Here is a 123812-nt window from a genome sequence, read left to right on the forward strand (position 1 = left end):
TATTTTTTAATTTTTTTGCATTATTGAAAAAATACGGATCCGTAAAACAAAAAATAACATTTGTATGGCCTAATCTTCAATATCCAGAAATTCATGTGACATTACCTTCTGATGCAGCTGTATCTTCCCCACGACTTATGCAGAATACGATGTTTTTCCTCATCAACCAGTATGCACACTCAGGCAAGCCTGGTCACGCCTTTATCAGGTTCTTGTCATGACAATACCTTTACAGGAAGTGGTTAACTGTCACAGTGGACTAATTTTGCATAGATAGAAAAGGAGTGGATAGACCTGCTTGTTGAAATGTGTGATCTATTTATCATTTAGTCAACATTCCATGGTTTTGTTTGGTAGATTAGTATTTATTATCCTGTTGTGGAGTGAATATTTTGATATTTGAAATTCCTCCGACCCTGTCAACGAGGAGAGTGACAAGGCACCTCCGGTATTTCTTCTGAGGGCAGGTTCTGTAGACAGGAGGAAATGTGTGCCTTACCAATTCTATATAGTGTTTGAGTCAGCTATTTGTAGAACAACTGAATCCAGTGTCAAATTTATCACTGCGTGTTATATACTTGCCCTAAAAATGTAGTTAGGAAACTTTAAGTTATGGTTTACCAGTCTTTTCGTGGGGTTTAAGTTGTTTCTCTTAATTAGTCCTAGGCCAAATGTTAGAAAAGACCCTATCTTTTAGGATCTTTTAGCAGCAGTAAAAGCGTTATCCAGTAATTGGTTTGACAACTCCCACCCTCCAGAGATTCTTGTCAATGTGGAACTAGACACAGAATGTATCAGGTTGCTGAAAACACACAAGGTTTACCCTGCTGTTGAAACAGTGTCCACATGTTCATAGACCAACTGCATGAGTATTAACCGCATGGTTTAATGGAGGGTGACAAGCACTGATGTTCAACATGATCAGGATATGCAGTATGGGTGATAACGCCTGGTGTATCATGTTACCTGATAATGATGTTATCTCTACATTTGGCCTAGGAGTATAATTAGATTAATTTGTTTATAGTTCAATGACACACATTCACGATTTTCTGTTAATCCGCAAAATACTGCTACTGGTAATCAATTGGTTTTATATGGAGTCGCATGTGAGTGTGTGAAACTACTTCGTTTACTATTACCATTACCAACTAGACTAAGGAAACCGGAAATGCAACATTTTGTTACTTTCCCCACTAAAAATGCAGGGGCTACAGTCATCTCAGTTCCGCTGTGTCGAGTTTCATCCTTTGAGCAGAGACCAGTGACTGAGAGTCCTGATTTGACCTGTTTATGCTTCTTGGTCTAACGGCACCTGTGCTTGTGGCAGACGTCATAAACTGACATCACTGGGCTTTCCTTCCCCATCAAGTTGACATGTCATGATGGTATGAAATACCGTTGAAAGCAGCAAAGATCCAATATCACTCACTATTAAAGCAAAGGTCATGTAATATACAATGTATGCATATGCTAATCTTAATGTTTAGTCAACAATATTCCCATAATTTTCTTGATAAGTGTTCAATCTGGAATTATCTTGTTTGTGTGTGATTACCAAGCCTAAGAAAAGAGTTTATTAGTTGTTTGGTTTGAAAATAGTTGCCCTTTTTATTTGATGACTCACTTAAAACTCCGAGAAAGGATTTCTACTGAAAAGTAACAGAATGCATGCTTTGTCATGTGTATTCCAGGTTGTGAAGTGATGTGTTTTGTCAGAATGCACCTCACTGAATTCTGAGAAAAATTTCAAATTTTGTCCTGTACAAATTTGAGTTTAATTTGTGAAGTTGTTCTGAAAGCCAATATTGATTCAGTCCATGGGTCAGGTGATCATAGAGCTAAACTATCACAATTCCCATACTTGGGTTTTGACAGTCAAAATGCTGGGGATCGTTTTTGAAACTCCGGCACTGGTTGGTATTCCAATAATAGAAACAAGTAATCCTATTGTATTGACATCTCTTGTGCAGAGAATGCAATGTAATAAGTATTACCATGAGTCCTCTTTAACAAAGTAAATAGAAGTAGATAGATTGTGTGGTGTTGGGTGGTGGATCACCTTGTGGTTTGGAATAGGAATGGCATAGATCTTATAAAGTTAAAATTAACAAATCCCATCACTGTTTTGGATGTGTGTGGTGGTGTATTATTACTCTCGGTCCGGCTTGAAGTGAAGGTTAGAACAGATGAAAGTAGGATATATTCTATGGAATTTTATGGAAAAATCTGATTCTGAAATTAAGACACAAGAATTGTCACCTGTGGAGCAGGTGATTTGTATTGTGTCAATTACACCACAGATTATTGTAAACTATAAATTAATATCAGTTGAGGTGATTGTTCTGTTTAATTGGCTGCTCATTTTGCAGGAAGCAATATCATCTCGGAGGCTCAAAGCAGGCTTTGTCACAACTACTGCTAATGTTTGTCTGTTATTTGTATTAACAGTTTAATGGAAAAACTACCCTATCAATTTTAAGAAAATTATGTAAATAAAAGTCTATTTTATAAACTGTTTTATATATTCATTTGAACACAGTAGTTGATCTTAGTACTGACAATTCTACCTATCATTGTACATATGTCTTGAACCATTTCAAATAAAACACTTTATCACTGCCCTGTGTGTACTGTGTTGGTATATTGGAGTGTGTCGATATTAATCTCTGCTGGATAAACTTCCTTTTTGCCTGCATATGTAAGTATACTCTCAAAAACGAAGTCTACATACATAAAGAACACTGGTGAGTGAGTGAGTTTACACCGCAATCAGCAATATTCCAGCTATATGGCGGCGGTCTGTAAATAATCGAGTCTGGACCAGACAATCAAGTGATCAACAGCATGAGCATCGATCTGCGCAATTGGGAACGGATGACGTGTCAACCAAGTCAGCGAGCCTGACCACCCGATCCCGTTAGTTGCCTCTTACGACAAGCATAGTCGCCTTTTGTGGCAAGCATGGGTTGCTGAAGACCTATTCTACCCCGGATCTTCATGGGTCTAAAGAACACTGGTGTTACGTACTGCAGTGTCAGGCTGTCGGGAATACTTCACCCTGATGAGGGTGCTGGGGTAGCCCAGTGGTTTAAGCATTCATTCATCATGCAGAAAACCCGGGTTAGATTCAGGGGACAACGTGTGAAGCCCATTTTTGGTGTTCCCACCGGGATATTGCTGGAATATTGCTAAAAGTGGCGTAAAACTCACTCTCCCTGAATGGACTTCTACATTCTACGGATTTGGATCCGACTTGGCTAAGGAACACAACTCTGTACAGCAAACTGTCCTCTGGCAGAGAGTGTATGAACAGGGACAAACATACAACAAAGGTTAAATTTTCATTACAATATTTAATTATGTGTCAAGTTGAGTTGAATATTGTGATACAAGCATTTCATTATGTGGACTGAGAGAATCACCACATTTTTCACTCTTATTAATATGAACAGTTGCAGCACTCTGTTTCATGACTCACAAACTTAGAAATGATTCCCCCAAACACATCCTGTCATTATGACTCCTATTTTTCTGTAAAACCCTGTTTAACATGACACAGAGCAATATTCCAGCTACATGGACTGGAGCCAGACAATCCAGTGACACATATTATGAACAACACTGTCTGGGTATGATGACACAGACATCACAGAGCATGACTACCTGATCCTTTGGGTCAGCACGAAGACAATTTCTAATGTGCAAACTCAACAGGGCCTTTTCAGATGACATCTTGGAACAAAAGAGGTCCAGAATATCAATTTGTACTAAACACTTACTAACTGAAATTTTTTTGAGTGGCATTTTAGAAGTTAAAAGGGGAATTATCACTTATTCATGACATATAATATACATTGCTGGTTAATATAGAACAAACTTTATGGATAACAACTTATGGAATAAAAAGAAGTTGTTATCCATAAAGTTTGTTCTATATTAACTGAAACTTGAAGATGACGATATATCAGTAAAATAATGATCTTTATCAAAGACAAACAATAAATAACAGTCTCATGCAAGCGCCCACATGCTATTTCACTTTAACTATAATAGGTCAGGGCAGTTTTCCCCGAAAAGTCGGAGGAGAAAAAGTGTGCTTTATTATCACGTTATTTTATACATGGTGGTAGAGCCAACTGTATTTCTTATATACATGACAGTAAATCTCGGCTTAACAGTATACTACTTGTAGAAGGTAAAGAACACCTGATATTTTCACATGATTATAGTTAATCTGTCAATAAATCTCGAAGTCAAAGATCTGATCTGATCATATAACTTTGGATAAAGATACTTAGATCAGACCTAATGTAACAAATCCTGGGGGCAATAAGCATCAAAATATGAACCAGTTTACATGAAACTGTTGAATACTATTGTGAATGATAAGTAATTTGATCATTTCGTCCTCCCAAATATATCCTGACTATTCCTCTCAAATGGTGAGTAGTTCTTTCCAGGGTGCCGTTGTCCAAAGCAATCTTAGCGCTAAGGTGATCGTGAATCCCATACTTTAACATAGAATTCACGGTAGATAAGGTGCACCCTGGTCTTGAGACCATATGTTAAAATTAGAGATGGTGAATGATGGGAGACAATCTTCATCACCGCTCAGCTCCAATTTAGCAAACAAAGATTCAAATCAATGTCATTGCCTAATAGCGAACATGAAAATTCAATGGAATATATGTATCAATTCTTAACCTAAACTTTTCATATTCCGAGATGAGGTCCTGCATTCACATCTTCCCGACAGTCTGACAACTCTCCTGACCATTCCATGGAAATCAATGACTAAGCTCACACATTTGAGTGGCTCCGCTTACTGGGACAAGTTGATCGCAGTTTCAATCTCATGATTCTAGTCAGGTGACTGGCAAGTCTAGCTCGGCTTGATACGTTTGTTTGTGACGTCAGACATTGCTGAGGGGCGTTTGAGACCTGAGGAAACATTGTCTGAGACATCTTTTCCTTTCTCTATCACACTGTTGGAGTTCTCGGGTTCTTTCAAGATGTCCTCCGATAAGACAGGCTGGAATAACAACACAAAATACGTAGTTATGGTTTCTGAAACAACAGATGTAGCATACACATATTTCTACAAAGAAAATAAAGAGACACCAATAGGCTTGACTTTTTTATTTTATTTTCCATTCATCTTTGCAAGTGAATATTTGACATTGTTGGGATCAGCATTCTAACTGTATCACAGTGTCCTATATACAGGGGAGGCTGGACCAGACAAACCAGTGACTAAAAGCATCAGCAATGTTCCTCACCCTCTGATACGATGACGACTGACTGACTGAGTCTTTAGCAATATTCCAGCAATATCATGGCAGGGAACACCAGAAATGGGCTTCACAAATTGTACCAATGTGGGGAATCGCACCCTGGCATTCGGCGTGACGAGCGAACGCTTTAACCACTAGGCTACCCCACTGCCCCTGATACAATGACGGATAACAAGCCATACATAAAAGACTCAAGACCAAAGTACCAATGTCATCACCTCGTACTACAAGCATCAGATCCTGGGGACCTGTTCTCACCTGGATGAGGAAGGGGAGAATATAACCTTACATTCATCAACGATACATTCACCCCTCAACACAGCATAATTTTGCTAAATGTTTCTGTTCACAGAAAGTAATGAACGGATCTGACCTACCTTTGTTTTCTGCATGGCATGTTTTTCTGTCCATTCCCTGGCCCTGGCATTGTACAGCGCTCTGTTATATTTGAACTCGTTAGACTGAAAGGAAATAACATAAATACTGTTCATCTCAATTCTCTATCAAATCATTACTCATTACACACATAGCTATTCTCATTACACAAAAAGTTTTGAGAACAGATTCCAACCAACCAAATAAGAACAAAATTAGTGACACCACCACCACCCTCACACACCAAAAACTCTCCCTTCTCTCTCTCCTAACCACATTCGTTTTAAGTAAATACAAGGATAAAGGAGTATGAGAGGAGTTAAATGCAACTTTTCTTTACACACACAAGTTGAATAACTGACTGACTGACTGAGTTTTGGTTTTACGCCGCTTTTAGCAATATTCCAGCAACATCACGGCGGGGGACACCAGAAATGGGCTTCACACATTGTACCCATGTGGGGATTCGAACCCGGGTCTTCGGCGTGACGAGCCAACGCTTTAACCACTAGGCTATCTCACTGCCCCAGTTGAATAACTGAAACTCTGTGATAATATGAGGCATCATTTCTACATTCACTGACTGTGAATACAACAAACCAATCGAATAAACTCGCTATCCAGTAGGCATGTAATTGATGTCAACCAGCAGGAGCTAGGAACTGGGAACAGTCTACATGGTTTAGTTTCCTTGGTCCAGAAAGTTATTTGATGATTCTAACTGCCTAAGTTTAAATGGGTCTGTGTTTTCACGGTTCAAGTCAGTCTGAAGGGCAAGAGTGTAAGACATTACACATTTGCGCTGCTCCCATGCTGGGGCCGAGGTTCTGGCTACAATGTGGACTTACAATATCAGTCATGAGAGGGTCTTCAGGATTTGGCTCAGCCATTAGCAGCTGCAATGACGTCAACACGGTGCTTACATTCAAAATAGGTTTCCATGACCCCCTGAAACAGTTTGTTCAACATTCATAAACACCACATATTTTACCATATATACACTTGTACACCAGTAAATGCAATGGCAGAGATGAAAAACTGAATAAAATATTCAAGTATTCACATTATTCTTTTGAACATATTTACAGGAAATGGCAGTTTGAAGTAAAACTCATTGTCATTTTTACCTTAGGGGGCATTTTGAGTGTGTCCAGGCAAATTCGTCCACCGTTGTCAATATTGGGATGATATATGGGAGTGACATAACGCACCTTGGGGGGTTCAAATGGATACCTGTGAAACACAACACTGTATCTGACTGCATCTCTTCCCTACAGAGTTATATGTATCAAAATCAATTAAAATGAGAGTTGGACTACACTTACTTATACGATAATTCAGTAAAGGTTGATGACATCTTGTTAAACCCAGTAACTATGTTTGAAAGTAAATCGCACGGATTGTACCTGCAGACCCTATTTCCTACATACCAAGGCCAGAAAAACAAATAATATGTTTCTGATAACATCCATATAAAATATAGGTTGGAAAGTTAGGGATTCTTTCTTCTTATACAATTCATAGAATGTTTGTGTGCAGTTATATTAATTATAATAGCATATTTGTACTGCGCGCATATGTCCATGCCTATGCATGCTCAAAGCACACAGTCACAATCTGATTCATATTACCCTGGATAACCCAAGTACTAGCAGGTTAATAGGCACATGACTTATCCCACCAGGTACCCATTTTCTACTAGGTGCCAATTTTGAACAAAGTCCTCTGTAAGGTGAGACCACATGTATCACATATGCTTCGTTGTGGGGCAGGACTAAAATCCTAGAAACTCTCAGGAGTCAAGCTACCAAACATTGTCACCCACCCAAGGACTCCCACGCTCAACGTTGCTGAACTTCAACTGATTTGTGATCTGAGCTCTATGCACAAGACCATTGAGATCATGACAAAACTTGTTATGTTTTACCCAAGACACCAGTTGTCAGCGTATTGCGGTAAGCCTGTATTACTGTTAAATCCCACATGGTGGGCTGACAGGTGTTCTGCTAGACAAGGTAGGCTGGTATCATTTGACAAGAAATCTATAGCATCCTATGAATATGCATTATCATTGAGAATAGACTCTGCTCGTTTTTCATAAACTGCTTTGTTAAACTGCTTCATGATAAACAACACAATACTACCTTTCTGGAATCTGGATTTCCAATTTGAATATTCCACCTTCATACGGGGTGCCTTCGCCACCAACTATCTCTGGAAATAAATTACAGTGAGTCAAAATCTTGTTTTTCATTGTTTTTCTCAAATTCATGTACACATGATGCAGATAAGATTAACAGTTCTATTCTGAAACTTGACATATTGTCTGTATGTTATGATAAGCAATAATATTAAGTGAAATGTTGATCTGACCATCCTATTGTATGTTCTCTGAGAGTTTTCATCACTGACTTGTAAGTTAAATATTGCTGAGGGGCGAGTCAATAAACAGGTATTTCCAAGTTTGGAAAGATCGTGAGAATATCTTTCAGTTAATAATATCAGTTATTAATGTCAAATAAAACCACAGCAGTTAACAAGGTAAGAAATAATTCATAGGCCATGGATGTTTTGTTATCACAATGCAAACCTAATGGTTATTACTGACATGTATCATCTCTTATTACTATGGAAAGATTTCCAATCACTACAGCGACTTACATTGATTAAATTACATAATAATTTGACAAGTAACAGCGACAGTATTTTCTCTATTTTTCCCCATAATGAAACACAAATATGTAACAATTAATATTATGGAGTCATACAGCAGACAGTCTGATGCAGACCATAAGGTAAGGGTTAGGGTGTATAATTATAGAATCTGTTTGCCACCTGGGTTAGGTTTTGGCGAACATATTCCATAGTATAGGTGTACCAGCTTACGGCTAGCGTTGGGGGCAAACATACTGTATAGGGGCACCAGATTAGGTTCGGGGCGAACTTTTGAACTTGAAGGGAGGATGTGGTATCCCTATTTGCAACTAACGTGCTTCTAGATGATCTATTTTATCATCTTTTGGCCAGCATGATATTCCGTGAGGTGGTGATTCCGACATCATCTGAATTTCTCGCTTCATGCGCACATTTCTTTGCATTGTGGTGGTTGTTTACACTCTTGCTGTTCTCGGAATATTCGCACTTCCCGCCGAATGCCGAAAACTGGCACGACTTTGCTTCATGCAGCGATTAAAAGGATTCGGATGTCACTATTGCGTTAGGCCCATCTGGTAGCACGCACAGTCTCTAAGCTTATAACTAATCACGTAAAAAACAAACAGACAAACCATAACCTGAAGGAAACATGCATTGTTGTGAATCCTGTACTAAATAATAACTACTAATATAATTCCTAATCGACAGGCCAAGGTGATATTGCGATTGTAATCCCCTGCACTATTTACGACATGTATCGTAAGTGACAGCCGCTTGGCAAAAACAAACAAAACGACGACATATTGATAACGCTTTTATTCAACAAATAGGGTAAAACAGCTACTGTCAGTTTGTGGATTGTTGCACGTTTCAAGTTTTAATCAGTCATCTTTTAACTAGTCTAATAAAACTCGGGCGAATATTTCTGCGAAGGCGCGTTTCGACGTTGCACAACTTGATTTTGACGTTCCTGGACATGGATGTGTTTACCTGGATTCTATAAAGTGTTGACATGGACCAAGGCAATATGGCAGAGGCAGAAAACAGAATAGTGAAATCCATACATTCTGACACATCGGTTAGAGTTGAGTTCATAAACGAAACCCAGAGACCTGTTGATTTGTTTTGGATTGACTTCCAAGGCAAGTTGGTGAGGTACAAACTCGGACTGAAGCCGAGCAAGAACTATCACATAAATACCTATGAAACGCACCCATGGATAGCCAGAGACACCCGCACAGGCTCATCTCTTCTCATCAAGAAAGATTTCATTTACTATCCTAAAGCAAATGATGAAGATGATGAGTTCCAGCAAATATTCATCTCATTACCAGGTATAATTCTAATATACTTATCGAGAGTACAGTTAATTGGGGCAACCTTGCTTAAAGGTTAAAGGTCGCATGCAGCTATAAAAACAAACTTAATTAAAACACAATTATTACTTATTCATGACATATATATGCATTGCTGATTATGAAAAAACAAATAAACAGAATTATAAGCGTACTAATTCTACAATCGCAAATCAAAAGTGAAATATTTTGTACTTGGGTTTACTTCCCTCGAAATGAAGCACCCATGATACCGAACCCAGTCAGAGTGGTTGGGCGTGCACTTAAGTGTAATGAAGTCTTTCATTGGCTGGTTCATTTGCCGATACGCTCATGGCTCTTTGTGTGTGTATGGAGATGTTGGGTTTTGAAAATACATGCTCATTCCTTGTGTATAACATTTTGCAATCAACAGACAACATATGTCATGTGTACAAGTATCACACCTGCCTGAGAAAGTGACTCCGTAAGAAGAACGTGTGGTGAAATAGTCAAATAAAATTATATATACAGTTAAATTGGTAATCTACTGTCATAACGTATAAAAGCTCGCTTCTAAAATATCAACAAAAGTCAAAACATTAGAAAAATAGCTCACATCAAAGCCTTCTCCAAGTACTCACCGCCAGTGAAGGTTTTCCGTCTTGAAATGTTAGTGCTTTGAATTATGAACAATGAATCTATATGTACTGCCATTAAATGCAAAGACGTGCTTGGCAATTACCATTTTATTATTGGTATGATATTATGTTATATATGTCAATATAAAATGAAAAACATTTGTAAACTTTTTTTTTGTTCGGCCCATATGATTAAGAATAAGGTCCTTTTGACATTTTATCACGGCCCATTTGACTTTCACCAAGGCCCGGCCCATTTGACTTTCACCACGGCCCATTTGACTTTTTCCATCGGCCCATTTGACTTGGCACTTCTCAGCCCTTTTGTCCTTCGGCCCATTTGACTAGATCCCGTGCATATATATGCCTGTTGCAATGGTATTGCTGAGGTGGCACAAAACAATATACTCTCACAAAAGCTAGAAACATATAAGCACTCGGTCAACAAGAAAGGTGTATCACCATGGTTTCGCCCCTTGACTTCACCTCGGCACCAAGGGATGTTAACCCCTGGCTGGAGTGCCCACCAGCCTGAGGTGCTGCAGTGTTTTCGCATGAGTTACTTCCCTTGGGCATGCCTGAAACATTATCCTCATCTGTTAGAATCTCAGGTTTGACTGTGTCCCTTGATGTATCTAACCTGAGCTCATGTTTTTTCACAAACAGTTAAGACTTCATCAGATATAACTTGTAATACTCTGCAAAGCAGATCTGAATCATTGTTACTCACATGGCAGATGGAACTTGTACATGACATGAGGTCTTCACTAGTGTACATGTTCTATGCAGAGTCACCCCTGGCGATGGTTCCCAAATTACACATACCTCCAATAGAGTTATAGAAACCCAGAATTTTGGCATGTACCTGTACTACCTTTTATCTATTTGGAGTATACCAGATCTTTTGAAGTAGGGAATACCAAACATTGAAATTTAATGAAAAGAAAGCTTTTGTTATTTCATGATGTGTATATTGTTACATAAGTCTTTGCTTGATTTCAGTGTTCAGACTTATTGACAGATGTGTAGACTTCTTGCGTTCACATGGCATCAGACATCAAGCGGACAATTTAAGCATTCCAACTTTACTCGTACAGGATCTCAAGAAGAATCCTTTTCTCCCATGTCAGGAATATCAGCCTTGAAGATTCATGCTAGACCACTAGCCTGAGACTACTCAATTGCACCAAGACAAGTTCAATTCCAGTGATGGTAGTCCTCATTGACTGGAAGCATTTGAGGGTCTGAACAAGGTCTCTGTTGTTCAAATCTGGTTCCAATGGAAGTGAATAACAAGTGATACACTGGTACAAACAGTGTACAAATGTGTTTCATTCATGCACGGCCAGCTACTCTGAGGAATAGTGAGACAATAGTCATCTGGACAACCCTTATGAAGATATACTGAGTCAAAAAAGAAACTTCACAAAATGTAATTTGAAAAATAATGAATAATCTTTCTCTGATGATACATCTATGTATCCGAAATGGGATCCCTATCTTTCGACTCTAGAAAAACGTTAGCAAAACCCACTCAAACCCAACCATTCCTCGTGCAAATGACGTTAGTGCCAAATCAGGTTTTGCACGTGCAGTCGATCACGTGATCTTTGCATCGAAGTTTTCGTCATATGCACGTATTTGCATTGGCCTGAAGAATTGAAAAAACACTTTTAAACCACAGTTCTAACGGTACTTGAAATGCCACGATTGTCAAATGTGCAACGTGAACGTGCCGTTGGCATGTTGCAAGCGGGAAGATCAGTTATTGACGCCGCAAAAGCAATGGGATGCAGCCGTCGTACTGTGTATGACTTGGCGAGGTCGTCTACAACAAACTGGCACCACTTCTGATCGCCCAAAGGTCGGTCGCCCACGTGTGACGCCACGAGCAGAAGACCATCAAATCGTCCTACATCACCTACGTGACAGATTTCTGCCGGCTACACGAACCAGGGCTGAGATGTTTAGAGGTCGACTGTCCTCACAGACCATTCGAAATCAGTTGCGGGCTGCCAATCTCCATTCTCGACGTCCATATCGTGGGCCAATATTGACGCCGTTTTCGTTAACGCCAACGTCTGCTGTGGGCCCAACGTCACCTCCGATGGACCCAGAGAGACTGGAATCGAGTCGTCTTTAGCGATGAATCCAGGTTTACCCTCAGGTTCGCATTGACGGCAGGCATAGAGTCTGGAGACGACGTCGTGAACGGTATGCCCAATGTTGTGTACAGGAAGTCGACAGATTCGGGGCGGTAGTTGCATGGTGTGGGGTGCTTTCTGTGGGAACAACCGCTTCCCGATTTCTGGTCATCCGTGGAAACCTCACAGCTGCTGCTTACCGCGACCAGGTGCTCACCCTGAACTCGTTCCTTTCATGGCGGCTCATGGCCCAGGTCTACAGTTCCAGCATGATAATGCTCGGCTGCATACCGCGATGTTGACACGAAATTTCCTTCAAAACGCTGGAATCAACGTCATGGACTGGCCATCGAGGTCCCCTGACCTTAATCCAATAGAGCACGCGTTTGGGATGCACTTGGGAGAAGGCTTCGTGGTCTTAGGAACCAACCTCAGTATTTGCAGGAACTTGGCGCTGCCTTGCAAGAGCAATGGCGCAGAATCCCCAACCACGTGTTCACAAGCATCAGGCAGTCGATGAGGAGACGGTGTTTGGCAGTGGTGAATGCGCGGGGCGGCCATACACGATATTAAACTGAGAAATTTCGCATTTTTATTCTTGTGACTTGACATTCTGTATACCCATGTTTTGGAACGGCAGTGTAGCCTAATGGAACTGATTATGGCACTGTCAGTGTATCCAGTACATCACACAGATCTCAGCAATGAAATAATACCAATTTAACCATCTTACCATCTCTTGTTCTTTTATAGTGCCCTGATGAAAGAATGTGCAGTTTCTTTTTTGACTCAGTAAACAAAGATCAGAGAGCTGGGGCCCCAGCATCCTCGATAATCTCCAGGGTATATGTTACGATCACTCTCAACTATACCCTGGATGCATCCATGGATTGGCCAGATGAGTTTATTACCTCCCTTGGCTGGCTTTTTATCCAATCAGGTGTCTACGGTGGGAAGTTGAGCGAACCAATCACAACTCACTTTCGCTTCTTAAATTATGTAACTGATTAAACTTGGCAACACAATTGATGCAGATGTAGAAGGAGTTCTTTTATATATTTTTTGAAAGTTTCAGATCTGTCAATTTGTCTGTATTATTTCCCAAAAATCTGAGTGGTACTGCCAACAAACCTTCGCGACTGCGACTGCTATCTTTGTTGATACTGGCAAGCTCAGATGTAACGGCGGCTTAGCTGATTGGCTGCTGTGAGAATGCGGAGCCAGCAAAGGGCGGTAATATAATTATCGGGCCAAGCCGTGGATGCATCCAGGGTATAGTGGAGAGTGGTCGTAACGTATAACCTGGAGATTATCAAGGATGGGGCCCCAGCTCTCAGGCCCCGAAATAAAATGTTTCTTTCAAATTTTTAACCATGATCTTTTTGTATATTTGCACCTAATGAAGAAAAGCAAAGCAACTTCCTGTTTTAGATGGACTGAAATGGGAAACACAATATTTTTTTGCTTTTGCAAATATGAGGATGTCAGTGAGGTGTGAATGGGAGGCCGACTTGCTTTGCAGAGTTGTGTCCCTTGGACACACCAGAAACCTATAACTGTTAGTGTGTTGTGTCAAGGTTTGTCAGCACCATTTCCATGTTTGTGGATTTTATCAAATGGTAATCAGGTTTATATCAGATTATGTCATGTCTAAATCCACAGGACAATATGATTTTAACAAACTTTTTCAAAGTGAGCCATTATAACACATGAACTGACCCGTGAAGATCCAGGTTAGAATTGATCTTCAGTAACCCATGCTTGTCATAAAAGGCGACTAATGGGATCGAGGGGTCAGGCTCACTGACTTAGTTGACACATGTCATGTCATTGTATCCCAGTTACGTATATCGATGCTCATGCTGTTGATCACTGGTCCAAGTTTACAGATTGCCGCAATATAGCTTGAATATTGCTGAGCGCAGTGTAAAACAACAATCAATAACACATGAACAAGGCTATGGCAGTACGTTACAGAATTATGTGAATTTAAGTTTAACCAATAATCCACATATTTGCATACCGTTAAGATATTACCGTAGATAAGCCGAATTTTGAGGACAAATAATCGTTAAAATATTAGAACATGTATGGTGTGTTTCATCATGTTGGTTACACATTTTGGTTATGTAAGACAGAAGCAACAAAACCCTTTAATTATTCATAAGAAATCCCTGATAATAGCAGAATCTGTTGTATGATTCCAATCATGTCATGGGCATTGGTTCATGAATCACTACAACCAGGTGCTCGTGTGAGGTATCCTGCCTCCAGCAGCCGCACAGGTCACAAGAACATGCAAAAGTAAGTCAGTTGTTCACCAAAACACATCATGTGACCAAATGATACAAGTAAAAAAATATAATACAACATTATTTTTGTCAGTGATATGTTAAATATGGAAATGGCCAAGTAATTAGATAAGATTTTGATGTGAAAATGTAAACTAGATAAACACATAGCAAGGGTGGTTGGAAGGATCTGAGCTTATCTGCTATGGATGTATAGTAAACATGATATAGTTGTAATAGATAATGATATCATTCTGCTGAGGAGGACATTTTACATCAGCAAGAAGAAGCTTTTGAAACCATTAAGTTCAGACAGTACAGCATTGTTTTAGCAAACGTGTTTGTACCTTGTAGAAGATAATGTTTGAAAATAATCAACAACCCAGGCCATCAACACAGTCCCCCATAGTAATCCCCAATATACCCCATGTTACACCAACCAACCAACCAACACCATACTTTGGCTCAGACCTTTTTTCAGCAATCCATCCTATATCCATAATCAGGGCTCTGTGTTGCCTACCGACTTCAGTATGTTTTCAAAATAAACAAATGATTAATCAGTTATTCTTTTTGGACCCCCGGAATTGAAAAACGTTGTGCACCATGAATTGTTGAACTGAAATACTCTGATGAATGAGAGATCATTAACAGAGACTACAAGAATTCTTTCTGTTTTTCAGCTATTTTTACTACAGGAGAATGTTCAAAACCAGGTATACGTGTTTTCAGGTTTTCCCTTAACCATGTTTTCTTAAAGAACAATGGTGCCGAGGCATTTAGAACTACTTTAAGAAGTCGCGATCTACTCGGACCAGCCATTCAACCATTCACGATCACCCCACCAGCCCTCACCCCATGACAATTTTTGCTGTAAGCAAGCTAACATTGGTGAACTGTCTTTGGAGATCTGTGTCTCTGTGTTGAACTGTTTAATTATAGTCTTAACATTTTAAGGCTCTGATACTTTTTTCAAATAAATATAGTCTGTGATACGCTAGTTACTGCACTGTCCATTGTTGACAGGTTTTTATATGTTGTTATTATATAACTTGGTCTAGTCTGGTTGACAAACTGGAAATGCAACTATAACTTTCAACTCTCTCAAATGGATATCAGTAATAATTTGAAAATACGTGGTTAATATTCTCAAACGACTTTTTGTCAATAAAGTTTGCTATACACTTTGGGTCTGTGATTATTTTTGTGGTGAATTGTTTTTGAAAGTGTACACTAGTTTAACTGACTGGTTCATTTGGACATATTATCAGAATACTGAAGTTATGATTTCTTTAGGTATGACATTTACTATTGTTAAAACAATAGTATGGAATCTTACTGTTATTGAAATATTTCAGAAAATATGTTCAGTATTTCTTAGGATGGGTAGGCATCTGTTATCTTGATGACATGACTCACTTTGCAGATATTTTATTACCCACGTGGTCAACGTATGAGTAGTTGCATACTAATCTCGTACGTCACACGAGTGTCGTATCCCGTTGACCTGTGTCGTAATGACTTGACCTGAGATTCTAACAATTTGATTGGATAACCGATTACCTCTCAATTAGGTCACATTCTGACGTAACTATTTTTTTCTTCATGACAAACACGTGAATTCATTCATTCTACAACTTAAATGCATTGTGGGAATGTAAACATTGCGAACGTTGCCGTGTCGCTGTTTAATTGTCGAACTGAGACATTATATCCGTCGAAAAACATAAACGCAATGTTTCCACCAGTGATGTTAGCCCGAATGAACATGATATGCAAACCAAGAAACGGGCTGCTACAGAGTAGTTTACTGTAGGAGGCTGTACGAGGCGATGACAACTGACATGCATCGTGACGTCAGTTACCAAGGCAGTGACGTCATGCAAATATTGTACTACAGTACAAAACTCTTCCGCAACCTCTTATGAAACCGGTTTGGGTTTGAAACCATAAAAAAAAAAAAAAATACGCTAATTTGTCAATTTAATGCATGTAAGACGTGGGTAATAAATAAAATACCACACTCGGTCTCATTGCGTACGAATTATACAAAACGAGTGACCTTCCTATGTTATCTGACGCTTGTAGGTGATGTGACTGATGTGTGGATATTGTATGTTCTAGTATTGTTATGGTGGTGAATGTGACGAGTGTTAGAAATGTGAAGATCTTCACAATGTTGAACTACAATCAACACCCATCTCCAGGGTTTATTTCCCTCACTAAGGTTTCACTGATGAGGATATTTTGATAAGAACCTTCTGACAGAACACACCATTGATGGACTTGGCAAAGAATTTCAGTTTCATTCCTGGATACTCTGTTCCAATGTTAACACCAACCACAGTGTTAGGATGGGTATTGATACTGAGAATATCCCAGTCATGAGGACATTCATGCTTCAACCAGCTCACCTGGGCAACTTCTGCTGTTACCTGATATCAAATCAAGCAATTTCAAAATGATGAACATGATGAAACTATAGTTTATGATAAGGAACCGAAACATGAAGCTATGAGAATTTTCCATACAGAAGTTCTGACGAGGTCATCCTGGCCATTCAAAGCACCTGCTTGGAGACTGGATTATGGATGGAGCAAGTTTACAAAAAATATAAGCAACAAAACTTTCTCCATATCCATATCAAATCTTGCCAAATTACCTTGTTTCGACTTGCCCAATTCGGGCATAAATTCCGATTCATATGCATAAAGAAACAGATAAGTAACTCTTCCACTTTCAAAGACATTAAACAGGTTTCTCTTGTCATTTGTCCAATTCATTTGACATATGCTTCAATAGCATCCATAATATTACGGGTGTAATACCCATTGGTAACAGGTGCTCATAGATAGCAGGCCCATAGATGAATAACTGACAACAGTTGTTACTGTCAACAATACAGAAGTCACCTGTGATTATCCGACCAAGAGGTTCACAGCAGTGTGAGACTGGAGATCAAGGGAGATCACTCTTCATGTAACATCTGTCCAGAGCTAAACAAGTGAGCTTGACATCAATGACAGCTGTATTTCTGTTTCACCCTCAGCCCTCTACTGGGATTCAATCTGGCTTGTTCAGTTTTACCTAGTGACTGCTCCATTTTCACCCTCTCACAGAGTGACTGGTAGTGTCATCTGGCAGCTTTGAAGTTTACCTTTCATGGAACGACTGCCTGAACTTCACCAGTTACTTGAACCTTTCTCCGAGTGACTGCCATAACAGCAGTCATCAGGTCCACATTTTACCCACTCTTTCATACATCAGTTCCAGTAACCAAGGCCCATTTGCACAAAGTAATCTTAGTGCTAAGACAACCTTTAGTCTGTGTTAGTGTATGTGAGTTACGATCATTGTGGCACTAGGATTAACGGTACTTTGTGCATGTGGGCCAAGGATTACATCAACAAGATTAACTTGATGATTCCACAATACATGTCTGCTTGGGACTAGGAGCTCCTACAGACATGCAATTTTGTTGAATGGGATTCGCCATGGTCGTTGTACAGGAAGTCATTAACATACCAGGAATTAAGGCAGTGGTTCCAAAACATGCTGTTTGTGTAAACTGATTCAGTCTTAAGAAAAAACACAAAGAAACATATTATTTTATTATTATTTATTTCTTGATGTTTTTAAGTAAAATTCAGTAACATCCCTCTGGGAGGGTGATTATAAAACAGTTGACAACTCAGGATGCTGGAACTAAACTTGCGGACATTTCGCTGGACTATGACATGCAAGATACAAGGTTTTCTTTCCACGAAAATACTGTGATGTTGCTCACGAGTCGACCTTTGATATTCAGGGAGTAGGGGATGTTTGAATGGAGACTAGAATATCAAATACTATATCCCAAACAACAACTGATATATGAAAGTCAGACTTGAACAATATCTTATAGAGCTGAATGATTCTAGCAAGGTGGGTTTAATGATTACTGCATTGTCTAGAGACAGGTATGCATGTGTGGGTGCTTGTAATGGTGCCAGTTTTATTACATTAGCCTGCTGAGATACATGCTTCAGGTTTACATGAATACCCCACTTGGACACATTATAACAACAATGAGTGGACCAGATCATGTACAATTCCCTCGAAGCCGAACGCAGTCATATTAATAACAAGCACCAATACTTCAGATGTCCACTCCACCACAGCAGGGAACATCAATCCCCTGAAGTGTACATCACATCAGTGACAAATTACTGTGTATGTTGATGGGATGTTGAACAATGTGAATAAATGATGAATTCTCACTTAGCAGATGACAGATGTTAAAATGAAGAACAAAACACTTCCTTCTGAAGTCATGGTTATTGCTTATGTTCAAGTAATGTGTTTTCAGGAATATGTTCTTCATTACATGACAAAATCAGTACAGCCCTAACAGCTTCAGATATTAATCACACCTAGTGCTTAAACTTGCATGCAAAAAAGTCATTTAGTGAGGACCTAATCAATTTGTCTGGAGATATACCAGTAGACAAATTCAGTTCTATGAAAACCCCATGGCAGTGTATATGTCATAATCAAGTTCAAGTAAGAGATACTGCGACTGAGTTTGGTTTTACGCCGCTTTTAGCAATATTCCAGCAATATCACGGCGGGGAACACCCGAAATGGTCTTCACACATTGTACCCATGTGGGGAATCGAACCCAGGCATTCAGCGTGACGAGTGAACGCTTTAACCACTAGGCTACCCCACCGCCCCCAAGTAAGAGATAAGACAGAATCATAGTATTTAATACTACTGGGCTATGATTTGTTATTCAGGATCCTACCCATTTCCTGAGTATTTAAGAAAGTCGTAATATCTATGCATTTAGATGCAGATTTGAACCCATGATGAGTGAGCATACCGACCACTGGGCCACTCAGTTCATGACACTGTACATCAGTGAGCACACCCACCACTGGGCCACTCATATCATGACACTGTACATCAGTGAGCACACCCACCACTGGGCCACTCATATCATGACACTGTACATCAGTGAGCACACCCACCACTGGGCCACTCATATCATGACATTGTACATCAGTGAGCACACCCACCACTGGGCCACTCAGTTCATGACACTGTACATCACTGTGAGCACACCCACCACTGGGCCACTCAGTTCATGACACTGTACATCAGTCAGTGAGCACACCCACTCACTGGGCCACTGGCCACTCATATCATGACACTGTACATCAGTGAGCACACCCACCACTGGGCCACTCATATCATGACACTGTACATCAGTTCATGACACTGTACATCAGTGAGCACACCCACCACTGGGCCACTCAGTTCATGACACTGTACATCAGTGAGCACACCCACCACTGGGCCACTCATATCATGACACTGTACATCAGTGAGCACACCCACCACTGGGCCACTCATATCATGACACTGTACATCAGTGAGCACACCCACCACTGGGCCACTCATATCATGACATTGTACATCAGTGAGCACACCCACCACTGGGCCACTCAGTTCATGACACTGTACATCAGTGAGCACACCCACCACTGGGCCACTCAGTTCATGACACTGTACATCAGTGAGCACACCCACCACTGGGCCACTCATATCATGACACTGTACATCAGTGAGCACACCCACCACTGGGCCACTCAGTTCATGACACTGTACATCAGTGAGCACACCCACCACTGGGCCACTCAGTTCATGACACTGTACATCAGTGAGCACACCCACCACTGGGCCACTCATATCATGACACTGTACATCAGTGAGCACACCCACCACTGGGCCACTCATATCATGACACTGTACATCAGTGAGCACACCCACCACTGGGCCACTCATATCATGACACTGTACATCAGTGAGCACACCCACCACTGGGCCACTCATATCATGACACTGTACATCAGTGAGCACACCCACCACTGGGCCACTCATATCATGACACTGTACATCATGAGCACACCCACCAGTCAGTGAGCACACCCACCACTGGGCCACTCATATCATGACACTGTACATCAGTGAGCACACCCACCACTGGGCCACTCATATCATGACACTGTACATCAGTGAGCACACCCACCACTGGTCCACTCATATCATGACACTGTACATCAGTGAGTTTGTTTTGATGCTCTCTGAACAATAATTTAGGTACCTCATAGTTTTGATGCTCTCTGAACAATAATTTAGGTACCTCATAGCGTGCCCACTTGATGTGGTGAGAAAATACACAAGCAGACTTAACATTTCCTGGAAACAATCGCTGCAAATTCGGTGCCAACAGACCATGGATCAATTCAGGCAAATGTGGAATTTAGCCCCTCAGAAAATACTGGCACAACTATATGACACGCTGGAGGTCAATGATCTGTGGAATTAGTATGTAGGGACCCTGAATGAAATAATACTGATGAGAATTGTGGGGGTCTTACGATCCTTCAAAAATTCAGCAAAAGCGTTTAAGTCTAGGTCCTCCATAATCATAAACCACAGGGAACAATACATTAAATGTACCAGCCCATAACTTCATGGCAAATTCATAACATATCACCCCAAATCTTTAAGTTGCACTTTTCATTAAGTTGGAGCATAGATGTCCACTCCATGTCCACTTGCGATAGGACGACTTTCAGGAAATGTTTGGCTGAATAAAAACTTCACTTCACTTCATGCATCAGCTAGAGAACCATGTATGACAGTAGTGTTTCTGTGGCCATGTTGGCTAATCTGTACAGAGACAAACACACAACTTAATGAGCTACATCTAGGACACTGTACATCCTTTGTACAAAGCCTTCAACAGTCCTAATGAGCTACATCTAGGACACTGTACATCCTTTGTACAAAGCCTTCAACAGTCCTAATGAGCTACATCTAAGACACTGTACATCCTTTGTACAAAGCCTTCAACAGTCCTAATGAGCTACATCTAGGACACTGTACATCCTTTGTACAAAGCCTTCAACAGTCCTAATGAGCTACATCTAGGACACTGTACATCCTTTGTACAAAGCTTTCAGCAGTCCTAATGAGCTACATCTAGGACACTGTACATCCTTTGTACAAAGCCTTCAACAGTCCTAATGAGCTACATCTAGGACACTGTACATCCTTTGTACAAAGCTTTCAGCAGTCTGTAATAAATACACAGGCACACTTCAAACCTACTCAGCTAGCACACAACATGGACGGCTGTTAGAAAAGTGATTGCAAAAAAATCATGGCTGAAAACTGGCAAATGAATTGGGTAATCACCACACAATGTTCAAAATGACTTTCACATTCTGGTTTCTAAGAATGGAGACAATGGTCTTGGCTGTGAATATATTTCAGGAGTACTGGTAAAAGAATTTTTGGATCTCAATTTATTTATTTGTTAAACATGACGTTTTGGAGTTAATTCCTACACTTCTGGTAGGAAACACCATGTTTAATGAATAAAGAAGTTGAAACCAAAAACATCTTTGACTCATGTTCACTTCTAAATGCCCTTCAGAGAAATCTAAATTCAGATACAACCTGCATTTAAGTCAGCATGGAAGCACAAGTGATGGAAAATATATCAGACAACAACATGAAGACAATATGATGTAAATCATATTCGATGCACTTATCTTGATACAAAGCACCAAATTCCTTTTTGATTAGGTGCACATAATGCAAAATCAAAATATAATTACAACAAATTTGGAAATTTTAATATAACCAAACCAAACCTAACCTAACTTTCTCATTATTCAACAGGCCTTTTTGGGAAACATGAACTTGCTAGTGGCTGTTTTAGTTCCACTTTAAACAGAATACCAGCAATCAGACCTTTCATCAAAGATTATTCTGTGATCCTTCACCTCCTTTCATAGCTAAGGGAAGCAACTCTGCACATACTGTTATAGTGCCAGAATCCCATTGTTTAGCCCAGGTATGAATACCTTTTCCACAAACTCTGTAACTATCAGTCATACTGTATTGTGGAACTTTAGACTAAACCTTCCATTCTGTAACTATCAGTCATACTGTATTGTTGAACTTTAGACTAAACCTTCCATTCTGTAACTATCAGTCATACTGTATTGTTGAACTTTAGACTAAACCTTCCATTCTGTAACTCAGTCATACTGTATTGTTGAACTTTAGACTAAACCTTCCATTCTGTAACTCAGTCATACTGTATTGTTGAACTTTAGACTAAACCTTCCATTCTGTAACTATCAGTCATACTGTATTGTTTGACTTTAGACTAACTATCAAACTTCCACTTTTTGACTAAACTTCCATTCTGTAACTACTGTCATACTGTATTGTTGAACTTTAGACTAAACCTTCCATTCTGTAACTATCAGTCATACTGTATTGTGGAACTTTAGACTAAACCTTCCATTCTGTAACTATCAGTCATACTGTATTGTTGAACTTTAGACTAAAACCTTCCATTCTGTAACTATCAGTCATACTGTATTGTTGAACTTTAGACTAAACCTTCCATTCTGTAACTATCAGTCATACTGTATTGTTGAACTTTAGACTAAAACTTCCATTCTGTAACTGTCATTCATCCATTCTGTAACTATCAGTCATACTGTATTGTTGAACTTTAGACTGTATTGTTGAACTTTAGACTAAACCTTCCATTCTGTAACTATCAGTCATACTGTATTGTTGAACTTTAGACTAAACCTTCCATTCTGTATCACTATCATTCTGTAACTATCAGTCAGACTATACTGTATTGTTGAACTTTAGACTAAACCTTCCATTCTGTAACTATCAGTCATACTGTATTGTTGAACTTTAGACTAAACCTTCCATTCTGTAACTATCAGTCATACTGTATTGTGGAACTTTAGACTAAACCTTCCATTCTGTAACTATCAGTCATACTTTAGACTAAACCTTCCATTCTGTATCAGTCATACTGTATTGTGGAACTTTAGACTAAACCTTCCATTCTGTAACTATCAGTCATACTATATTGTATTGTTGAACTTTAGACTAAACCTTCCATTCTGTAACTATCAGTCATACTGTATTGTTGAACTTTAGACTAAACCTTCCATTCTGTAACTATCAGTCATACTGTATTGTTGAACTTTAGACTAAACCTTCCATTCTGTAACTATCAGTCATACTGTATTGTTGAACTTTAGACTAAACCTTCCATTCTGTAACTATCAGTCATACTGTATTGTTGAACTTTAGACTAAACCTTCCATTCTTTAGACTAAACCTGTAACTATCAGTCATACTGTATTGACTAAACCTTCCATTCTGATCAGTCATACTGTAGACTTTAGACTAAACCTTCCTTCTGTAACATTACTGTGAACTTTAGACTAAACCTTCCATTCTGTAACATCAGTCATACTGTATTGTTGAACTTTAGACTAAACCTTCCATTCTGTAAACTCATCAGAACTTTCATACTGTAACTATCAGTCATTGTGTGAACTTTTCAGACTAGACTAAACCTTCCAACTTTTAGACTAAACCTTCCATTCTGTAACTATCAGTCATCATACTGTATGAACTTTAGACTAAACCTTCCATTCTGTAACTATCAGTCATACTGTAGAACTTTAGACTAAAACCTTCCATTCTGTAACTATCAGTCATCTGTAACTAAACCTTCCATTCTGTAACTATCAGTCATACTGTATTGTTGAACTTTAGACTAAACCTTCCATTCTGTAACTATCAGTCATACTGTATTGTGTGAACTTTAGACTAAACCTTCCATTCTGTAACTATCAGTCATACTGTATTGTTGATTGTTTTAGACTAAACCTTCCATTCTGTAACTATCAGTCATACTGTATTGTTGAACTTTAGACTAAACCTTCCATTCTGTAACTATCAGTCATACTGTATTGTTGAACTAGACTAAGACCTTCCATTCTGTAACTATCAGTCATACTGTATTGTTGAACTTTAGACTAAACCTTCCATTCTGTAACTATCAGTCATACTGTATTGTTGAACTTTAGACTAAACCTTCCATTCTGTAACTATCAGTCATACTGTATTGTTGAACTTTAGACTAAACCTTCCATTCTGTAACTATCAGTCATACTGTATTGTTGAACTTTAGACTAAACCTTCCATTCTGTAACTATCAGTCATACTGTATTGTTGAACTTTAGACTAAACCTTCCATTCTGTAACTATCAGTCATACTGTATTGTTGAACTTTAGACTAAACCTTCCATTCTGTAACTATCAGTCATACTGTATTGTTGAACTTTAGACTAAACCTTCCATTCTGTAACTATCAGTCATACTGTATTGTGGAACTTTAGACTAAACCTTCCATTCTGTAACTATCAGTCATACTGTATTGTTGAACTTTAGACTACTTCCATTCTGTAACTATCAGTCATACTGTATTGTTGAACTTTAGACTAAACCTTCCATTCTGTAACTATCAGTCATACTGTATTGTTGAACTTTAGACTAAAACTTCCATTCTGTAACTATTCCATTCTGAACTTTAGACTAAACCTTCCATTCTGTAACTATCAGTCATACTGTATTGTTGAACTTTAGACTAAAACTTCCATTCTGTGAACATTCTTTCAGTCACATGTTCAACATGGCTTTATTAAGAGAGAGTAATGTAAGTAAATGTTTATCCAAACTGACGAGTCAGGGTGTACTCCATGTCAAAGGTAAGGAATCATGCACTTTATTTAAGTCCAGGGATTCAACATTTTCTTTAACAGTCACTTGCCATAGGGCAAGTGACTTTAAGAAAGTAACTTGTCCTGACTAATTTTCCACTTGCCCTGATTTTATGAAATAATCATGATGATGAAATTATGAGAGAATAAATCAACATGGTATTTGATGTTAATGTTTACTGGACTATTTATCATGTTTAACGAAAAGTGATTAATAGCAAAGAAAGATAACCCTACTTTATTATCATTGCAAAATTTAATAGCTACATTTTGAGCAGATATGAAATGAAATCCAAGTTTATTTTCAGCTTGAAACCATAAGTGGAAATCATCTAGTAGCCCACAGCCAAGTAAGATACCAACCATTATTTGATTGCCCGAAATGAAAACTGACTTGTCCCAGGCATCGGGAATTTTGAACCCCTGAAGTCATAAACACTTTTTAATCAGGACTAACATCTAGCAAATGTTACCACTGATGTAAGATTCAAGAAAAGAAAGAAAAACATCAACTTCAGCTTTTTTAACATTCCAGCAAATCATGGCATGGGGACGCAGAAATGGGCTTAAACAAGAAAAAGGTCTTCGGGCGGAAGAAAACATTCACCTCATGAAGGAGTAAGGAGATATTCTGAAATGTTGTTTTCCTCATAATAAAGAAGTTGACATGCATAAAAGTCTCTTCTTTAAGCATGGTATCCCAGGTAACAGTTCCAATCTTTTAACCCAAATCTCCATAAATATATCTATGTACATTCAGAAATGTACATTCAGAAACAATCTTATAAAACCATATGTTCTGCATCAGTCACCAGGCCACAACACTGCACACAATGAAATGGTAGATAGCTTTTCAAGCTGACGAGGCAGCATGTTTATAAATAATGCTGATGAACAACAGGACTTATTGTGGGACTGTCTGAATGTATTGCTAAAACAACCGTAACAAAACACACATTTACAACTTTCTTCATCGAATGATGCCCTATATAAAAGTCTGTAAAAACATCAGCCAACAGTGGTTTTTCGTTGCAAGGACAACTGCTGCCATTTGCACCAAGTCTTGAGCACAATCCCATGAAACATTATAGCCTGCACACACACTCACACAAGCACATCAAGCACATCCTCTCACTACTGGCGGCTCCTTATAGTCCATCCGATAGAATGCTAGTGTGCTCCGAGACGAAATATATCAAAGTTCACTTCTTGTCGCAGCACTCCTGTTAGCACAAACTCTGCATTGTAGACGGCTGTAACACAAGTAGAGTGAGTGAGTGAGTGAGTGCTGTTTGTCATCATGCTGGAGACACCAAGGCTTTTGAGTTCTAATTACTTAGCTTGCGGATCCCCTAATGGTATAAACGTGGTACATTTTCAGTAACGAAAAACAAATCTATATATTGTAATCAAAACTGGTCACTACTAGAAAGGATGAATCCATTTTTATGATATGAAAATGAAAACTTGTTTCGTAATTACTGTTTCCGAAGAATCACAATATACTTTCAGCTCATTAAATAAAATGTTCAAACATTGGATCACTTATCCTACATTTTGCGAAAAAATTCTGAAACATTGAACATTGGAAGACAAGATTTCATTCATTCTGCACAGAGAATGAATTTACTCTACTAAGGTTGAGTTGAAGAAGGGGAAAGAAAACAAATGCTTTCGCCACTGTCCTTTTGAAGCAGATAAACAAGTCCTCTGTCTTAGAGCACAGGACTCAAGTTCAACAGATGTCAGTGTCAATGTGTCAGTGTAGTTAATATCTATACATTCAAGGTCTACCAACAAACTCATTCTCCACGTACATATACGTGCATGGTTGGACAAGATTACCAGTATGACTGTGTATTGCATGTGACTTCAATTACACTGGATCTGAGTCTTTGGCTGTGGTCTAAGACATTGACTACAGATTTGAATAAATAACTTACGAATTTTCTTGGCCAGCAAGTCCCGACATAAATGAATATCATTGACACACGTAATTACAATAAACTTTGGTCTCCCCTGAAAAACAATGAAAGTGTTTTTTAATACACCATGAGGCACTTCAGTAATTATCACAGTAATATATCCTTCATTCTATTATATTGCTGGTTGCTATGCCATTTAGATGACAGTTATCTGCAGGTTGAATTTATATCAACATAGAAACCTATAGAACTGATCCAGAATTTAAATCTCAAATGCTACCAGCCAGTGAAGATTACTATCTTTGGGTTGGAGGACTGGCATAATGTTTATGTTTGTTATACTCCTGACAGAATACAGTCCAACCTTGTCGTCCATTTGAGCTGCTATGGTTTTAGCTGATGGACGTCGTTTGACTGTTGTACCCCCAGCACTTTCCACGATGTTCCGGACATCACAGACAGGGGGCGCCACTCCAGGCGTGATGTGAAATGTTAGACCCTGTGGAAGTAGTAAGTAGTAACTGAAGATTCCGAAATACTGAAGCACAAATAAGCTTCACAAACTGGCGAAAACAAACAGCTGCCATCTTACTGCAATCTCAAGTCAGTATGAGAGATGTTACCACAGTAACACTTAAAGATATAAAAACAACAGTGCAATAAGATAAGGCAATCTCATTCAAATTAAATCTAGTTCATGCTACAACTACACAAACATCTGAGGTTAAATGGCTAATGAAATGACTAACAGAATTGGAAATTTTACTATAAATTGTATATTTATATACTTATCCTATCTCATGGTATGCACCTCTCTTCTTCTACAACCATGTGTGGAAACGTGCTGTAGGCTAAGTTGAATCAAAACTTCCTGGCCTCTGACTACCTGACCTCTGCCCCCACTCCCATAGCAGTACCTGTCAATCATCTCAATAAGCATGCAGATCGCTCAGATGATCACGTGACGTTCTGTGCCTGTCATTCTCGTCTTGGAGCGTCCAGTAATCTGTGATGTGGGGCAGGTCGGGTGGGTATCCATTGCGAGAAATAGGATAAGTATATAAATATACAATTTATAGTAAAATTTCCAAATTTTTAAACTTATCCTATCTCACGGTATGCATTATCCCACGGTTGGCTGGTGGGCCGCAGATTACCCTGTGTCAACTCTACAACCGTGAGGTCACATAACACAAGGAGGCCAGGAGAAAGCACCAACTCCCGATATGCTAACTCTGAACTTGTGATGGGTTGCTTCAGATAACCCCTTAGCTTACACAGCACAAAAACTCAAGGCAGTGGGCGGTCCCGAATTAATGTGGTTTTCAGCCGCAACTTGACAAGCAAAAGGACGCAGTCTGGCAAGTAGACCCTGCCTCCCCGCAATTTATATAAGTGACCAAAGTGAATTAAAGTCGAAGACCTTAATCTGGACAGTCCCTGCTTCGAAACTACCCCCCACAGACACACGCTGGAAGGCGGTGAAAGAGGGAATAGCCTGGTTACTCAACTGGTTTAACGTTCAGTACCAATCCCCCTAACTTACCAAAGGAAGAAAGGACTTAGGAGCGGAACGATTCGAAAACCACGCAGGTAATCGAAAATCAACACTTCACTGACGTAATTCCTCAGAGAGTCGAGGTCAGTAAGCGGAGTGTCGACCACCTCTGCATGTAGCACAAGACTGGCCTCTTAGTCTATTGAGTCATCTCTATGACAGTGCAGACACGCCCTAGTTCCCTAGGTGAGGTGTTCTAAGCCCAAGATAAAAAAGGTACAAAGATAAAGATGACATCGATATCTTTTATTAATGTACAGAAAGCAAAACCGACACGCGGAAGGACTGCTTTTCATCTGCGAGCATGGGTCGATGACAGCTGCTGAGCTAGGACCAGAGGACCAAAAACTGGTGCAGGCCCTCCACATCTGTGACCGACAGATCCCGAAGATAGTGTGAGGTGAAAACGGTATCCAACTTACAAAAACATCCATCCATGATTGCCTGTAGGGAACAGTTCCTATGAAGCGCCATGGTGGAAGCAAGAGCCCGAGTTTCATGAGGATTCGCTGTCGAAGTTGGAGGAAGGTCGGCATAGGCATAGGCACGCAGGATAGTGGATCTCAACCAAAACGCCAGAGTGGTGTGCGAGACTTCCGAGGTGGAGGCAGCGGACAACGGGATAAAGAGTCTCTTGCGCAACCTGCGTCGGTCCTTAGAAGCAGCCAGGTAGATCCGCAATGCCCGAACTGGGCACAGGGAAAGATCTTCCGTGTCATCAGGACCCAAGATAGTGGACAGCGGTGGAATCACGAACATGTTGGTTCTTGGCGACGAAGTCCCACCGCAAATCAAGAAAGACTTTAGCATGTCTTGACCTCTCAAAACACACCCAGGAGGCGTCGAGGGCGTGTAATTCGGAAATGCAGGCAGCAGTGGCCAAAGCCAAGAGAAAGAAGTGACCTGCTCAAAGTCTTTTCCCTCCAAAAGGTTCATAATCCGCTGACGTAAGATGATTAAGCACAATGTAAAGATCCCAAACTGGTGGTCGGAACTTCCGGGATTGGTCAGCAAGTTTCCTGGGTTGAGACAACACAAGGGGAACTAATCGCCGGATCTTGTAGAAACGGTCCCTCGGCACAGCCTGTTGAGCTCTGTGTCAAACACCGCCCCCGATAAACTGCAGGCGGCTTGAAGGGACTAGCTCTGATTTCTCCATGTTGACAAGCCAGCCGAACTGGTGAAGCAGCTGCATCGTTAACCCCATGTGAGGTAGGAGGAGTGCACGATCGGTCTGAGCCTGGATACAGTCGTCGATGTAAGTTTCGAACAGTATCCCCTTGCGACGGAGGAAGCTGGTGATGGGCTTTGTCACCCCTGTAAATAGCCACGGAGCCAAAGAAATTCCAAACGGGAGCACCTGCCACTGATAGTGGGTGCCCTCGAAGACGAAACGAAGAAACTTGCGATGGTCTGGGAAGATCGGGATGTGAAGGTACGCATCCTGAAGGTCTAGGCTGACCATGTAATCCCCTGGTTTGATGATCGTCTTGAGTAGAGCAACCGACACCATACGGAAATCAGGCGGTGGTTGGAGGAACATCTTGTTGAAGACCTTCATGTTAAAGATGAGTCTCAATTTGTCGGAATCCTTCTTCAGAACCAGAAAGATTGGAGTCGAGCCCAGAGATTTGATCGCAAGTTTCTGAAGAAGCGTAGCTATGGTGGATCGCAGCGCAGTCGTTTGACGAGCGGGATACGTCCTGTGCTCCGGAAATAATGTGAGATGAGGGTTGCCGATGACCGGAAGTTGAAACCCCTTGGACAGAGTGGAGAGAATGTAAGGGTCGTCCAAGATGGTCCAATTGAGGGCATAAATCCCAAGTCTTCCGCCTACTGGGGAAGCCTTGATAGGTACGACTGGAGGCAGAAGGACCCAATCGTGCTCTGATGTCTGCAAGTCACTGCTACTGGGTCCTCTAAGTGGAGGACTGATCGGAACTGGAAGATGGTTGAGAAGCAGTGAACGACCGGCGCTGACGGTTGGAACGCCCTCTGGTTGAACCTCTTCCTCGAAAAGAAGTAGGAGGTCCCGAACGAAGATCTGGGTTGGTCGAGGGGAAGGGAGCTAAGATCCTCCGAATGGCACCATCCAGGTTCGATAATTCACGGTCCTCAACCAGAAAGGGGGAATAATCTCTCTGTTTAGATCCCAAAAGCGCGATGTCATCATCCACAGAAGGCAAGACAATCAACGTAGAAAACCCATGAACATGGGAACCTGTCAAGTTAAACAGAGTGCCGCAAACCCATCCTTAACCTTCCTTAAGTTGTCAAATGCCTCATCAAGAGAAGCCGCAAGTTGAGTAATGCAGGGACGAGGTGGAAAGGTGATAGAGCCGAAATCACCCGGTTTCATATCAAAGCTAGTCAACAAGAACTGCTACGAGGTAGTCGAAAGTTATCAGCAATCCAGACCAGTAACTGAGGTGTGTCGACTGCATCAATGCTGACATCTGAAGCCTAAGTGGCATCTGGAGGGTAGGAGAGGGCGTAACCGATAGAGGACTTCATTCACGGAATGAAGTGGAACGGTCGGAGGGCCAGCTGGCTGAACAGTCAAGGATGGAGCTGGGACTTGCTGACAAAGCCGAGGCCACAGCATGAACGATGGCATCAAAATCAAGAGGTCGAGATGCAGAACCCTCAGACGACGGATCCCAAGGGACCGGGTAAATTAGGCCTGGCCGAGGTGATAGACGTAGTCCCCGAAGTAGGAGGCAAAGTTGAACTAAGAGAAAGCGGCACACTGGAAGACTGGAAGCAAGCGACACTCTGACAGGAAGCTCTGAACCAGGACCCAGCGACGCATTGGAAGTAAACGGTGCTCCGGCAGTAAGCGCCGAACCAGGAGCAAGCGGCGCATAGGAGGCAAGTGGCGCTCCAACAGTAAGTGCCGAACCAGGAGCAAGCGGCACATTGAAAGCAAGCGGCACTCTGACAGTACAAATATTCCAGCAATATCACGGCGGGGGACACCAGAAATGCGACAAGAAAGGGAATGACAGGCACAGAACGTCACGTGATCATCTGAGCGATCTGCACGCTTATTGAGATGTTTGACAGGTACTGCTATCGGAGTGGGGGCATAGGTCAGGTGGTCAGAGGCCGGGAAGTTTTGATTCAACTTAGCCTACAGCACGTTTCCACACATGGTCATAGAAGAAGAGAGGTGCATAGCGTTAGATAGGATAAGTATAAAGAAATCAACTTTAGCCAATCAGAGTGAGTGAGTGAGTTTAGCCGCACTCAGCAATATTCCAGCTATATGGCAGCGGTTTGTAATTAATTGAGGTTGGACCAGACATTCCAGCGATCAACAGCATGAGCATCGATCTACGCAACTGGGATACGATGACATGTGTCAACCAAGTCAGCGAGCCTGACCACCCAATCCAGTTAGTCGCCTCTTACAACAAACTTGAGTTACTGAAGATCAATTCTAACTTGGATCTTCACGGGTCTTACTCTTAGCCAATCAGGAAGCAGTTGTCATGAGTTATATGGCTCCTTCCATTCCATACTATTCTTTGAATAATATCTAAAACCTAAACAAAACTGCCTGGAATGTCCTAGATGGCCAAAATTGTTTGGCAGTAATTCTCATGGGCTGATTCTCTTGAAATGATCGGTAGACAGATGATTCTGAAGGATAACTCATGCAGAAGTCTCAGCTTACATTTCTAGGGTTGCATGATTAGGAAACACATTTCTGATCTAAATCAACTGTGATTGGTTTAAAAGGTTGTGATGTCCCCAGATATATGTTCAGCAATAGTGAAAACTAATAACTGATCTAATTAAACTGAATAACAAGCAGCATCTCTTGAATACATGGACCGCCTCTGTGGTGTAGTGGTTAAATCCTCCGCCCGGAGAGCGGAAGGTCGCGGGTTCGATCCCCCACCGCGTCAAACCAAAAGACGTTAAAATATGGTACTTGTTGGTCCCTGCCTGGCGCTTGGCATTAATGGGTACAACAAGGACTGGTCAGGTCGGAGTCAGTATAATGTGTCTGAGTGGGGTATTCATGCTTCACTGCGGCATGGCATCTCAGTGAGCTAGCACTACAAAACCAGCTTCAGTCTGGGCTAGTACAAGCAGCCGCACATCCACATACACACACATGCACGTCGTCATTTGAGCGAAATATTCTCAAGCACGACGTTAAATCCAATTTCACCTCATCTCTTGAATACATGATGAGAAACACTTCCACGTGAGGCTGAAAGCACGAGCAATGAGGAATGTATTTTCACCTGAAATATCCACCAGCGTACAGTATCGACGAAGGATAACAGAGCGTGAAGTGGCTTGGGGAATGACATTTCAAGATGGTATCACTCACCTGAAACAATGGTTTTGACTTGGCCCTCTGTAATGACTCGGACAGTTTGCAGCCAATCTCTGTCTCTCCCTTCAAGTCATTCAGATGATACTTAGACTCATCTAAGACAAACAGAAATCACTTATCATACTGTGTCAGGTTCATTAGAGACCCTGATACCTTAAACTGATCACAACAAGAATGACTATAAACTCTTAAACTGATCACAAGAATGAGTATAAACTTAAACTGATCACAACAAGAGTGAGTATAAACTTAAACTGATCACAACAAGAATGAGTATAAACATAAACTGATCACAACAAGAATGAGTATAAACTATAACTGATCACAAGGAGTATAAACTTGATCATAACAAGAATGAGTATAAACTTATAACTGATCACAAGAACTGAGTATAAACACACAAACAACAAGAATGGGAACTGATCACAACTGATCAAGAATGAGTATAAACTAAACTGATCACAACAAAGTGAGAATGAGTATAAACTTAAACTGATCACAACAAGAATGAGTATAAACTTAAACTGATCACAACAAGATGATAACTTAAAGAATGAGTATAAACTATAATCACAACAAGAGAATGAGTATAAACTATAACTGATCACAACAAGAATGAGTATAAACTTAAACTGATCACAACAAGAATGAGTATAAAACTAAACTGATCACAACAAGAGTGAGTATAAATAAACTATAACTGATCACAACAAGAATGAGTATAAACTTAAACTGATCACAACAAGAATGAGTATAAACTTAAACTGATACAAAAGTGAATGAACTTATTATAACTGATCACAACAAGAATGAGTATAAAACTTAAACTGATCACAACAAGAATGAGTATAAACTTAAACTGATCACAACAAGAATGAGTATAAACTTAAACTGATCACAACAAGAGTGAGTATAAACTTAAACTGATCACAACAAGAGTGAGTATAAACTATAACTGATCACAACAAGAATGAGTATAAACTTAAACTGATCACAACAAGAATGAGTATAAACTTAAACTTCACAACAAGAATGAGTATAAAACTGATCACAAAAGTATAAACTTAAATGAATGGGTATAAACTTAAACTGATCACAAGAATGAGTAGTATAAACTTAAACTGATCACAACAAGAATGAGTATAAACTTCAACTGATCACAACAAGAATGAGTATAAACAACTGATCACAAAAGAATGAGTATAAACTTAAACTGATCACAACAAGAGTGAGTATAAACTTAAACTGATCACAACAAGAATGAGTATAAACTTAAACTGATCACAACAAGAGTGAGTATAAACTTAAACTGATCACAACAAGAATGAGTATAAACTTAAACTGATCACAACAAGAATGAGTATAAACTTAAACTGATCACAACAAGAGTGAGTATAAACTTAAACTGATCACAACAAGAATGAGTACAAACTGAGTTAATTCGAACTAAATATTTCTAAATTTTACAACTCAAGAGTGAAATGTTTTCTACAGTGATGCATTTCTGTGTGAAAGCAGGTGGGATGTAATACACATAAAGATGAATGATGTGGCATGGCCAAGACCTGTTTATTAAGTTCCCATTGAGTTGTGCCCATTCAGAAGCAGACCTGGGTACTTCAAGATGCCACTCACCGAGAAACTTGCTCTGGATGAGACTCTCCTCCAGCCACTCCTTGGTCAGGATGAACTTACAGACATTGATGGCCACGAAGAACTTCATGGTCCGTGAGAAGATCTGCGACACCAGGTGGCTACAGTCCCGAGGGTTGTCCACCAACACTCCGCCTAAGTCATTCACAATCTAAAAACACACAGGCATTCAGATATCATATCAAATGTTCAGGTTTCATAACGCTACCCAACTAAGACATGCCACAGCTTAACATGGATACCCAACTCGAGACAAGCTGCAGTCATACTAGAGAGTAAATGTTGTTCAATGCCTCAATCATCAATAGCCCATCACTATATCACCCTTTAGGTAATGACACCAGACAAACCAGTGGTTGATATATGAACAAGACAATCACCCAATCACAAGTTACAAATCATTATTAACTCAGTTCAACAAAAATGACAAAGATCTAATCACATATAATATGAAGCCAATGGATTGCAAATCAATCAAGGTACTGTTTCTCATCATGTTTCACAGGTATACAGTCATGTTGACCCTTATGAACCAGTTATTGTTTGTGAGGTCAGTAGCACTAGTCATCTGTTTACCTGCTGTAGTCTCTTCACAATGCCTTTAGGATAACCTGTGAACATGACCCTGGGCTGTGTGGAGTTGCCATTACTCTCTAGCCTGAAACAAGATGGTCACCAATAATGCAATCAAATATACTTGCCAATCTTACAGAACTGAATCTTAATGCAATTCAGAAATGGTGTCAAGGACAAACGCATCACTAGCTCCACAAAAATGTTTGTAACATGCTTGAATATTATAGACTGATGGTGAATGAATAATTTCTCTGTTTAGACTGGGTGCAGGGCTATTTGAAAACCACTTACCTTGGTTTCTTAGCGAGAGGTTCGTCCTTCTCTGACTCAGACAGTTTATGTTTGACTCCGGGGTTCTCTTGTCCAGGGGCCGGCTGAGGTCGTAACTTGGCAGCAGGAATAAATTTCTATTTGCCAAACATGAAAAATAAAATAAAAATAATACTTCAAATCTAAATATACTCATAAATGAAGCAAACTGCTCATAACTTTTATGAATGAATGTAAGTTGGAAGTTAGAATGAGGACAATATCAGTATCTTGCAGGTCATGATGACCTTTGTAACAAATCATCATTGGCCACATCAAGTGAGCTGGATCACGAATAGAAACTCAGTTACTACTGAAAGTCTGAAACCCATGAACACTACCATGGCTCTGAGAAAGGTAGAAACTGGGCAAATCTTGGGTTTGAACCCACGACACTCAGATTCTCACTTGATATCTTTGTTGTTTATCGTCGCATTGAACCTTTTCCCAGCTATATCATGGTGGTCTGTAAATAATCATGTCTGGGCCATACAAGTCAGTTACAGACCTCAAGACCATTGATCTATACAAGTGGGATATGATGACAAGCAAGAACCAAGTAAGAGAGCCAGACCAACCAATCCCGATCACCCTATGACAGCCATCATAGCAAACATCTTGCTCACCTTCCAAGCTTCTTTACTGACTTTCAGGTGAGTCTTCCAGCCACCTGCATCAATAACAGAATCTTTTCTGTCAAACAAACCTTATAAATGATAATCCAGTTAAATGTTAGATGACAAATATAATATACTGCAACACAACATGTGTAACAGTTATGTAAATTCTCACAAATCATCATTTGTAACTACAACAATATTCAGTCTTTAAATCAGAAAGTGTTTGCCACTAACATGGCAATGTCCCCCCGTTGCTAAGAAGAATGAAATATAACATATTTACTAGGGTTTTTTGTCACCAAATCTGAAGATATTGGGTACAACAGTGCATGAGATATTGTGTTAACAAGAGTTTGAAAAGTGGTCAAAGTTTGATGGTGACCTGGAAAATAAGGTCACGGTCACCCAAATCAACTGATGTCTGTGTAATCCCCCAATGTAGGCTGTCACCAATTTGAAGACATTGGGTACACCAGTTCATGAGATATCACGCTAACAAGAATCAGGATGTACGTACGGACGGATGAACGTATGAACAGTGCTGAATACATAGTCCCACGTTCAGCGTTGTGGCGGGGGACAAACAAAATATTACAGAGTTGTGCTGATAAAACTAGAAACTTCATCAGACCAAACCAGTATCCACGCCCACCATCACAGGTTCTGGCACATCCAAGGGACACAACTTGGCATAGCTGATTGGTTCACATTAGTTTGAGGTATGCAATAGATACTGTCGTCAGTTGTTTAATTTTAGACAGCCAAAGAGGCAAGCTTCAGACCAAATAAGGTAGCCAATCATAGATTTAAGGCCCCCAAAAGTTCCTTTCTTAGCAGGCTGTAATGACTGTCCAAATAGCTGGATCAATTTAATTAACAGAACCACAACACAGAAGTAAATCCTACAGCTCACCCATGAAGCCCTGGACTTTGACAATGTCCATGCTGAACTCGTTAGGCTGACCCAGCTGGAGGTACTTGACGTGTACCGGCAGACGCAGAGCATCGAGATTCCCGATCACCAGGTCCGTCAACCAGTGCACATTCACAACAGGTATTCTCCAGTCTTTGGCCTTGTCATACTTCAAACCTTCGGGTCTGGAAACAGACGGATGTGTTTCTTACACAAACATTATTGTTGGATTCTACAACATCGTCAGTGTTTCAACTGACATTCCAAACAAAGTGCCCCTCACAGAGTATTTCAACAAGATTTACATTGTATTTGCAGTGATGGAAAATTAAGAATTAAAACCACTTCTCTTGGTATTGTGAACAGTTGCACACAAATAAAGACTGAAACCCTGGTAACCCCATATTTTACTTCTGTAGAAATTAGAGCTGTGACGATATATCGTAGTATCGATAATCGTGATACTTTATCTGACGATAAATATATCGATATGTCTTTTCGTATCGTGATATGTATCATTGACCTTAAAATTGTTAATTTTCACTAGATATTGATGGTTATGTCAAAATTTCTTGCTATTAAAATACGATTTTTTAAGGAAAATAACTAAAGAAAGCATATCGTGATATGCATCGTATCGTGAAATTTCTGTATCGCCACACCTCTAGTAGAAATGTCCTCAATAACAACCTCCTGGATTGCCACCCACAAATCATAGGTACAACAACAGAAATTACCTTTGAACAATAACGACAATCCCACCAGTAATTGTCAAGGAGTTTGGGTTTGGGTTGCCCTGTATTGTTCAGAAGATGGGGTGGGGTTGGGGTGGGGGCTGGGATCCAAATAATGAGATTTTCCCTGTATTGTCCACTGTCTCTATGTACTCAGCGGTTGATGTTATTAACATGCTGATATCTACAGATTTACACACACAACTTACTTTTTACATATGAGGACAGAGTTGGAGTGTGTCATGTAGCCTGTATATTTGGCACCAATTGCGTTGATCATCTGCTTTATCCTCTGCCGTTCCTCGCCATCGTAGTTCGTCATGCAGATGATCTATGAGAGGTGGAAAATCATTAACACTCGCATCATGGAACATGAGGCAGAAGCTGAATCATTCAGTGAATGAAGTCTAATACATTTATTTGGGTTGGTCTCCTCAACATTCAGGATATGTCTCTATGCATGACAATGCATGCATATTGCATACATTCAGGATCTGTCTCTATGCATGACAATGCATGCGTAGTGCACACAGCATCACAACTTTACATCATGAGTGAGTGAATGAGTTTATGGTTTTACAACGCTTTTAGCAATATTCCAGCAATATCACGGCGGGGGACACCAGAAATGGGCTTCACACATTGTACCCATGTGGGGAATTGAACCCGGGTCTTCGGCGTGATGAGCGAACGCTTTAACCACAAGGCTACCCCACCGCCCCCTTTACATCATGACATGAGTACTGCAGCAAAGTGTATCACGCAGCAATACACCAGTCTACTAAACGGGACTTGCTTGACTGCAGTTTGTTATTTTGTTTGTTGTTAAACATCGCACTCAGCAATATTCAGGGGATAGATGGCTACTGCCCGTACCTGGTTGCTGCAGGGCTTCTGGTCACGGTACACCTGGGGGAGATGGAGGCCCTGCCACGGAGGGAGGAGCTTCTTCTGCAGGAGACAGTCGTTCAGCCAGAACGCCGTCACCACACGTTTCTGGTCCTTCAGAGCCTTTGAGCAGGGGAGATAATCCAACATTATTTTAATACTCATTCCTTCACATTTCATATAGTGTCTCCATCAGAAAATATCTTCTCACACAAAATGACAGAATAATGTCTGGAAGATCAGCCTTTGAAATATACTGTAAGTTGCTAGTTGCTAGTAGTAAATAGTGCTGAGGAAAAGTAAAAAGCCAACAATGGTAGTTCTTAAAGACTAGTAATCCACATTTGTGGAGATGAACTGTTTCTGTTGTTGCTGATGTCAAACTGATCAATGAACTATGAGGAAGTGTTTACCAGCTGAAAGACATCACTGAACTGTGTGGCGCAGAGAAGGTGGGTGATACGACTGGAGTAGGACGAGTCCACCTGGCCGCCATACTGCTCGATCACCTGACAAACATACGCACCTTAATGAATCTCCAGACATGAGACCATATAGAGATAACAGAACAAGAATAATGATGATCGATGTGTACAGTGAGTCGTGCATTACATCATGGGATCACTGCATCGCCTTTAACCACAGAGTGAGCAGCAGCATCCTGTACTGACAGTAAGTAACTGTTTGGATTGGTAGGGTAGAAAAACAGGATTACGTATCTAAATCTATTCAGACTCTTCACATGAATAAAGAATATGAATATTTCTTTTGATGTGGTCAGTCTCTGAAGCTTGCATTTCATCCCTTATCCCCAGATTTTCTCAACACCAAATTCGCCATGACTTTACACTGGCCTTCTGATAGTCGTGATCATCCTACCTGCTTCCACGTGTTTATTTCCTCCTGTCCCAGGATAGCCTGGTAGTCGGTGACGTAGAACACGCACCCCAGCAGGCACATGTCCGGGGGAACTGCAATATCATCAATTTTGACATGTGCACAGAAAAACAAAAAATTGAACCAAGGTATTTTCCAAAAATGTTCATGTGATTTTCTGACTAAAATTGATATTTCATACTTATCCTGACTCATGCTAAATGCTTGTCTCCTTCTTCTTGCTAATGATAGTGGAACACTTGAAATCCCTTGAAGTTCCCTTCTAAAAGGCGGACGTAAAATCATCACTCACCCACGAGTTATCTCCCTTGCCTCCTTTGGCGCCCAAATGGTCACATGACCAGCCATGTTTTGTCACTCTCTCCTTCTTCGCCCTTGGGGACGGTTGTGAGAGCACCTGGGTCCCTATACGGCACATATCCTTTTCTCTTTTGGACCTTTACATCAAAATTATTGCTGTATACAGCTTTTAGGATTGTATTCTACTATATGGTTTGATGATTCTGTTCTTTCAACTTCGTCTGATGAGTCTGGGGGGGGACCACAACTTGTCAGATTTCTTCTTTTAGATATACTAATATTCTATTAGTTATCTATTGCAACTCCATCTCTTGATGCGCGCATCAAGTGGAGATGCGACCCTTCTTCATGTACGAGTATGTCCTATACAAGTATAGGGTCTATCACTCATGCTAGCCTGTCCTAGACGTGTGCATGGACTTTGTCATGTGACCAAAAGGGCGCCAAAGGAGGCAAGGGAGAAAACTCGCGGGTGAGTGATGATGTTAGGTCCACTTTTTAGAAGGGAACATCAAGGGATTTCAAGTGTTCCATTATCATTTGCAAGAAGGAGACAAGCATTTAGCATGAGTCAGGATAACGAAAAATAATAAACTTTCTTTCATGACATCATATCAGCATGTGTTAAAGTGTCTACATTTGTAATGATAAATGTATGAAAAAGACTCGCACAAGGTGTCAATAACCCATTGTTATTTAAAGGAGAATACAACGAAAACAAAACTTTTGATATATTGTAAAGGATATTCTAAAACTCACATTCCGTGATTAAAATTGAACAAAAAGTTCGTAAAATAGCAATAAAAACACAAAAACGTACTTGTATTTCCGCCTATTACGGAAACACCCGACAGTTAATGAGCAGAGGGGGTATCATGTGACATGACGTCATATGTGCCTGTTGCAGATGGCTGCCTCTTTGATTTTACCTCACAACTTAACAGTGTCCATGGATTCTGAAGCAGTAAAACATGTTCCTGATGTCATTTCTGAAATGGATGTTAGACCGTATCAGTACGATCTGATTTTACAACTGGCAAGACAGTCTTCCACTGAAGATGAAGAAGAAGAATCAAGCGAAATGGAGGCACCTTATAGGACAGGTCCCTAGTCCCCAGCTAAGCGTGCAGCACGTTCCCCTGTCTACCCACGTGACTACCTCAGAGTGATCATTCTCTTCTTGGAGCCAATGACAGTTATACGTAACCGTCGTAATCTGAGTAGAAGGGAGGCTGGGTGGGCATCCATCTCGTGAGATAGGATAAGTATATAAATATGCAATTTATATTAAAATTTTTAAACTTATCCTATCTCACGATTTGCACTTATCCCACGGTTGGACGGCGGGTAACAGATTACCCTAAGTCAAAAGGCACAGACAGTATACTGTAAACGTATTATATTTCGCGCAGGTTTTATTTTCGCGCTTTTCGCACAAAACATTTTAGCTAGCGAAAATCTATACACCGTGAATAAACCTGTCATTCATTCAGTCTAGCCATTACGCCCTGAGTTGTTACCATAACACATCACGTTTGAAGACAGAAATCAACGGGAATCTTAAAATGACCACTGATCATACTTAACTGTCGCTGTAATGGATTTCCCAAAACATAATTAAATAATGAGCCAAATCCCATTGCCGAATTAGCGAAAACAGCAATGTGTGTTGTGGCCGCCATGGAAATTGGTCACATGACAGATGGTTTGATACAAAACAGATTACCGTGAAACGACTCGAAAAGAAATAATACAGCAGTATTGTAATTTATTCATTAAGATTTTATTCACCAGTACATCATGAAGCGAATAGTCACTAACACTCAATCATCTCATTCACAACAACCCGGCTGGTTTGAAATCACAAAGAGCTTCATATACAGTATAAGTTAATTCGACAAATCGTCAGAATTCGGAACATAAGACTGATGTGTTTTTCATCTCTTCCGGGAGTAAACGGATTACTGTGTACTGTTATATCGCACAGATAGGGATTTCCTGTGAGTAAGCAATAAACGCCGCCTGACAGGTTAAGCCACTCTGTTTGTTTTCACTGCTATTAGTGGCGGCCAAAGAGTCGGCTGGCAGTTCCGGCAATTACTGATTGCGCGAATAATTGACCGCGTGATGTAGTCTAAACTGTCAATTCCGCGAAAATTGCACTACGCGAAAATAAGTACATTTACAGTATACTGTGTAGGCTAATGACAACCGTAGATAGCAATGAACAAGGGAGGCCGGATCTGACTAGCATAGTACCTCTACTAGTGATGGGTTCTCCTGAACCCCTTGGCTTACTTGGCATCATCGCTCCCACGGAGAGGGTGCTCCTGAGCAATGTGGTGTTCGGCCGCAGGATCCGACTAGCATAGTACCTATACTAGTGATGGGTTCTCCTCATCCCCTTGGCTTACTAGGCATCATCGCTCCCATGGAGTGGGTGCTCCTGAGCAATGTGGTGTTCAGCAGCAACCCTCGCATACGCAAGAAAACGCAACTAGGCAAGTCACCTTGCTTCGCCACGATTTATCAGACTACCCCGTAATTACGACTCAGTAATCAGGCCCGCGACCTCCGTTTTGAGACAGCCCCCAAGACCCCATCATCTAAGAATGGAAAAGGAAACTGAATCGGAAAACTCACAAATTTAACATTCAGTACCAAAACAACACCACATGACTTCCACTACTAACCACAGTTAGGTCACAACGGTGTGCTAAGGTACTTAGGAGCTTGAACGCTACGAAATCCATAAGGAAATCGGGAAGGACTCACTACACTGATGTGATTGCTCCGTGGAGTAGAGGTCAGCAGGCGAGATTGCCAAATACTTTTACATCCGTATGGAGCAACGACAAGGTAGGCCCATAACTACCAAGGTCACTACGTGCGATGGTAAGTTCGAACCCATTGACTTACTAAGCACAATTGCTCCCAGGGACCGGGACTACCAAGCAATGTGGTGTTCAGTCACTACCTTCACGAAAGTGAAAGGACTGACTGACTGACTGAGTTTAGTTTTACGCCGCTTTTAGCAATTTTCCAGCAATATCACGGCGGAGGACACCAGAAATGGGCTTAACACATTGTGCCCATGTGGGGAATCGAACCCGGGGCTTCGGCGTGACGAGCCAACGCTTTAACCACTAGGCTACCCCACCGCCCCGAAAGTGAAAGGACGCAGCTTAGCGAGTGTAATCAGTCGCATTACCACGATTTCCAAGGTACCCCCGGAATAAAAGTCTAATTACTAGTATCGGGCCAGCCCCTGCTTCGAAAAAAACACCATAGACACCGTCCCGAGGAGGGTGAAAGGGTAATTGAATCGGAAAACTCACAATTTTAACGTTCAGTACCACAACATCATCTTATGACTTCCACTACTTACATAGTAAGATCACATAGATGTGTATAGGTACTTAGGAGCATGAACACTACGAAGTGTAACACTTCGGGAATGACTCACTTCACTAATGTAATTACTCCACAGAGCAGACGACAGTGACTCTCCAGAGTCTCAAATTAAATTGAGAGGAGAAATCGAAGTCTCAGGAGAATCGAAGACACAAATCAGAAATAAAATTCAGAAGTTTATTCAGATTGTCCACAAAGCAGAAACGATCGCAACTGGTGATCATCGGCGCTGAAGCTGATGGTTGTCCCGAGTGGCGAACAGGTCTACCTCTGGTCATGATAACAGGTAGATCTTCGATTGGAATATCAGAGGCAGTTGTCTCCACTCCGTGAGTGACGGGCTTTTGAGACTTGACAGGGCATCGGCAATGACATTCCTCATCCTGGGAATGTGTCGGGCTCTGGCCACTGTGTTGAGTGAACCGATCAGATGATAAATTCGAAACATCAACTGAAGCAGAGCTGCTGATCCTGTCGATCCCCCGATGGTTTATGTACAAAATTACCATCGAAATGTCTGATTGAATCAGTATATGAGTGAACCGTAGTTCAACTGCCCAATGCCGAACAGCGAGAATGACAGTGCTGAATTCCAATTCGTTGATATGAAGGGCCCTTTCTCCTGATGACCATTTTTTCTGCTAGGCCACTTGATGGAGAAGGTGAGCGCCCCAGCTTGAAAGATGCGTCGACGAACAGGTGTTGAGTCGGTATGAAGGGCACCATAGAGACTCCAACGCAAACATTCCACTTGTTGAGCCACCAACGAAAGACTGAATGTAGTTGTGCGGGAAGAAGAATCAACTTCCTGGGGTTGTCGTCCCGGATGTATGGGCACAGAAACATCTAAAGAGGGCGAAGCTGCAGCTGGCCCCTGAAAGTCAGCGCTTGTGCCGACGTCAACCATCCTAATAACTTCTGCCACTGGCGAAAAGTTGTGGGTTGGACCAGCACTAGTGGTGCGTTGCACTGAATCTTGTCCCACCTCTCCTGGGGCGCAAACATCATGACCTGTCGTGTTGAAAAGGAAATCACCGGGTCGGTGTTACCTCCGATTTCTCCGAATTCAGCAGCCATCCTAATTGCGCAAGCAACTTGATGTTGAACTGCCTGTGGAGAGGAAGGACTGGATCCTGCTGGGCTTGAACACAGTCGTCGATATAGTTCTCGAATGTCATGCCTCGACAATGCATGTAGCTTGTTAGCGGATTGGGTATCTGAGCAAAAAGCCACGGGGCCGTACATATGCCAACAGCAGGACTTTCCATTGGTATCAATGACGCCCCTTGAAAGTAAATCGAAGATACTTTCGATTGTCTGGATGTATCGGGATGTGAAGGTAGGCGTCTCGCAGGTAGAGGGAAAGGACAGGTCTAACAACTCTTGCCTCTGACAAAGAGATATCTCCTGAGATAAGAACGTTGAATAAGTCAAGCTACTATGTCAGTTCTAACGGAGTGCTGAATGTAGATTGTCAGTCAATCTACAGGAATGTTCACATTGTAAACGAATTGAAGAAATTCGTACGATCGGCGACCTCAGGAACGTTTCGGTTGGCCGAACAAAATGATGGTTCGCCAGGTGGAGTGATAGAGGTAGATCGGTGCCTGGTGACAGTCCACCCATAACTGCAGTGACATCTGAACACAGTGCTTGAGCTAGTGTAGAAAACCGAGTAACCCCAGCAAAAGTCACCCGTTCATGGGTGTTTCTGTCTGTCACCCTCGATAAGCAGTCTCTCTCGACTGGCTGTCGAAATCCCGACACAATCACTCTTTCTGGGAATGGCACCGTTCATTGTTACTAGCATTTAAAGGCTGGACTTGATATCTGATTCGTGGGACCAAGACAAGTCTGCAAGGGCACTTCATAGTCACTCTGATCAAACAGTAGTCCGCGATTTGCAAACGTTACACATGAGTGACAAAAAAACGGACAACACGGTCTTCGTTAACGGGCGAGTGGCAACCCATAAATTCCGGGCTGAGCTATGCTGGCTATTTGACAAAACATCACTGCTGGTACCATGCGCAAAAACTTGACCCATCTGTTATCTGTCCCGAAACTTGCTTATCATGTAAAACAAAAGGAGCTGAAGATGACGAACCATCTGCAATAAATGCACCCAGTGATACACAAACACGCTGTTACGAGTAGTCTGTAGTAATAAGACTCAGTGAAGCGTGGTAAAGTATTCCTGGCTAGCAAGCTTATCTAGTAATGCCCTATCGGGTGGTTGTAGAACTAATATCTACACTGAAGGGTAGATTCGTTGAACCGAATCATTCATCAAAGGTGACTATCGGATGGTAGATTAAGTCTGGAATGAGATGAGCCCCGGTCACGGAGGACTCTTGAGAGCTGGGATCGTCAGACCGTCAAGTGCCGAGCGTGCTATGTCTAGATGACTGCGCTACTGACATCACATGTAAATCGATTTGGCATGGTGAAGCACATAGCTACTACCTCTGTTCAACCAGCCGCAAAAGGGGTACAAGGTGGGATAAGTTATGTGACTAAAAACATTAAGCGCCTCACAAGCCGTAAGGTAAACCAGATAAACAAATCAAATTTTCGTGCTTAGAGCTTGCCACTTCGTAATGAGGAATTCAGCGCCTCACAGATGCCCTGAAAACTAGGATCGTGTTGAAAACTAGCAGAGTTCGACAAATTTAGATGTTCTATTGATTACATTCAACATGAAGGATCGGGACTTGTCAAAACTGGTTTTCCACATCCTCAACGAGGTTAGTTATCTTGCATCTAGATAGGGACAATATCTTGCTCTAGGTAGCTGTAGGTGGTCGGCGAACCATGCGATCATGTGTGTCGAATCAACCAAAACAATTCCTGCATCTTATAGGCGACTGGCATACCCGGACCATGAAAACAAAGACGAGGTTCGATGTGGGTTAAGTGTCTTGGGAGGCATCCCAAACACATTTGTATAGGCTCTGATAGGCTGGTAAGATGTGCCGTGTTGGAAATAACACGAGTGGTGAATCACCCAATTCGTGAATAAGCTCAATTGCAGGCAAGGCCCGAGGAACGGATTATTGACGAATGCTGAAAGTTCGATTAATGCTGACAATTCATTGATCTTGAATGGCCAGGTGAACTAGTTCGGCGATAAGAAGCAGTTCGGCCTGGTGAAACGGTACGAGTCGGGCTGGTAAATCGGTTCAGGGATGTGATCTGAATAAGTCCATGATCTAGATCGGCATTGTGAGCTGGATCGTGACTGTGATCTGGATCGGTTCGGTAATCCGAAACCTTTTAAATGATCTCAGCTGATGGAGAGATCTAGAACGATCAGATGAACCGGTGAGGCGAGGTGAAATGTTCCGGCCGAGGTGAATTGGTTCAACAAGGTGAATCGTTTTGGTGAAGATAGCCGTTTCTGTGCTGTGAATCGAATCGATGATGTGAACCGTTTTGGCGATAAGAAACAGTCTTAATATTATGGCGAATATGTCTTAATTCACATACGCCGTGGCGAAACGGTTCGGTCTGGTGAACCGATTTGGTGTGGTGAATCGGTTTGGCGATTTGACGATGTAGATCAGCTGTGTGAGTCAGCTGGCAACACTGAGCGGTTTGATGAGGCAGAACGATGAGTAGACATCTGATGATTTGCCAATAAAATCATCACCGTCCGACATGGGAATCTCCGGACAACGAGCAGTTAATACTGGTCGTTGAAAGCGGGGGTTTGTCGGGTGATCAACTGTTGAAGTGTAACGAGCTCTGTCTGCCAGCCAATGGGAGCAAGCATGTCTCTATGCTCTACTTAGGGTCAACTACCCATGATATATTTCTCATGTTAACTTGTAAGGACAGCTGAGAACTCTCACAATACGTCCACACAGTGGTGCGACAAGAAGAAGAATGATCACTCTGAGGTAGTCACGTGGGTAGACAGGGGAATGTGCTGCCCTCTTAGCTGGGGACTAGGGACCTGTCCTATATGGAGAGCAGCCTGGGGAACACGGGCTTATGGACAAGAGAGGCCTACAGGAAAAGTTCTCATTCGTTCAACTCAGCGCCGAAGCAGGAGAGAGAAGTACAAATCGTGAGATAGGATAAGTTTAAAAAAAATAGAAAATTAAATGTGATTACATTTCATTTTGTGTCAAATGGGTGACTGTAGGGTGTCTCGGATTTAAAAACAAAATAATTATGTTTCAGACGACAGAAAATAAAAATTATTTGCTTAAAAAATTACACTGGATTTATTTTGTTGAAAAAAATTAGGATCCTAGTTCTCATTAATAACGTATCAAGTCTCGATACAAGATCCCAGCCTGGTCGTGCAGACATAATATTCGCGACACAGATAAGTTATTCCCCGAAAACTGGTGAAATTATAAAATACTAGTCAGGACAACGTATGTTTCCCCATTGTTTGGTTATGGAAATAGTTATGGTACTTTCGGTCATAGCCTTAGAATGACATCTTGTCAGCCAATGAGAATACAGAACGACTTTACACTGACAAATAGCGAGCCTGATGTCGACATGCGTAATTGGACAAAATGGAAAACAATGAAAGCAACAAGTACTTCATGATTTGCCGTTGTATTCGGCAATGTTTCAGGTAGACTGCATCATTTAGGGCTCCAAACCGAAAAGAACGTTAAAGCGAAACATTTTCAAGCTCATGTGAAATCTCTTACTGATTTTGGTAATATATATCTCATGTGTACCAGTCGAACTAACCCCGCTACAAAATGCCCCAGCAAATTTGGTCATTCATTCTAATTTGTTCAAATTTATTTATAAAGATTGAATATATGCCGTAAATGCATAGTTTTTGTCAACTTATTATGATATTATGTTCTTCATATAAAAGTTATTAGGAAGTAGTATTTCTGATAAATGTTTCATTAGTAAACTCATAACTATGTATACACTTATATATGAAAAAACAAAATATCAAAGTTTACAAAACTATGCATTTATGGCCTATATTTATTCATTTTAAATAAATTGGGGCATTTTGACTACCCCGCTGAGGCAATCTGACCAAATTTGCAGGGTCATTTTGTAGCGGGGGCAATTCGACTGGCAATCGGACTTGATATAATTTATGTTAAAAATACCACTGACAGTAAGTTGTTACAGGGAATGATGGAGTATAAATGAATTTCGTGGGTACTTTTTCCTTCTTCAGCCTAGCTTGGGGATTTCCATACCCCATGCGTGCATGTCTCTTTCATATGTGTCCGACTCGGAATGGTCGGCGCATTTCTCCTGCCGAAATCTGTCCTTTCACTTGGAAAATGTAAGAAATGGTGGTTCTTTCCCATGTTCGATAATGCCTTGCATCCCCAGGCAATGCAATACACCATCGTACCATTTAAAAAACGACAGAAACAACACAATTTGTACTACTGTAGCACTTGGTCTTTGGCAATATGGTGGACTCCAGGCACATTTGAAGTCACGAGCGGAAAGGTCACGTGGGTTCCAGCGAAATATGCATAATGGCCGAAGCTGAGATTTACAGAAACTGTTTTCGCGATTAAAACATAACTATACATAATTTTTAATTGAAAATTTGGGAATATGTTTCTGATGACTTTATCTTTCACCCAGCAAATTATTGCAATTCACTCGTATTCTCCTTTAAACAATTGTGTATCATACATCAGTGTCATGTTGGAGGAATGGCAAGAGATGCAGGTGTTGAGATTCCCATTTTTCTACAACCCACAAGCATGGGTGTTGTGCTGTCAAACCAAGGAGAGGGAATGTCAAGGGCCACAACTCTGAACCCCGGGCCACTCTCCATCTGATACAATGTTTCATACAGGTGTAACTCACTGTTGTCCGCAGGGTCGTGGCCCCAGAACTGTGGCAGCACCTGCAGCGTGTGGGGAGGGATGGGGTACGGAGGTGGAGGACGGACATGGCGGGGCATGTTGAACATCTGGTGAATCTGAAACGTTTTGGTTGGTGTGATGTCAGTGATATAAATACTATCAAGGTCTCATAATCTATGTTCATTATCCTGATTCCTGAGTTTCACTACATATATTTGATATGTATTATATGTACCAATAAGCATTTTAAAGTCGACTTGATCCTGCCATTTGTTCACAATATTGTCTCCTTGATAAATTATATAAAACTGTTCAAAAGTGAGTTAGTTTACTTTTACGCCCACTTTTAGCAACATTCCAGCAATATCGCAGCAATGGACACCAGAAATGGGTTCATACATTGTACCCATGTCGGGAATCCAACACACGTCTGTGGCGTGGCAAGCGGATGCTTTAACCACTAGGCTACCCTAATATGCTCACAAAAAAAACACCCGAAACAGGCTAGTACCAAACAATCTAAAAACTGTCACAATGTTATTGGCACTTTTACAACTACCTGATGCAGTTAAAATACCAGCCAGATTTCTTAAATAAATAGTCTGTTACATAAATTTTTAGTCTAAAATGTGCTGTAGACATGCAGGAGATATTGAGCGTCTTGAAACAGAGTGTAGCTGCCTCACCTTGTTCATCCCTGGTCGGAGTCCATGCTGTGCCTGTTCAGCGTTGTTGGTGATGTTCCTCAGTGTTCTGTTGCCCATGCCGGGGTCTTGAAGAGGGTTGAATGTCATCATCTGAGGGTTGATGAGTGGAGGGGTCTGCCCTGGGGCCATCTGGGGGGTGAGGGGATGCTGCCCTGGGGGTAGAGATGGGTGTGGGTGGGGAAACAGGGGACTAGGGGGTGCTGGGCGGGCCTCAGGGCTGTCTCCCACCCTAGACTGCTGCAATCTGCTGTTCACCATCCGAGCTAATGCTTCCTTCGCACTTGAGCTACTTGGTGTTCCTGGGCGACTTCCATTTCGGGGCATTTCCTCAGAGGAAGATTTGAGCCTGAGCCCAGCAGCAATTTGTTGTGCAAGTTGTTGGCCTGGTCCGGGACTAATGGCCAGGTTCCTGGTTGGAGTTAGGATTTCTGTTTCAGGTGTCTTTGGTTTGGGTGGGGACTCAGGTTTGGGATATTCTATCAGTCTCGGGTGGTAAATGCTTTCATCTACTTTCTTCTTCTCCTGAATGCTGTCCGTGATCCAGTCGGGACACACAATCTTTATCTTCTCAGCTCTCTTCATAGCCTCGGTGTACTTTTTCTGAAACACAAATTGTGCACTGATAATCCAACGCCTTAATTTGTTGCTATCATGTGCAGTTTACATAAATATAATTTTCGGACTAAAATTGATATTTCATACTTATCCTGACTCATGCTAAATGCTTGTCTCCTTCTTCTTGAGAATGATAGTGGAACACTTGAAATCCCTTGAAGTTCCCTTCTAAAAAGCGGACGTAAAATCATCACTCACCCACGAGTAGTCTCCCTTGCCTCGCTTTGTATCACATGACCTGCCATGTTTTGTCACTCTCTCCGTATGTATGCCCGACACCCAGATTTACAGGGAGATCCAGAGTGCAATAAGAGGGGAGGTTGGGAGGGCTGACCTCATGCGTCAGGATACGTATAAAATATCAATTTTAGTCAGAAAATTACATATTTTTCCTTATCCTGACTCATGCTAAATGCTTGCAGAATACGTCGTAATCGGAGGTGGGTCAGGCCACTTCCTGGATTCACTGGCTGTTGATTTACGTCCTGTATTACCCCCCATGGGATCTTATGACGGCACTGCTGATGATTCTGTTCCTTCAACTTCCTCTGATGAGTCGGGGGCTGCGGGTGGGGGGCACAACTTGTCAGATTTCTTCCGAAACTTTTGATATTTTCGTGTGGATTTTAGATATACCAATGTTCCATTAGTTATCTATTGCAACTCCATCTCTTGATGCTTCTCCATAAAAATCATCACCCCACCCCCACCCCACCCCAAGCCATAAATTATGAGCGGTCCTTAATTCCTCCAAAATGTCACATATGAAACCATTCAAACCCACAAAACGTAACGCATTTGGTAGAATGTTTGGCACTTTTGGAGCCACTTATAAAGATACTCCCATTTGTAAAATGTTGTATGAAACCAACAGAAATAAATGTATATTTGGCACGTTTAGAGCACATTTTTTGCTTTGAAATCAAGAACAGATAATGCAAAGGGAGCTAACTCTGGATGACCCAATATATTGCAGAATCTGAACCATATCGCAATAATCTTATCGCGAGATACTGTACCGGTATATACCGGTAATATTGCACAACCCTAGTGTTGAACCTTTTAAGTGTCTCGTCTGTCGCAAATGACACAGGTATTCCGCCACTTGAGGATGGGTTGCCTTTACCGCTGTAAAGCCTTTCCTCGTTGCATACTGTTCAAATCTCTGCCACTTGTCGATGTACAAGTTGCGAGTTGATCTGCGTAGAGCTAGTGTCACTGCTCTCACTGCTCTGGCGGAGTACCCTCTAGTCTTCAGGCAAGCTTTGATACGCTCCACGTGTGTAGCTGGAACAATGCCGGATTCCTGTGAGCTTGCTTGGTGTGTGGATGGACGAGCAGGTTCGACCACTCTGGTAGTTTCAGGGTTGGACTTCCGAGTTCTTGTATGAGGACGGGAAACCATACCCTCGCTGGCCAATAGGGCGCGACCAAAATCAGTGGCAGCGTTGTCGTCTGCTTGATTTTCTGTATTACTTGTGGTAATAGTGCTGGAGATGGAAACGAATAAGCGTTAGGTCCTTCCCATGAGATGCTTAAAGCGTCTGTTGCCCATGCCTGAGTATCCGGAATCAGTGAGACGAATGTTGGTAGTTGCTTGTTGAACTTTGTTGCAAACAGGTCTATCAGTGGAGATCCTATTGTCTGTATGACGAACCGGAACGCTTCTGGGTGTAACATCCATTCCGTAGGGGATGGTTGTAGTGGACGAGATAGGGCATCTGCTATGACATTCTTTGCTCCTGGAATGTGGCATGCCTTCATATAGATGTTCAGGTCGTCGACGATGCTGAACAGGAGAAAGCTGAGTTGTAGCAGACTTGTTGATCCTTGTTTGTTGATGTAGAACGCTACTGTGGAGTTGTCCGTGTGGACCTTGAGCTTTGTGTTCTTTAGTACGCTGGACCAGTGATGTTAAGTGTTGATCACTGCTTTCATCTCCAACAGGTTGATGTGTAGATTCTGCTCCTGACTCGACCACTTCCCTGCTGCCACTTCATTGTCGAGGTGGGCACCCCATCCTTGTAGCAATGCATCCACGTAGAGATGAGTGTTGCAAACCAGCTCTGACAAAAAGGTTCCTCCGCAAACATTCGACTTCTGAGTGCACCATAGGAGGTATGATTTCAGGCTGTCCGGTAGTATCAGCGGATCCAAACTGTCGAGATGGGCGTTCACAAATATTTGCAGTGGGCGCAGTTGTAATCTCCCTCTGCGAGTCATGTCTTGAGCTGAGGTGAGTAGACCGAGCATGCTTTGCCAAAGACGTAGTGTCAATGGAAAGAGCATTGCTTGAGATATCATAAGTTGTATCTTGACCCAACGATCCTCTGGGACGACTATATGATTCACCCGCGTGATGAGTCGTATTCCTAGAAATTGAAGATCCTGTTTCGGCTCCAGTTCCGACTTGAGGAGATTTACGCGCCATCCTAACTGAGTAAGGCCCGATGGTGAAGTCTAGTTGCAGTCTGAGTTGACTGGGATCTTGATGAACTTGAATTCTGTCGTCCAGGTAAAAAGCACTGCGCAGACGATGTAGATATGTGACGATGGGCTTGGTCACTCGAGTAAACAACCAGGGGGCCAACGATATTCCAAACAGTAGAACCTTCCACTGGAAGTGATGACTGTTGAAAAGGAATCTTAGGTATTTCCTTGAGTCTGGATGTATCGGGATGTGTAGGTACACATCTTGTAGATCTATGCTGGCGAGGTAGTCTGATGGACGAACGAGATGTCAGAGCTGAGGAAAATGTATGTCCTTGAATTTTGCTGGTCTGCGGAGATACTCCCGGTTGAACTTCCTCATGTTGTAGATGAGCCGAAACTTCTCCTTGGAATTCTTCTTGGTACCAGGAAAATTGGGGAGTAAAAACCAGGCATGATGAGATCTTGATTTATCTCTTCTAATACATCTTACTCTTCTACTGCATCTCGAGTAGAGTCTTTGTTGCGTCGTCCAGTTTCTCTGTCTGGTTGGCTGCGTGGTTGAAGGCCATCGGGTTGCTTGCAAGCGGTGGGGTGGCTTCCAACTGTATCTTGTACCGTCTGCTTAGTATCTGGGATAAGTAGTCGTCCTGTAGTATTCCCCAATTTTCCCAGTACCGTTGAAGACGTCCCCACCCACTGTTGAAGGTTGTACAGGAACGGCTGGGGGTGGAAGACTCCAGTCGTTCAAAACCTGTCCTTCAGCGTTAGGTTCCCCTGGCACCCCTGGGTGCTCGGCCTCTTCTGGGGTTACTTCTGGGGGCTCCAGTTGGGCGACGAAAAGAACCTCTTCCTCCCTCTTGAGTTGGAATACTTCTTTTCTCTGGCTCTCTGGACTCCTGCAAACTTGGATTTGTTGGAGCGGCGCTGGGACGTCTGGCGAATTACATTTGCCAAGGTATCTATGGACTTTATCATCATGACCTCCCTTGATTCATGTGTAACCTCTTTGGCGACTTCTTCAATTCCTCCTCCGAAGATGGATGATGCTGACAAAGGGGCTCTGTATAAGGACTTGGTGAACCGCTCACTCCAGGTGCACGATGACAATAATCCTTGCCTCCTCAGGAGAGTCAGGCCTGCTGATGTGGATGCTAGATGCTCCGACATAAACTGGTGGTCCTTTTTCTGAGTCAGTAGAGCAGAATATATCATCCGGTCGTCTTCGGCGGTGGAGTTCTTAAACTTCGAGATGAGTGCTTCGTTGATAGCCCTAGACCTAGAAGACTCAGAAGAAGGTACGTCTAGTAGTCTTATCCAGTTGCGCTAAGGGGAATTTCCTGGCGTTGAACGTCGGGATATGCTGATTCTGGAACTTGGTAGCCTTATCAAAGGCTGAGCTGAGGCTGTCCGGTACTTGGGACATCGGGTCGATAGGTGGAAAGGTGAGTGTGTCGAAATCATCGTTGGACATCTTGTATGTAAACGCTTTGTCTGTGTGCTTGGAAGGTGATGCTAGGTCCAGGCCATTAGCAATCCATGAGGTTACTTCCGTATCGGAGAATATGACTTCACCTTCTTCCTCTGATTTAGACATCTCCCGCTCTGATGATCCACGACAACATCAGTCTCTGTATGAAGTTCTGTATGACGAACTGCTTGCAGGTGAACAATCCCGATGTGATCGTATATCCTTCCTGGAGTCTTGAGATCTCTCTCTAGGCCTTCGTGAAGGTTGATTCTTAGACGTAGTTTCCCCTCTGTAAGATGTGGAGTGCCTGCATGCAGGTTCCCGATGTGCGTCTGAATCTGATGGTGATGACGACCCATATCTACGACGTCTGTAGGGTTCGGAGAACGCTTTGATCTGCTTCTGCGTGGAGAATTCTTAACGGCTCTTTCAGGGACGTCTTAGGCTGAGCTGACGTTAGTAGCGTTGTCCAGGCTCCTAACTTCAGATGGGGAAGATCGTCGGGTGCATGAGCCTTCACGCAGGCTTCCCTCTTCTTCCAAGTGCGTGGGAGAGACTGCTGAATCTTCACGCAGGCTAGTAGTCATCGTAGTGGTCTTCGAAGCAGCTTTCTCCTGTGCGAAGCAACGTTCCATCATAGACATCATCTGGTCTGAAAACTGTTGCATAAACAGCCCCGGGTTGAAGTTCTGCGACGTATGTTGAGACTGCTGCAGGGTTGATGATGCTTCTGATAACGATGAGGCGTCTTCTAAGGTACACTGCACTTGTGAAGAGTTGACGCTGCTGCTATCTCTGGTACCCGATGTCTGCGTTGATGGAAGGTCTTCTGTCAATGTCTGCGCTGATAAAGTTGCCGATGTAGCTGTAGAAGCAGGCTTCGTCTTCTTGCTGACGACTGTGACTTCAGGTATGAGGATGGGGGGATCATCATACACGTCTGCTTCTTCCGGAGGTACAATCTCGGGCAGAGAAGGATCTCGTCTTCTGCGTAGAGCTGTGAAGAGACTTCGACGAAGTCTTAGGGGTAGTAGCCTTCTTCTTCTGCGTTGAAAACGATCTAGTCTTCTTCGTCTGCGAAGAGGTCAGCTCCGTTGATGACGATCTCTTATTGGCTCCAGAGTTCATCACTGGAACAGCACCCTGACCCTGTAAATCGCTCGGCAATACACTAGAATTATGAACATCGGCAGCAGTAGTTAACACACGGTTATCAGCGCAAAAAGTGGTTAAATTCAGACAATGAAAGAACATGAAGTAGTGCAATCAGGACATAATACATGTGGGTCAGCCGCAGACAGCCGGTACCTACAACGAATACAAGTTTTCATCAAATATAAACACGATGAAAAAACATGTCAACAACGAATAATTTAGATCAAATTTCAAACCATATAGTAGAATACAATCCTAAAAGCTGTATACAGCAATAATTTTGATGTAAAGGTCCAAAAGAGAAAAGGATATGTGCCGTATAGGGACCCAGGTGCTCTCACAACCGTCCTCAAGGGCGAAGAAGGAGAGAGTGACAAACATGGCAGGTCATGTGATACAAAAGGGCACCAAAGGGAGGCAAGGGAGACTACTGGTGGGTGAGTGATGATTTTACGTCCACTTTTTAGAAGGGAACTTCAAGGGATTTCAAGTGTTCCACTATCATTCGCAAGAAGATGGAGACAAGCATTTAGCATGAGTCAGGATAAGGAAAAATTCTTAACTTACATTCTGGGAATATGTATACAGAACATATATCCACATATACACTGATCTCAAATAAAGAGGTGATCTGGAGTTCTGTTATGTAGCAATGAGATGCTGCTATAATATTGAACTTTGAGTCCTAAGTATATGTAACTTTGAACATTTTATTCAGTTGTGGCTTAATTAAACCACTGATAAGTATTTGAACTGAACTATGCACAAACTCTCTCCATTATGTCTACACTCAAACAGTTTATAACATTATGTGAGGAATGCATCTGTGAGTGTCTTCAATCTGAGAAAGGAATGACTTCTTCACATGGATCTTACCCCTTCGGTGGTGAATGTGACGAGATGGGTGACATGTTTATCCAGCCGCGTCTGGCATCTGCCTCCATGATATGTCACCATGCTCCATAAAGACTTTCGGTCTTCTTCATCTAACTGAAACACCCAGTGACACAAGCTCAGTTTAACTTGCAAGACACAAGTGAAAATGTGTTGCCACGATACATGGTCTTTTCTGGATGTATCTTAACAAGATGAAAAATTCTTTACACTTTCCAAACAAATATTAAGCTGAAAAAAACACCCAAAAAAATGTCAACAGAAGAACCAGACCCATCTGACAGTAACAACAGTAATAACAGTCGATGTATCAATGAAAGATATAATGCCAACTTCAAAGAACTTGTTTTGCACAGGACTGATAGCAGACTGACAAATGCTAATCAACATAATCCATATCTAAACATGTTGCAGCTCATTTCTGGTGATTCACTGGAAACTTAGGAAACTAAACGCACTCACCTGGGACACACAAACAACTACGCCCGAGAAGACGAGTCCCTCCAGGGCAAATACCTCTTTTCTGGGAGCAGTTAGGGAAGAAGAATCATATCAGTGCTTAAAAGGGAATACAATGTTCTCTAACTTGCACTTTCTGTCACTTGCCTCCATTTTTTGACATTAAAGGGGAGGTAATATCAACACAGATCAAGACCTCCTGATTATCTCCCTTCAACAAGTCTTGAGCAAAAGTAATCTGAGCTTGCAAAAGTTTACCAAACACAAACATAACATCTGAGATACACTTTATAACAAAACGTTCTTCTCAGTGCATCTTTGGTTATACAAATACATTCTCCTCTCAGAAATGTTTTTAATAAATTTTGGGGTGGATTTTGTCCTGCATTCTTACTGAAGGGAAGGCAGAGATGCCAACCCTAATTTAGCCCAGTTAGTATTTTGGCCAAAAACTGATACAAAAATCAGTATTAACCTGTCCAAAGAATTTTCATATTTAATACAGAATATATAGATATTCTAAGAACTTGTTATTAACATTGTACTCACCTAAATCAGTAGTAAGTATCCACGTATAGCTTGATACTGAATAAAATGTGCTTGCAATTTATTGTGTATGGTACATATGCTATTGATAATTTAATTTAATCTGTTTTTAAAACATTGTATATTTTTACTGTTATCGTAGTGGCGTATTTTGTGTTGTTCTTTCATAATGAATACGATAAAATCGTATGAGTTGGCATCTCTGGGAAGGATACAGTAACTGTTTCTTGCATTTGACAGAGAGTCCAACCCAGGCACTCTGAAACGAAATGATTTACCAATGTAAGAAACAGGCATGGGTCAGGTTAACTTTACATTGGTATGTTTCAGACATATTGTGACAGGGGAAAGGTTTTAATAAGAAACAATATACAGACTGCATAAAAACATGTCATCTGAGGAATGAACAATAAGTTGATTATCACAGATTATATGTGAAACTAGTTTGACAACATATGAAAGAAAATATAACATTCAACAACATAAAATATGAATGGATTATAGACAGTGTTTGAATCCATTCAGAGTTGAAACTGAAGTGTATATATTCACCCCGTCAAAACAGATTCAGGGGTCAAATACGATACACAAGGACTCGCAAATCAAACTCTAATTTCTAACTTTATGATTCACTGTAAGAAATCGAACTGCATGTATCTTATCATGTCTGTGAAGACCTTAGTGTACAGAGATTATAATCCACTACACTGAGTTTAGTTGAAAGCCACTTTTGACAGAATTTCATATTTTCAGTGATATGTCAGGTTAAGGTGGAAGGAAAGCCCAAGTGACGGACTCCACCAAGCATTCTGATTTTCTGTTGCTTATTATAATTAAGTTCCCAATAGTGAAACAGACAGTGTACAAGTTATCCACCCTCTATACTTCAGTGAATCCCACAGGTACTGACAACAGATGAACATAATTGAACTAACATCCAAGGGACACAACTCTGCACAGTAAGTTGTCACAACTGCTCTGTTCAGATACCTTGACCTGAGACAATTTGCTGTGAAATCATCACGTAATGTGTATGAACAAATGTATTTGATCGTTCCACGAAGGCAATAAACAGTAATGTGAACTTTTCTACTGTCTGTTATCACCTGGAGTCAATAAAACATCAAATATTGGGGATGAGAATCATATGGAATCAAGTGGGGAAATTCTAACGAATTAGCATCATAGCACTATGCCACACATGGTTAAATAGAAAACATCTATTTCTGCAGTCCTATGTGACAATAAGACAAGATATAAAAATATTGTTAGGAGTTACTGAAATCTCTGTTTTTGATAAATACTCACAGATACAATGGGGAGATCAAACAGGTCTTTTGCTTCAGCGCATTCGTCAGCTTCAATGTCATCAGCGATGACATGGCTGACCATCTCACTGAGGTAGCTGTCCAGTTTAGCACCTCCATCATCCAGTTGTTTCACCACCTGCATAGTATGAAAAATGCAATCCCAACATCCTTTTCATTAACCAGTGGTTAGCATGGTTACAATGCGTGACAAAATCAACCACAGCAAATTTGATTTGAAATACTTTACAACTGTCCAATACTATTCAGAGTTCATACTGCAGGTTGTTATTATGATAGACATAATAACAATGATAGACATAATACCAATTTACTAGTTTGAATATTGAGATGATAAAATGTTAAATCCACAACTTTGGGAATACAGCCTAACAGAACAAGCAATATGACATACATTGGAATGTGATGTTGGCCCCATTAATTTATTATCCGACATATTAAGGCCAACCATCTAATAACAAAATAGGTAGGTGAACAAATTGCGAATGAAACCATATGCCCAGCTGATACACGATTCGGTACTCAAGTTACTGACGTTAGGCCACCATTTCCGAATTCAGTTGCCCATCACCGGGATAGATGGTTTCGTTTGACCAAACTCGGCTGCACATGAGGGATTATTGCATTCATTATAATGTGTGTAAACGCGAAATGCACTGTTTTCATTCGACCACTTAATGACATATTTAATGCAAAAACAAAATGTTTGTTGTGCTGTAAATATTGACACTTGTTCAGTCTTTGTTGGGAAATGTGAACTAGTCGTGAGCATTTCTTACGTTCTCATTTATGTCTCCAACAAGGTAGTATGTGACATTTTTAAAAACATCTTCTTGGCTGACTTCCTGTGCAGATTTTTCCTCCGTGTCACTCATTGTGCATTAGGTAAATACAAACAACTAGGGCATCAGAATACTTTGTTTTCCCGCTGAAATCGACATCATCTCGCGCGATGCTAAATATTTGAATTACGGTTGTCGTAAATAATTTATTCATGGATTTCTTTAAAATTCTAAATTGTAGCTTTATTTTATATGGTGTATTATTTATCCACAATAAGTGAATGTCAACTATATAGGACAATCCTTGCATTTGAAATGCCGTTGTCGTAGCTATACCGAAAACTGGTTCGATTATGCGTTCGCCATATTGTTTTTGTTAGATGCGGGAAATTTGTTGACAGTGTCTTGGTAAATAATGCATTACTCGTTGTATCATCACTGTTGTATGCAAACTTGACCACACACTCATCGTCCATTCTATGTTACTAGTATTGCTGTATGTATTTTTACAACAGAGGCCCGATTTGGGGAATAATTGACCAAAATATATTTGTAAACAAACGAGTTGATGATATTAAGCAAGAACAAGCACCTGCAGAGCATGTTTCTTGTCATCACGACAAAATAACACACAATTCGCAGACATCACTTTCTACATGTTGGAGCTATTGTAACGCATCAGCTGCATGCACACATTGTTAATTTGCTTGCGATTTTTGTAATGATTTTAACAGATATTGAGACTGCTGTGCATGCTCACTCCAAACCATATCAGTAGTTAGTGCTTTGAAAAATATCTCTTATCGGTTGTATTTTGTATAACTAGTTCTTTGAACCATCTGTTGGTGTGGACATTGCTGATAAAATGTAGCTCAGATTTGACATTTGTCCTGTCAGTAAATGTGACTGTGAATCTCATTCACTAAGGTTCTTTCTAAACCTTTGACCGCAATTTCTAGTCTAAATCTAGACTTTGTTATACAATGCTTTATGTGAAGCAGTCATTGTTTCCATGTGAGGTAGGGGAATTTTAGCTGTATCATAAACATGATAATATTTTTAAGTGGCTGAAGGCAAGTCAGTGTTGGACTGACTTGTTTCATGTCAAGCCAAATATTCATTTGAATCTCCACATAGGTAAAAGCAACAAAAACAACCCCACATTGTTTCAAATGGCTGAAATGTATTTTTCAAATTTGCTGACTGTGCTTATATTATGTACTTACCAAAAGATGTTAAAGAAGGTAAACTGTTTTGAGTAGTCAATATAAGGGTAAGAGTTCCTCCCGTTCCCCCATCCCAAATAATATTTATAAACATACTAAAATTATTAACAAAACTTAACACAACAATTACTAGAGAACTCACAAAATGACTAAAAGTCCAAAATTTAAGTTAGGGTTAGGTTTAGGGTTGGGGGAACGGAAGGAACTCTTTCCAATATAAGAATGTCAAGCATGTCAGAAGTGGATTATGTTGTGTAATCTTGAAAATGTCCTAATACAGTTATCTCTTGCTAAATCCGTCTTAGCCCAATCCGGGTGGTTGGGTAGCCTAGTGGTTAAAGCGTTGGATTGTCACGCCGAAGACCCGGGTTCGAATCCCCACATGGGTACAATGTGTGAAGCCCATTTCTGGTGTCCTCCGCCGTGATGTTGCTGGAATATTGCTAAAAGCGGAGTAAAACCAAACTCAGTCAGTCAGTCTTAGCCCTATCCACCTACTGATACAAAGATTAACATCATACATTTTGTCATTTCTAAATGCATCTTGCTTGTTCTCTTCCTTTCAGGGTTGGGTATAAAGTAGAAAATGAATAAGCTGGTGAGCATTCCGTCAGCACCAGGGGCACCCAAACGGAAGGAGATCTACAAGTATGAGGCACCATGGACAGTCTACAGTATGAACTGGAGTATTCGTCCAGACAAGAGATTCAGACTTGCCCTGGGCAGTTTTGTTGAAGAATACAACAATAAGGTATGTGTCTGTCGTGTGAAGAGAGAACCTGCCTTTGTAGAGTAGTACATACAGTGGAAGCTGTCTAAACCGGCACACGTTGGGACTGAATAAATAATCTGGTTTTGACAGCGTGCCGGAATGTAGAGCTGACATGGTTACCTACAACTAGAACTAAACCAGTTTTATCACTCTCATATACATTGTTGTATAAGGTGGTTCTCTCAACTCACTAATTACATGTACAAGTACACCCATACTGAACTAAGATTAAATTATCTTTGTCGGCAACCATGTAGTTTCAACACAGGGTTACTGACTCCTTGCCATGCACCGGATTAGACAGCACTGATTACTGTATAAACACATATTCGGGCGGCTCATTTCATGTCGAGATCTGGAATTGACAGCTGCCGGATTGCAGAGCTTTTAAATGATGATAAATGTACTAGCCATGGACGGGACTGAGATTTTACGCCGATGTTGACAACTTGCCGGATTGGACAGCTGCCGGTTTTGACAGCTTCCACTGTATAGGTTGCACAAGTAGAATTTGCCTTTTTGATCTTAGAAGGCTGATATTTCACATCAAATTCAACTCAAAAGTTAGTATATGAACTCCGATTTAAAATTACCGATTTTAGTCATATCAATTCAGGTTGTCAGGCCAAATAAAAAAAATGTGGTTCCGATTACAGCTCTTTAAAACTTAAGGTAGGTAGGTCAGAATTTATTTATAATTTTTTTCAATTTTTTTCTTAGAAGTAAAGTACAAACTAATAACACATTTATCAATGTGTAATTATTTATTTAATCAAGCCTGCGGCCATCATGTTGACTTTCTCTATCAGAATGACCGATGTCCGTCGGTGCCGGGAAAAAACAATGGTATCTGAACACATATTTTATTCATACCACTTAAATAAATAGGGTCAGCCCCAGAATTCAAGGGTTGGTCGGGTAATCGGAACAACATTTTTTTAGGCCTCATAGTTTTGAAAATCATGGTAATGTTTTAGCTTACGAATATATGTGGTCAAGGTAACCTTTTCTAAGTTAACGCAGGACAGTGGGGTAGCCTAGTAGTAAAAGCAGTTGGTCTTCACGTGGAAGGCCCAGGTTCTATTCTTCACATGGGTACAATATGTGAAGACCATTTCCACTGTTATAATGCTTATATAACTGCTTCTAATGAAGAGAAAAAGACTTTTGTGCTCAGATTTACGTTACAAATATTGTCATAGCATTAAGTGCAATGTTAAACTACATCCATATTCATAAAATTGGTTGTTAGATGAAGTTATTGAAGAAGTAATACATTTCTTTCAGGTCCAGATCGTATCTCTTGATGAAGAAACATCTGACTTCTCATCCAAGAGCACATTTGACCACCCATATCCTACCACCAAACTGATGTGGATTCCCGACACAGTGAGTTGTACTCCCAGTTGAAGGAAACAGCTCATGTGGATAAAAATTGTTTAAGAAATAAATCATTAAATGGTTTGTCGTTTCAGTTTTATCAGTGTTATTGAATATTTGATGCCTCGTCATTTCATTTAGCACCAATAGCTGGAGATCCGAAATGTTGGAATAGTCTTTTGTGTCACATGATTTATTGTTGTAGATTGCGTGGTGTCCATGGTAACTGATATTTATTTAATTTATAGAAGGGGGTTTTCCCGGATTTGCTGGCAACAAGTGGCGACTATTTGCGAGTGTGGAGAGTTGGTGAAACTGAGACACGGCTGGAGTGTCTGCTCAATAATGTGAGTTGTTATTTACAGTAGAGCTGTGGTTACTCTCTCTGGTATCCACTGGATGCTGACCTGTAAAACAGAGTTGGAAATGAATGTTTCTTTAATGATATGCCACTAAACACCATCTAAAGGGCTTTTGGTTCCTGTTCCATGTGCATTCTGTCATAGCCATAAGTTTGTATTAACAGTGGATGTATTATGAAGGTGAATAACATGCAGTGATAATTCCCTTTTGGAAACAGTCACCATTGAGTTGGTGTAAATCTGGAACTGACTAAGTTTAGAAATGTGTGGTGTTTATTTGTGTTTCTGTTCGCAAAGTCCGTCAGATATGAGACACACCATAAACACATCATTCATCATTCTAGATATTTTTGAAGATAATACCGGTTCATTCATTGTGATCATTGTTGAGTAGCTATGTTCAGTTTTTCATGATTGTCAGTCTTCTTTTCAGAATAAGAATTCTGATTTTTGTGCTCCCTTGACTTCCTTGACTGGAATGAAGTTGACCCCAATCTTCTGGGGACGTCAAGTATCGACACAACCTGCACCATCTGGGGGCTCGAGGTGACATATTGTTCTATATTTTTACTGCTCTATTCATCTCTATGAAGCATTAGCAATGTCAGTATGGCATGATGCAGGGATAATTACAATTACTGTTACACTAACTTACTAAATAAGTTACTAAATAAGTAAATCATCTTGTACAAAGCAATCTTAGCGCTAAGATGATCGTGACTTGTATACTTTAACGTAGTCTTGTGACTGTCACAGCTCTTGTACTAGTTAGAACTGTGGTACTGGGATACACAGCCATGATGTGCAGACATCTGTAATGTCACATGGGAACAAGAGTAGTCAAGTGTGCAGAGTTATGGCCCTTTGTAGCAGAATCTACTGAACATGGGTTCAAATCCCAGATGTTTGTGTGAATGAAACTCATGGGTTTCACTTATGTTAAATGTCTACTGCTTTATCCACTGTTGGCATTTTTATCATGTATAGAACCATCTCATGGTAGGACTGTCACTTGTGTCAGCCATTCACACTCAGATGATCAACCGTTGTTATTAGGATTTGTTGTGTAATCTTATAGACTGAGATGGGTTTCTACTGGATTTTGTTCAGATAATATTCGAGTGTTTAATTATAAGGATAATCATGTCAATACTTATTATGTTTATTATTGTCATAGAATTATTGGAATATTCATGTGATGTATATGTTTATTACTGAGATTAATGTATGTCTGCACATGTTGATATTGTTTCATTAACAGACTGGCCAGGTGCTTGGCAGGGTCAACATGGTCTCTGGGCATGTGAAGACACAGCTGATAGCCCATGACAAGGAAGTGTACGACATCGCCTTTAGTCGGGCTGGAGGAGGCAGGGACATGTTTGCCAGTGTTGGTGAGTAGGTCAGGGTAGGGTGGGGACATGTTTGCCAGTATTGGTGAGAAGGCAGTGTGGGGTGGGGATATGTTTGCCACGTTGATGAGTAGGGCAGGGTGGGATTGGGACATGTTTGCCTCGTTGGTGAGTAGGGCAGTGTGGGGTGGGGACATGTTTGCCATTGTTGGTGAGTAGGGTCGGGTGGGGTGGGGATATGTTTGCTAGTGTTGGTGAGTAGGGCAGGGTGGGATGGGGACATGTTTGCCAGTATTGGTGAGAAGGCAGTGTGGGTGGGGATATGTTTGCAGCGTTGATGATGAGTAGGGCAGTGTGGGGTGGGGATATGTTTGCTAGTGTTGGTGAGTAGGGCAGTGTGGGGTGGGGACATGTTTGCCAGGGTTGGTGAGTAGGGCCGGGTGGGATGGGGACATGTTTGCTAGTGTTGGTGAGTAGGGCAGGGGTGGGGACATGTTTGCCATTGTTGGTGAGCAGGGCAGGGTGGGGTGGGGACATGTTTGCCAGGGTTGGTGAGTAGGGCAGGGTGGGGTGGGGATATGTTTGCTAGTGTTGGTGAGTTGGGCAGGGTGGGATGGGGACATTTTGCCAGTATTGGTGAGTAGGGCAGTGTGGGGTGGGGACATGTTTGCCAGGGTTGGTGAGTAGGGCCGGGTGGGGTGGGGATATGTTTGCTAGTGTTGGTGAGTAGGGCAGGGTGGGATGGGGACATGTTTGCCAGTATTGGTGAGTAGGGCAGGGTGGGGTGGGGACATGTTTGCCATTGTTGATGAGTAGGGCAGGGTGGGATGGGGATATGTTTGCCAGCATTGGTGAGTAGGGCAGTGTGGGGTGGGGGCATGTTTGCCATTGTTGGTGAGTAGGGCAGGGTGGGATGGGGACATGTTTGCCAGTATAAGTGAGTAGGGCAGTGTGGGGTGGGGACATGTTTGCCAGTATTGGTGAGCAGCAGTGTGGGGTGGGGACATGTTTGCCAGTATTGGTGAGTAGGGCAGTGTGGGGTGGGGACATGTTTGCCAGTATTGGTGAGTAGGGCAGTGTAGGGACATGTTTGCCATTGTTGGTGAGTGGGGGCATGGGGACATGTTTGCCATTGTTGGTGAGTAGGGCAGGGTGGGATGGGGACATGTTTGCCATTGTTGGTGAGTAGGGACATGTTTGCCAGTGTTGATGAGAATGCCGTGTGGGGTGGGAATATGTTTGCCAGTGTTGATGAGAACGTCCAGGTGGGGTGGGGATATGTTTGCCAGTGTTGATGAGAATGGCCGGGTGGGGTGGGGATATGTTTGCCAGTGTTGGTGAGAATGCCGTGTGGGGTGGGAACATGTTTGCCAGTGTTGATGAGAACGTCCGGGGGGTGGGGATATGTTTGCCAGTGTTGATGAGAATGGCCGGGTGGGGTGGGGATATGTTTGCCAGTGTTGGTGAGAATGCCGTGCGGGGTGGGAATATGTTTGCCAGTGTTGATGAGAACGTCCGGGTGGGGTGGGAATATGTTTGCCAGTGTTGATGAGAACGTCCGGGTGGGGTGGGGATATGTTTGCCTCATTTGTGAGTAGGGCAGGTGGGGTGAGGACATGTTTGCCATGTTGGTGAGTAGGCCAGGTGGGGTGGGGACATGTTTGCCACGTTGGTGAGTAGGCTGGATGTCAAAGACATTATGGCAAGAGGTAATGAAGTGGTCCTTTACCTGAAATGTTGATGCGTTTACCTGCCACTCATATTAGAAGGACCATTTGTGTAGGTGCTGATGGGTCAGTTCGAATGTTTGACCTCCGCCACCTCGAACACTCCACCATCATCTACGAGGACCCGCAACATGTGCCCCTGTTGCGCCTCGCCTGGAACAAGCAGGACCCCAACTATCTCGCCACCATGGCCATGGATGCTTTCGAGGTAAATACACGTCAACAGTAACTTATCAACGGTGTCCATGTTTACTATACGCATGTGTACTTGTTTTGTGTGTTTTTTATATGCTCAGTATGTGCATGTTCAAGTTTTGTCTTTACCGTATGTGTGTGTACTATTGGCAGTGTATGAAATAAGCCAAAAACCCAACCAGACATCAGGGCTTGTAACTTCAAAATGTTACCAGCCCGAAATGGATTTAACCAGACCAGACACCAAGATATTGTGAATTTACTCAGATGTAGGGAACATCTAAATTGTATTACCAGACCATCAGGCTGGCTTGCTGTAAATTTAGACCTTCCGTTGGAAATCCAGCCCTTCTTGGGCGGTCGGACGGGCCTTATTTCATGCACTGCTATTGGCGTGTTAACCGTCTGTTTACCTTGTGTGGGGGGGTTGGGGTTTGCTGTGTGGGGGGTGTATGTTTACTGTGTGTTTACTGTTTGTTAAACTTTTGTGTGTGTGTTCTGTTTGTGTGGTTACTGTATGTAGTGTATGTGTCTACTGTTTGTTTACTATATGTCTATTTGCTGTATGTGGTGAGGTGAAATTGGGTTTAACGTCGTGCTTGAGAATATTTTGCTCATATGACGACGTGCATGCGTGTGTATGTGTATGTGCGGCTGCTTGTACTAGCCCAGACTTATGCTGGTTTTATAGTGCTAGCCCACTGAGATACCATGCCGCAGTGAAGCATGAATACCCCACTCAGACGCATTATACTGACTCCGAGCCGACCAGTCCTTGTTGTACCGATTAATGCCGAGAGCCAGGAAGGGCCCAACAAGTACCATATTTGAACGTCTTTTGGTATGACGCGGCCAGGGATCGAACCCGCGACCTTCCGCTCTCCGGGCGGACGCTCTAACCACTACACCAAGGAGGCGGTCCTATTTGCTGTATGTGTGTACTGTTGATGTGTTTACTATATAGGTATGTACTGTTTGTATACATACTCCTTCTGTTTGTGTGTTTACTTTGTGAGTGTTTACTGTTTGAGTGTTTACTGTTTGTGCGTGTACTGTGTTTGTTTACAGCATGATGGTGTTTGCTGTTTGTTCTCTGTTTAGCACTCGTGTATTTTAAACATAATATTTTGAGTTTGACTTTATGCACAGTATTTCAGGTTAAAAATAATTCAGCTTGCAAAAGTTCTTTTTATCAAGTATATCAAATAAGGTATATAGAGAATCTCACCCAAGTGTCTACTGATATGAATTATATCGATATCTCCTGTGGAACACAGTTTTGGATGATGAATCAAAATACCAACAAGACTATATATGTTGTGGGATCAGTTATTTTGTGAATGTCACAACCGGACATGTGGCGTCCCAATTCCACATTATTGAGATGCTCCCCTGACAGTCGAGGTGATGGTTACGTGTCATGTCTTATCTTCGGTCACGTGATTGATGATGTTAACGTGTTACAGGTGATCATCTTGGATGTGCGTGTCCCCTGCACACCAGTCGCCCGACTCAACAACCACCGTGCATGTGTGAACGGTATTGCCTGGGGCGCCACATTCCTCCTGCCACATCTGTACTGCTGGTAGGACACATTTCTAGTCACTTGGGGTGCTAATTGTTTCATTGTTTCACTGTTTGGGCTGTAAGTCTACTGGTAAAATCATTTGCTCCTCTCTTAGAAATACCAGGATCAATGTCTGACACGTTTTCAATGTGTAAATCTAGAATACTGTTAAAATGTATTTTAACAAAATACTCACATTGTCAATCATGTTTCGAAGAAAATATGTAGCTGTAATTTTTACAATAGGTGAGTGAGTTAAAATTTACGTCACATCAGCAATATTTCAGCCATATCGTGACGATAGGTACTGCTATATATTTGGAATACATGTACATAAATGTGAACAAAGAATATTTTATTGTCAACATTTCTACATTTGAAACTTTTGTTTCAGCTGATGATCACCAAGCCCTAATATGGGATATCCAGCAGATGCCACGTGCTATTGAAGACCCAATCCTAGCGTACACATCATCAGGGGAGATAAACCAGATTCAGTGGTCTTCAACCCAGCCTGACTGGATCGCTATTTGTTACAATAACTGTTTGGAGATCCTCCGCGTTTGATAATTAACAGGGCACTTTGAAGAGACTCAAAATCATTGTAAGGCCAGTCAATACCTAAATAGTCAAACCAAACCATTCAAAGACATACCAACCATTTCTATCATCAGCCTGTTCAGATTCAATTAAAGGTTCATGCAAGTGAACAAAGACTGAAAGCTATTTAAACAGATTCCAGTACTGTTAGAGGTACTCTACCAAGTGTTGCTTGGAAACCTTTACGGGTTGTGAATGAAATTTGTGAAACTTTGAAAAAAAACATTTCTAGGTGATTTCTAGTTTTAGTAACATTATGAAAGGAGGAATGTCTGAGAAAACAGAAGAAGCTTGCCACCACAGAAGTTATTTGAGAATCATTTGCCGTAGTTGACACATTTAGCGCTCTGCTCCTATAAGCTCGGTGTGAACTGTCATGCATCAAGACAAGCATGTTTCTACAGACCCATCACTTCATGCACAGGGCGCTAATTAGGTTGAATACAGTTCTGATTTGATGCATCATCAATACCTCACGGGTTGTGTTTACTACATTCGTCCATCCCCTGTGGAGACATACAGAGTAATCTCCATGTTAACCAATGGAGCATTTTGTTTGAAGCCATGACAGGTGGAATCTGATTGGTCAGTACGAGGGACATCGATATGACATGACTTGTGATACTCACTTCCATATCATCGAGCCATGAAATTACAGGTCAGTTAGGCTGGTAAACTAGACTTTATTAGTCGGTCAACACCCTTACACTATGATGATAATGAGGTGGAAGAAATTACTGCTTGGACCAATGGCTCTCCTATCACACCAACAGCCATATTTCTCACTTGTCAGTGTGGTTGCCTGCTCCAAAATTTCAAGCAATGGTAGAGTGTGTTCCAAGAAGGTTCATGGATAGAAAGGGTTTATTTGACTTCCATGTGTAAATGTCTGCATTGCCTATGTATTCACAGGTGTTGAAGGAAGGTAGTGTACACAAATCCGTGAACAACTGATGATAGATTTGATATGAAAAGGCACCTGCTTTACCTTGAGCCTGGCTGGAAACTGATTCCTTGGCTGGACCACCAACTGTAGCAGTTGTTGCCTCTTCCCTGCTGTTGTCCATAGTCCCATCTGGTTATGTTCAATCATAATTTTCATCTTCATGTATTTAATACATTTATTAGATTTCATGTCCTCACTTTGCCTTTAAATTCTCATTTGATTAGAAGTACTATTTAATCTTTAGTGACGGTGTATTAGATTCCACATCAGACAAATTCCTTCCTAATTACTTAGTGACTGGCCTTAAGTTTATAATGCTTCATTCAGACATCTATCTTTTGAAAGTGCCTGTTATCCATCAAGCTTATTATGTGTGTTAAAGTCATACTGACCTTAGAACTCAATGGGCAACATGTCACTGTCAACTTGGCATCAGAGGTCACATGAGACTATATGACCTTGACAAAGCATTCTGAAGTTGACCTTGTTAGCATGATTATCTGCTTTGAATGTCGTGTCAGGAAACAAGTTCAGCATGTCATTCCGGACCAGACTGAAATGGAGGAATCCATTGAAATTATTTATTGCACGTCCAAACCATCATCCATCCAGAAGTATCTTATCACTTCAAAGCCCCAATGGAGGACATTCTAGAAGAAACGATCTTGACGTTGAAACATACAGTTGTGGAGATTTTACGCTGCATTTACCATTGCGCTTCGGGTTAAAATCAAGCTCACGCTTTTGTATTTGTAACCTGTTAGTCTTCAAATCAGACATTACATTGTTAATGTGAACAATTTTGAAAACTGAAGATACCATCAATTTGCCTGTTTGTTGAAATAATTTTGTTATGTTGTTTAGAAACAAATAACATCTGATATATAATTTTTAACAGGGCTATAAATATATTTCAAATGCTTTATACCTTTATAAACATATTGTTTAACTGTTCATTTCCGGAATTAATCTTATTAATTGGGAAGATTAAGTGTATGTGGTGTTAGATTTTTACCTATCACATGATTGTGGATGGTATTCATATACAAGTCTGACTTGAAGTCCAGCTCTATGTACAGTTATTTTTAATCATGTCACATTTTGTATTTAATTCATCTATGATCTACTATTTTATGTCATCTGACTATTTGTAGAAGAGACTTAATGTTATACGTGTGTACAGTGTTGTCGTATCACCACATTGTAATGCTTCTTGTTGATGCAAGCTGTGGTAATCTACATGTACATGACCGGAGCCTCGTCAGTTTTCTGATGAGACTCGGGACTGGCTCAGGGGCCTGATACACAAAGCATTCATAGCGTTACAACCTGTTGTAACGCTACAGTTTACATACTCTGACGAAAGTCATAGCGCTATGAACACTTCCTGGATCAGAACCCAGCCTAATCATGCATTACTGTTTTTATTACTTGGTAAAGATATCAACTGAAAATCAAACAAAGTTATGTTAAACTTATTAGTCTGAGAAACACTGAAGGGGTTTGTTTCTTGACTTTCTTATAATATTTTTCACATAAAATCAAATTTAATTAACTATAATATCAGCCAATAACCAGGTTAGTATACAGATGATTACTGTAAACTTTCCACTGATGAAATGCAAGATTGCTGTAAAGCTTGGGGTTTTGGAGTGGGGAATTATCATTTCTTTTGTCCATTGAATTCTATTACAGTACGTTAATCAAGATATAAAGAAATCTGTGTGATCCAGTGACAGTAGCTTGCCTTAATATTTTGTGCAAACAACTTTGAAGTTGAACCAATGTATCTTGTGAGTAACAGTTATAACTGATGATTGTATAGTATGTGCATTTTACTGTATATACCTTGGACCCAGTTGCCACCATAACTTTACTTACAGAGTGATATTACCAAGATGAATCTCTTACCACTCAATTAGAACACAAATTCTCTCACTCATGAACTTAAGACCACAGGGAAGTTAGCTAATCTTCTAAATCATTCCCTTGTCCGAGTGATCCCTGGATGTACGTTATTGAATCGGACGACTTATTAATGAAGAGAGTGAATGGGTGAGTTTAGTGTTAAGCCGCACTCAGCAATATTCCAGCTATATGGCAGCGGTCATAATCGGGTCTGGACCAGACAATCCAGTGATCAACAACATGAGCTTCGATCTGTGCAATTGGGAACCAATAAAGAAGAGATGTTTGCAGGGTACTTCAATGATGGTGGGATGTCATTAATGACCGTTCATAATTTATGGGGAGTTTTTTTTACATACGTGGGGGGAGTGCTTTTAAGGGGGTCCTCCATTTATTTTATTTTTGGGGGCAGCAATTTTGTGTACACACGTGGGGGAGGAGCAATTTTGTACATAAAATATGTTTAATATGTGAATGACACATGCAAGGGGGGTGTCACTTATTTTGTACATAAATTGGGGGGTGGGGGGATGTCATTCACATTGTACATGCTTCTCCATAAAAATGATGACCACCACCCCCAGCCATGATTTATGAACGGTCCCTTAGTCTGGAAGATGTTGGTTGTGTTGAGACAGTAAGAGTGATGCTTCAGTCATGAAATCACAGAGTAATTTGATTGTACTTTTAACATTTCATTTGTCACTGAACTCAATATTAACTTAATGTGGCGATTGGGTTTGGGGTAGCTTACAGAGAATGGGGCATTATACACAGAATAACTGAGTATGATCATGAAGCTCATCATTTATGTTTATAGGATTATGTTTAGTATTATTTTTGTCATAGAAACTAATCTTGAGTGTAGAAACTAAAACTATATGATGGTTATAATAGATTTTTAAAACTATCAACTGCATGATTTTAATGGGGATTCTGTAGACTAGCACTGTCAGTATCATGTTGCAATGTGAATCAATGTGAGTCATAAAACTAATTCTTACAAAGACATGTCAGTTGAAGCAGTAGCAGGTGCACTGATATTTTCTTTTTCTCCAAATATATACAGTTTGATCTGATCTGATACCTGTCATGTCCAGCATTAACATATTGTTCTTCACATACGTTCAAGACATGCAAGAGAAAGATGCGTGCATCCATTTAATACTGGGTAAAAGTTCATCCTCTTGTAGTCCTGTTTATAAAAAAGTATCTATAAAATATATTGTCATACAAGAAATTATAAAAGGTTTTCAGTCTGTTAAAATGTCGCTTTGCAGCGTGTGTTGATGTTAGTCACCGCATCTGTATATTCCATATCACCGGCAGGGCTCGATGTAAGTATTTAGAACTTGCACCGGTGCAACTGAAACTGCAAAATGCAACCTCCATGCCAGTTTGCACCCAAAGCATGTTAATATTTTGATGTTCAAAGAACACAGACTTCAGCTAGAAAGGGGGCTGTTGGGTAGCCTAATGGTTAATGCGTCTGCTTGTCATACTGAAGACCCGTGTTCAATTCCCCACATGGGTACAATGTGAAGCCCATTTCTGGTGTCCCCTGCCGTGATGTTGCTGGAATATTGCTAAAAGTGGTGTAAAACCATATTCACTCACTCAGCAATGTCGCAGCAGGGACACCAGAAATTGGCCTCGCACATTGTATCTATGTGGGAAGTTTTATGAAGACAGATAGTATGACTCAGAATAATTTTGTTATCATGATGTCTCAAATCATCAGTTAGCCTTAAGTCGAGCCCTGCACCAAGCACCTCTCATTTCAGTAAACTGTGGACCTTCCGTCTCCCGTAGTTGGTATTACGGTCGGAGATTTTCACTCTATGTTCAGTGTATGTGAGAATGATGTCTGCATGAGTTTTGCAAGAGTGTGTGCGTGAACATGTGCATGTTACATAAGAAATGAACAGACATTTGTATACAGTTATGTTTTCTAAATTCATGATTTGTGAGTGTACAGCAAGGTGGGTGTCAAGTCTGCTTTAAGACTTTTAGGGTGTATTTTTATTATATCTTTGGTCACCTTGATTAGCTTTATTGTTTTACAGATTTCTTATATCTGCTTACTCAAACTTAGCATTTACAGCCTTATGACCTAGTGTAACTTTATATTTTGTGATAGGTTGACAAGTGTTGTAGAACTATAAATGCTTTGTTGTTCTGGAACCAGGAGTAGAATAGTGAGTGAGTATCGCTATGGCGATAAAAGTTGTGTTATGTCTACCAAGATCTCATTTTAAAGAGATTGACAGTAGTTACAACATTAACAGAAACTAAATGCAGCTATCAAAACAGATTTTATATTATCTGTCTTTAAAAGTGACTAAATAAACTGAATGCGGTTTGAATGGTATGTTGTGAGGGAGTGTGTGAAGTGTGTTTTGAGACTAGATCTGCAGTTTTCCCATGTGCTATGTTTGTCCTGTGTTGGTATATGTTGAAGTGTCTATCTTGTTGTTCGTTCTGCCAGGGCGTAGGGATCACAGTCTGATATCTGTAAACACAGTGTGACTCCGCTACATATCTGCATAGTCATAAAAGTTGAAAAATTCCAGTTGGTGTTTTCAGATTATGATATTGGAGTCCCTTACCTGCTTGTCTCTTTCAACTGTCTCGTACACCTTGACAACATTTATTACCATGGCAACGTATTAATTTTGAGAAGATTTGCAATTGAATTACCATGTGATCTCACATTTTATCGGTTGAAGTATCTAGAGGGACCAGTCATGGATCATAGAGGGCAGAAATTTCAGTAGCAGAAGTGGGTTTTGGGAGTCGAAGTTAGGGCTGAAATCAGGATTGTGTGGGGATGATATGTGGAAATCGGGGCAGTTTCTCAGCCATTGTCATAGCAAAAATCAAGAAAGTAATGTCACCGTCTGGGGTACAATAGAATGGACATACATTCGAGCAGTCGTGTACACTTACACATGACATATCAAGGCAGTTCACATCATCATCCATCCATTTCTTCGAAAAATTACATTAGCAAACAAATCATTTGCCACTGATATACCAGATCCTAAAGGTTACATTACCCAGTGTCCACCAGAGTTACACTTAAAGATTTTAAAGCTCGATAATGACACCTCCAGTTGAGCATCCTGCATGGTGACAAGATGTACGATTCAGTTGCACATTTTCGTTGTCATACCGACCATCAGTAACAAAATGTGTTTGTTTTGCCAAAATAAATGTATACAAAAACACTGAATTCTCGTTTTATTTGTAATGAGTGATGTATTGCTGGAATACAGATGATACAAGCATGATACACCTAAGGCCATGTCTCCTCACTGGAAACCCGTGAAGATCCGGCTTAGAATTGATCTTCAATTACCCATGCTTTCCGTAAGACTAACAGGATCAGGTGGTCTGGCTCGCTGACTTGGTTGTGTAGATCGATGCTCATGCTGTTGATCACTGGATTGTCTGGTCCAGACCGCCGCCACATAGCTGGAATATTGCCGAGTGTGGCGTAAAACCCAACTCTCACGCTTCTCACTGGAAACGAGCATGGTGCATTTAGGTCTGTTTCTATCTTGGACTGTGACAAGGCCATGTCTCCTCACTGGAAACGAGCATGGTGCATTTAAGGTCTGTTTCTATCCAGGACTGTCACAAGGACACAAGCATGATATACAGTACAACCAGAAATTATTGAGAATTTAAAGACTGTAATTTTTAAAAAAAAATTCACTCATAACTCGCGTATTAAATGTGAATATTAGCAGAACATTACTCCAGATTCAAAGACAGGTGAACAGTATTTTGTCAAGTCACCATGGGCAGCAATGCAGGCTTCAATGCGGCGGGGCATACTACTGATCAAAGAAGTTAGAAAGTCGTGGTCCATGCTGTCCCAATATCGGACCACCTCTTCTTTCATTTCAGCAATATTTGTCAGATTTTTTTTATTGACACTTTCCTTCATAAGCCCCCAAAACATTTTCTATAGGATTTAGGTCAGGGCTATAGCTTGGCCAATCTAATAATGTCATATTTTGGGTCCGAAACCAGGCCTGTGAATGTTGTGAACGATGGTTTGGGTCGTTGTCCTGCTGGAAAATCCAAAATTTTCCATAGAACATGTGAGCAGATGGAAGTAAATGTCCCTCGAGAATATCTGTGTACCGCTCACTGTTCATATTCCCTTCAAATACACAGAGGGGCGTTGCCCCTAACACAGATATGCCACCCCACGCGTTAAATTTCGGACTGTACTTTGGGCGCTGATACAAAGGTTTTTCAGTTTGTTTGGTCCCGAATTTCAGTGTATTAGGAAACAGCCACACAGAGCTTTCATCTGAGGAAATCACATTGTCCCAGTTAAAATTTCTATGCTGTAAGCACCAGTTCAACCTTCGCTCCTTTTGTTCAGGTTTCATGATCGGTGATGGAATTCCTCGACTCTTCTGCCAACCCATTGCATACAGCTCAGTTCTAATTGTCTCCTTACAGACAGCCACAATTTTTCAAAACACTATAAACAGTGGACAAAGGGATGCCTGTTCTACTTGAAATCACTTTAGCTGATCTGATGTCCTTGTTATAATACTCTAAAATCAACTTCCTCTTCTCTAAATCATCAATACTGAGGATCACTGAAAATGTCGTCTGCTAGCAAGTAAACAAAGGGGGATAACTCTTCACAAACTAATGAAAAAGAATTAACGGAGTTGTCTATCTTAAATGTAACCAAGCACTTGATAGCTGGTCAAGGTTGTTTATACTAGAAATCCAATTAAACATATTCTTAAAATTCTCAATAATTTCTGGTCATACTATACCTAAGGCCATGTCTCCTCACTGGAAACGAGCATGGTGCATTTGAGTCTGTTTCTGCCCAGGATATGGCTTTACCTCAATTATTTCAATAAATTCTGCATATTCGAAATCTCCCAAATGTTTACGGAATACAAATAACAAAAGGACACAGAATTTTATAAGGATGATGTATATAGTGATAATGAGAGATGATCCTTCATCAGCTGCTAGGCTGTTTGAGACAACGCCGAGCCATCTCCAGGACGCCATCGTATGTCTTGTTGCCGCCAATGAAGCCACCAGCGTGGACAAAGATACAGCCAGGAATTCCTGACTTCTTCGTCAATTCCTCATCCCTCACTCCCCTCCATTCCTCCAAGATGGACAGTCTGCAATGACCAGAAGATAAAAGGTTTATCAGTTCGAATAAGATAAACATGTTTCCCCTATAAACATTCAGAAAGTATTTTATTGTTGACATCTGGCATGGTGCTTAGATAAAGTGTCAGCATACTATATTCAGAATAATGTTTCTGGCTCCACTAACAGAAACTACTCTGCACAGTGAATTGTGGCATCTTCAGCATGAAGATGGTTGCAAGTACGAAGTCATGCCTTAAGCCAAGAGGATAGCCAAATAGCCTGTGACATGTAACAGTTGTAAGTCTTTAGGCAATCATTTCCTGTATTTCAATTTGAGTATGTTACTTTTTAAACAATAACCATGGTATTTCAAAACATTAATAATGCATTCATGATATTGACTACACCTTCTGTTACTTTCATCTGGCTCTCTGCATAATATGATACTGACTCCATCATTGAGAGCCTTTGGAGACATACTGAGCAAGTATTGGTGGTCTCAAGAACCTTTATCAGAATGGGATCAATGTCTGTCTATTAAAGATACATGAAAAGATCAGATATAGGACACTACAGAAAGGGTGGTGTTCAACTTTTCTAAGACAAACCTGTTCTCAAAGGATCCAACTCTGACCGGTACACACTGAATCCTCCATGCACCGTTCTGGTCTGTGTACAGGATGTATTTGATTGGTGGGCTCACGCCAAGCTCCGCCTCGAGTGAAAACAGATGATCTTTCCATGGGGCACCGCCCTCCTTCATGCAGATTATTTCCCCTGATTCATCAACCTACACAATACAATACAGTGTCAAAGTTACTGCTTCCAAAGAAAGGTTACACAGTTTCAAGAGTGAGTGAGTGAGTTTAATTTTACGCCGCACTCAGCAATATTCCAGCTGTATGGCGGCGGTCTGTAAATAATGGAGTCTGGACCAGACAATCCAGTGATCAACAGCATCAGCATAGATCTGCGCAACTGGGAACCGATGACATGTGACAACCAAGTCAGCGAGCCTGATCACCCGATTCCGTTAGTCGCCTCTTACGACAAGCATAGTCACCTCTTGTGGCAAGCATGGGTTGCTGAAGACCTATTTCTCCCCGGATCTTCATGGGTCCATAGTTTGAAGAACCCCAATTGTAATGATATTGAATGGGTTCAGGTACTGACCATAATCCACAGGATAACTTTTGGTCAGGTGATGAGCAGATAAGGCTCAAACAACTACCTTTGGTCACAGTGAATTATTACACTAGGAAATAATCGACCAGACTTAAAACATAAGGGACCAAAGGTACTATATAAATTGTATGCTTCTCTCGAGGGTAATATTTATCTTACCGCAATGTTAAATGTACAAAATATCATTTTATTTTATTTTGGAGATAGCTACTGACTGTATGACATGTATGTAATTTTTCAAGTAAAATTGATCGTTTTATACTTAGATCCTGACTCATGATCTTTTGCTTATCTCCCTTTCCTTTTCAAATGGTAGTGGAACACTTGAATCCCTTGAAGTTCCCGAGGCGGACGTATAAATACACTCACCCACGAGTTACCTCCCTTTTGCCCTTTTCCCGCGCAAAGAGTCATGTGACCAGCCTTACTTGTCACTCTCTCCTGATGTTCTGCCCATGCACTTGGATCTGCTGTGAAATCCAAAGTGACTTCAGCAGGGAGGTTGGGAGGGACCTGTCACGAGTCAGGATAAGTATATCAATTTTACTTGAAAAATTACATATTTTTTCTTATCCTGACTCATGATCTTTTGCTTATAGAATCCGACAGATTGGTGGTGGGTCAATCCACTTTGTGGATTCATCAGCTGTCCATAGATACGTCCTGTATCCCCCCCCATGGGAACTGCGAAACGGCATTTCCATGATCCTATTCTTCCAACTTCCGTTATAACTCGGGGGGACCACTTTCTTGTCTTACTTCAGTCTCAGACAAGTTGAATCATGTTGATTCATGTGGCTACAGATAAACTTGTATCTTCTTATTACTAGATATCTTATAACAACCCATAGATTATGATAAGATCTTTATCATAAATGATTTGCAACCCCTTCACGTACAGGTAAGATCTTTACCCGTACAGGATCTTTAATCACTCATGCTAACCTGTCCTAGACTGTGCGCATGGACTTTCAAACTAATACTTTTTCCTTAGTAAAAGTTATCAACAAGTCAACGTGATAAAGGGTGAGATTTTCAAACTCAGCGCGCCTTTGAGGAACCGTTAGTTGCTGTGCTACAACGAGAGGCCCAAATTGGTGAATGCCTGAGACGTCTTCAGTGGCTATGTCTCGGAGATAGTGGTTGGCAAACACTGTGTCCGACTTCCAAAAGCAGCTCTCCATAATTGCTGGTATAGAGCAATTTCCGTGCAGAGCCAGTGTTGACGCCAGTGCTCTGACTTCATGTAGGTTGGAAGCTCTTGGGAGGTTCTAATCCTGCTGCTTTATAGGCACTCAATATGACGGCTCTCATCCAGAACGATATCGTCGTTCTTCAGACTTCTGCTGAAGTCTCTGTTGATAATGGGATGAACAGGCGCTTGAATTTTCTCTCCTTGTCTCAGTCTTTTGAAGATATATCTTCAGGGCTCTGACCGGACACAAGGATAAGTCTTCTATATCCTCTGGGCCGAGGATTGTAGATAGCGCTGGTATGTGGAACTGTCTATCTGGCTGACCAGGTAGTTGGTTCTTGGCAATGAAGTCCCATCTAAGTCCTAGATGAACTGCAGCATGTTGCCCCTTGTCGAATCTGGTTCGACCATAGTCCAGCGCATGTATCTCTGATATTCGAGCTGCCGTGGCTAGCGCAAGCAGGAACAGAGTCTTCTGTGTCAGCAGCTCGAAGGTAGTCTGGTCTAGAGGTTCGTAGGCATCACTGGTATGGCTCGACCAATGTCAGTTGTAGCGCCTGTGACTGTTTGATCTTGAACAGTACTTCCGGTAATAATATCGGGTGTGGAAACGTGTAAGCGTTTAGTCCTTCCCAAGATATGCTCAGTGCATCTGTTGCCAAGGCTTGAGGATCTGGAACCGGTGAGACAAACGTCTGTAGTTGTTTGTTGAACCTCGTGGCAAACAGGTCTATGCAAGAGGATCCTATTTCCCTTATGATGAGCCGGAACGCTTCTGGATGGAGCATCCATTCCATAGGTGATTGGTGTAGTGGTCGGGATAGAGCGTCTTCAGGTACGTTCTTGGCTCCGGGTATGTGACACGCCTTTATCCAGATGTTTGCTTCCTCCGTGATGCGGAACAACTGGAATGTGAGCTGTAGCAGGCTTGGACACCTTGTGGATCCTTGCTGATTTATGGAGAATGCCACTGTAGAGTTGTCCGTGTGGACCATCAGTATTTTGTTGTTCAGTGAGCTCGACCATAGTTGTAAGGCGTTGATCACGACTTTCATCTCCAGCAGATTGATGTGAAGATGCTGCTCTATTTTGGACCACCTTCCTGATGCAACTTGATTGTTGAGATGCGCACCCCAGCCTTGTATCGAAGCGTCTACATAAAGCTGTGAGTTGAAGGCCGGCTCTTGTAAATAGGTCCCTCCGCAAACGTTCGACCAGTGCGTCCAACATAGTAGATACCTCTTGAGGTTGTCTGGCAGCAAGATAGGGTCGACGCTGTCTAGATGTTTTGTCAGGAACCGTTGCAGCGGTCTTAGTTGTAACCTTCCTGTCCAAGTCAAGTCCTGCACCGAGGTTAGTAGACCGAGTAGAACTTGCCATGATCGTAGTGTTAACGGAGAGATGACTGCTGGTGGAATCATGGCTTGTATCTTGACCCAACAATCTGCTGGGACGACAATACGATTCTGTGTTGTGATAAACCTTATCCCCAGAAATTGCAGATCTTGTTTTGGTTCCAACTCTGACTTCATAAGGTTCACCAGCCATCCTAGTTGAGTGAGCAACTTGATCGTGAAGTTCAGCTGTAGTCTGAGTTGACTGGCATCTTGGTGAACCTGAATTCCGTCGTCCAAGTAGAAGGCATTGCGTAGACCTCGATGATGTAGATATGCGACTATAGGCTTGGTTATTCGTGTGAATAGCCATGGAGCAGAAGATATTCCAAACGGTAGGACATTCCATTGGAAGTGCTGCCCTCTGAATAGGAATCGTAGATACTTTCTTGATTCTGGATGTATGGGGATGTGTAGATATGCATCCTGTAGGTCTATGCTGGCCATGTAATCTGCTGGACGGATGAGTAGTCTGAGTTGAGGTAGGTGGATCATTCTGAACCTCTCTGGTTTCAGTAGATAGTCTTTGTTGAATTTGCGCATGTTGTAAATCAGTCTGAACTTCTCCTTGGAGTTCTTCTTGGGTACTAGAAAAATTGGGGAGTAGAAGCCTGGAGTGAGATGATGCTGATCTATTATCTCTACCGCCTCCTTCATAAGTAGTGAGTTGATGGCTTCTTGTAGTTTGTCTGCCTGTTCCTCTGCATAGTCGAAGACCATTGGGCTGAAGGTTAGCGGAGGCATGGCCTTGAGTTGTACTCTGTATCCTTCTCTTAGTACTTGGGAGACGTAGTCGTCCTCTAGTATTCCCCAACTTTTCCAGTACCTTTGTAGACGTCCACCCACTGTCGACGGTTTTACAGGAACGGCTGGGGATGGAAGACTCCAGTCGTTCCGAACCTTGATATCAACGTCTAGTTCCTCTGGATCCTCTGGAAGTGCGGCTTCTCCCTGAGATTCCTCTGTAATTTCCGCTTGGGGGAAAAGGGAGAGAGTGACAAGTAAGGCTGGACACATGACTGTTTGTGCGGGAAAAGGGCAAAAGGGAGGTAACTCGTGGGTGAGTGTATTTTTACGTCCGTTCGGGAACTTCAAGGGATTCAAGTGTTCCACTACCATTAGAAAAGGAAAGGGAGATAAGCAAAAGATCATGAGTCAGGATAAGAAAAAATTAAAAAGATGGCGTCTGCCTCTCAACTGGATTTTTATAACCAGTAAAACATATTCTGACAAGCTTAAACCTGCTATGTTTAATTTGAGTGTCAAAACGATTCAAAGTATAAAATAGTTTAAACAAGTGTTTGCCACTGATATGGCAATGTCCCCTGCCGCTAAAGAATGGAATATTTATAACATATTTACTACTTTTTATTTTTTGGACACATACAAGATGACTGAAATGACTGGTGTCTGCAAAATCACCCAATGTATTCTGTCGACATAATTGAAGACATTGGGTGCAATGTTTTATGAGATATCATGTTTAAATAAGTTTGAAAAGTGGTCAAAGTGTCGTGGTGACCTTGAAGATAAGGCCAAGGTCACCAAAATCAACTGGTGTCTGCATAATATCCCAATGTAGGCTATGACCATATTTGAAGACATTGGGTACAACAGTCCATAAGATTTTGCATTAACAAGAGTTTGAATCTTGGTCAAATTGTCAAGGTGACCTTGAAGATAAGGTCAAGGTCACCCAAATCAACTGGTGTCTGTGTAATCCCCCAATGTAGGCTGTCACCAAATTTGAAGATACATTGTATTGGATACAACAGTGCATGAGATATCACGTTAACAAGAGTTTGAAAAGTGGTTAAAGTGTTGTGGTGACCTTGAAGATAAACTCAAGGTCACCTAAATAGACTGGTGTCTGGGTAACTTCCCCAATGTAGGCTGTCAGCAAATTTGAAGACATTGGGCACAACAGTTCACGAGATACCGCATTAACAAGAGTTTGATAAGTGGTCAAAGTGTCGTGGTGACCTTGAAGATAAGGTCAAGGTCACCCAAATTGACTGGTGTCTGGGTAATCCCTAGGCTGTCAGCAAATTTGAAGACATTAAGTGCAACAGTTCATGAGATATTTCGTTAACAAGAATACATATGTACGGACGCCGCTGAATACATAGTCCTGCGTTTTGCGTGCGGTGGGGTACAATAAAGCAGTGATAGTCGGTAAAATATATGTGTACATAGTGAACTCTAAACCAGCTAATTGAACGTTTTTCGAACTCCGGACACTGCATGTGTCATATTATGACGTCATACGATTGTTAGCATTACAGCTTCTCTGGCGGAGAGTGTGGCGGTTACCGTGGCAGCGGGTAATATTTTTTCCAGTTGTCACCCTCCTGGGAGTGGTCACACGGAAACTTGTTAAAGGGTCATTGAACAATGAAATTAAAGTATTTTACATGAAGGTAAGATAAAGAGAGTGTTTCGGGGGTATATTTTGTTGACAAGTCACAAATCTTGTCATCGACAAACTGAAGTAGTGAATATACTTGAATTGCAGAGACTTCACTTCATACTTTTCAATCCTTCTAAATGGTATAAATTTGACAGCATCAAGTTATGGGGTGTATGGGCTACTGTGGCTGTTCTGGTGCACATACTTCCTTCCTCTGTTTGATGGCGGTCTGTACCAGATCTCTCGCTGGCAGCCATGCCTGTTTGAAATACATCACACGGTCCATGAACTCTGCACCAACCATCTCCATGGCCTTGCGGAACTGGGCCTGGAAGAATCATACACAGTGCATCAGGAGTGAGTGAGTGAGTAAGGTGAATTTTAATACCCATCTTTATTTAAAATATGTCAGCTCAATGTGGGAGAAAAAGAACAGGGACGCAGGTAAAGCACTCGAGTACAGCTGTAATGATCTTAAGGTTCGAAACTGCAATCAGCAGATCCTTGCATGTCTAAGGGACATAACCCTGCTCAGGAACAAACAGCTCTAATGGACAAAACATCCATTGCTTTTGTACCTGCATATCAACAAGTTTCAGAGGCATCTTGGACATCAGCAGAGACATTTGCAAGAGATGGATGTTTTGCGTATAAGTATTCACATACAGTTCCTAGGACAATCTTACATCAATGTCCACATCTGTTTGGTTCCAGTGAGGATTGAGATTCCCAACTCTGCTGCTTAGAGTTGTTGTGATTCGGTATCTGAAAACCAACATGCACAGGATAACATACACTTGTCACAATTTTTCTTATTTGAGGGCACTTACAATGATTTCTTACAAACTGGTCTAAAATCTAGTCAGGTCACATTAATTGTAGTGAAACACTTAATACAGTGAATATGGTAATTACTCTTAATCATTCACGCCTGTTCTACATGCTCAATAGTGATGGGATTGGTTGAGGTTTCACAAATGATTATGAGAAGCAAGTGGTTGTAATCTGACCAAAGACAACAGCCCATAAGCAAACTCATCCGCTTCACTTGTTTTAATTCAACTTTGACAATCTCAGCTGCTTTGGTTATTTGAACAAGTCCATGAATATATCAGGCATACCTTCTCTCAAAATTAGGTTCATTAACTGTTAATTTAATTGATCCATTATCTTACCAATTGACGACTAAGGTCCAGTGTTTGGTCAGTCTGCACTCTGCACTATGATGCAAGTCCATTTAATGAACATATTATCAAACAAACGGTGCAGTTATACTGATGCATGACCATAACCATTATGGTAGGCGGGCAAACACTGCTTAAAACTTTTGTTCAGAATTGATTATTACGTGACTTATATCATACTTTTGGACACCATCAGTCTGGTCAATGCCATTGTCGATAGCATCGATCTCCTCCACAAAGTTCTCATACACTTTGTCGTAGATGATGTTGGTGACGGGGTCATCGCGAGGCAGCTCTAGGATCTGTGTGAGCAGCTCGCCGCCAAAGTGTAAATACACAAGGCCAGCGCTGCTCAGTTTAGTCTCTCTTGTCTTGTCAGGGCAGAGAGACTTCATGTTCTCGGTGAAGGTCCTGTAACCATGGTGATATGTAGAGAATACAAACAGTACTACCACAAACATGAACACATTTATTGGAGCTTCCGTTTCAATTCTGGGAAAAGAAAGACTAAGAACAGTGTGTGAATGAATATTGTTTTATGTCAACAAAATCAGAAAGGTGTTCGTTCATCAGAATATAGGAGGCAGAAAAGTCTGACATAATGCAGGTTTTGCATGTAAACCACTTTGGTGAAAAACATGTTTGTTGCCAGCAAACTGAATAAAGGCTAGCTGACAACTGAATCCATAATCACATGTATCTGCTTTCCAAAATGACACCCTAGGCAAGTCACCCGCCCAAGCCCCTGTTTAGTGAATGTTATCTGAAACTGTCCAGTAGGTATACAACACCAAAGTGATGCTGGCTGAAGACATGTACCACCTTTGTGAAGCCCATGAACAGGGGTTGGGTGCAGACAAACCTTAAAACAAGATGGAGCGAACCAGAATTCGAACCACACTCCTGGTATTTCGAAGAGATGATCGGTATGAAGCTGATATGTATGTCTGCATGTTGGCCTGTCTGTATGTTAATTTAGTATTTTGCAGGTGTATGGCTGAAACAAAACCTGTTTATGTAAATATGGTCTAAACCAAGATGTTTTTCACTAATATATCAGGTCTAAACCAAGATGTTTTTCACTAATATATCACAACTATTGTTACCTCTGGTGGTGGTCAAATCTGTTTTTGGCTGGGTCAAACACTCCCCCGACATCAACCACAATATCACATGTGTCGAGTACAGCAGCATCACGTGTCCTGGGGAAATAGAGTGAGTGAGTGAGTGAGTGAATGTTCAGTCACCTACATCAATAAGTCAGCGTCAAACAAGGATTAGTGTCGTGAACTGGAGAGAGTGAGTGAGTTTAGTTTTACGCCACACTCAGCAATATTCCCGCTATATGGCAGCGTCTGTAAATAATCAAGTCTGGACCAGACATTCCAGTGATCAACAGCATGAGCATTGATCTATGCAATCAGGATACGATAACATGTGTCAACCAAGTCAGCGAGCCTGACCACCCGATCCCGTTAGTCGCCTCTTAAGACAAGCATGGGTTGGTGAAGATCCATTCTAGCCCTGATCTTCACTCCTGACCCTTGTCATTGAGGGGTATGTGATGATGGGTAGAAGCCAAAAGAGAGTGAGTGAGTTTAGTTTTACACCGCACTCAGCAATATTCCCGCTATATGGCGGCGGTCTGTAAATAATCGAGTCTGGACCAGACAATCCAGTGATTGACAGCATGAGCATCAATCTACGGAATTAGGATACGATGACATGTGTCAACCAAGTCAGAGAGCCTGACCACCCAATCCCGTTAGTCGCCTCCTACGACAAGCATGGGTTGCTGAATACCAATTGTATCACTGAGGGTCCTCTGGACACCAAGTTAAATCCCTGATGTATCACAAGGACAATATTCTCACCTGACAATTTCAGCGTCTTTATACTGGGGTAGCTGCTTCAGCATGAAGCATGCCAACACTTCATCGCAGTGGAATGTGCCATTATGAGTCCCTATCTTCATCATGCAGGGCCGCTTGCAAGCAGGTTCCTCGCTCATATGTCGGATTGCTGGGACTTGGCAAAATGTCAGAGACTGTCTACAAAACAGGGTAAATTGAGTCAGTCTCATCAGAGACCATATATTTGATTATATGGTCTCTGGTCTCATCCATATCAAATCTCATTTTTGGTATCTCTGTACAAACATTGATAATAGGAAGCATCTGATTTGAATGAGACAGAAAATGATGAAAATGTACACACTGTGTACTTATACAAGAAACATTGTTGCCAACATGCTGCCTATAAGTTTAAATATGTTTTGATACACCTTTCTCATAAATCATTTCCTTAAGAATGACATTTCAACCTGGAGGTGTCACCATTAGTCTAGTAATACAGGGTTTTACCATTCTCTCGTGACATCAATATGTACCAATCGATCAATACCAGTATCCACACAACTGATATTCACTGACGTGACACGAACATGCATCTATCTTATCCTTTTGGTGTAATGTCACAGCTATCGCCGGATTCGTTACAATATTATATGCTTCAACACTGTCAAAATATCATCCATTGATGTTTGTCTAATATGTATTAATGGGACATTGGGTATTCTCCACAAAAGACTGGTTATTCTAACCTCTTAGGTCCAAAAATCGCTCTCGTAAATCCACGTGCAAATTCAAACACTTGCAACTTCCGAAACATTGATGGAGTTAGAGTTATCTGCCCTTGACTGTCGTCGCGTTTTGCTATTACCGTACAACACCTAAAAGTGATAGTCACCCGTTGTTATGTCAAGTGCAAACAAATCCTAAATCACATGTTTCGACAGTTATTTGACCGAATCGACATACTACTAACTTTATCGATTCCTCTTTGCAAGGTATATGTTCTTGTATATCTCGCTTGATTGGCCATTTTGTACACAATGAATACGAATACCGTATCGCTTCTTCGCGTGGTGATTTCAGCCCTGCTGTACACAACGTTCAGCTACAATATGTTTAAATATGACGGTCATTGTTTAGCAGACTTTATTCTCACCTTAGGTGGGGCGAAATGGGGTTTAAGATTAAAATAACAGTGCTTCATATAAAGTTCTGAGATTAAATAATGCTCCTTTTAATACAACTTCAAAAAGACATGTCCTGGACTAAGAGTCGTAATTCACATTTTGCTCGTGATTGTGCATGTTCGGCTTGCTGAAATTCAACATCTACACTCATTGGGTGTGCTGCAAACGGGAATGCAATGGCAGAGACAGTTTAATATTCTTCGAAAATATTATATCTTTCATAGGCGGATCCAGAGAGGGTGCGCAAACGTGCTAGCAAATGCTTGTGTTACTCAGCGTCGTCAGTTGCGGGATTGAAGTGTAATATGGTGTCGGGTAGTGTCACAACTCAGGGGAGAACACAACTCATCATTGTTAATGACTAACTGAATGGTGGACACTACCGTGACGGGTACTGTCCGCGAAAACCTTCCACTTGCTTTTTGAAACAACAATTTCTTTATTTCTCCTTCAACCACCCAGCGGTGGTACAAGCGTACAAAAGCATCGGATTACTTAAAAAATGACAAGATGGGGCACAGTTAGCATTAAAGTGTGATAGTATATTATTAATAAACATCGATAGCTTTTTCAGTTCTTCTGTTTTCTTTGTACACATTAATTGCTTGAATGTAACCAGATTTTTCCATTAAGGTATTGCGAAGGAATATACTTTAAATAGTTAATATCATTAAAGTCACTACTTCTCAGTAAATAATGAAGTTCATCAGCTATTGCGGGGAGTCGCATAACTTACATGTTCTATTTTATCTGGTTATTCCCTCCCAGCGGCCGGTCTCAATGGGTAGAAGGTGGTTAGTTGTTCTCAATTTCAGGACTGGGATATAAACATTGGTTGGAAGAAAAAAGTAACGTTCAAATGTTGAAGAGTTACAACATTAAACTGCCGTGCAGAAATGTCAGTCGTTTCTCCAAATCTCTCCCCAACACGTCTGCGTAGGTGGAATGACGCCTACGACAGGATAAAAAACAGTTGTTGACATTTGGAAAAACGTCACACGGATGGTTTTCAATCACTAGACGCCTTCAATACACCACGACTGCCTCGCCTATATCAACAGATGGGGGTCACATCCAGAATTGACACCGTTAATTACACAACACCTCATTTTGAAATGATGGTTTTTATACTGTCACGTGGAAAAACGTAATTGATAATATGTTCTTTGATATTGTCAGAACGGAGCACACAAACATCACAGAAATGCTACTTAAGAGTTTATACCGACAATATTGTAAAGAACATTTTCATTATGATAATGAAGACTTTTAGTGTATATATGACCATTAGAATTATCACGAACGGTCTGTTACGTAACATGGAAACGTGCTGACATCGATCAATTCCTTTTCATAACTTTCACTATGGCTCGGAAATTTTCTGAAGTGATGATTATAATTCTATGGCCACTGATTACTGACGATGCTTGTCCCTGATGTAGGGAGCCACTTTATCGAACTTACCACAACGATGGAACTATAAATGGAAGACTCCAAAGTCCACGTGGTTCTATGTTGTGGTTGACATTGAGGTCAGAATGTTTGAAACGTCGTTGACCTCAACGTCAATGAAAAGTGCGCATTGTTTGCCACCTGTGAGTTTTGAAGCACCGTAAAATATGGAGCGTCATTGACAGGTTTGTGTTTGTTTGTGGATAAATATTCCATATATCTGAGTGAGTGAGTTTAGTTTTACGCCGCCTTTAGCAATATTCCAGCAACATCACGGCGGGGACACCAGAAATGGGTTTCACACATTGTACCATGTGGGGAATCGAACCCGGGTCTTCATGAGCCAATACTTTAACCACCACAGGGGCGTGCCACGCTTAGAAACAGCGTCAGAAAGACATATAGGTATATAGACCCTACCCTAGTACTATATAAAAGGACTCCTTTTACATAGTACTAGGGTAGGGTCTATATACCTATATGCCTTTCTTACGCTGTTTCTAAGCTCCTTTTATATAGTACTAGGGTAGGGTCTATATACCTATATGTCTTTCTGACGCTGTTTCTAAGCTCCTTTTATATAGTACTAGGGTAGGGTCTATATATATATATACCTATATGTCTTTCTGACGCTGTTTCTAAGCGTGACACGCCCCTGTGTTAACCACTAGGCTACCCCATCGTTCCTCCATATATCTGACGGCAGTCTGTAAATAATCGAGCCTGGACCAAACAATCCAGTGACAGCCATTATGAGCATCTATCAATGATGCCATGCATTAACCACGACAGTGAGCCTGTTCCACCTATCCCGCCATCCTCCTCTAACCCGGCCATGTGCTGACATTATGTCCAACGTGACTGGAGGTGTGATGATTCTATGTCAGACCCAGGTGGTTCATATTGCTGACTACGGCGTTTAGCAACAAACAAACAAACACTAGGTTCATGAAATCACCCTTTAATTGAGCTCTTCTGAACCGAAATCCACGTTTGCTACCATCTATCTTTGAGCCATTAGATGATTGAGTGAATTTAGTTTAACGCCGCACAAAGCAATATTCCAGCTATATGGCGGCGGTCTGAAAATAATCGAATCCCCCACAGACAGTCCAGTGAACAACAGCATGAACATGGATCTACGCAGTTGGAATATGATGACATGTGTCAACCAAGTCAGCGAGCCTGACCACCCGATCCCGTTAGTCGCCTCTTACGACAAGCATGGGTTACTGAAGACCAATTCTATCCCGGATCTTCACGGGTCTTCAGATAGTGATTTCATTTGTGACATGCAGCTATATCCGTATGTTACTTAGTGAAGGGCCTTTGCAGAAGTTCTTTAAATGCAACGATTCTATTTCTATTTCGATTTACCCCGTATATTTTGATGTTCAGGGAGTCAATTCTCCCACAGGGAGCACCGGATTCTGGCTTCACACACAGAAAACACAACAGGAGCCCCGAAAATTCCGAGTTGATTTTGCAACTAAATGCACTCGATTGAACATAACCATAGTTACAGAATGTGCCTGTGGTGTCAGTCCAGATATCATGACCTTATAAGGACTTCCATTATAGATTGATCTTTCCTTTTACCGTTATCTTCAGAGATTACAACGTCATTGTGACTTGCACGTGCCCTCCGTGGCTCCGTGCTTACAGAGAAGACCGGAAGTGACCATCCCAGTCAGTAGGTCCTGTGAGAGCAGCAATAGGAGTAATGGAACTATTGTATTAGACTCACGGTCACTATGGGAAACCCTTTAATGCACGGTAAATAGGTTATCTTGCGACTGTGGTTTTGGATGGTAAATAGCCTGTTTTATAAATAAACACCATGTATTTACTTCACCTTGGCGAGGTAGGTACCGTTTACGTCTAGTGACCGTCCCGAAACTCACATGACTACTATTACTGTTGTCATGGAACGTAATACTTGAATCATATCGTCGAAAAAGGTTTGGTCATCTCACGAAACGGAAAACAAACGATTTCATGAAATGAGCGCATTAATATGTTACGTCACTAGGTCAATACTAGGGTTATACAGTTCCAGCTGAATGTGTGTGAAGCTTATTCCTGGTGTCCCTCGCCGTGATATTGCTGGAATATAGCTAAAAGCAGCATAAAACCCAACTCACTCACTCACTCCAATTGATAGTTGTTTCAAGGTATCAACGGTGTCTTAGATTATTATGTTCAATAGGCTATATGGTATGACAGTATGCTTCAGTCAATAGGCTATATGGTATGACAGTATGCTTCAGTCAATAGACTATATAGTATGATCAATAGGGTACATGGTATGACAGTTTGCCTCAGTCAATATGCTATATGGTATGACAGTATGTTTCAGTCAATATGCTATATGGTATGACAGTATGCTTCAGTCAATAGGCTATATGATATGACAGTATGCTTCAGTCAATAGGCTATATAGTATGATCAATAGGGTATATGGTATGACAGTTTGCCTCATTCAATATGCTATATGGTATGACAGTATGTTTCAGTCAATAGGCCATATGGTATGACAGTATGCTTCAGTCAATAGGCTATATAGTATGATCAATAGGCTATATGGTATGACAGTTTGCCTCAATCAATATGCTATATGGCATGACAGTATGCTTCAGTCAATAGGCTATATGGTATGACAGTATGCTTCAGTCAATAGGCTATATAGTATGATCAATAGGGTATATGGTATGACAGTTTGCCTCAGTCAATATGCTATATGGTATGACAGTATGCTTCAGTCAATAGGCTATATGGTATGACAGTATGCTTCAGTCAATAGGCTATATGATATGAAAGTATGCTTCAGTCAATAGGCTATATAGTATGATCAATAGGGTATATGGTATGACAGTTTGCCTCAGTCAATATGCTATATGGTATGACAGTATGTTTCAGTCAATATGCTATATGGTATGACAGTATGTTTCAGTCAATAGGCTGTATGGTATGACAGTATGCTTCAGTCAATATGCTATATGGTATGACAGTATGCTTCAGCCAATAGGCTATATGGTATGACAGTATGCTTCAGTGCACGATCGGCAATTTGGACTCCATGGACAAACAATGTCTGCAAACGGTACTGTACCTACCCAACAGAATTTCATCCGCGTGTTTGTCCATAAATGACCGTTCTATTGTATCTTGTCGAGACCCCTACCCATTCTATAACATTTCGAAGGGTGTTTAACGGGTTCTTCTCTGTCCACTCTCCGAAGACGGAGTGTCCACGATACTAGAAACAGGCCATTTGTTTATTCTGACCTCAGAAATTTGACCGACACCCTATTGGGAAAGCTTGTCATTTTCTTGCATGATAAGGGCACGAAATCAGGAATGACAGACCGGGTGTTTAGCATGTACGCGCATGCTCCTCGATAGGGCCAGCCCTGTACTAACTGACCCCGGGTCCATGTACATTGTCATGGTGATAACGTATCACACATCATATTCCCGGAATTCTCTCTTGCCTAATTTGGTAAACGGATTTACTGTGTCTTGAGGGTATCAGTTGCCGTGCCACTATGTATCCTGTTTCTTGTGATATTAATAACTGAGTTGACTAAATGTCGAGTATACCATATCAGTCACACGTCATGTCTTAAACTGACTTCATTTTCTAAATCATGAATTTATTATAAAGCCATTGAGTTATTTATATAAAGGTATTAATATTTGGTCGGGAGAGTTAAAAATTGTAGAAAATAAAACGCGAGAAAAGTAATAATCTGCATGTGGGTCTGAAGTACATTGCAGGCCTTGAGTGTGTGATCCAGACAACACGCTACATCTAACACCATGATCCACCCGCTCTTATGGTACGTCAGTTACTCACGCACCTTGCAGTTCTGTTGTAAAGTGTGATAAACCACACTCACTCACTCACAATGCTACGGTGTGTGGAGCTTATCATAAGACGCGAAAATGCGGTAAATGATAATCTCCAGCTGTATATATCACGATGGTAAATGTTATTTTCAGGATACAATCTATTTGTAGATGCTTGATTGGCATTTTAGAAGATGATATTTGATGAACATAGAGATTTTTCTGGGTTACATCTTCTTTTTATTCTTTTTTAGAATAAAAAGAAGATGTAACCCAGAAAAATCTCTATGTTAATCTATTTGTAGTTGTCGAGGTGAACAGGATTTCACTGCACATATCCCGGTGTCAGGGGTTTTCGACGATGTAAGACAAAAACGTATTTTTTATCTGTAATATCATTTAAAGTTTGTATTTTACTAACCTTGAGTGATAAAGGATATATTCATCTATTTCACACAAAAATATCAAGTGTTTCCTACAAAAATAGCGTTATGACATCGTATCGACGAAACTGTTGCCGCTCGTAACATCTGATATTTTGTATGGGTTTTCGACGATGAGCCATACTTTTTGCTCCGCACTGCGAGGAAGTGTTGTGATCACGTGGCTTCCTATTTATAATGTCATAATTTCTTCACTCTTGCTTGACAACGGTACAAGAATCTGTATCGAAACGTCGCACTCACGAAATAAAGAAGTTGTTATCCATAAAAACTTGTTCCATATTATATTTATATATTGCCTGTCACCTGAATTTTCGCTTGCTATGTTTTGTTATAAAGGGAACTGATTTTGCACCGTAAGTGGTAATAAGGATCTCGGGTAAATAATATTGATGTTTGTTTGCTTTTTATATAACTTTACTTCCCGATTTCCATTGTCAATAAAACTTCTCACGACAGCGACTGGGCACCCGCCCTATCAGTGAAACCCGATATAGCGCGTGCAATGCAATCGTCGAAATCACCAGAACGTCGAATTCACCTCGTGTTGGGATACATGGCGTGTAATAGTGTGTAATATGAATGAAAGAAACATAATCTTATCTATTATATACTTGACTGCTTGATACGGGTACAAATATCCGTGGGATTGGTGCAGAGAAGCTTTACACGGGTGTAAACAGCGATTATTGTAGCCTCAGCTAGATTTAGATAAGCCTATCCTTAAGAAGTGTAATGTTCATAGTCTAATCTCCTGACATGCTCTCTATGTCACCACGTACTCCCTCCTGTCTTAATATGAATGTAGTTGCATTTGGTTGCATAGGGTTCCCGCCATGTCATGTAACACAAAATCACATTGCCACACATTTCACAAACTGTCACGCAAATATCTGATAGTCACATACATATATTTCACCCCTTCTTGTGTATGTACAACACAGACAGACAGACAGACAGACAGACAGATGATTTTATCATGAGGCCAACAGCACATCAACATTCATAATAGTAAAGAGTCCGGGGCGCCTGGACATTGATTCACATATGAACTGTATGTGATGGTACTTTTGTACAATACACAGCTAAACGTACTAGTATATTAGCTGATTTTGAATTCAGAAGAGTTACAAACTTGTGATAGTTGGGGTTGGTGTAGTAATAACAAGGTACATATTTTTTTCCGTAGATCGTTGTACAATGGACATTCTAATAATACATGATATTCATTTTCTAATTTATTAAAGCAATGTGGACACATGGCAATTGCGATATCTGCACTTTTCGATCTTCTGTATAATTGTATGTTAAAACTAGCAATACCACATCGAAATTTGGTCAGTGCTCTACGCAAATGAGCAGAGGGCAAGACTTGTAGGTAAGTTTCCGGCATTATGTCAAGTTTATAGGTTGAATATGGTGGTAAATATTTGGAAGCAGTCACGGTAGCAGACCACTCTTGATAATAAATATCTTTACATCTTTGTTTGAATATACACATGAACAATTCTTTATTACCTACGTCTTGGTTCAACCAGGCATAAGACAAGCCATGCTGGAACAATAACTCTCGCACTGCTGAGGTCCAATTAATATCTCCAGAATCATCTAAACGTTTTAACATGAGATACGCTCGTTTCGAAATACGAGAATCAGGCTGTCTGAGCAACCGTATCCAGTATGATATTACTCTAGCTTTGTAATTTACATAGAGTGGATATCGTCCACACTCAGCTAAAATAGCTTTTGTGGGTGAGCGGTAACCAATTCGTAAGACAAATTTACAAAAATTTGAATGTACCTTTTCAATGTTGTATCGATACACTATCCCTCAGATTTCTGCCCCGTATAATAGGATAGGTTGGATTTTTCCATCGAAAGTTTTAAAAGCGATGTCTGGAAGCACTGATTTATAGGTACAGATAAATTTCTTGATTGCATACAGAGCCTTCTCGGCTTGCTTGGATAAAACATCACAAGCTTTAGAGAACATATTTCTACACGACAAAGTTAATCCCAAATATTTGTAATAATTGACAGTTTCAAGTTTCTCGTTACCAATGTACCACTTTTCATGTTTTGATACTTTGCCATCTTTTTTAAACACTACGACTTTGGTCTTGTCGGTGTTTATAGAGAGTCCCCACTTCTTACCATACCTTTCCAGAAGGTAAATTTTCTTTTGTAAATTTATAACACTGTCCCCAAATATTGCAACATCATCGACAAACAGGAGAATGGAGAGTGTGTTGACAGCCTCGTTAATAAATGCACCACTGTAATCGCTGTTCACAATATCTTTAACGAGCTCATCAATATATAGAATGAATAGAATAAAATGCAACCTTGACGGACTCCTGTCGTAGAGTTAAATACCTCGGTCATTGTTTGCTTACTACACCGAACAGCAGACTTAACGTTTTTGTACATATTACGAAGCAAGGTGTTTATTTTACCATGTAGGCCATTATTTAGGAGAACCGAAAGCAGTTTACTTCTATCCACTGTATCAAAAGCTTTCTTTGAAATCGATGAAGATACAATAAAATTTGCCGCGTTTCTTTCTGATATATTTATGTATTATGGAATTGAGAATGAATATTTGGTCGGTTGTGCTATAATCTTCCCTAAATCCCGCCTGTGATTCAGACATCAGTTCCTGCGTGGTGACCCACATTTTAATGCGGGACTCTAGAATGGACATGAACACTTTACTAAGAATATCAAGAAGGGCAATCCCCCTGTAGTTATTGGGATCATTCCTGTTTCCAGTCTTAAATAAGGCCACAATCAAACCCATATGCCATGAATCTGGAAGGTTCCCAGAGTTCAATATGTCGTTGAAGAATCGTTTATAAAATGGCAATAATTAAGAACATGACTCTTTAAGAGCTTCCGCGGGATGTACAACACAGATATCAAACACATATATCTCTCACTCCTTCTCATCCATGTACAACACAGATATCACACACATATATCTCTCACTCCTTCTTGTGTATGTACAACACAGATATAACACACATGTATCTCTCACTCCTTCTTGTGTATGTACAACACAGATATCGCACACATATATCTCTCACTCCTTCTTGTGTATGTACAACACAGATATCACACACATATATCTCTCACTCCTTCTTGTGTATGTACAACACAGATATCACACACATATATCTCTCACTCCTTCTTGTGTATGTACAACACAGATATCACACACATATATCTCTCACTCCTTCTTGTGTATGTACAACACAGATATCACACACATATATCTCTCACTCCTTCTCATCCATGTACAACACAGATATCACACATATATTTCTCACTCCTTTTTGTGTATGTACAACACAGATATCACACACATATATCTCTCACTCCTTCTCATCCATGTACAACACAGATATCACACACATATATCTCTCACTCCTTCTCATCCATGTACAACACAGATATCACACACATATATCTCTCACTCCTTCTTGTGTATGTACAACACAGATATAACACACATATATCTCTCACTCCTTCTTCTGTATGTACAACACAGATATCGCACACATATATCTCTCACTCCTTCTTGTGTATGTACAACACAGATATCACACACATATATCTCTCACTCCTTCTTGTGTATGTACAACACAGATATCACACACATATATCTCTCACTCCTTCTTGTGTATGTACAACACAGATATCACACACATATATCTCTCACTCCTTCTTGTGTATGTACAACACAGATATCACACATATATTTCACCCTTTCTTGTGTATGTACAACACAGATGTCACATACATATATCTCTCACTCCTTCTCATCCATGTACAACACAGATATCACACACATATATCTCTCACTCCTTCTCATCCATGTACAACACAGATATCACACACATATATCTCTCACTCCTTCTTGTGTATGTACAACACAGATATCGCACACATATATCTCTCACTCCTTCTTGTGTATGTACAACACAGATATCGCACACATATATCTCTCACTCCTTCTTGTGTATGTACAACACAGATATCACACACATATATCTCTCACTCCTTCTTATGTATGTACAACACAGATGTCACATACATATATCTCTCACTCCTTCTCATCCATGTACAACACAGATATCACACACATATATCTCTCACTCCTTCTCATCCATGTACAACACAGATATCACACACACATATATCTCTCACTCCTTCTTGTGTATGTACAACACAGATATCGCACACATATATCTCTCACTCCTTCTTGTGTATGTACAACACAGATATCGCACACATATATCTCTCACTCCTTCTTGTGTATGTACAACACAGATATCGCACACATATATATCTCTCATTCCTTCTCATCCATGTACAACACAGATATCACACACATATATATCTCACACCTTCTTCTTGTGTATGTACAACACAGATATCACACACACATATATCTCTCACTCCTTCTCATCCATGTACAACACAGATATCACACACATATATCTCTCACTCCTTCTCATCCATGTACAACACAGATATAACACACATGTATCTCTCACTCCTTCTTGTGTATGTACAACACAGATATCGCACACATATATCTCTCACTCCTTCTTGTGTATGTACAACACAGATATCACACACATATATCTCTCACTCCTTCTTGTGTATGTACAACACAGATATCACACACATATATCTCTCACTCCTTCTTGTGTATGTACAACACAGATATCACACACATATATCTCTCACTCCTTCTCATCCATGTACAACACAGATATCACACATATATTTCACCCCTTCTTGTGTATGTACAACACAGATATCGCACACATATATCTCTCACTCCTTCTCATTCATGTACAACACAGATATCACACATATATTTCACCCCTTCTTGTGTATGTACAACACAGATATCGCACACATATATCTCTCACTCCTTCTTGTGTATGTACAACACAGATATAACACACATATATCTCTCACTCCTTCTTGTGTATGTACAACACAGATATCACACACATATATCTCTCACTCCTTCTTCATCCATGTACAACACAGATATCACACACATATATCTCTCACTCCTTCTCATGTATGTACAACACAGATATCACACACATATATCTCTCTCTCTCCTTCTTCTGTGTATGTACAACACAGATATCACACACATATATCTCTCACTCCTTCTTGTGTATGTACAACACAGATATCACACACATATATCTCTCACTCCTTCTTGTGTATGTACAACACAGATATCGCACACATATATCTCTCACTCCTTCTTGTGTATGTACAACACAGATATCACACACATATATCTCTACTCCCCTCTTGTGTATGTACAACACAGATATCACAACATATATATCTCACTCCTTCTTGTGTATGTACAACACAGATATCACACACATATATCTCTCACTCCTTCTTGTGTATGTACAACACAGATATCGCACACATATATCTCTCACTCCTTCTTGTGTATGTACAACACAGATATCGCACACATATATCTCTCACTCCTTCTTGTGTATGTACAACACAGATATCACACACATATATCTCTCATTCCTTCTTGTGTATGTACAACACAGATATCACACACATATATCTCTCACTCCTTCTTGTGTATGTACAACACAGATATCACACACATATATCTCTCACTCCTTCTCATCCATGTACAACACAGATATCACACACATATATCTCTCACTCCTTCTTGTGTATGTACAACACAGATATCACACACATGTATCTCTCACTCCTTCTTGTGTATGTACAACACAGATATCGCACACATATATCTCTCACTCCTTCTTGTGTATGTACAACACAGATATCACACACATATATCTCTCACTCCTTCTTGTGTATGTACAACACAGATATCACACACATATATCTCTCACTCCTTCTTGTGTATGTACAACACAGATATCACACACATATATCTCTCACTCCTTCTAATTCATGTACAACACACAGATATCACACATATATATTTCTCCTTCTTCTTGTGTATGTACAACACAGATATCACACACATATATCTCTCACTCTTCTTCTTGTGTATGTACAACACAGATATCGCACATATATCTCTCACTCCTTCTTGTGTATGTACAACACAGATATCACACACACATATATCTCTCACTTCTTCTTGTGTATGTACAACACAGATATCACACACATATATCTCTCACCTTCTTGTGTATGTACAACACAGATATCACACACATATATCTCTCACTCCTTCTTGTGTATGTACAACACAGATATCACACACATATATCTCTCATTCTTCTTGTGTATGTACAACACAGATATCACACACATATATCTCACACACTCCTTCTTGTGTATGTACAACACAGATATCGCACACATATATCTCTCACTCCTTCTTGTGTATGTACAACACAGATATCACACACATATATCTCTCACTCCTTCTTGTGTATGTACAACACAGATATCACACACATATATATCTCACTCCTTCTTGTGTATGTACAACACAGATATCACACACATATATCTCTCAATCCTTCTTGTGTATGTACAACACAGATATCGCACACATATATATCTCTCACTTCTTCTCATCCATGTACATCACAGATATCGCAAACACATATATCTCTCACTCCTTCTTGTGTATGTACAACACAGATATCGCACACATATATCTCTCATTCCTTCTTATGTATGTACAACACAGATATCACACACATATATCTCTCACCTCTTCTTGTGTATGTACAACACAGATATCACAAACACATATATCTCTCACTTCTTCTCATCCATGTACAACACAGATATCACACACATATATCTCTCAATTCTTCTTGTGTATGTACAACACAGATATAACACACATGTATCTCTCACTCCTTCTCATGTGTATGTACAACACAGATATCGCAACACATATATCTCTCACTTCTTCTTGTGTATGTACAACACAGATATCACACACATATATCTCTCACTTCCTTCTTGTGTATGTACAACACAGATATCATAACACATATATATCTCACTCCTTCTTGTGTATGTACAACACAGATATCACACACATATATCTCTCACTCCTTCTCATCCATGTACAACACAGATATCACACATATATTTCTATCTCCTTCTTGTGTGTATGTACAACACAGATATCGCACACATATATCTCTCACTCCTTCTCATTCATGTACAACACAGATATCACACATATATATCTCTCACTCCTTCTTTGTGTATGTACAACACAGATATCGCACACATATATCTCTCTCTCAATTCCTTCTTGTGTATGTACAACACAGATATAACGCACATGTATCTCCCACTCCTTCTTGTGTATGTACAACACAGATATCACACACATATATCTCTCACTCCTTCTTGTGTATGTACAACACAGATATCACACACATATATCTCTCACTCCTTCTTGTGTATGTACAACACAGATATCACAAACATATATATCTCTCCTCCTTCTCATCCATGTACAACACAGATATCACACACATATATCTCTCTAATCTCTTCTCATCCATGTACAACACAGATATCACACACATATATATCTCTCACTCCTTCTTGTGTATGTACAACACAGATATCACACACATATATCTCTCACTCCTTCTTGTGTATGTACAACACAGATATCACACACATATATCTCTCACTCCTTCTTGTGTATGTACAACACAGATATCACACACATATATCTCTCACTCCTTCTCATCCATGTACAACACAGATATCACACACATATATCTCTCACTCCTTCTTGTGTATGTACAACACAGATATCGCACACATATATCTCTCACTCCTTCTTGTGTATGTACAACACAGATATCACAACACATATATATCTCACTCCTTCTTGTCCATGTACAACACAGATATCACAAACATATATATATCTCAATTCTTCTTGTGTATGTACAACACAGATATCACACACATATATCTCTCACTCCTTCTTGTGTATGTACAACACAGATATCGCACACATATATCTCTCACTCCTTCTTGTGTATGTACAACACAGATATCACACACATATATCTCTCACTCCTTCTTGTGTATGTACAACACAGATATCACACACATATATCTCTCACCCCTTCTCATCCATGTACAACACAGATATCGCAAACACATATATCTCTCACTCCTTCTTGTGTATGTACAACACAGATATCACACATATATCTCTCACTCCTTCTCATCAATGTACAACACAGATATCGCAAACACATATATCTCTCACTCCTTCTCATCCATGTACAACACAGATATCACACATATATTTCACCCCTTCTTGTGTATGTACAACACAGATATCGCAAACACATATATCTCTCACTCCTTCTCATCCATGTACAACACAGATATCACACATATATTTCACCCCTTCTTGTGTATGTACAACACAGATATCGCACACATATATCTCTCACTCCTTCTCATCCATGTACAACACAGATATCACACATATATTTCACCCCTTCTTGTGTATGTACAACACAGATATCGCACACATATATCTCTCACTCCTTCTCATCCATGTACAACACAGATATCACACATATCTCTCACCCCTTCTCATCCATGTACAACGCAAATATCGCACACATATATCTCTCACTCCTTCTCATCCATGTGCAAGTGTATTATGTGCAAATATAACATACACATTTGACCACTTTCTAAATGGCATTGTGTATTCATGTACAACACAGATATCACACATATATCTTTCACCCATTCCTGTCCATGTACAACACATATATCACACATATTTCTCACCCAATCTTGTCCATGTACAACACATATATCACACATATTTCTCATCCAATCTTGTCCATGTACAACACATATATCACACATATTTCTCACCCAATCTTGTCCATGTACAACACATATATCACACATATTTCTCACCCAATCTTGTCCATGTACAACACATATATCACACATATTTCTCACCCTATCTTGTCCATGTACAAAATACATACATCACACATATCTCTCACCCAATCTTGTCCATGTACAAACACATATATACCACATATCTCTCACCCAATCTTGTCCATGTACAAAATACATATATCACACATACAGAGAGCATGGCGTATCTGCGCTACAGCGTATATAGATCCAGGTTGGTTTTCCTGGGCGCCAGTAGGAAGTACGCGCAAACACACATGCCGCTCCTCCAGCCACACTCAGGAAATCAGATGCCATTCATCCAGCATCATCAAGCCCGTGATTAAATTTGAAAGCAGTTGCAATCAATAAGACTGGAGGTGCATGTGGACCGACAGTCAGACAATTACTCTTTAATGTGAACAACTCACCACGTATTGACTTCTCTACCGCATTCATCACAAGACCTGGTTTACAGAGTGCACCAGGAACAGTACTTGGGCCATCCGTATCATAGACTGCTATCAATCATTTGATATTTGATATCGATAAAAGTTACATATTCACAGAAATGAAAAAGTATAATTCTTCCTCAGAATGTTGAAAAAAGGAAAGATTTTCTGCCACAGGAATGTTCAGGCTCATGGTTGTAATTGAAAAAAACATCTGATTTTGTAGATTTAGCTATGTGAGCAGAGACCGACTCTCCATTAAAATCAGCTAAATATAGATTGTTGTTGTTGTTGTTGTTGTTGTTGCTCCTGCTGCTGCTGTTTGTTGTTTACAAGCATAGTCAACACACACAAATAACCGAGATCAGGAAGACCCCTTAGCTGCCATCACGAAGAAAACTGTTTATCAATGATGATGAATGTCTGAGGCCTAGCCACTCTTTACACAGCGAACACAAGAGAATTATTGTGAGGAATATACAGGGCAAGACAATAGTTACAGCAAACTGTGTCCCAAGTCTAATGATTTCTGATCTGAGCGTTTAAGGTTCATCATTCCCCCGTGAGATGTTGCATCGTTTTGCAGCTATATATTTTGTTGAGCGATGTTTTAGGTTTGGGGTGGAAGGCGTTCTTCTGTGATGGGTAAACAGGACTTTGAATCGATTAATTATCAATCAAAGAACGAAAATTAATTTTCGACAGTACTATTTACTGCTATTGAAAACAGAGAAGCAAACAGCATGCACCAGCATCACAATGAATAGTTACAGAATACCGTTTAAATACATACTGTAGATATAACAGTATCCTACCGCAAACGTTACATTTTACAGTTCGAATGTGTACCGTATTTATTATAGTAAAATGCTTTATCATCTGATGGAGGGTGTTATCGGTGCAATAAAGCAATCTGATAAACTTGGTATTCAAATGGTATCCAAATTAGGATAACTTTATGCAAATTCCATGCCAAGAATTGATGACCGATGGTTCTGGATTTCATTGATGACGTCGTCAGAAATTGACTTTGGAACACATGAATTGACGGAGTACTTCGTTCAAATTGAAGGTACGGATTATGAGGTACGACTGAAAGGCAATCGTCTAAGAAAGGTACCAACCAAGGATTTCACAATACTGACGACGAATCCGTTCCGTCAGGTATCAGAAACTGATATTGATGAGGTGATTACCCGCAGTGGAAATAGAAACACTGCCAGGAAAACCCTGCCCGATTTTGTTGTTCCTTTTAGACAGAAATATCTTATTTTAAGCATGTGTTATGTTTGCACTGTATTAGCGACTAGTCACAACTATATATATACCGCCGTCATGAACGACCTTCACCTTTGTGTACCGCTATATTCGTACGCGAATGCTCGATTCTCTTCATATAAATTCACGTACAATTTGCTTCTATTTTTAGAGTAATCTTAAGAATGACATTATATGATAAAGAGATTATTAACCTCGTGTGTTTCCGTATCATTAATATCATATATTAGGAATAAACACACTCGGTTAATAATCTCTATTTCGCATACGCATCAATTGAATTCATTACCGAAGACATAAGACCCAATCCAAGCTGCGTATGGTCACTGCAGTCCCCTGGAGATGTTCTCCATTCAGTCCATCACTACAATCATGAATCGTCAGTGTGATCCCTGTTCTGTAGGGGTATTATCAATCCTTCAGGTATTGCCCTGAACACTGTGTTCTTCTCATGCTCATGTGTACAGTCGGATGCTTGTCATGTTGCCGTTTAGGCTTCCTAGATAAAGGTGATAAAGCTGATGATATGTTTTCAAATTTGCTAGCAGAAAAAAAAGGATACATGTGTCCCCTCTTTCATCCTATGTTGCCTTACCCGTGAAGGTCAGGGTTAAAATATTGATCTTCAGTAACCCATGCTTGTCGTGAGAGGCGACTAACAGGATCGGGTGGTTTGGCTCGCTGACTTAGTTGACACATGTCATCGGTTCCCAATTGTGCAGATCGATGCGCTGTCTGGTCACTGGATTGTCTGGTACAGACTCGATCATTTACAGACAGCCTCCATGTAGCTGGAATATTGCTGAGTGTGGCGTAAAACTAAACTCATGCACTCACTCCTATGTTGCCTAAAATGTTTCGGCAGGCCATCTAATGTTGGAAACGAAAGATGACAGTTGTGCTTACGAATTAAAGTCAACCAAGACCTGTTATTAAGCAGTTAAATTAAAGAAGCAGTGTTGCACGTCTGCATGAGAGGATCGACTCAGGCAGCAGATTTCCCTCAGAAAAAAAAAATTTGTTTATGAGAAATGTTAATGTGATTAATGGCACAACGTAGGTCATATACCTACGTTGTGATAATGCCAATAATACATTGTACTAGTAAGGCAGCTTTTGGGGTTTTTTGTTTTTCCTGTGGAAGAACTTTTTTTCTTCTTTTTTTTATTAACATTAGGACAGATGTTACACATGCGACACATAAGTACACATATAATATGACCTACGTTCAAGAGAAAGGTGCCACAATTACTGATATATAATATTTTTAATGAGGTAAATAGTTTAACTTGTAACAGGGGCATCTGACTGACATTTGCAATGGTCATCGAACGTCAGATGATCATAGATTTTGTAAACCGAGTTGACAAAGCGCCTAACTGTCCATCACGTAATTTTCCATGAAAAGTCAAACTTATTGATATTGTGTGAATCCGCCTCTGTTCTCAAGACAATCCCAGATTCGACAAGGCACAATCCTAAACAAACATCCAATGTCAACCTAGTACAGAAGAAGAAGAAGAAGAAGAAGAAGAAGAAGAAATATAGTTTATTAATGTGTCACATGCTGCAGAACATTAAAAAAAGACGGTACATTATTGCAAGAATTTAAAAGCAGCATCCGGCCATAAGGCCTATGAGACACAAATGTCACAGTTGTATAAAACATTAGTAATAAAATCACATACACACACGCAGGCCGAACCGTATGCACAAACAAAAAACGCATACACCTTCACACACCCACACACACGCACACACACATACACACACACAAGCGCACGAGCCTACAGACAGACACCTACGACAGACAGACACACACGCATACACACACACACACACACACACACACACTTACACATTCTTACCTAAAATGCAGAAATTACATAAATAGCAAACATGTTGACCTTATTGTCAAAGTACATTGTAGAGTTAACTATTCTACAGAAATATTCCGGCGCCTAAACATAGTATGGATGAGTGCGGCAAGGGGCTTTACGAACTGGTTATTTGTAAGTAAGAATACCATTTTATCTACTGCTGACATAGATGGGAATGTAGGATGGACACTGGTTATTTCCTTCCAAAGATTATATCTGAGGTCTGAATAATAATCACAGTTAACCAGAAAATGTAATGCATCTTCAACGGCATTGCTACTACAGCGAGTACACACCCTTTCATGAAGGGGAGACTTCGGACGAGAATATCTACCCAATTCTACCTCTAATGGCAAAGTGCCACAACGGAATTTGCTCAAGATACTACGATGTGACCTAGGTAGAATTGTTTCAACATAATGTTCAACTTGTAAAAAATCCTTAAAAAGACGATAAGTACGTAATTTATTTCCATTGTCCTGCCCTTTATCATTCCAAAGCCCAGAAAACCAATCAAAACTGTCTAGCGCCTTAAGGTGTTCTTTAGCAGCAACAAACTCCTCATGTGAAATACTAAACAGATCATTTATAGGTAAATCAAAACTAACTAATAATTTATGAGCTCCAATATACCAAGATCTCCTCCAATTGAATGACCATCTGCTAATAACGCTGGGTATTCTGCTAAATTCAAGTAACTGAAGTTTACGCCAAAGACGAAGAACCTCAATTTTTTGTTTGGTATACTGAGAAACCCAGCCCATTTCGCCACGAACTGCTAAATTTGGAGTTTTTCTAGCGACGGCTAAGAAGAATCTGGCTGCCCGATGTTGAACTGCATTGATACAGCTATACTGCCGTGTTCCCCAAATAGCGGCTCCATATGAAAGAATGGGCTGAACAAGATTATCATATAACTTATTATAAACTTTATAATCCATACCACCAACTGCCTTAAACTTACAAAAAATCACACCCAAAGCTCTATTAGCAGACTTAGCTATTTCCTTAGCAGTAACATTTAAATCAAGGTTCTCATGCAGCCACAGACCCAAGTACTTGTAAGCACAACAGTAGATAATGACCTCACTACCCAATGAAAATACAAACTCTGAGCGTTTAACAGAACAAGGACGGTAATGTACAACTTTAGTCTTATTGATATTAACCAAGATCCTCCAACGCGAACACCATCCAGCAACACAGTCTAGCATACGCTGTAAGGACTGCTCATCAGGTGCTATCAAAGCAACGTCATCAGCATAAAACAATGAACTCAACATATCTCCATCAATATTTATACCACATTGTAAACTGTCTATTTCATTGGCTAGATCGTTAATATAAACTGAAAAAAGTGTCGGCGACAAAAACACAACCTTGTCGTACACCCGAGTTTACATCAAACACTTCAGTGAAGCTATCATTAATACGAACTCGTGACAAAGTGCCCTCGTACATCGACTGGACTGCATGGAGAAACTTACCATTAATACCCAATTTCAACAATTTATACCATAAACAATTACGATTAACCTTATCAAAAGCTTTCATGGCATCAATAAAACAAACAAACGTAGATTGTTTAGATAACTTTCTGTTATTAACAATGGAGAAGAGGCTATATAAATGTTCATGTGTACTACGTGAAGAACGGAATCCATTTTGGACTTCAGCCAATAAACCATTAGCTTCTAGCCACTTGCTAAGGCGCATATTTAAAATGTCTGAATAAATTTTACAAGGGACACATAATAGCGAAATGCCTCTATATCCCAGAGGTTCACGTGCATCACTGTCTGTTTTCTTGATTGGATAAATGATGCTGTTTTGCCAGAGTTCAGGACACACACCATTTTCAAAACAAAAGGTCATCAAGGTAAAAAGAAGTTGTATGCACGTATTGTTTTTAAGAGACTCAGCTGGGAGCAGGTCAATACCAGCAGACTTTCCACGTTTTGCGCGTGCCACCGCGCATTCGACTTCTTGGAAAGTGATCGGCGAATTGAGATCAGAGGCGTGTTCAGAACCGCGAGCGCCCGCGAACGCTAGCGAGCGCTCGATCCTGAACGCCTGTGCCCGTTCGAGCGCCCGCGCGCGCACGCGAACCATCCTGACAGGTGCCTCGCCAAGCGAACCAACATGGCGATCATGTTTAATGTCATTCGTCACCACTCGCCCCTTTCCGTAACCTCCAAAAAGAAGGCATGGAGGATATTTTGTTAATGTTGTCAAATAACATGTATATTTCATCGAGTGGTCTGACAAAGTTGATATGTTCACGAGTGGCGTAACCATTGACAACATTAACAAAATATATTCTATTTATTATATTTTGATCAATGTTTATAAATGATCAAGACATCGATTTCGTAGTTCGCGTTTCGTAGTTCCAGGCAAAAGTGATATTCTACTCAGTGAAAATGACAAATACCATTTTTCTTTTCACTAATAGTCAGTATTTCACCCTTAAGAATATAATAAAAGAAGCTATTCGGCTTGTCCCGGAACAACACGAGTTGGTCACGAATGGTTTATTGTAACCAAGCGCTCGCGTCCGTTCAGGGCCGATGCGAGCGCTCGGGTTTCTGAACACGCCTCTGTTGTGTCATACGGTACATCACATGTCACATGACCATTGTTGATTTCATCCCGGATGTTTTAATAGTGAATGTCATCGTGATTCGGCGATGGTGAGTCAGCAAAAAGAGAGGAATAGTCTCGTTTCCATTTGTCCAGAACAACTGTTTTATCCGTACAAAGATTGCTATATGGATATAGTGATGGCTTCTTAATCTGGGTAATCTGAATAACTTGATAGTTACTTAGATAATAATCTGTTTGCGTTTTCAAAACGTGCAGGTGAATTTGTGTAACTTGACGCTTAAAGCAATGAATTAAAGCTACGGTCAATTCAAATACTTTGAAAAGATAAACAAGGTCGTTTTGGCACGTTATTGATTTTGACACTTATAAAGTACCGACGCGTTATAAACAAATAACGTGATGACATTAGCTTATGATTACTGAACAAACAGCAGTATGATTTGATGCTCAAAACAGCCGGAAGGGACAAAATGATCATACCAACATACATAATTAGGATATAGATACAAATGGCTGTATGATATTGTAAATGATCCTTATACTCCAGACACATTTTATTATGATATACGTAACCGTCCTTTTTAAGCACTATAAATTGCAAAATAGGTAACACATGTTTCTGGCGTCAGCTGTGTGTGGCAAATTTACCGGATGCCAGTCTAATGATGTAGCTGCTGTTTGAATAATGGATCCCATGGATGTTAACATATTCTATGACTGTTGCATTAAGATCATAAATTTCATACCACCTTAACATATCATGCTTGTCATCTCTAGTTACACCAAGACCAGCAGTGAACACGCAATGTGATTTATTAAGTGGTCAAATGTAATGCTATATTGGGGATTACACTTTCTCAGTAAAGGACAGATGCTAGTACTGACGTTGGGTTTAAAGCTCACAGAACTCTCAACCCAACAAAAGTACTAGAACCTGTACTTTACTTGACTCCCAAATAAACATGAGTTCCATAACGGACCGTTCAAATTTACATGAGTTGTGTGTGTGTGACCGTTCATGTGTGTTGTGTGTGTGTGTGTGTGTGTGTGTGTGTGTGTGTGTGTGTGTGTGTGTGTGAGATATGATGGAGCAGCATGTACAATGTGAATGCCCCCCAAATATATATATAATGTAATGCTATATTAGGGATTACATTTCTCAGTAAAATGAGTACAGATGCTTGTACTTACGTTGGGTTTGAAGTTCACATGACACTCAACCCAACAAAAGTACTAGAACCTGTAATATACTATAAAAAAGTCCCCAAATATAACATAAGTTACATAACGGACCGTTCATAATTTGTGTGTGTGTGTGTGTGTGTGTGTGTGTGTGTGTGTGTGTGTAACCCCCACCCACCCCACCCCACCCCAACACACACACCTGCATGTCATGTACAAATTCAATGACCCCCTGTAAGCCTAGTTGATTTTAGAATAGCCTACGATTATTTATTGTACAGCGTTACTTTGTTGTTTATTGCTTCCCGCCATGTCTTTAGGAACTGATTCCTGGTTAACCTATAGCTTCAAAGTGAAAATCGACAGGTAACAGAATCTAAGGTTATATTGAAATACCACTGACTGGGGAATTACGCCACGGCAAAAGCAATTCATTAATTCACTAGACTTCAACAGATATTAGTTATTTGGCAGAGTCTCTCATATAGGCTAAAGCTATATATGGTATTGGCACCGTATGAAGTAATCTTTGAAATATAGGACTAATATGTAGTTGTCTCCCTTCCCTGCCTGGTGGGTATCTTATTCAAGTTGTTCTGTTGATGGCCCAGCTCGGTGTACAACATGCTAGTAATCCTAGTCATGAATGCTCTTGAAAGGTTGTTTTAGTGTAAGTAGCAATAACGCTATATTCCTGCCCGTAATCACACAGACACATGAGGGATCACTGTGACGAGGACAATGACGTCATTCGGGGTCAGCAGGTCACACATCGATCTCCACATTTCCATATCGACTCGATTATTGTGCGTGGGTAGACATGCCCGCCTGCCATTGGCCGGTATCTGCGGCTTTGACCAATCAACGCCCTTCACTGGTATATTTACATTCCAAAGCCGTGCGTGTTTACCAACCCATTCATACATCACGTGATATCCTGGAAGTTTACTATCAGCTCGGGAATGTTCATGATTGCATCATACAGGCTGGAAGGTTTCCATTACGCTGTAACTGTAGAGTGCAAATCCGACAAATACGTTTCATACTTTTTGAATGCAGTTTATAATCTCCTTTGTCCTATATATACTTACACTTGTACCGCCCCACCTAATCCGATATTAACGATATCACAAATCACAGGAAAGTTACATTGTTCGTGCTGTCTACAGATCTAGGTGCGGTTACACGTTGAGGTGAAACTATGTCAAGAGGTGAGGCCGGCGTACAACCCCATGCAGTGGTATACAGTGGCTTAATTGCATCATGGTCTGATAGCCAACACCTATATACACCTGGTGTACTGTGTTGATGTTTTTGTGTACTATACATAGCGTCGGATGACGTTTACTGACGTCAGTGACATAGGCACTGGACATTATATGATTATGCATTTTTTTTTTTTTTTAATATTATTTATGGTATATACTTATGTATGTGTTTGTGTAAACTTTTAGCATATATACAAGTCTCTCGTAACTCTTATAGAGTGATTCATATATTCCTTATACTGTTATATTTTTCCAATTCTACGTGTACCTTTACTGTATATATGAGGTGAGACTCAAATAAACTATCTGTCTGTCTGTCTGTCTAATATATACTAGGATATGGTGGCTCGTGTTTTAAATGTTTCCTTTATATTAGCAACATGTTTTACAGTTGTTTGTGTGATAACCGAGAAAACAAAGAATGTTCTTGAACGTCCGACAACCCATACAGCGAGTCAACAATTTCATTTTCGAGGAATTATTCATTCAAATATGTCCGGGTTGCCTTGGGTCCGCCTTCAAGATTTAACTAAAAACGTGGTCATATATACCCACGTGATTACACACCCATCCCAACTACAAAATATGCTCAAACACAACGCACCTACCTGGGAGATGACCCAGTTAGATGATAATATAGTATATGATATTGTAGCTCAATATAAGACGATTATTAGGAACAAGCTGATGAAATGTTTCGGTTTGGGTGTTAGTTCAAATGAACCGCTAAACATCACATGGTACTGTACGCCATTGACAACATCCGGCAGACATCCACTCATGCCACACCCCATCTAAACAGTCTGAATATAAATGAATATTTTTATTTAGATTTTTCTCCAGTCAACCCTCTATTCACGATTGTTCTTAGCTTAACCCTTTTGAACCCTTGCTGTCTTGATTTGTAAAACCACGAACGTCATTTCAGGTCGTTGGTTTACAATGGACTGACGCTTAACCTCTGAAAGTTTATAATTTGAAAATTAGAAGGAGGCATTAGACCCGACAGAAAATTAGACCCGAGGAAACTGTAAACTTGTTCCAATTAGGGCTTCCATATTAAAGAAAAGGTTGGACAGCTGGCCAAAGGTTCAGGGACTGTGAGGGGTTTACATCAACAAGTGAAACACAAATATCGCGAAACAAATTGTCCTCTCAGTAATGACAGCAGTTTCGATCCACACAACGTCACGTGCCAACGGGTATCAACACGTCAACAACGCGCCATCTGGGCCGGGATGCACGAGATACTAGTAGTTTGTTAGTGGACATGTACAATGCTTTTGTAAATGCTAATTCTAATCGACCAAACATATGTCTATTAAGCTTGATACATTTGGTGTAAGTGTTTTAGAGCATGTTATTTATTGTAAAGTGTACATATATCAGTGAATACTCTTAAAAATTATTGTTTTGAAGTTAATGTTTTGCCAGCTGTTTCATTAAACGTCGGCCGAAGATAACCAGTGTTTAATGTTACGTCAGGGTAAACTTTGTGTTTGGACTTAAACTTACCGCCTTTATCTACTAGTTTGTTAACAGAATTCATGTATTAACTGATATGAACATAGCAACAAACATTGTAATTATCAGAACAAATACTTTACGAGATTAAGCACGTACTACAGAAGGACAGACTATTGACAGATGGTGTTGGACAGGGATTGGGGGATGGTGGATTGTAGTATTAGTGACCAAATTACTAATTAGCGTCCGTGTGTGAATACAGGACTATCCCGACCCCCTCCCTAGCCCCCCACACCTCGTCCCTAGCTCCCCACACCTCCACCCTTCCCCTACCCATCATTCATTCACCCAGATCTAAAGACGCTCGATCTTACATAACTGTACACGTATTGCTGATAAGATTCTTCTCATGAACCTTCCTCCCGCTAGCATTAGCGCAGTAGCCCTTCACTGCCAACGTTGCCGACGCCAACACTGTCCTTGCAGCGCGACACCCACAACATCTCTGCACAGCTACGGCCTTCATTTCGACAGATCGATTCCCCCTTGCACTAGTGTGTTATATATAGTACGGAATGCTATTTACGTCTAAAATCAATAGTCAAATCTTTTAAGAATAGCTCTTCACTTCCCTCCCTTGATTTAATATTAATATTTTACAGAAAAATGCGTCCACTGCAAAAAGCTGCTTCACCACCACACCATTTACATAACATAAATCTGCTATGTACCTTCACATGTATCTGCGACAGACAGATCACACCCCTGCAAATGTTTCCGATTTGAAAAACAATAACCTAGGTATGGAAGAGATTATCTTGATAACATATTACAGAAGGAAGCAGGTTTACTATTCCAACGTAAGAATTAACAGGTGGAATGAATCCTCTGCTACATATCCATATACACCACCTACGACAACAACATCGACGGCGGTCGTGGTGGTGGTGGTGAAATTGAGATCAGTATCATTTATACAATATCACCAAGTACATAAATATACACAGTCATGCAGCAATCTTTCTAATTTGCATGAATGTGCTTACAAATTTGAACACCATATACAGCAGATCTATTTTGACAGTCATCGTTCTTCGAAAGATACAAACGGTTCCTGGAACCGCATCATTGATTACAGAAACCGGCTGTCAAGAACTTGAATCAGAAACATGCAGATGAATAATAACATCAATCAGCGTGAAGCTCGTGAACAATGTTGTTTATCAATTATTCAATTACACACCATTAATTAACAAATAAATATCATATTCATCATCATAATAATGCCTTATAGAAGCTTGTGGTAGAGAGCTTGTACAAAGATACCTACCGTGAAAATTAATGTCAATCTCAACCAGTATATTTCCCCTCAATGTTAACCTGTCCTAAATAACCAGTTTCCCTATTTTCATCACATACTTGAAAAACGAAGGCCAAATTTTTAGTTCATTGAGTAATTTCAATAACGAATGGAAAGGTACAGTCAATATGTCGTAATCGGGATTGTTTGTAAACATCAAAGAAGGTCGCGGTGAATGCAGTCACGTGGTCATGACGTCACGCCGTCTATATAAAGCCCACGCACCGTCATGTGTTTATATCGTAAAAGTCAACAGCCACGCGGGTTTGGCGCACACGAGTAGCTGAACATTCACTATAAGGCTTCGTCTTCTGTATTTTTGAAGTAGTATCACTCGAAATGTCTAAAGAACTGCTCCAGGTTGTCAATATAGAAGAAGTATGTGAACCGATGCTCGGTGGAAACGAGAAGGGACAAACGATAAAATATGTGTTTCATACGGTTCAGAAGGTAAGGAAGTTACATTTTTCTGTTCATAACAATTTCAAATGATGATATCGCTGTAGTTCTGCTTTTATTTCACAATTATTTGACAAGATTTTCTGCTTTCATATTTATTTAAGCAATTCACCAGCTTACCTCGTCAAAGAACATTATTAATGTAAACATATTCAAAAATTGAATTTTAAAGACAATATGGTTGCGATTTCGTTAGAATGACATAAATTATTTAAATATTGATTTTGCGTATTCGAAAACACTTAACATGATTTGTCACCGTGGCAACCACACCTACTGATGTCTGGAAGTGAGGGGGAAGCAGACGACATTTAGTTCAGTCTGGATTTGACCGGACTTGGAAAGTTGCCAAGGAATGGTGATTGATTTTTCTTCAATCCTGATTATTTTGTATGTCTTGGAGACAAAAATCGATAGCGCTAGGAAGCTTCCAGGGACGCGTAATCTTGAAGGAAGATTGTGACGTATGTTGTTGCCGTAGAAACCAATTCCTCAAAAACGTCGCCGATCGGTTTCTACACCGAAATATTGATTTCTTATTAAGGTGTTTAGCTGGACAGGATGAGACTGTATCTATCGAAGGTTTCTATCACTGCGCCTCTGGTCATCTATGCCCGTCTAGGAATTAATTCCCCAAGCCACACATATACATTATCAAACCAATACACGTGAATCTGTGCATGCCACTAAATTCAGTACGTGCACATAAACAATCGTATTTATGTAGTTGATAAGTAGGCATCTCTCATACATGTGAGATAAAGTACATAGCAAGCGTGTGTAGGGTGGACTCAGGGGTGGGTATGTGCTTGCGGTTGCGCTCGTACTAGTCCGGACTATAATGCCGGTTTTACAGTGCTAATCATTTTATAATTCAAACCGTGCTGACAGTGTAGCTATAAAAACCTTGTTGTTACATGAAGCAAAGGAACTGTAACATTGTTTTGTGAAAGATCTTATTGGGAGCACTTTCCATTCTAGAATGTCGATTGAGATTATCTGTTCATAGCTTTAATAGTTTTACAGCAGGTTGCAAATATTTAAATACTTAAGATCATTTCAAATAGGCATGTTTATCTGCCTGGTGTGTTTGGTTTTCCATGTTTGTCTTTCATATGATAACTTTCCTGGTAAAATCCCACATGAATTTATAGCTGGGGCTGATGTGTCAAGGAAGTGTCACAATTAAACCTTCCTCCTTGATCATGCAGCAAATTTCAGAACAGGGTCTCTTGTTACCGTGGTAATAGTTACATCAGTTCAAAGCCACCACATATATGCTAATTGTGCTAAGTGCGTTTGATTTGGCAGTGCAATATGTTTCAAGTATTTGTAAACAACAATCAGGTGGTTAATGATTATTTACCCGTACACATTGTTTTGTGCTGTGAAACACACGTGTCTGTGAGGAGGATTTGCTGAAACCGGAAATGACCTGGTATCTATACTGGTACGAAAATATAACTGGTGACTGTCCCTAAAAGAGTTTCCTGAAGGGCGTAGATAAAACAAGTCACTGACTCATTATTATATCCTCTGTGACTTGCTAAATCATTTCTGAAAGACTTGCACGGTCCCCTCATTACAGTAAGTGAGTGAGTATGGTTTTATGCCGCTTTTAGCAATATTCCAGCAATATCACGGCGGGGCCACCAGATTTGGGCTTAACACATTGTACCTATGTGGGGAATCGAACCCCGGTCTTCAGCTTGACGAGCGGGCGCTTAAACCATTAGCCTAACCCATCGCCCCCTCATTACAGATAAAATCGGGGCAACTTTTAATTTAATTGTTTCTGTGCTGGTGCTTCAAGTTCCGAACGTGTGAAAGGACTACCAAGGAAGATTTATCTCCAAGTACATTCAGGGTTGGTGAATACATGGTCCATTTGTTATACTTTATTGTGTAAAAGGAAAACAAATGTGTGTGTTGACTTTTCAACCCAACCAATAACAAGGCGCTCCTTGTTACGGGTCGTTGATGCTCTGACCTCGTCAATGCCCTGATGTCGTCATCGCTTGACTTCTATACTATATATACCGACATACACCATTTATCTTACTAATTCTGAACATCGAAATACATCTTCATGTATTATTTAGTTATTTCAGTAATGTTATTATGAGAACGTAAACACTCATTTGTTTTTATTACCAGCTACCCAATATTGATCACACAGTAACTGCGTTTACTAGTACATGTACGTGTATCTCAGGTACATGCCTTTAGCAGTTGGTTACTTAGGTGCGTCACTCATCGTCGAGTTATCCCCCTTAGTTGATTGGTTCTCAGGGCTGTAGCTGTGTTTCGATGTAATTGTGTTAAACCCACGCAAGTGTATCGATCCCCTCGCGATCGCCGGTTAACGCACCAGCCCTCTCGTATCGGAGATATTTTCGTCAGCAATTACTCCGAGCAGATCACTAGAGCTCACACGTTGGCATAGCGCCAATGACGTCAGTTGATTCACAGAGAACTCTCAGACATCTCTCCGTTAAGTCAAGGCTGCCAAAGGTGATAAACGTTGCTGAATATAGAAACATCAATCCAAGGAAGAATCGATGTTAAAACAGGGAAGTGACGTCACAGAGGCGATTGTTTTGTAGTCTGGGGCTTGTCTTATTACGCCTGAAGCCAGATGGATGGTCATGAACTTATTAATGAAATCCATATATGGAAAAGATGTTTATTTCCACATCGGAGAACTTAATCAGTGGATTCCATATTTAAATTGTAACTTTTCATACAACCGTATGACTCCGGAGAACTGCCAATGCTGATGTATACGACATACCTACATACGTTAGAATACCCCCTCCTTGAACATAAATGGGACCTCTTTGAAAATGTTAGATTTATTGGTCATTACTTTGACATATTCTTGAGTGTGTGTGTTTTGGTTTTTGTTTTGTTTTTGGGGTTTTTTTACATGGAATTCATATTTTATTTGTTATTATCGTCTTGTAATTATCTGAAAACGGGCTATTTATTTGCATAGTTATATGACTGTATATTTATGTTGGTATTGCTCGGTATGGATTTATATAGACTGTCACTATAGACTTCAAAGTTTTATACCTTGGAGTTGAAATCACAAGGAAACAACACAATATTTATTAAGCATAGGCTTGTTTGGAAGGGCTGAAGATTGGTTGTTCGGTGCCAATCAATGGCAGCACAGCATGACAAGGCCAGTCACAAGATTGGTTCTACTCAGTTGTCGTGGGGCAGGATCTTGTATGTGAATGGTGGGTTATACAGGTTAGGGGCAGGTCACTTAGACGGATATGTTTTACTCATCAAGGATCTACATACCGCTTTAAGTCCGGATCTAAAGAAAGCAATGTTACACGTGTTATGTAAGTTTGAAGAAAGCCATTCAAGGTAGCGGCCCAACCAGTGATTACATGATCATGATGAATACATTGCTGAACTGTTCTGATGTATTATATCCTAGTGTGTACTGTCCGTATACACTTGTTTCCAGAATTTAGAAGCCTCGACGCTATTCGATTAAGACGTGAAATATGACGTGAAATCCATTATGGAGGGTTTATCAGATATGTATTATATCTGACTTGAATAAAAAATGGGTATATTACATCGTATAATTTACGGCGTTTAAACACAACTCTAACGTTCCGTTAATTAATTTAAGGAAGAAAAAAAGGATGACTTGGACAGTATTACGACGGCGGAAACTGTCGACAGCAGCACGGACGTCAAGAGCGGGGAGGCGGAGCGAGGTGCGTGGGGCGGCAAGCTGGAGTTCATCTTCACCTGTATTGGCTATGCTGTGGGGCTAGGCAATGTCTGGCGGTTCCCCTATCTCTGCTACAAGAATGGTGGAGGTAAGTAGCATACAGATAGCAAAAATACATTTATATTTACCACATTACCCCTTTTTGTTAGTGAGTATTTTCGCACCATACCAAAACACTTAATATCTTAGTATCTGGGCACATCTTATTCACATCCCGGTAATCAGGATATATATAACTGACGGTTTGTGTTTCGTTTGTTTGCTGTTTAACATCGCACTCAGCAGTGTCCCAGCTATAGACCCAGCGGTGGTCTGTAAATAATCGAGTCTGGGCCAGACAATCCAGTGATCAACAGCATGAGCATGGGATACGATGAGATATATCAACCAAGTCAGCGAGCCAGAAACACAACCTGATCCGTTAGTCGCATGTTACAAGCAGAGCAATGTTGGCTCAGTTAAAAACAATCACTCGTGGATATGTTTACGGCAAAAATGACCAGAGAACAGGTTTCAACAACGATTGAAGCTATCCTGTTGTCCATTCGGTATCAATGTCAGGATTGTTTCCAAACTGCGTATTTACTGCTTCACTGACCCACTTCCAGTCCATGTTGTTATTGCATGACCGGTGATAATAGGAAATATGTAGCAGAGGGTAGGACATTGCATTGATGGCGCGCATCGCCTCAGGCGACTATTGTTGTTTAATTGAATATGTATGTACGTAAATCCGTGTTAGGAAACAGATGTAGCTCATTGGACATGAGTTTGACATCCGCGTTCTGATCCAGCTTGGCGGTAGCTATACGTTATATTTGCCGGACATGACCTACTTAACGATGACGTATTGGGCCAAGGTCACATCTGGGGTTAATTTGTTGCTATAGCTACGGCTTCCTGATCAAGAATGGACAATTTGTTTATTCAATTATTTATTTATTTCATTATTTAGTTGACAATATATCAACATTTGTCGAGCGGGTCGAACCCGGGTCTTCGGCGTGACGAGCGGGCGCTTTAACCACTAGGCTACCCCACCGCCCCACTAACACTCGATATTAACCCTTATGTTTGGGGTGTAAGTAGCGACAAAGTGACTGAGTCGTTAGCGTGTTATTGGATCCCGAAGGCGGGGATTATAGTGCAATATATCCATCACCTGACTGGCCGTCCCAGACTCAATATGCCCCCTTCATATAGCTGTAATATTGCTCAGGCGGCGGTTAACTACAAACAAACACATACTTGAGACTAATCCTCCGTTCCCTTCGCAGGAGCCTTCCTCATCCCTTACGTCATCATGCTGGCGGCCGTGGGTCTGCCTCTGTTTTACATGGAGCTGGCGTTCGGCCAGTTTGCAAGTCTCGGACCTATATCTATCTGGAAAATCAACCCGCTGTTGAAAGGTAATTATTTTTTCAATAAAGAACAGCTACTCAAAAACTGGGGAAATAAGTTTGCCTCAAATTTTACACAAAAGTAATAACTTGTCTCACTTACGTTTCCACAAATGTGTGCTGTGGAAGAGAAGTGTGTTCCGTTCTTCACGTCTCATCGCTTAATTGTTGATCGGCAAAGTCGATGCTTTATTACTTCATGTCACAGATAAAAAATGGCGAAACAAATTCCTTCTTCCCAAGCCAGAATACTGAATAGTCGACCCATTCACATTGGTCTGATAGGGATATTTTGATAACAATTCTTCCCGTTATCACGAGGAAAACAAATAAAATATTTATTCCATGCAAACGAGAATACTCAAGATTATGTCAGAACAATATGTAAAAGGATCGTGTTTGAAATACAAGAGCTTATGTTGTCGACTGAACTCACGCATCCGTTGGCTCATATTTCACACAGTAGCGAAATCGTGATTAAGATGCACTGTTGCCATGGCAACCGATGTAATCTTCTACCTCTATGTCTGCAGCGCTAATGTATGTCTCGGGGACACAGTGAGATAACGCAGGTATCATTAGATTTACTTACAGAATATTGATTTGTATATTTCAGGTCTTGGGTACGGCATGGTGATTGTATCATGGCTGATCAGCTTATATTACAACGTCATAATTGCGCATACGCTGTTTTACCTCGGCGCCTCCATGACACCTGTGTTGCCATGGACAACGTGTGGAAATGCATGGAACACCAACAGCTGTCTCCCCCATAACTTCTCAGACAATGGTAAGTATTCAGGTTTTGCTTTATTGTAAAGATTGCAGTTCGCAGTGTCGAAAAAGTACGTCTTTGTATGGTGTTAACTGATGTAATAGGGTTATCTCCCCTTTCATTACAGCCGTTGTGCCCCCATCGCACCCAAGCAACGTGACGTTCAACACCCCAGCGGAGGAATATTATAAGTGAGTTATTATTAAGCAGCGAATACATTTCAACATGGTGTTAGATCGGCTTGCGTCTAAAAGTAACCAAAGGTTTAATCTGGCCGTTAAACATTAAGCATAAAAGTAATGTTACAAGGTAAATTTTGATACATATGGGAGAACGATTAGCTCAGCGCTGGGGTAGCTTTGTTAGAACAGCAACCCAGAAGTTCTGAAAGTCTAACGCTGATATATGTTTTAATAGATTTTAATTATTTGCTTGAGTGACTGGGTACCTCATGTCGTCCAGCCGACGATTCAGGTTCGCTTCCCTTCATGAGTGCAATGTGTTGAGATTTTTCGTGTTGTTTCCCGCAGTGATATTTGTTTGGATATTGCGTCAAGTCGAATGGAACGTCCACATCCACTTCGAGCGTCCGACTTACGCTCTGACTTGTTTGTTTCAGATACTTCGTTCTTGAACAGAATGACAACATTGGGGAACTTGGGTCGGTCAACTGGAAACTGGCGCTTTCCCTCCTCGGCGCCTGGCTCATAGTTGGGGCGTGTTTGATTCGGGGCATCCAGTCTCTCGGAAAGGTAATTCTTACAACTGCATTTGCTATTTCTTTCGGTTGTCTGTAATGACCAGATTCTGAAATTGGTTGGAGTTGAATCTATTGTAAATACTTCACATAACAGTGAGTTTCTGAAGCAAACGTCACATCTTGTGTTTCATAATTGTCCCAATAAAATACTCATGTTTCTGATCACGTTCACAAGAAATACAAAAGTAGAGTGGGTTGGCAAAATGTATTTATTTATTGTTATTTCCTATAACTATGTCCTATATTGTTCACTGGAAAACAATGAAGTAGAGAGTACCATTTCTAACAGTGGCATGTATTTGCCAGTCAGGGGGTGATAACTAAACATAGTACAACTCTTAAAGTGAACAGCGAAATTATTTATGAAATAATTAAGGTGGTCCCACATCCAAGGTTGTCCAGTGGAGAGACTAATTGTATGTCACTCAAAGTGACGTCATGAAGTTTATTGTGAAGTCATTCTTCAAAAGCTGTAGGAGATGGGTAATGGATGTCTAACAATAGGACTAGAACACAAAGTACGTCTAAAATCTTACCTGGCAACATCATGGGGACAGTTCAATTTTGTTACCAAACACGATAGTGCGTCAGGAGTTGTCTCCCTTTGAATGTAATGTATTGCTTTTACAGCCGCTTCCGTCAATTACAATATGGTTACCGTTCTTGCATATGTTTCAGGTGGTGTATTTCACAGCGGTCTTCCCATACATCATGCTTACCGTTCTTCTCATCCGGGGTGTGACGCTTGATGGCGCTCTCGATGGCATTATCTACTATCTGAAGCCCGACTTCTCCAGGCTCGGCGACCCTCGGGTAAGTCCGCGTCTTCTCGAGTTAGTGAATGAGTAGGATTTACCATTGATGGAATTAATTAAGGGAACGGAGAGATACAATGCAGAATATTGGGTATTGTTCCGGAAACTAGGTTACTACACTGACGACAAATCTCCGGATAACGCAGCAAAATCACTGCCATGGCCCCTTTAATAGTCGTTCCCTTATTTCTGGCTGTCAGTATGTTAGTGAGGGTTAAGCACCTTGGGAAGATGCATAGGGAGTTGATCCTGTTGGGCGGGTTGTGAAACTGTGTAGCGCCAATAGGCTAATTATATAGCGCCTTACTATTAATGGTGACGTTGTTCTGATGTGTTTGTATATGCTGTAGGTGTGGAGCGACGCCGCCACGCAGATCTTCTACTCCCTCAGTACCTGTACAGGTGGGCTGATTACCATGTCCAGCTTTAACAAGTTCAAGAACAACTGCTACAAGGACTCCGTCATCGTCGCCCTCATCAACTGCGCCACCAGCATCTTCGCTGGATTAGTCATCTTCTCCATCCTTGGCTTCATGGCTAAAGAGAAGGGTGTCTCCGTTGCCGATGTTGCTGATGGAGGTGAGTGTAGATACTGTCCACTTTAAGAGGGGCTATGATCCAAGGTCTGGTGTCCTTCCTGACTGGTCTAGACCTGGTAATTAGCGCCCCCTGTGAAACAGAATCTCTTGAGTCACTAGATAACTGCTAATGTGTTACTAATAGTGGTGGTCGGATTAATTGAAATAATCGAAGATTGTTCGTAGTGACTAAACGACCAAGCAATCGATCATAATTTCTCATAATCGAACACAACCAAGTTTGGAACACTTGTTTTCATTAACAATATTTTTTACAAGGTTGGTTTTGTCTGTTACATTTCGTAAGCACTACAAGCTCGTTTCAAGTCATGATTGAATTTATCTTAAAGGCTCCAAGAAATTTATGTTCCTAACATACTAGTCATCCTTTAAAGATGTGAAATTTTGCCAAAAAGCCCCAAAAGAACTACATGGTTTTTTCCTTATTTTTATGTGCATTAACAAATTTCATAAATGGCGCTAACCAATTATTTTCGATGATTGATCGGTTGTAATGAACCAATCATCAATTATGAGATTTTAACCAATTCCTCACACTAGTTACTATGCTTCTGATATGTGTCCAAAGTTACTAGTAAACTTACGACTTAATGGAAAAACAATATATATTTTTCTTTGTGTGTACAAGAAGGGATTAAACAAGAGTGAAATAACGGGTTTGCCTATCTTCCAGGTCCTGGACTGGCGTTCGTTGTTTACCCAGAGGCTATTTCCCGGATGCCCGTCTCACCTCTGTGGGCTGTCTTCTTTTTCCTTATGATGGCGACTCTCGGATTCGGATCTCAGGTGATACATCTGATATTATTGATCAGTATCTTAAAGATAATTATTATATACTTAGCAATTTTATTAGAATTGTGTTTTTTTAATTATCAACAAAAGTTAATAATCAAAATGATGCTTCTGTTGAAATTAATTATGATCATCACAATAACCCCAGCAGCGATGATATTGAGAAAAGATTTGTAATATTGATGAAATTGTTATACACAATAATTACATTCCATCAAATAACGATGATGATTTTGACTATTCTAGTTTTGTGTTATGTTTTCCTGTTTATTTGTTAACCAAACCAAATAGTTTCACATTGGACGTGTGTGTTTTCAGTTCTCCATGGTGGAGTGCGTGATGAGTGCCTTCATCGACGAGTTCCGCTCCTCCCTGCCCGGCAAACTGGCGTCAACGATGTTCAGAATCGCCATCGTCGTTGTCAGCTTTCTCCTCGGTCTGCCCATGGTGTGCAAGGTACACAGTTGACACTAATAATAATTATAATAATAATAATGAGAACGATGACGATAATTGAGCCGTATGAATGCCCTAGGGGTTGTAAACAGCCCTGTACAATTATTACCCAGCCAACTATATTGTATTCATAGCTCCAGAGGAATATACAATGAACAATCGATATCAACACCTATTGTGGTATTTAACCCACCTCGTTCAGATTGACTGTTGCAGAATTCTTGCATATGACGGAGTTATATGAATGCTGTAGTCGAGTACAAACAACTGAATTGATTTCTATTTTTAGAAAGGTTATACAGTAAGATTAAAATAGTAGTATTGACGGAGCGTTATTTCTTTCAGGGTGGTATTTACCTGTTGAATTTGGTCGACTACAGCGTGGGTGGCTTCCCTCTGCTCGTCGTTGGCCTCATCGAGATCGTCGCCCTCAACTGGATCTACAGTAAGTGGAC

At 40.7% G+C, this 123812-nt stretch overlaps 6 protein-coding genes and 2 long non-coding RNA genes across 8 annotated transcripts in view; 3 read left to right on the forward strand and 5 right to left on the reverse strand.

Annotated features, from left to right (window-relative positions):
- Window positions 1-4554: 4554 nt before the first annotated feature.
- On the reverse strand, window positions 4555-9010 carry LOC124288340 (ubiquitin-conjugating enzyme E2 T-like). Its single transcript, XM_046724858.1, has 6 exons — window positions 8662-9010; window positions 7817-7886; window positions 6801-6905; window positions 6521-6620; window positions 5675-5758; window positions 4555-5035 (listed from the first exon to the last, which is right to left on the reverse strand). The coding sequence occupies exons 1-6, from the start codon at window positions 8768-8770 to the stop codon at window positions 4886-4888; spliced, it is 618 nt and encodes a 205-aa protein (XP_046580814.1). The 5' UTR covers window positions 8771-9010; the 3' UTR covers window positions 4555-4885.
- Window positions 9011-9079: 69 nt separating this feature from the next.
- LOC124288339 (von Hippel-Lindau-like protein) lies at window positions 9080-11754 on the forward strand. The gene is made up of 2 exons (XM_046724857.1): window positions 9080-9661; window positions 11284-11754. Exons 1-2 carry the CDS (start codon window positions 9340-9342, stop codon window positions 11424-11426), a joined length of 465 nt encoding a protein of 154 aa, XP_046580813.1. The 5' UTR covers window positions 9080-9339; the 3' UTR covers window positions 11427-11754.
- Window positions 11755-20782: 9028 nt separating this feature from the next.
- LOC124288335 lies at window positions 20783-23537 on the reverse strand. The gene is made up of 4 exons (XR_006901426.1): window positions 23457-23537; window positions 23332-23383; window positions 20904-22800; window positions 20783-20864 (listed from the first exon to the last, which is right to left on the reverse strand). It is a non-coding gene; the product is annotated as an uncharacterized LOC124288335 (long non-coding RNA).
- Window positions 23538-24525: 988 nt separating this feature from the next.
- LOC124288333 lies at window positions 24526-25281 on the reverse strand. The gene is made up of 3 exons (XR_006901425.1): window positions 25205-25281; window positions 24594-25110; window positions 24526-24542 (listed from the first exon to the last, which is right to left on the reverse strand). It is a non-coding gene; the product is annotated as an uncharacterized LOC124288333 (long non-coding RNA).
- A 673-nt stretch (window positions 25282-25954) lies between these two features.
- LOC124288334 (PAX-interacting protein 1-like) lies at window positions 25955-59913 on the reverse strand. Its single transcript, XM_046724849.1, has 20 exons — window positions 59734-59913; window positions 58935-59072; window positions 57842-57885; window positions 57084-57144; window positions 56604-56717; window positions 50036-50656; window positions 49351-49465; window positions 39793-39884; window positions 39327-39422; window positions 38902-39036; window positions 38235-38356; window positions 37292-37476; window positions 36385-36428; window positions 35741-35856; window positions 35450-35531; window positions 34856-35024; window positions 33215-33315; window positions 27673-27807; window positions 27327-27402; window positions 25955-26636 (listed from the first exon to the last, which is right to left on the reverse strand). The coding sequence occupies exons 1-20, from the start codon at window positions 59827-59829 to the stop codon at window positions 26554-26556; spliced, it is 2625 nt and encodes an 874-aa protein (XP_046580805.1). The 5' UTR covers window positions 59830-59913; the 3' UTR covers window positions 25955-26553.
- Window positions 59914-60093: 180 nt separating this feature from the next.
- LOC124288312 (DDB1- and CUL4-associated factor 7-like) lies at window positions 60094-71576 on the forward strand. The gene is given in 11 exon segments (XM_046724823.1): window positions 60094-60144; window positions 61529-61713; window positions 63022-63123; window positions 63363-63461; window positions 63910-63943; window positions 63946-64022; window positions 64738-64870; window positions 66612-66763; window positions 68217-68300; window positions 68302-68335; window positions 68712-71576. Coding segments are annotated over 10 exon segments (1053 nt in total). The 5' UTR covers window positions 60094-60144; window positions 61529-61548; the 3' UTR covers window positions 68885-71576.
- A 5157-nt stretch (window positions 71577-76733) lies between these two features.
- On the reverse strand, window positions 76734-86979 carry LOC124288311 (MYG1 exonuclease-like). Its single transcript, XM_046724822.1, has 8 exons — window positions 86893-86979; window positions 86165-86341; window positions 85397-85492; window positions 84471-84701; window positions 83793-83871; window positions 83312-83434; window positions 77531-77712; window positions 76734-76948 (listed from the first exon to the last, which is right to left on the reverse strand). The coding sequence occupies exons 1-8, from the start codon at window positions 86958-86960 to the stop codon at window positions 76780-76782; spliced, it is 1125 nt and encodes a 374-aa protein (XP_046580778.1). The 5' UTR covers window positions 86961-86979; the 3' UTR covers window positions 76734-76779.
- A 26798-nt stretch (window positions 86980-113777) lies between these two features.
- Window positions 113778-123812, forward strand: part of LOC124288323 (sodium- and chloride-dependent glycine transporter 1-like) — a 14580-nt gene continuing 4545 nt past the window's right edge. Inside the window, exons 1-11 of the mRNA XM_046724831.1 lie at window positions 113778-113988; window positions 117656-117848; window positions 119038-119169; window positions 119777-119950; window positions 120063-120126; window positions 120555-120687; window positions 121374-121508; window positions 121861-122089; window positions 122783-122895; window positions 123220-123357; window positions 123703-123802. Of these exons, the coding sequence (XP_046580787.1) occupies window positions 113878-113988; window positions 117656-117848; window positions 119038-119169; window positions 119777-119950; window positions 120063-120126; window positions 120555-120687; window positions 121374-121508; window positions 121861-122089; window positions 122783-122895; window positions 123220-123357; window positions 123703-123802 (1522 nt within the window). The 5' untranslated portion in view covers window positions 113778-113877. The remainder of the gene's footprint in view (window positions 113989-117655; window positions 117849-119037; window positions 119170-119776; window positions 119951-120062; window positions 120127-120554; window positions 120688-121373; window positions 121509-121860; window positions 122090-122782; window positions 122896-123219; window positions 123358-123702; window positions 123803-123812) is intronic.

The sequence above is a fragment of the Haliotis rubra genome, unplaced genomic scaffold (genome assembly GCF_003918875.1).
Source record: "Haliotis rubra isolate DU_JTF1 unplaced genomic scaffold, ASM391887v1 Scf415, whole genome shotgun sequence".
In the NCBI taxonomy this organism is placed as follows: domain Eukaryota; kingdom Metazoa; phylum Mollusca; class Gastropoda; order Lepetellida; family Haliotidae; genus Haliotis; species Haliotis rubra.

Coding starts and splice junctions, on each gene's coding strand:
- LOC124288340 (XM_046724858.1), bottom strand. CDS start 8,770: ATGCAAAGAAATGTGCGCATGAAGCGAGAAATTCAGATGATGTCGGAA. Junction 6,906..7,816: donor GAAATCCAGATTCCAGAAAG/GTAGTATTGTGT, acceptor TGTGTTTCACAG/GTATCCATTTGAACCCCCCA. Junction 5,036..5,674: donor ATGCCATGCAGAAAACAAAG/GTAGGTCAGATC, acceptor TTGTTATTCCAG/CCTGTCTTATCGGAGGACAT.
- LOC124288339 (XM_046724857.1), top strand. CDS start 9,340: ATGGACCAAGGCAATATGGCAGAGGCAGAAAACAGAATAGTGAAATCC. Junction 9,662..11,283: donor AATATTCATCTCATTACCAG/GTATAATTCTAA, acceptor GCTTGATTTCAG/TGTTCAGACTTATTGACAGA.
- LOC124288334 (XM_046724849.1), bottom strand. CDS start 59,829: ATGAGTGACACGGAGGAAAAATCTGCACAGGAAGTCAGCCAAGAAGAT. Junction 39,037..39,326: donor TCAGTGATGTCTTTCAGCTG/GTAAACACTTCC, acceptor CCCTGCTCAAAG/GCTCTGAAGGACCAGAAACG. Junction 35,025..35,449: donor TTGTGAAGAGACTACAGCAG/GTAAACAGATGA, acceptor GTGTGTTTTTAG/ATTGTGAATGACTTAGGCGG.
- LOC124288311 (XM_046724822.1), bottom strand. CDS start 86,960: ATGTTTCGGAAGTTGCAAGTGTTTGAATTTGCACGTGGATTTACGAGA. Junction 86,342..86,892: donor GCGATTTTTGGACCTAAGAG/GTTAGAATAACC, acceptor CCTGTTTTGTAG/ACAGTCTCTGACATTTTGCC. Junction 77,713..83,311: donor CCATCAAACAGAGGAAGGAA/GTATGTGCACCA, acceptor TGTATTGTGTAG/GTTGATGAATCAGGGGAAAT.